This window comes from Engystomops pustulosus, chromosome 7, assembly GCF_040894005.1.
Source record: "Engystomops pustulosus chromosome 7, aEngPut4.maternal, whole genome shotgun sequence".
In the NCBI taxonomy this organism is placed as follows: Eukaryota; Metazoa; Chordata; class Amphibia; order Anura; family Leptodactylidae; genus Engystomops; species Engystomops pustulosus.
In genome coordinates this window covers 7,012,197-7,122,542 of record NC_092417.1, presented here as the reverse complement: position 1 = coordinate 7,122,542, position 110,346 = coordinate 7,012,197, and the positions used below count along the sequence as shown (strand labels likewise).

Genomic DNA, 110,346 nt, shown 5'->3' with positions numbered 1-110,346 from the left:
TTATCTGTGGTGTTACATAGGACTGCAGGACACATCTACTACATGATCTGTACTCAGAGATATCACTGTGTCATCTGTGGTGTTACATAGGACTGCAGGACACATCTACTACATGATCTGTACTCAGAGATATCACTGAGTTATCTGTGGTGTTACATGGGACTGCAGGACACATCTACTACATGATCTGTACTCAGAGATATCACTGTGTTATCTGTGGTGTTACATAGGACTGCAGGACACATCTACTACATGATCTGTACTCAGAGATATCACTGTGTTATCTGTGCTGTTATATAGGACTGCAGGACACATCTACTACATGATCTGTAATCAGAGATATCACTGTGTTATCTGTGGTGTTACATAGGACTGCAGGTCACATCTACTACATGATCTGTACTCAGAGATATCACTGTGTTATCTGTGGTGTTACATAGGACTGCAGGTCACATCTACTACATGATCTGTACTCAGAGATATCACTGTGCTATCTGTGGTGTTACATAGGACTGCAGGACACATCTACTACATGATCTGTACTCAGAGATATCACTGTATTATCTGTGGTGTTACATAGGACTGCAGGACACATCTACTACATGATCTGTACTCAGAGATATCACTGTATTATCTGTGGTGTTACATAGGACTGCAGGACACATCTACTACATGATCTGTACTCAGAGATATCACTGTGTTATCTGTGTGTTACATAGGACTGCAGGACACATCTACTACATGATCTGTACTCAGAGATATCACTATCTGTGCTGTTACATGGGACTGCAGGACACATCTACTACATGATCTGTACTCAGAGATATCACTGTGTTATCTGTGGTGTTACATAGGACTGCAGGATACATCTACTACATGATCTGTACTCAGAGATATCACTGTGTTATCTGTGGTGTTACATAGGACTGCAGGACACATCTACTACATGATCTGTACTCAGAGATATCACTGTGTTATCTGTGGTGTTACATAGGACTGCAGGACACATCTACTACATGATCTGTACTCAGAGATCTCACTGTGTTATCTGTGGTGTTACATAGGACTGCAGGACACATCTACTACATGATCTGTACTCAGAGATATCACTGTGTTATCTGTGGTGTTACATAGGACTGCAGGACACATCTACTACATGATCTGTACTCAGAGATATCACTGTGTTATCTGTGGTGTTACATAGGACTGCAGGACACATCTACTACATGATCTGTACTCAGAGATATCACTGTATTATCTGTGGTGTTACATAGGACTGCAGGACACATCTACTACATGATCTGTACTCAGAGATATCACTGTGTTATCTGTGTGTTACATAGGACTGCAGGACACATCTACTACATGATCTGTACTCAGAGATATCACTATCTGTGCTGTTACATGGGACTGCAGGACACATCTACTACATGATCTGTACTCAGAGATATCACTGTGTTATCTGTGGTGTTACATAGGACTGCAGGATACATCTACTACATGATCTGTACTCAGAGATATCACTGTGTTATCTGTGGTGTTACATAGGACTGCAGGACACATCTACTACATGATCTGTACTCAGAGATATCACTGTGTTATCTGTGGTGTTACATAGGACTGCAGGTCACATCTACTACATGATCTGTACTCAGAGAGATATCACTGTGTTATCTGTGGTGTTACATAGGACTGCAGGACACATCTACTACATGATCTGTACTCAGAGATATCACTGTGTTATCTGTGGTGTTACATAGGACTGCAGGACACATCTACTACATGATCTGTAATCAGAGATATCACTGTGTTATCTGTGGTGTTACATAGGACTGCAGGTCACATCTACTACATGATCTGTACTCAGAGATATCACTGTGTTATCTGTGGTGTTACATAGGACTGCAGGTCACATCTACTACATGATCTGTACTCAGAGATATCACTGTGCTATCTGTGGTGTCACATAGGACTGCAGGACACATCTACTACATGATCTGTACTCAGAGATATCACTGTGTTATCTGTGGTGTTACATAGGACTGCAGGTCACATCTACTACATGATCTGTACTCAGAGATATCACTGTGTTATCTGTGGTGTTACATAGGACTGCAGGACACATCTACTACATGATCTGTACTCAGAGATATCACTGTGTTATCTGTGCTGTTACATAGGACTGCAGGACACATCTACTACATGATCTGTACTCAGAGATATCATTGTGTTATCTGTGGTGTTACATAGGACTGCAGGACACATCTACTACATGATCTGTACTCAGAGATATCACTGTGTTATCTGTGGTGTTACATAGGACTGCAGGACACATCTACTACATGATCTGTACTCAGATATATCACTGTGCTATCTGTGGTGTTACATAGGACTGCAGGACACATCTACTACATGATCTGTACTCAGAGATATCACTGTGTTATCTGTGCTGTTACATAGGACTGCAGGACACATCTACTACATGATCTGTACTCAGAGATATCATTGTGTTATCTGTGGTGTTACATAGGACTGCAGGACACATCTACTACATGATCTGTACTCAGAGATATCACTGTGCTATCTGTGGTGTTACATAGGACTGCAGGACACATCTACTACATGATCTGTACTCAGAGATATCACTGTGTTATATGTGGTGTTACATAGGACTGCAGGACACATCTACTACATGATCTGTACTCAGAGATATCACTGTGTTATCTGTGGTGTTACATAGGACTGCAGGACACATCTACTACATGATCTGTACTCAGAGATATCACTGTGTTATCTGTGGTGTTACATAGGACTGCAGGACACATCTACTACATGATCTGTACTCAGAGATATCACTGTGTTATCTGTGGTGTTACATAGGACTGCAGGACACATCTACTACATGATCTGTACTCAGAGAGATATCATTGTGTTATCTGTGGTGTTACATAGGACTGCAGGACACATCTACTACATGATCTGTACTCAGAGAGATATCATTGTGTTATCTGTGGTGTTACATAGGACTGCAGGACACATCTACTACATGATCTGTACTCAGAGATATCACTGTGCTATCTGTGGTGTTACATAGGACTGCAGGACACATCTACTACATGATCTGTACTCAGAGATATCACTGTGTTATCTGTGCTGTTACATAGGACTGCAGGTCACATCTACTACATGATCTGTACTCAGAGATATCACTGTGTTATCTGTAGTGTTACATAGGACTGCAGGACACATCTACTACATGATCTGTACTCAGAGATATCACTGTGCTATCTGTGGTGTTACATAGGACTGCAGGACACATCTACTACATGATCTGTACTCAGAGAGATATCATTGTGTTATCTGTGGTGTTACATAGGACTGCAGGACACATCTACTACATGATCTGTACTCAGAGATATCACTGTGCTATCTCTGGTGTTACATAGGACTGCAGGACACATCTACTACATGATCTGTACTCAGATATATCACTGTGTTATCTGTGCTGTTACATAGGACTGCAGGTCACATCTACTACATGATCTGTACTCAGAGATATCACTGTGTTATCTGTGGTGTTACATAGGACTGCAGGACACATCTACTACATGATCTGTACTCAGAGATATCACTGTGTTATCTGTGGTGTTACATAGGACTGCAGGACACATCTACTACATGATCTGTACTCAGATATCACTGTGTTATCTGTGGTGTTACATAGGACTGCAGGACACATCTACTACATGATCTGTACTCAGAGATATCACTGTGTTATCTGTGGTGTTACATAGGACTGCAGGACACATCTACTACATGATCTGTACTCAGAGAGATATCATTGTGTTATCTGTGGTGTTACATAGGACTGCAGGTCACATCTACTACATGATCTGTACTCAGAGATATCACTGTGTTATCTGTGGTGTTACATAGGACTGCAGGACACATCTACTACATGATCTGTACTCAGAGAGATATCATTGTGTTATCTGTGTGTTACATAGGACTGCAGGACACATCTACTACATGATCTGTACTCAGAGATATCACTGTGTTATCTGTGGTGTTACATAGGACTGCAGGACACATCTACTACATGATCTGTACTCAGAGATATCACTGTGTTATCTGTGGTGTTACATAGGACTGCAGGACACATCTACTACATGATCTGTACTCAGAGATATCACTGTGTTATCTGTAGTGTTACATAGGACTGCAGGACACATCTACTACATGATCTGTACTCAGAGATATCACTGTGTTATCTGTGGTGTTACATGGGACTGCAGGACACATCTACTACATGATCTGTACTCAGAGATATCACTGTGTTATCTGTGGTGTTACATAGGACTGCAGGACACATCTACTACATGATCTGTACTCAGAGATATCACTGTGTTATCTGTGGTGTTGCATAGGACTGCAGGACACATCTACTACATGATCTGTACTCAGAGATATCACTGTATTATCTGTGGTGTTACATAGGACTGCAGGACACATCTACTACATGATCTGTACTCAGAGATATCACTGTGTTATCTGTGTGTTACATAGGACTGCAGGACACATCTACTACATGATCTGTACTCAGAGATATCACTGTGTTATCTGTGGTGTTACATAGGACTGCAGGACACATCTACTACATGATCTGTACTCAGAGATATCACTGTGTTATCTGTGGTGTTACATAGGACTGCAGGTCACATCTACTACATGATCTGTACTCAGAGATATCACTGTGTTATCTGTGGTGTTACATAGGACTGCAGGTCACATCTACTACATGATCTGTACTCAGAGATATCACTGTGTTATCTGTGCTGTTACATAGGACTGCAGGACACATCTACTACATGATCTGTACTCAGAGATATCATTGTGTTATCTGTGGTGTTACATAGGACTGCAGGACACATCTACTACATGATCTGTACTCAGAGATATCACTGTGTTATCTGTGGTGTTACATAGGACTGCAGGTCACATCTACTACATGATCTGTACTCAGAGATATCACTGTGTTATCTGTGGTGTTACATAGGACTGCAGGACACATCTACTACATGATCTGTACTCAGAGATATCACTGTGTTATCTGTGGTGTTACATAGGACTGCAGGACACATCTACTACATGATCTGTACTCAGAGATATCACTGTGTTATCTGTGGTGTTACATAGGACTGCAGGACACATCTACTACATGATCTGTACTCAGAGATATCACTGTGCTATCTGTGGTGTTACATAGGACTGCAGGACACATCTACTACATGATCTGTACTCAGAGGTATCACTGTGTTATCTGTGGTGTTACATAGGACTGCAGGTCACATCTACTACATGCTCTGTACTCAGAGATATCACTGTGTTATCTGTGCTGTTACATAGGACTGCAGGACACATCTACTACATGATCTGTACTCAGAGATATCACTGTGTTATCTGTGGTGTTACATAGGACTGCAGGACACATCTACTACATGATCTGTACTCAGAGATATCACTGTGTTATCTGTGGTGTTACATAGGACTGCAGGACACATCTACTACATGATCTGTACTCAGAGATATCACTGTGTTATCTGTGGTGTTACATAGGACTGCAGGACACATCTACTACATGATCTGTACTCAGAGATATCACTGTATTATCTGTGGTGTTACATAGGACTGCAGGACACATCTACTACATGATCTGTACTCAGAGATATCACTGTGTTATCTGTGTGTTACATAGGACTGCAGGACACATCTACTACATGATCTGTACTCAGAGATATCACTGTGTTATCTGTGGTGTTACATAGGACTGCAGGACACATCTACTACATGATCTGTACTCAGAGATATCACTGTGTTATCTGTGGTGTTACATAGGACTGCAGGACACATCTACTACATGATCTGTACTCAGAGAGATATCATTGTGTTATCTGTGGTGTTACATAGGACTGCAGGTCACATCTCCTACATGATCTGTACTCAGAGATATCACTGTGTTATCTGTGGTGTTACATAGGACTGCAGGACACATCTACTACATGATCTGTACTCATAGATATCACTGTGTTATCTGTAGTGTTACATAGGACTGCAGGACACATCTACTACATGATCTGTACTCAGAGATATCACTGTGTTATCTGTGCTGTTACATAGGACTGCAGGACACATCTACTACATGATCTGTACTCAGAGAGATATCACTGTGTTATCTGTGCTGTTACATAGGACTGCAGGTCACATCTACTACATGATCTGTACTCAGATATCACTGTGCTATCTGTGGTGTTACATAGGACTGCAGGACACATCTACTACATGATCTGTACTCAGAGAGATATCATTGTGTTATCTGTGGTGTTACATAGGACTGCAGGACACATCTACTACATGATCTGTACTCAGAGATATCACTGTGTTATCTGTGCTGTTACATAGGACTGCAGGTCACATCTACTACATGATCTGTGCTCAGAGATATCACTGTGTTATATGTGGTGTTACATAGGACTGCAGGACACATCTACTACATGATCTGAACTCAGAGATATCACTGTGTTATCTGTGGTGTTACATAGGACTGCAGGACACATCTACTACATGATCTGTACTCAGAGATATCACTGTGTTATCTGTGGTGTTACATAGGACTGCAGGACACATCTACTACATGATCTGTACTCAGAGATATCACTGTGTTATCTGTGGTGTTACATAGGACTGCAGGACACATCTACTACATGATCTGTACTCAGAGATATCACTGTGTTATCTGTGGTGTTACATAGGACTGCAGGACACATCTACTACATGATCTGTACTCAGAGAGATATCATTGTGTTATCTGTGGTGTTACATAGGACTGCAGGACACATCTACTACATGATCTGTACTCAGAGATATCACTGTGCTATCTGTGGTGTTACATAGGACTGCAGGACACATCTACTACATGATCTGTACTCAGAGATATCACTGTGTTATCTGTGCTGTTACATAGGACTGCAGGTCACATCTACTACATGATCTGTACTCAGAGATATCACTGTGTTATCTGTGGTGTTACATAGGACTGCAGGACACATCTACTACATGATCTGTACTCAGATATATCACTGTGCTATCTGTGGTGTTACATAGGACTGCAGGACACATCTACTACATGATCTGTACTCAGAGATATCACTGTGTTATCTGTGCTGTTACATAGGACTGCAGGACACATCTACTACATGATCTGTACTCAGAGATATCATTGTGTTATCTGTGGTGTTACATAGGACTGCAGGACACATCTACTACATGATCTGTACTCAGAGATATCACTGTGCTATCTGTGGTGTTACATAGGACTGCAGGACACATCTACTACATGATCTGTACTCAGAGATATCACTGTGTTATATGTGGTGTTACATAGGACTGCAGGACACATCTACTACATGATCTGTACTCAGAGATATCACTGTGTTATCTGTGGTGTTACATAGGACTGCAGGACACATCTACTACATGATCTGTACTCAGAGATATCACTGTGTTATCTGTGGTGTTACATAGGACTGCAGGACACATCTACTACATGATCTGTACTCAGAGATATCACTGTGTTATCTGTGGTGTTACATAGGACTGCAGGACACATCTACTACATGATCTGTACTCAGAGAGATATCATTGTGTTATCTGTGGTGTTACATAGGACTGCAGGACACATCTACTACATGATCTGTACTCAGAGAGATATCATTGTGTTATCTGTGGTGTTACATAGGACTGCAGGACACATCTACTACATGATCTGTACTCAGAGATATCACTGTGCTATCTGTGGTGTTACATAGGACTGCAGGACACATCTACTACATGATCTGTACTCAGAGATATCACTGTGTTATCTGTGCTGTTACATAGGACTGCAGGTCACATCTACTACATGATCTGTACTCAGAGATATCACTGTGTTATCTGTAGTGTTACATAGGACTGCAGGACACATCTACTACATGATCTGTACTCAGAGATATCACTGTGCTATCTGTGGTGTTACATAGGACTGCAGGACACATCTACTACATGATCTGTACTCAGAGAGATATCATTGTGTTATCTGTGGTGTTACATAGGACTGCAGGACACATCTACTACATGATCTGTACTCAGAGATATCACTGTGCTATCTCTGGTGTTACATAGGACTGCAGGACACATCTACTACATGATCTGTACTCAGATATATCACTGTGTTATCTGTGCTGTTACATAGGACTGCAGGTCACATCTACTACATGATCTGTACTCAGAGATATCACTGTGTTATCTGTGGTGTTACATAGGACTGCAGGACACATCTACTACATGATCTGTACTCAGAGATATCACTGTGTTATCTGTGGTGTTACATAGGACTGCAGGACACATCTACTACATGATCTGTACTCAGATATCACTGTGTTATCTGTGGTGTTACATAGGACTGCAGGACACATCTACTACATGATCTGTACTCAGAGATATCACTGTGTTATCTGTGGTGTTACATAGGACTGCAGGACACATCTACTACATGATCTGTACTCAGAGAGATATCATTGTGTTATCTGTGGTGTTACATAGGACTGCAGGTCACATCTACTACATGATCTGTACTCAGAGATATCACTGTGTTATCTGTGGTGTTACATAGGACTGCAGGACACATCTACTACATGATCTGTACTCAGAGATATCACTGTGTTATCTGTGGTGTTACATAGGACTGCAGGACACATCTACTACATGATCTGTACTCAGAGATATCACTGTGTTATCTGTGGTGTTACATAGGACTGCAGGACACATCTACTACATGATCTGTACTCAGAGATATCACTGTGTTATCTGTAGTGTTACATAGGACTGCAGGACACATCTACTACATGATCTGTACTCAGAGATATCACTGTGTTATCTGTGGTGTTACATAGGACTGCAGGACACATCTACTACATGATCTGTACTCAGAGATATCACTGTGTTATCTGTGGTGTTACATAGGACTGCAGGACACATCTACTACATGATCTGTACTCAGAGATATCACTGTGTTATCTGTGGTGTTACATAGGACTGCAGGGCACATCTACTACATGATCTGTACTCAGAGATATCACTGTGTTATCTGTAGTGTTACATAGGACTGCAGGACACATCTACTACATGATCTGTACTCAGAGATATCACTGTGTTATCTGTGGTGTTACATGGGACTGCAGGACACATCTACTACATGATCTGTACTCAGAGATATCACTGTGTTATCTGTGGTGTTACATAGGACTGCAGGACACATCTACTACATGATCTGTACTCAGAGATATCACTGTGTTATCTGTGGTGTTACATAGGACTGCAGGACACATCTACTACATGATCTGTACTCAGAGATATCACTGTGTTATCTGTGGTGTTACATAGGACTGCAGGACACATCTACTACATGATCTGTACTCAGAGATATCACTGTGTTATCTGTGGTGTTACATAGGACTGCAGGACACATCTACTACATGATCTGTACTCAGAGATATCACTGTGTTATCTGTGGTGTTACATAGGACTGCAGGACACATCTACTACATGATCTGTACTCAGAGATATCACTGTGTTATCTGTGGTGTTACATAGGACTGCAGGACACATCTACTACATGATCTGTACTCAGAGATATCACTGTGTTATCTGTGGTGTTACATAGGACTGCAGGACACATCTACTACAGGATCTGTACTCAGAGATATCACTGTGTTATCTGTGGTGTTACATAGGACTGCAGGTGATTGTGTTTGGGGCAGAGCTGAGGTGATTTGGCTGCTGATGAGGCAGCAGTTATTTTTAAAATAATTTCCCAGAAATGAGAGCAGTGATTGGATTGGTTGTCTAAGGCCACGCCTCTGATTCTGAGTGGTTCTTGCTGCAATCTTTGAGGAACTTCGATCATGTGACTTAACCCAGCCAATTAGACTTCTTTTTATAATTCCCCAGCATTTGTTGCCACATGACAGCTGGGCGGTGATTGGTCTTTGAAAATGTGATAGTGGTTATAAGATGGTGCCATAAGTGTACAGTAGATGGCGCTATGGAGGTGATGCAGCGGTGAGCGGGGATGTGACAGTGTGAGGTGATTTCATGTCATTTGTTAATATGGAGTAATGTGAGGTAATGTCCTAACCCAGGGAGCTGTGATGTCATTCTGTGAGGGGAGGTTATAGTTTGTTTGTGGGGGCGCTGTGTGATGTCACAGTGTGTGTGTGGGGGCGCTGTGTGATGTCACAGTGTGTGTGTGGGGGCGCTGTGTGATGTCACAGTGTGTGTGTGGGGGCGCTGTGTGATGTCACAGTGTGTGTGTGGGGGCGCTGTGTGATGTCACAGTGTGTGTGTGGGGGCGCTGTGTGATGTCACAGTGTGTGTGTGGGGGCGCTGTGTGATGTCACAGTGTGTGTGTGGGGGCGCTGTGTGATGTCACAGTGTGTGTGTGGGGGCGCTGTGTGATGTCACAGTGTGTGTGTGGGGGCGCTGTGTGATGTCACAGTGTGTGTGTGGGGGCGCTGTGTGATGTCACAGTGTGTGTGTGGGGGCGCCCTGTGATGTTACAGTGTGTGTGTGGGGGGGCGCCCTGTGATGTTACTGTGTGTGTGTGGGGTGGGGCTGTGTGATGTTACAGTGTGTGTGTGGGGTGGGGCTGTGTGATGTCACAGTGTGTGGGGTGGGGCTGTGTGATGTCACAGTGTGGGGGTGGGGCCGTGTGATGTCACAGTGTGTGTGTGGGGGTGGGGCCGTGTGATGTCACAGTGTGTGTGTGGGGGTGGGGCCGTGTGATGTCACAGTGTGTGTGTGGGGGTGGGGCCGTGTGATGTCACAGTGTGGGGGTGGGGCCGTGTGATGTCACAGTGTGGGGGTGGGGCCGTGTGATGTCACAGTGTGTGTGTGTGGGGGGGCCGTGTGATGTCACAGTGTGTGTGGGGGCGCCCTGTGATGTCACAGTGTGTGGGGGGGGCGCCCTGTGATGTCACAGTGTGTGGGGGGGGCGCCATGTGATGTCACAGTGTGGGGGGGCGCCCTGTGATGTCACAGTGTGTGTGTGTGGGGGGGGGGGCGCCCTGTGATGTCACAGTGTGTGGGGGGGGGCGCCATGTGATGTCACAGTGTGGGGGGGGGGCGCCCTGTGATGTCACAGTGTGTGGGGGGGGGCGCCATGTGATGTCACAGTGTGTGGGGGGGGGGGCGCCATGTGATGTCACAGTGTGTGTGTGGGGGTGGGGCTGTGTGATGTTACAGTGTGTGTGTGTGGGGGTGGGGCTGTGTGATGTCACAGTGTGTGTGTGTGGGGGGGGCGCCCTGTGATGTCACAGTGTGTGTGGGGGCGCCCTGTGATGTCACAGTGTGTGGGGGGGGGGCGCCGTGTGATGTCATAATGTCAGGCGGCGTGTGCACAGTGACATCACACGGTACCAACCGTAACCCCCGCCACATAGTGACATCACAATGCTTTTATCCCCTGCTTTACCCTTTCCTCCCCAGGCAGGAGCCCACATGACAGGAGACAGGGGAGCGCTCGGCCCTTTTATCCTCCCCCGGAGAGAGTGGAAGATGGCGGCGTGCCAGGCTCAGCATCTGCCCCTCCAGCTGTTATAATCCTCTCCCTCCTCATCCTCCTCTCCAGAGCCCAGGGATTAACTCCTGCTGCTCCGCCGCCTCTTCCACTCCTCCTGTGCTGGGGATTGTCAGCTCTTGGGGTTCTGTCAGTGTAATCCTCTTAGGACCAATGATAAAAGACTACATCATTAACCCTGACCTTGCTGCAGCACCCCCTGAGCCTCTGTGTGCGGGCTGGGAAGCAGTGAGGGGGTTAATGCTGGCTGCACCGGGCACCGTGCGCTCACCGTGCAGCCACTCAGCGCCCTTTTTTGGAAATGCAGCAAATGAGTGAGGAGATTCCCATTGGCTGCCAACAGCTGTCACTCAGGCACCGGAGGGATATATATATTTATATACATCGCAGTCTATATAGGAGAGCGCGGGAGAGAGACAGCGCATCCCAGAGGCTGCAGCACGGAGCAGACACAGCAGTACCATGAGTGAGGTGAGTGGCTTCACATTCCAGACACATCTCAATGCAGCGCACTGCCAGGGGTTAAATCACTGCCCAAAATCCGAGAGGTCCCCCGGCTAGAGAGGACGGGCACAACTTTTATAGGTCTGCAGGATAGTAATGGCAGCCAAGGACGAAACAATTCAGCCACGAATTAGTTAATTAGGACGAGAAAAACGGCAAAATATTTAACAAAGCGTAAAATAGCGCCCCAAAATGTGAGAGTCCATCCCGAAATCTAAACTGATTAGAATAATGTGATGATTTTTGAGCGTAAGTGTTTAAAGGGACCAGTGTGGTAGTGCGGCACCTCCATTGTACACTGTAACGACTCCTGCAGCAGTGTACAGTACAGCATGTGATTGTCCATAGTGAGTACAGATCATGTAGTAGATGTGACCTGCAGTCCTATGTAACACCACAGATAACACAGTGATATCTCTGAGTACAGATCATGTAGTAGATGTGTCCTGCAGTCCTATGTAACACCACAGATAACACAGTGATATCTCTGAGTACAGATCATGTAGTAGATGTGTCCTGCAGTCCTATGTAACACCACAGATAACACAGTGATATCTCTGAGTACAGATCATGTAGTAGATGTGTCCTGCAGTCCTATGTAACACCACAGATAACAGTGATATCTCTCTGAGTACAGATCATGTAGTAGATGTGTCCTGCAGTCCTATGTAACACCACAGATTACACAGTGATATCTCTGAGCACAGATCATGTAGTAGATGTGTCCTGCAGTCCTATGTAACACCACAGATAACACAGTGATATCTCTGAGTACAGATCATGTAGTAGATGTGTCCTGCAGTCCTATGTAACACCACAGATAACACAGTGATATCTCTGAGTACAGATCATGTAGTAGATGTATCCTGCAGTCCTATGTAACACCACAGATAACACAGTGGTATCTCTGAGTACAGATCATGTAGTAGATGTGTCCTGCAGTCCTATGTAACACCACAGATAACACAGTGATATCTCTGAGTACAGATCATGTAGTAGATGTGTTCTGCAGTCCTATGTAACACCACAGATAACACAGTGATATCTCTGAGTACAGATCATGTAGTAGATGTGTCCTGCAGTCCTATGTAACACCACAGATAACACAGTGATATCTCTGAGTACAGATCATGTAGTAGATGTATCCTGCAGTCCTATGTAACACCACAGATAACACAGTGGTATCTCTGAGTACAGATCATGTAGTAGATGTGTCCTGCAGTCCTATGTAACACCACAGATAACACAGTGATATCTCTGAGTACAGATCATGTAGTAGATGTGTCCTGCAGTCCTATGTAACACCACAGATAACACAGTGATATCTCTGAGTACAGATCATGTAGTAGATGTGTCCTGCAGTCCTATGTAACACCACAGATAACACAGTGATATCTCTGAGTACAGATCATGTAGTAGATGTGTCCTGCAGTCCTATGTAACACCACAGATAACACAGTGATATCTCTGAGTACAGATCATGTAGTAGATGTGTCCTGCAGTCCTATGTAACACCACAGATAACACAGTGATATCTCTGAGTACAGATCATGTAGTAGATGTGTCCTGCAGTCCTATGTAACACCACAGATAACACAGTGATATCTCTGAGTACAGATCATGTAGTAGATGTGTCCTGCAGTCCTATGTAACACCACAGATAACACAGTGATATCTCTGAGTACAGATCATGTAGTAGATGTGTCCTGCAGTCCTATGTAACACCACAGATAACACAGTGATATCTCTGAGTACAGATCATGTAGTAGATGTGTCCTGCAGTCCTATGTAACACCACAGATAACACAGTGATATCTCTGAGTACAGATCATGTAGTAGATGTGTCCTGCAGTCCTATGTAACACCACAGATAACACAGTGATATCTCTGAGTACAGATCATGTAGTAGATGTGTCCTGCAGTCCTATGTAACACCACAGATAACACAGTGATATCTCTGAGTACAGATCATGTAGTAGATGAGTCCTGCAGTCCTATGTAACACCACAGATAACACAGTGATATCTCTGAGTACAGATCATGTAGTAGATGTGTCCTGCAGTCCTATGTAAGATAACACAGTGATACAGATCTGGAGGAGGTTCTGTGCACTCTGTGTATACAGGTTATCATGTTGTACTGTAGTTGCAGTCACTGTGTAGAGTGTGAGCTCCTCAGGCGAGCCTCCTCTTACGTCATGTCACGCATTGCATTGTGTAATCCCGTTAGTTTTGGGGTTTTGAGATTTTCATCTGTTAGAGGTTACGATCTTTATAACTATTGAGTTCCTATGAGCTGGTGGTCGGGGTCTCTGTGCGCTCCTGATGTCCTGCAGTGTAAAGTATCAGCGCCGTTCCCTGTATTATTGTCATTAGCTGTAACTTGTGTGGGGGAGGGGAAGTGACAACTTTTATGGACTCCAGGTCTTTGGTAGCTTTCTTACGTGCAGTACTGCTGGTGACCAGTAGGTGTGTGTTTTATGACTTTTCATTGACTTGTCCATCATGTCTGCCTCTGGCAGGTGAATGGTTAATGCATGTTCTGCTGACTACAAGGTGGGGGGCGTCCATGCCGAAACAAATCACTTACTGCGAGGAGCCGGTGCCTGGAAAGAAGTGCAATTGTATGATATGCCTAGTGCACACATCCAGCCGGAGCTGCGCTCTTAAAGAGACCTACAGGTACTGTGTCCCTGGCCTCCAACAAGTGATCCATCCCCCCGGCCAGCGAGGGGGCGCAGTCACCGGGATCTATCCCCCCCGGCCAGCGAGGGGGCGCAGTCACAGGGATCCATCCCCCCTGCCAGCGAGGGGGCGCAGTCACCGGGATCTATCCCCCCGGCCAGCGAGGGGGCGCAGTCACCGGGATCTATCCCCCCGGCCAGCGAGGGGGCGCAGTCACCGGGATCCATCCCCCCTGCCAGCGAGGGGGCGCAGTCACCGGGATCCATCCCCCCGGCCAGCGAGGGGGCGCAGTCACCGGGATCCATCCCCCCGGCAAGTGAGGGGCGCAGTCACCGGGATCTATCCCCCCGGCCAGTGAGGGGGCGCAGTCACCGGGATCTATCCCCCCGGCCAGCGAGGGGGCGCAGTCACCGGGATCCATCCCCCCTGCCAGCGAGGGGGCGCAGTCACCGGGATCTATCCCCCCGGCCAGCGAGGGGGCGCAGTCACCGGGATCCATCCCCCCGGCCAGTGAGGGGCGCAGTCACCGGGATCTATCCCCCCGGCCAGTGAGGGGGCGCAGTCACAGGGATCCATCCCCCCTGCCAGCGAGGGGGCGCAGTCACCGGGATCTATCCCCCCGGCCAGCGAGGGGGCGCAGTCACCGGGATCCATCCCCCCGGCCAGTGAGGGGCGCAGTCACCGGGATCTATCCCCCCGGCCAGTGAGGGGGCGCAGTCACAGGGATCCATCCCCCCTGCCAGCGAGGGGGCGCAGTCACCGGGATCTATCCCCCCGGCCAGCGAGGAGGCGCAGTCACCGGGATCCATCCCCCCCGGCCAGCGAGGGGCGCAGTCACCGGGATCTATCCCCCTGGCCAGCGAGGGGGCGCAGTCACCGGGATCCATCCCCCCTGCCAGCGAGGGGGCGCAGTCACCGGGATCTATCCCCCCGGCCAGCGAGGGGCGCAGTCAGCGGGATCCATCCCCCCGGCCAGCGAGGGGCGCAGTCAGCGGGATCCATCCCCCCGGCCAGCGAGGGGCGCAGTCACCGGGATCCATCCCCCCTGCCAGCGAGGGGGCGCAGTCACCGGGATCCATCCCCCCTGCCAGCGAGGGGGCGCAGTCACCGGGATCCATCCCCCCCCGGCCAGCGAGGGGGCGCAGTCACCGGGATCCATCCCCCCCCGGCCAGCGAGGGGGCGCAGTCACCGGGATCCATCCCCCCGGCCAGCGAGGGGCGCAGTCACCGGGATCCATCCCCCCCCGGCCAGCGAGGGCAGCAGTCACCGGATCCCCCTGGCTGGCGTGGGGCGCAGTCACCGGGATCCATCCCCCCCCCGGCCAGCGAGGGGCGCAGTCACCGGATCCCCCTGGCTGGCGTGGGGCGCAGTCACCGGGATCCATCCCCCCCCCCGGCCAGCATGTTTATCTAAAAGACAGTTGATTAATAGAGTCCTTTCATCTACATCAGCAGAGACAGCAAATGTTTATCCTATGAGACCGCAGATTAATAGACTCCTCATGTCCATCCATAGAGACAGCGCACTACTAGTGAGACGGCTCATGTACATCTATAGAGACAGCGCACTACTAGTGAGACGGCTCATGTACATCTATAGAGACAGCGCACTACTAGTGAGACGGCTCATGTACATCTATAGAGACAGCGCACTACTAGTGAGACGGCTCATGTACATCTATAGAGACAGCGCACTACTAGTGAGACGGCTCATGTACATCTACAGAGACAGCGCACTACTAGTGAGACGGCTCATGTACATCTACAGAGACAGCGCACTACTAGTGAGACGGCTCATGTACATCTACAGAGACAGCGCACTACTAGTGAGACGGCTCATGTACATCTATAGAGACAGCGCACTACTAGTGAGACGGCTCATGTACATCTATAGAGACAGCGCACTACTAGTGAGACGGCTCATGTACATCTATAGAGACAGCGCACTACTAGTGAGACGGCTCATGTACATCTATAGAGACAGCGCACTACTAGTGAGACGGCTCATGTACATCTACAGAGAGCGCACTACTAGTGAGACGGCTCATGTACATCTACAGAGACAGCGCACTACTAGTGAGACGGCTCATGTACATCTACAGAGACAGCGCACTACTAGTGAGACGGCCCGTGTACGCCCGTATAGACAGCTGAGTACTAGAGGGACCACTACAACTTTAGAGACAGCTGAATAATGGAGAGACTGCTTGTGCGGCCCCGGCGGTCTCTTTTATCTTGGCCCAGGTCCGGGGTTGAGATGTTATTTGAGGATTTCTGGTGAGGAGCTTTGCCCTTTGTCCCTGCCTTGTCTGTGATGCGCCTCTAGGGGGCGCAGGTTGTGTGCGGAGGCTGCCCCCTGCCTGGGACTTGTGGTGCGGCTATGCAGGGGATGTTTTCTGGGAATCAGTCTTTGCCGTTTTCAGGAATTGGCTCGGGAGCTTCTCCTGCTGAACGCTCTGGATGTAATTATCCGTGACCGCTCTATTTCTGTTTAGTTATTTTCTGCTGGATGTGATTCAAGTTATTTCTGTTTCCACTGTGAACTTTCCATGTTCTGTACCCCGGCTATGTCCTACATGCTACAGCCAGCAGCACAGAGGATTTCAGCAGAGGAGCATGCTGTGTGGAGGTCACAGGCCGTGGTGAGGTGTGTGCTGGATGTGACGCTTCATACATAGCGCTGCGAGGATACGCGGGAATTATGGGATTCGCTTTTCTCGGTCCATATTAAATGAGCGCGGTAGAAGGCGACGTCTGACAGATCAGATGTTCCCACTCGTCACGTGCGCTGTGCCAGACAGATAAGTGACTCCACTGCATAAAAAGTGGGTGAAAAGATAGAATAAACGCTACAGATACATCTCACCGCCATCTTATCCCAACATACAGTGTTTACCCCTCTACAGGGGGACGGTAAGGAGCTGCAGCATCAATCACACATCACAGGAAGGGAGGGAAGAGATAAGAAACAGGGGAGGTGAAGATAAAGCGGGAGAAGAAGAGGGATGAGGAGACGGATACAGCAAAGGAACAAGAGAGGGAGGAAAGGAAGGAGAGAAAAGAAATGGAGGAAAGTAGAGAGGGAGAAAGAAATGGAGCAAGGGAGAGATGGAGAAAGATAGGGTGAGAGAAAGAGGAATAGAAGACGGGGCAAAGGAGGGAGTGAGGAAGATAGAAACAGATAGGAAAGGGGAGAGGGAGGAATGGAAGGAGAGAAAAGAAAGGGAGGAAAGGAGAGCGGGAGAGAGGAGAAAGAAATGGAGCAAGGGAGAGATGGAGAAAGATAGGGGAAAGGAGGGAGTGAGGAAGAAAGAAAGATGAGAGAGAGGGAGGAAAGGAAGCAAAGCGGGAGAGAAGAGAGACCTAGAGGAAGGAAAAGAGAGAGAAAAAAGAAAGAGAAGACGGAGGGAAAGAGAAACGTGGAGGAAGAGAGAAAGAAATGAAGGGAAGGAGAGAGGAAGAGAGAGAGAAAGGAAGTAGAGACGGGAAATAAAGGAAGAAGAGGATTAGAAAGACAAGAAGAAAAAGAAATGGGATGTAGTTAGAGTGTGTCGGAATAGAGAGGAAGGGAGCGATAGGAAGGAAAAGGAAGGAATGGTTACAAAATGAGAAGAAGGAGGAAGTCGATGAGAGACACCCAAAAAAGGGAGGAAGGAAGTAAAAGTGCGGAGGGATTGAGAGGCAAAGGTAGAGAAGAAGAGGAATGAAGGAAAGATGGAAATAGAACAAGGAAGAGCGTAAAAGGCAGGAAAGAAAAAGTAAAGAAAAGCTCGGAAGAAGAGAGAAGCAGGAAGGAGATGTATGAAGAGGGACAAAGGAAAATAAGAAACAATAGAGAATACATTGGTAATGGTGAAGGAAAGGACATGGAGGAGAGGAGAGATGTGAGGGGGGGATGCAGACATGCTGCGGTGGACATGGAGAAGGAGGGAAAGTTATAGTAAAATGTGGATGGGGAGATGAAGGTGAAGATGAAAGTCATGGAAAAGAACGGAAGGAAAGATGGAGATTTGTAAGGAAGTGATGTTGGAAAAGGAAAAAGAGAGACAAAGGAATGAAACGAGGAAGATGGAGTGTATGAGGGACATGAGATGGAGGATGGAAGGATAGGAAGTGGATGAGATCTGTAGACGGTGGAGTAGAGGCTGCGGGGGGGGGGTGTAAGTGGAGAGTGAAGGAGATGGATGGAGGGGCTGCAGCGCCTGGAGGGGGGAGTACACGCATTATTAAGCTATAAGAGAGCTCTAGGGATGAGTGAGAAGGTTGGGGGGAGATGCAGTAATTATGAGAGATTTCCAGGCTGAGGTGTAGGGGGCTCTGCGTGTTCCCAGCCTCATGATGTGCCGCTCTCAGCGGAGAGAATAATGCGGGATTAATGGCCGATCCTTCCCGCTCCCTCACGCTGAGCTCTATTCCCACAGCTTCACGGCAGCCATCATCTAAGAGAATATCTCAAGATCCGTCAACTCCGCTTTCCCTGCGCCTCTCATTATCCCGCAGCAGGATTCCTCCTCCCTATAGCGCTCGCCTGTGACCCAGTAATGCCAGGAGCGGTGAGGGGGGTCAGACTGTCTGTAATTAGATTAAATACCTCCATATACACAGGACACAGTCCTCATCCTAGGGGGCACTGATGGGGTCTGACACCATAAAGATGTCCTACTAACCATATAGGACTATTGGTACTTGTTTTATCCCAGACTCCTCGTATGTCATCCTCCAATTACATCTCAATCCTACAAGGATCGATAAACCTCCCGAGAGCCGAGTGCGCTGCAGCAGCCATTTCATTTCGCTTTGCCGTGTGATGGCTCCTTGTAATATTTTCCTTGCTGCAGAATAGCTTATTTCTCAGTGTAATTAATGTACAATCCGCTGGGACCCCACTCAATCACTTAGCGCAGGGGTCTGCTCCTCTCATTACCCGTGCACCCCCCCTCCCACCATCTACACGACCTATGGAGATGATTTAATAACGCCATTTGTCGTGCTGTAGAAATGATTGCTTATTGATCCGCTCCACACAGTCTCTCCAGAAGTAAATTACACTGTGACAGAAATATCAGGCCTGCTCTTGTGGCCGGAAAGAAGATAAACCTCTCCATATAGAGATATCAGGGGCGTAATTCATACCCATGGCGGTACTCATTGCTCCTAAGGGAGGAAAATCTACCCTGCCCATAGAGGGTGCTATATCCCTTATACTATTTATAACCAGCTCTGGATTGGTTACTCATCTGCCTTGGCTTCTCCTGGTCCTTCCATGGATTTCCTCAAATCTCTTTATCCTGGACTTTTCTTATTCCCTTTACGTCTTTTCAGTCCGGTTCTCTGCTCACAACAATAAGTTGGGACATCTTATATCATCTACTAAGATGGGATCGATATAACAACAATTGAGCTACGATATCAACAACCTAATAGATACGGATTTGGCAGAGACGTGTAAGAAGAATCGGGGTTATCGGCAACTAAGTAACGGCATTGGAATTGGATGTTGTCAGCCTGGTTCCTGTCCCTTGCATTAGAAAAGGTCGGCGAAAACTAAGGTTCTCCTTCCATTCGACCCATAATTCAATGCAGCCTCCAACACTATTATAGTGGTATAAATATGTACTTCTATAAAGAGTGATTGGCAGCTCCGCGTGAAGGGCGATGGGGAGGGGGTTGGGAGGTTTATTTGTTCCCAGAGGACCCTATTGCGGAGGTGACTGCTGCGGGACTCCAAGGTCTCCGTTCTGAACCAATATGGCATTAGCGCTTTATTGTTACCGCAGCAACTGGTGTTTCTACGGAAACCGCAGGAGAAACCGCTAAGAAGCGGAGATCAGGGATCAGCGATGTTATATATAGATATCGAGCTCCTCGTAGGACATATCGTCGCAGCGTGTTGATCACAGATCGGGGGCGCCGCTTCCTTTTCCAGGCTTCGTCAGTCACATTGTTAACGTTTTCCGCCTCATGTCGGTTTGCCTGCCTGTAATTAGCGTAGGATTAATTACTGTGTAGTCGCACCTTGTGTCTTTCCTCTGGCACCAGATCACGTTGTGCTGCGCATCGACTCCAGTAAAATAAGTCCGTGGGCAGAAGTGTGTTTAAATCGACAGCCGCCCCCACCTCGTCCGGAGCACGTTCCCATCCAAATAATCAAGTGCTTCTCAAAAGAAGAGATCGATTCCAAGACGCCCCCAGCCATAAGTGATGGTTTGGTAGACTATTTTCTGTATCTGTGTGGAGGCGGAAATAGTAACACTGCTGAGCCTGAGCTCTCCGATTCTTGAATAGAATGATAAAAATACAGTCTACATTGACACATACACACGCGGGACAGTAGAGAGGAAGAAGGAGGTTGGAAACGATGCATGGTTGCCATACTGGGGGTGCGTAAAGCTCGGTGTCAATACAATGGTTGCTGCTTGAAGTGAAGTTGACACTCCAGGTGACAGCATTTTTCTTTGTGAAGGCCCTGAAAACCCCCCTGGGGACAGGGTGCCAAAGAAAAAGAAAGCGTAGCCATCTGTCACTTCCTTTTACGTCACAAGTGATGTCCTTTGGTCTGTGGCAGAAGAAGGTCCTGCGGCACTTCAAACCAGAGGGAGGTGTCGAAAAGTGGCACGACAAAGGAATCGGTACAAGGTATGTGCACTTTGCTGTTTTTTGTCCCTCCTTCACAGGCCTCCACAGTGTGTTCTGGAATTCCCCATAATTCTAGAATTCAGAAGAAATTACATCCTGCATAGACCTTTCCCAACTCTCCGAGTTTGAAGGCCCTGAAAGAGTCTGAGATCACCCACATCCCTTGGTCAAAACCTCAAATCCTCCCAGCTTCCAATCAGACATTGGCCTCGTTGTCAGCCATGGAACAGTCAAGGTGAACCCTCGAGGATTGGGGGTAGCAGAGGGTAAGGAACCTGGCGACCACTAATACCGCCCTTGGACTTCCCAGAAGAAGCCTATGGAGAAGGGTGAGTGCCGGTCGGGAAGAATCTACTGTGAAACCTAAACAGATTATGGAAGTCCCATCTCTCATTAAGTAGACGTTCTGGTCCATGGGACGAAGAGAATACAAATAAGCTGGTACTAGCCCCTAAGGGCACATCGGTTTCAGGAAAAAGGTGAAAGAAAATTAATAAAATTTGGAGGGTATCATTTGTGTGTTTCACATGGCTCAGTGAGCGTTCCTCCATCGCTGGCCGGATGGCACTGTCGGAAGTAAAATTCTCCGTAATAAGTCCACGAGGGCGTCCATGCGTGATTGGAGGCGTCTGTCCCAATGATTCGAGGACGATTAATACCCAGTAATCAGCCGTGATAATCACTAGACGCCGGGCGGCTTTAACCGCAGACGCGGCCTGTACCATTATGAATCACCCCCCGGGCCGCCCAGCGCTGAACACACAGGACGCTGCTAAATTATTCACCAGGCAGTGTCCTATCTCATTAACAGTCCATTAACGAGCGGATGGAAACTCGCTTTACTGGAACGCAGAAAGATTCCTCTCACCGGACTGGAAACGGAGGAGAGAAAAAACCACCGGCCGAATATAAGTGCATCCATCTCATTGTTAACCTCTACGGCAAAACGGAGAGTCACTCGCTTAACCTGCAAACTCATCTTACTATTTATACCGAGCCTTCAGATCAATGAATAGAATGCCAAAGCTGCAGTATACACTGACACTTCAGCTCGTCTTCTGTTCCATAACTGGAAATGGGGTCCTTAGTCACTATAGCCCCCATACTAGATAAGGAGGACCCTTGCCGACATCTCAACCCATCTACTAAAGAAGAATGAGGATTTTGGCTGTCGTCAGCAGAACACCCCACCTCCTGGACTCCCTGGAAGGGAAATAAAACTCATAACGAAAAACAAGAGTCCTAAAGAACGTGACGGAAAGAACAAACCGAGGAATGGGGAACCTTGTAACACCAAGGATACAGTCATAGGGGCTCATTTACTAAGGGTCCGAATGCCGCACTTTCGTCGGGTTTCCCAAATGTTTCTGTTTTGCGCCGAATCGCCCTGAGATTTTGGCGCACGCGATCGGATCGGCGTCGGCTTGCATGCAACAGAAATTGCGGGGCGTGGACGTCGGAAAAACCGCAGAATTTAAACCGCAGAATGCACTGGGAAGAAGATGGTGAACTCCGTCCGACCTCGGTGCAGCAGCGACACAGGAAGGAACTCGGACGCACGATCTTAATGAATCGCGCCAGACCCGAATCCACGTCGGACAATGCACCTCTGGATCGTGACGGGACCGGTTAAGTAAATCTGCCCCATAGAGGTGTATGGATGGAGGACTGGGAGCCCCGTATTCCCAGTTATTAGTCATCTCCCTCATCTCTGCCCCAGTGTGCCACAAGGCTATTCTTGGAACCGAGAGGTGGAAGTAGATAGATCCGAGCTTCAGCACCAGGGACAGCAGCTTCATGGTGGAGGTGTCATTGCACCAGGGACCTGGGTGACATCAGCTGCACCCGGTGTCATGGAAAACCACCCAGACAATGGGGGTCATTTACTAAGGGCCCGAATCGCGTTTTCCCGACGTGTTACCCGAATATTTCCGATTTGCGCCGATTGTACCTGAATTGCCCCGGGATTGTGTCGCACGCGATCGGATTGTGGCGCATCGGCGCCGGCATGCGCGCGACGGAAATCGGGGGGCGTGGCCGAACGAAAACCCGACGTATTCGGAAAAACCGCCGCATTTAAAACCCGAAAAAGTGTCGCTTGGTGACCGCTTACCTTCACCTGGTCCGAGGTGGTGCATTCCGGCGCGTGGAGATGATTTTCAGCGCAGCAGCGCCACCTGGTGGACGGCGGAGGAACTGCCTTCATGAATCCCGGCCGGACCCGAATCCAGAGCAGAGAACGCGCCGCTGGATCGCGAATGGGCCGGGTAAGTAAATTTGCCCCAATGTGTTACATGGTGACCACAATAAAGACCTGCACACCTTATACTTCAATAACATCAGCCTGTATATCATTTGGTAGAGGTAATCACAGCCCTGCCCCCTGCCTGTATATCCTGTGTGAGAGGTAGTCACAGCCCCGCCCCCTGCCTGTATATCCTGTGTGAGAGGTAGTCACAGCCCCGCCCCCTGCCTGTATATCCTGTGTGAGAGGTAGTCACAGCCCCGCCCCCTGCCTCTACATCCTGTGTGAGAGGTAGTCAGCCCCGCCCCCTGCCTCTACATCCTGTGTGAGAGGTAGTCACAGCCCCGCCCCCTGCCTGTATATCCTGTGTGAGAGGTAGTCACAGCCCCGCCCCCTGCCTCTACATCCTGTGTGAGAGGTAGTCAGCCCCGCCCCCTGCCTCTACATCCTGTGTGAGAGGTAGTCACAGCCCCGCCTCCTGCCTGTATATCCTGTGTGAGAGGTAGTCACAGCCCCGCCCCCTACTGATGACATCACTGTGATGACTTTCCGTTGATATAACATTCCGTCCTTATTACATTCCGATACATATAATTCCTCGCGCCTCCTTCTCGCTCTCAAGGTCACCGGCTGATGGGGATTTTCTGTAATTGAGTTGTGAGATGCTGAATTAATTAGACTGTGGGAATCGTCAGCACGTAAATAGGTCATTAAGCCGCAACGAGAGAGAAGTGCACGAGTATAAGGACAACGAGCACCGAGCAAACGGCGAATATGTGCAGTAACCCATGACAACCGCTCTCATCACATACACAGATGATTGGTCGTATACGATTTACTTCCATCCCCATGACTGGCACTTTGAAGCTATTGGGTGGAAACAATGTCGCCCCCTAGTGCCTGGGTTATTATGGCATAGATGAGATGCTCTATGGTTTGTGGTCTGTGCGATGCGGCAGCACTCGCCCCTGGGGCGCCTTATCGCCCTCCAGTCACACTGTACATCTGGCACCGGGAGGCGGGAGATGAGATGTTGGTCCTCAGTGCGAGCGCCGAGGCAGAAACACAACACGGAATTATACTGAGCGAGCGCGTGGCACCGAGCCACAGGAAGAAACCCACAGCCAGAGCAAGCGCCGCAATCATCACCCCATCATTACCACACACCTCACCCCAAATTATCCACAGAGGCACACCCAGGATACACTGCTGTATACTTGTACATAGGGGGCAGTATTATAGTAGTTATATTCTTGTACATAGGGGGCAATATTATAGTAGTTATATTCTTGTACATAGGAGACGGTATTATAGCAGTTATATTCCTGTACATAGGGGGCAGTATTATAGTAGTTATATTCCTGTACATAGGGGGCAGTATTATAGTAGTTATATTCCTGTACATAGGGGGCAGTATTATAGTAGTTATATTCCTGTACATAGGGGGCAGTATTATAGTAGTTATAGTCTTGTACATAGGGGGCAGTATTATAGTAGTTATATTCCTGTACATAGGGGCAGTATTATAGTAGTTATAGTCTTGTACATAGGGGGCAGTATTATAGTAGTTATATTCTTGTACATAGGGGCAGTATTATAGTAGTTATATTCTTGTACATAGGGGGCAGTATTATAGTAGTTATATTCCTGTACATAGGGGGCAGTATTATAGTAGTTATATTCTTGTACATAGGGGGCAGTATTATAGTAGTTATATTCTTGTACATAGGGGGCAGTATTATAGTAGTTATATTCTTGTACATAGGGGGCAGTATTATAGTAGTTATATCCCTGTACATAGGGGGCAGTATTATAGTAGTTATATTCCTGTACATAGGGGCAGTATTATAGTAGTTATATTCCTGTACATAGGGGGCAGTATTATAGTAGTTATATTCTTGTACATAGGGGGCAGTATTATAGTAGTTATATTCCTGTATATAGGGGGCAGTATTATAGTAGTTATATTCCTGTACATAGGGGGCAGTATTATAGTAGTTATATTCTTGTACATAGGGGGCAGGATTATAGTAGTTATATTCTTGTACATAGGGGGCAGTATTATAGTAGTTATATTCTTGTACATAGGGGCAGTATTATAGTAGTTATATTCCTGTATATAGGGGGCAGTATTATAGTAGTTATATTCCTGTACATAGGGGCAGTATTATAGTAGTTATATTCCTGTACATAGGGGGCAGTATTATAGTAGTTATATTCTTGTACATAGGGGGCAGTATTATAGCAGTTATATTCCTGTACATAGGGGGCAGTATTATAGTAGTTATATTCTTGTACATAGGGGGCAGTATTATAGTAGTTATATTCCTGTACATAGGGAGCAGTATTATAGTAGTTATATTCCTGTACATAGGGGGCAGTATTATAGTAGTTATATTCTTGTACATAGGGACAGTATTATAGTAGTTATATTCCTGTACATAGGGGGCAGTATTATAGTAGTTATATTCCTGTACATAGGGGGCAGTATTATAGTAGTTATATTCCTGTACATAGGGGGCAGTATTATAGTAGTTATATTCCTGTACATAGGGGGCGGTATTATAGTAGTTATATTCCTGTACATAGGGGGCGGTATTATAGTAGTTATATTCTTGTACACAGGGGGCAGTATTATAGTAGTTATATTCCTGTACATAGGGGGCAGTATTATAGTAGTTATATTCCTGTACATAGGGGGCAGTATTATAGTAGTTATATTCCTGTACATAGGGGGCAGTATTATAGTAGTTATATTCCTGTACATAGGGGGCAGTATTATAGTAGTTATATTATTGTACATAGGGGGCAGTATTTTAGTAGTTATATTATTGTACATAGGGGGCAGTATTATAGTAGTTATATTCCTGTACATAGGGGGCAGTATTATAGTAGTTATATTCCTGTACATAGGGGGCAGTATTATAGTAGTTATATTCCTGTACATAGGGGGCAGTATTATAGTAGTTATATTATTGTACATAGGGGGCAGTATTTTAGTAGTTATATTATTGTACATAGGGGGCAGTATTATAGTAGTTGGGGGATAGTGAATTCCATGTGTACACGTTGTAGTTTGTTGCCCCCTTGTAGCTCGTGAAATTCTCGCATCACTTGTCCTGTATAATTTTACAAGCAGCCAATAAAACAGAAGAGATAAAATTGTGGGAACGATGGCGGGACAATAAACCGGTAATGGAGACATATGTTCCTGGGCTGATGAGATGCTGAGTTCCCCTTCATCTGCGGCTCCATCACCTCCCGGTAACCTCATCCTAGCAGGTGCTGGTGTCAGAAGGGCCGCATTGCGGATTACAATGAATCCAGATGAGTGGGGGCCCTGCAGCTGCACCTCATACATAGTATAGCAGGGGAGGCGCGGGAGCAGATCCACCAGACACGCACCACGTCTGAATGACAAGACGCACAAACATCTTGCGTTTTGTGTTTTTGTTTTTGTTTTTTTTTTTGTTTTTTTAGTACAATGTGATTGTAGCAGTTTTTATTTTTTAAGATCATTTGCTGAATTGCGACAAGCTGTAAAGCGAGACCACTTGCATAAGGCAATTGCTTACATTGCAATTCCCTAACATAATGGGGCACATTTACTTACCCGGTCCGTTCGCGATCCAGCGGCGCGTTCTCTGCACTGGATTCGGGTCCGGCCGGGATTCATCAAAGCAGTTCCTCTGACGTCCACCAGGTGGCGCTGCTGCGCTGAAGTCCGCTGGAATGCCTCGAAATACACCGGCCTATCCAAGATGAAGGTGAGTGAAATTTTCGCGACACAAATTTTTTTTTAAATGCGGCGTTTTTTCCGAATACGTCGGGTTTTCGTTCGGCCACGCCCCCCGATTTCCGTCGCGTGCATACCGGCGCCGATGCGCCAAATTCCGATCGCGTGCGCCAAAAACCCGGGGCAATTCAGGTACAATCGGCGCAAATCGGAAATATTCGGGTAACACGTCGGGAAAACGCGAATCGGGCCCTTAGTAAATGACCCCCAATATGTGTTGTGATTTTTAATATGTGATTTTTGGAGAACAAGGAGAACTTCAGTGCGGCGGTAACCCTAACCCTATCCATTTCTCACTCCTCGTAATTGCCTGCCCTCCTCACCTCTGCCCCGTCACCTTTTACTCTAATTAATCCTTCTAATAGGATTACATGCTTCCCCCTCTCCGTCCCCCTCCCGCATTAAGTGACTGGCAGTCCTCAGGACAGGAGAATCTTCCATTATTAGTTGAGGATTTTATTAAGCTTCTCAGCGTTGTCTCCGGGGGCTCCGGAGCGTTACTTACAATGATGAGTCCCTCTCGCTCCCGTTACTGGAGGCCTGGCGGCTGGAGACTTGTCCTGTAATGGCCCCATAGCTAAGTGATTCCCTATTATACACCGCGCTTTCAGGTAACTGCTATGGGACAGAGAGAGCTCTTATACTTGTCAGCTATTCTTTCATTTCCAACCTGCAGTTTTCTTTTCCAATAGTTTACATCCATTTGATTCTGGCCAAATATGCAAAAATAATTTATCTAAAATGTGAGTCTGTTCCAGAAACCTGGGATAGTTAGGAACTTTGTAGTACAGATAGTAACAAAGACACACACACACACAGACACACACACTACGAGTACCGTATACAAACACACACACTACGAGTACCGTATACAAACACACACACTACGAGTACCGTATACAAACACACACACACTACGTGTACCGTATACAAACACACACACACTACGTGTACCGTATACAAACACACACACACTACGTGTACCGTATACAAACACACACACTACGAGTACCGTATACAAACACACGCACACTACGAGTACCGTATACAAACACACGCACACTACGTGTACCGTATACAAACACACGCACACTACGTGTACCGTATACAAACACACGCACACTACGTGTACCGTATACAAACACACGCACACTACGTGTACCGTATACAAACACACGCACACTACGTGTACCGTATACAAACACACGCACACTACGTGTACCGTATACAAACACACGCACACTACGTGTACCGTATACAAACACACGCACACTACGTGTACCGTATACAAACACACGCACACTACGTGTACCGTATACAAACACACGCACACTACGTGTACCGTATACAAACACACGCACACTACGTGTACCGTATACAAACACACGCACACTACGTGTACCGTATACAAACACACGCACACTACGTGTACCGTATACAAACACACGCACACTACGTGTACCGTATACAAACACACGCACACTACGTGTACCGTATACAAACACACGCACACTACGTGTACCGTATACAAACACACGCACACTACGTGTACCGTATACAAACACACGCACACTACGTGTACCGTATACAAACACACGCACACTACGTGTACCGTATACAAACACACGCACACTACGTGTACCGTATACAAACACACGCACACTACGTGTACCGTATACAAACACACGCACACTACGTGTACCGTATACAAACACACGCACACTACGTGTACCGTATACAAACACACGCACACTACGTGTACCGTATACAAACACACGCACACTACGTGTACCGTATACAAACACACGCACACTACGTGTACCGTATACAAACACACGCACACTACGTGTACCGTATACAAACACACGCACACTACGTGTACCGTATACAAACACACGCACACTACGTGTACCGTATACAAACACACGCACACTACGTGTACCGTATACAAACACACGCACACTACGTGTACCGTATACAAACACACGCACACTACGTGTACCGTATACAAACACACGCACACTACGTGTACCGTATACAAACACACGCACACTACGTGTACCGTATACAAACACACGCACACTACGTGTACCGTATACAAACACACGCACACTACGTGTACCGTATACAAACACACGCACACTACGTGTACCGTATACAAACACACGCACACTACGTGTACCGTATACAAACACACGCACACTACGTGTACCGTATACAAACACACGCACACTACGTGTACCGTATACAAACACACGCACACTACGTGTACCGTATACAAACACACGCACACTACGTGTACCGTATACAAACACACGCACACTACGTGTACCGTATACAAACACACGCACACTACGTGTACCGTATACAAACACACGCACACTACGTGTACCGTATACAAACACACGCACACTACGTGTACCGTATACAAACACACGCACACTACGTGTACCGTATACAAACACACGCACACTACGTGTACCGTATACAAACACACGCACACTACGTGTACCGTATACAAACACACGCACACTACGTGTACCGTATACAAACACGCACACTACACGCACACTACGTGTACCGTATACAAACACACACCTTGGGGCACATTTACTAAGGGTCCGCAGCCGTGAATCCGTCAGGTTTTTCCCGAATATTTCTGCTTTGCGCTGTATTTCACTGGATTGTGGCGCACGCGATCGATTTTTGCTGCAATCGCGCTGACTTTCGCGCGACAGAAATGGGGGGCGTGGCCACCGGATAACCTGAAGGATTCGGAAAAAACGCAGAATTTAAAAAGCCATTTGTGTCGCAAGATCAAGCACTCACATACACCAGAAAAAAAGCAGGTGAACTTCGGCGGACCTCGGCGCAGCAGCGACACCTGGTGAATATCGGCGCACGGACCTTTGTGAATCCCGGCAGAACCCGAATCAGCGTCGGAGAACCCACCGCTGGATCGCGAATGGACCGGGTAAGTAAATGTGCCCCCTTATCTTGGATCCCAGTAGCAGCTGAGCACATCATAGAAGTAGATAGAAGGAAGCCGAGATGTGGGAATCCTAGTCCTGCAGTCCCCTCCAACTAGTCCCCATTTCCTATCTGATCCCCCGGCTCACATGTGTACTGTGTACTCCATTCTTCTGTTTGTCGGGTCAGGTAGCCGGTCCACTGACACCCTAAGCCCCTTAGCAACTGCTCTTCTTGTAGTTATGCCACTGTCAGTGGAGTATCTATGGTACGTACTTGCCAACATTAGTGAATTTTCTGCAGCACAGCAAATCTGATTTATTCCTGCCTGAAAAGCACCTGGACTTCTTAAAACCTATGGATGGGGCCGTAATGGCCATAGATGGGAGTCATTATTATTTTCTGCCAGTAGTCCCACTGGAGTGGATGCTGTAGGCCTGATCACCCTGCTGTTGTCTGTAACAAAGAAAAAAACAAGTTTTCCTAAGTAAACTATTGTCTGAGCTGGCCTCCTGTGTCTATTTTCTGCCGGAGCAGGTGCTGCTAATGTAAATAAATTACTTTAAATCTGTGTTTACTGTTTCACATCACCTGGTGGTAAGCAGGCTGTCCATTTGGCTGCCAACTCCAGAACATTCCAGAGCCAGACTCCACATGTTTATTACAGGGGATTCTGCCCTGGTTCTGGGTCTTTTGCTGAGATTGTCTTCTGTTCTCGGTCTCCTGACATTGGGGGTCATTTACTAAGGGCCCGATTCGCGTTTTCCCGACGTGTTACCCGAATATTTCCGATTTGCGCCGATTGTACCTGAATTGCCCCGGGTTTTTGGCGCACGCGATCGGAATTTGGCGCATCGGCGCCGGTATGCACGCGACGGAAATCGGGGGGCGTGGCCGAACGAAAACCCGACGTATTCGGAAAAACCGCCGCATTTAAAAAAAAATTTGTGTCGCGAAAATTTCACTCACCTTCATCTTGGATAGGCCGGTGTATTTCGAGGCATTCCAGCGGACTTCAGCGCAGCAGCGCCACCTGGTGGACGTCGGAGGAACTGCTTTGATGAATCCCGGCCGGACCCGAATCCAGTGCAGAGAACGCGCCGCTGGATCGCGAACGGACCGGGTAAGTAAATGTGCCCCATTGTGTCTCTCTGGATAGAGGAGTTGATTGATTGAGCTGGGACATAGCAGAGTCAAGAAGGCTACAGAAAACCTACCTAGACTGTCATTTCAGGGGTGAGGGAGAAAGTTCCAGCCCCAATATTAACAGGGATAGTTTGTAGTCAATAGCCAGCCTTGCTAAAAGCCTTGCATGCCACCGGGGACTGATTTTTAGATTGATGTTCTTTGGTGGACAATTAACAGACTGAGTTGGACCTTTCCGTGTCCTTGTGTGTCCCTGGCCAGTCATTTACAATCCTGGTCCCATACAACAACAGCCTGAGACCATTTTCAGGCGGGAGAATCCTGCACCGCACCCCTCCTTTCTGGTTGTGTCAGAGCCAGCCCTGTCGGGGGTCCCTACTCCAGGAGCCTTCGTTACAACCATCTAGGCCCAAACCATCCAGCCATTCAACCCCTGAACTACTATCCTTGCCCCTTAGACCCAGTTGGACTTGTAGCAGTCCCAGGTGGGTTTGGGTTGTATATGCAGAACATGTAGCTGTTGAGGGTCCACCAGTGTAGGAGGAGGGTTTCGCGTCATGGTCTGGAGTTGGGAAAGTTGCGGGATCATGGATTCCCATCGGGCGGCCCAAGTGCTCTCATGTCCTTTAAGTGTCCAAGTCAGAATATAAGGAGAGACTTTCCCACCAGTTGGGTCGGAGCATGGGTGGGCACAGTATATCTACCAGCATCGTACCACCACCTTCCTCCCAACATCTGTGGACATGTTCCTACCATAATACTGGACAGGGTCACATACTTTAGGCCAGGTTTTGTAAGTTAAGTATGTAAGGAGTCCCACTTTAAGTGATCCTGATGTACGTAGTCTGCCCTGGTGCACACAAGGTTAATGCTGAGTAATGATATATAGAGGACACGGCCCGGCACCAATGGTGACACTTATAGAGCAGGTTATTAACGATCCTGTATATCACTAATGGCTCAAATGTCTTCCCGAAAATATGTATCTGTATCTGGTAACACTGCAGCGGGAGGTGACGAGGCTACACAAGAACAGCTTCTTAAAGGGATATCCCCATACACAGCAGTATCATTCAGAGGATATCCCCATACACAGCGGTATCATACAGAGGATATCCTCATACACAGCACTACCATACAGAGGATATGCCCATACACAGCACTACCATACAGAGGATATGCCCATACACAGCACTATCATACAGAGGATATCCTCATACACAGCACTATCATACAGAGGATATCCTCATACACAGTACTACCATACAGAGGATATGCCCATACACAGCAGTATCATACAGAGGATATCCCCATACACAGCAGTATCATACAGAGGATATCCCCATACACAGGACTATCATACAGAGGATATCCCCATACACAGCACTATCATACAGAGGATATCCTCATACACAGCACTACCATACAGAGGATATGCCCATACACAGCAGTATCATACAGAGGATATGCCCATACACAGCAGTATCATACAGAGGATATCCCCATACACAGCAGTATCATACAGAGGATATCCTCATACACAGAACTATCATACAGAGGATATGCCCATACACAGCACTATCATACAGAGGATATCCTCATACCCAGCACTATCATACAGAGGATATCCTCATACCCAGCACTATCATACAGAGGATATGCCCATACACAGCAGTATCATACAGAGGATATCCCCATACACAGCAGTATCATACAGAGGATATCCCCATACACAGCAGTATCATACAGAGGATATCCTCATACACAGCACTACCATACAGAGGATATCCTCATACCCAGCACTATCATTCAGAGGATATCCTCATACCCAGCACTATCATTCAGAGGATATCCTCATACCCAGCACTATCATACAGAGGATATGCCCATACACAGCAGTATCATACAGAGGATATCCCCATACACAGCAGTATCATACAGAGGATATCCCCATACACAGCAGTATCATACAGAGGATATCCCCATACACAGCAGTATCATACAGAGGATATCCTCATACACAGCACTACCATACAGAGGATATGCCCATACACAGCAGTATCATTCAGAGGATATCCCCATGCACAGCGGTATCATACAGAGGATATCCTCATACACAGCACTACCATACGGAGGATATGCCCATACACAGCAGTATCATTCAGAGGATATCCCCATACACAGCGGTATCATACAGAGGATCTCCTCATACACAGCACTACCATACGGAGGATATGCCCATACACAGCAGTATCATTCAGAGGATATCCCCATACACAGCGGTATCATACAGAGGATATCCTCATACACAGCACTACCATACAGAGGATATGCCCATACACAGCAGTATCATACAGAGGATATCCCCATACACTGCGGTATCATACAGAGGATATCCTCATACACAGCACTACCATACGGAGGATATGCCCATACACAGCAGTATCATTCAGAGGATATCCCCATACACAGCGGTATCATACAGAGGATATGCCCATACACAGCACTACCATACAGAGGATATCCTCATACACAGCAGTATCATACAGAGGATATGCCCATACACAGCAGTATCATACAGAGGATATCCCCATACACAGCAGTATCATACAGAGGATATCCCCATGCACATCAGTATCATACAGAGGCTATCCTTATACACAGCACTATCATAGAGAGAATATCCCCATGCACAGCTGTATCATACAGATGATATCCTCATACCCAACACTATCATACAGAGGATATCCTCATGCACAGCACTATCATACAGAGGATATCCTTATACTCAGCAGTATCATACAGAGGATATCCCCATACACAGCACTATCATACAGAGGATATCCCCATACACAGCACTATCATACAGAGGATATCCCCATACACAGCACTATGATACAGAGGATACCCTCATACACAGCACTATCATACAGAGGATACCATCATACACAGCACTATCATACAGAGGATATCCTCATACACAGCACTATCATGCAGAGGATATCCTCATACACAGCACTATCATACAGAGGATATCCCCATACACAGGACTATCATACAGAGGATATCCTCATGTGCAGCACTATCATACAGAGGATATCCCCATACACAGCACTATCATACAGAGGATATCCCCATACACAGCACTATCATACAGAGTATATCCTCATGCACAGCACTATCATACAGAGGATATCCTCATGCACAGCACTATCATACAGAGGATATCCCCATACACAGCACTATCATACAGAGGATATCCCCATACACAGCACTATCATACAGAGGATATCCCCATACACAGCACTATCATACAGAGTATATCCTCATGCACAGCACTATCATACAGAGGATATCCTCATGCACAGCACTATCATACAGAGGATATCCCCATGCACAGCACTATCATACAGGGGATATCCTCATACACAGCACTATCATACAGAGGATATCCTCATACACAGCACTATCATGCAGAGGATATCCCCATACACAGCACTATCATACAGAGGATATCCCCATACACAGCACTATCATACAGAGGATATCCCCATACACAGCACTATCATACAGGGGATATCCCCATACACAGCACTATCATACAGGGGATATCCTCATACACAGCACTATCATACAGAGGATATCCTCATACACAGCACTATCATACAGAGGATATCCCCATACACAGCACTATCATACAGAGGATATCCCCATACACAGCACTATCATACAGAGGATATCCCCATACACAGCACCATCATACAGAGGATATCCCCATACACAGCACCATCATACAGAGGATATCCCCATACACAGCACTATCATACAGAGGATATCCCCATACACAGGACTATCATACAGAGGATATCCTCATGCACAGCACTATCATACAGAGGATATCCCCATACACAGCACTATCATACATAGGATATCCCCATACACAGCACTATCATACATAGGATATCCCCATACACAGGACTATCATACAGAGGATATCCTCATGCACAGCACTATCATACAGAGGATATCCCCATGCACAGCACTATCATACAGAGGATATCCCCATACACAGCACTATCATACAGAGGATATGCCCATACACAGCACTATCATACAGAGGATATCCCCATACACAGCACTATCATACAGAGGATATCCTCATGCACAGCACTATCATACAGAGTATATCCTCATGCACAGCACTATCATACAGAGGATATGCCCATACACAGGACTATCATACAGCGGATATCCCCATACACAGGACTATCATACAGAGGATATCCCCATACACAGCACTATCATACAGAGGATATCCCCATACACAGCACTATCATACAGGGGATATCCTCATACACAGCACTATCATACAGGGGATATCCTCATACACAGCACTATCATACAGGGGATATCCCCATACACAGCACTATCATACAGGGGATATCCCCATACACAGCACTATCATACAGGGGATATCCCCATACACAGCACTATCATACAGTGGATATCCCCATACACAGCACTATCATACAGGGGATATCCCCATACACAGCACTATCATACAGGGGATATCCCCATACACAGCACTATCATACAGGGGATATCCCCATACACAGCACTATCATACAGGGGATATCCCCATACACAGCACTATCATACAGGGGATATCCCCATACACAGCACTATCATACAGGGGATATCCCCATACACAGCACTATCATACAGGGGATATCCCCATACACAGCACTATCATACAGGGGATATCCCCATACACAGCACTATCATACAGAGGATATCCCCATACACAGCACTATCATACAGAGGATATCCCCATACACAGCACTATCATACAGAGGATATCCCCATACACAGCACTATCATACAGAGGATATCCCCATACACAGCACTATCATACAGAGGATATCCCCATACACCAGCAATGATGTATAATAATTTGGCGCCTTGGAGCAGTGAGCCCCAGGTCTTGTTCCATCATGTAGATAATATTTCGGCAGGAGACGAGCGCCGGGGACCCTCAGAGCCACAACACGTGTTCCTGGCACATCCCACCCGGGAGATGTCTCATCGGGCCCCGCGGACCCCCCGCTAATCCTCATGTATGAGCCCCTGTCATCTGTGATGATAATTATAATATAACCAGAAGCATCTGTCACATCGCGGCCTCTGATCTGTTACATCATGTCTACAGGAAAATGTCCTCCATCCCAGAAAGTACAGAAAGCGTCACCACAGCCTGAGCACGTATATAGCATACACCCCCGATACTGCATGTACTGGGGGGCTACAGGGGATGCACTATCACACCCCAATATAACTATCACATCTCTCCTCCAGCTAAGAGCCAACAGCGACCTCCCATCATCCAACCCAGCCGCCCACAATGAGGAGAAGGGTGAGTGTTATGGTGTGATTATATTCCTGTACATAGGGGGCAGTATTATAGTAGTTATATTCTTGTACATAGGAGGCAGTATTATAGTAGTTTTATTCTTGTACATAGGGGGCAGTATTATAGTAGTTATATTCTTGTACATAGGGAGCAGTATTATAGTAGTTATATTCTTGTACATAGGGGGCAGTATTATAGTAGTTATATTCTTGTACATAGGGGGCAGTATTATAGTAGTTATATTCCTGTACATAGGGGGCAGTATTATAGTAGTTATATTCTTGTACATAGGGGGCAGTATTATAGGAGTTATATTCCTGTACATAGGGGGCAGTATTATAGGAGTTATATTCTTGTACATAGGGGCAGTATTATAGTAGTTATATTCTTGTACATAGGGGGCAGTATTATAGTAGTTATATTCTTGTACATAGGGGCAGTATTATAGTAGTTATATTCTTGTACATAGGGGGCAGTATTATAGTAGTTATATTCTTGTACATAGGGGCAGTATTATAGTAGTTATATTCTTGTACATAGGAGGCAGTATTATAGTAGTTATATTCCTGTACATAGGGGGCAGTATTATAGTAGTTATATTCCTGTACATAGGGGGCAGTATTATAGTAGTTATATTCCTGTACATAGGGGGCAGTATTATAGTAGTTATATTCCTGTACATAGGGGCCAGTATTATAGTAGTTATATTCCTGTACATAGGGGGCGGTATTATAGTAGTTATATTCTTGTACATAGGGGGCGGTATTATAGTAGTTCTTGTACATAGGGGGCAGTATTATAGTAGTTATATTCTTGTACATAGGGGGCAGTATTATAGTAGTTATATTCCTGTACATAGGAGGCAGTATTATAGTAGTTATATTCCTGTACATAGGGGGCAGTATTATAGTAGTTATATTCCTGTACATAGGGGGCAGTATTATAGTAGTTATATTCCTGTACATAGGGGGCAGTATTATAGTAGTTATATTCCTGTACATAGGGGGCAGTATTATAGTAGTTATATTCCTGTACATAGGGGGCAGTATTATAGTAGTTATATTCTTGTACATAGGGGGCAGTATTATAGTAGTTATATTCTTGTACATAGGGGACAGTATTATAGTAGTTATATTCTTGTACATAGGGGGCAGTATTATAGTAGTTATATTCCTGTACATAGGGGGCAGTATTATAGTAGTTATATTCCTGTACATAGGGGACAGTATTATAGTAGTTATATTCCTGTACATAGGAGCAGTATTATAGTAGTTATATTCTTGTACATAGGGGGCAGTATTATAGTAGTTATATTCTTGTACATAGGGGGCAGTATTATAGTAGTTATATTCTTGTACATAGGGGACAGTATTATAGTAGTTATATTCTTGTACATAGGGGGCAGTATTATAGTAGTTATATTCCTGTACATGGGGGGCAGTATTATAGTAGTTATATTCTTGTACATAGGGGGCAGTATTATAGTAGTTATATTCTTGTACATAGGGGACAGTATTATAGTAGTTATATTCTTGTACATAGGGGGCAGTATTATAGTAGTTATATTCCTGTACATGGGGGGCAGTATTATAGTAGTTATATTCTTGTACATAGGGGGCAGTATTATAGTAGTTATAGTCTTGTACATAAGGGGCAGTATTATAGTAGTTATATTCTTGTACATAGGGGGCAGTATTATAGTAGTTATATTCTTGTACATAGGGGGCAGTATTATAGTAGTTATATTCTTGTACATACTGGGCAGTATTATAGTAGTTATATTCTTGTACATAGGGGGCAGTATTATAGTAGTTATATTCCTGTACATAGTGGGCAGTATTATAGTAGTTATATTCCTGTACATAGGGGGCAGTATTATAGTAGTTATATTCTTGTACATAGGGGGCAGTATTATAGTAGTTATATTCTTGTACATAGGGGACAGTATTATAGTAGTTATATTCTTGTACATAGGGGGCAGTATTATAGTAGTTATATTCCTGTACATAGGGGGCAGTATTATAGTAGTTATATTATTGTACATAGGGGGCAGTATTATAGTAGTTATATTCCTGTACATAGGGGGCAGTATTATAGTAGTTATATTCCTGTACATAGGGGGCAGTATTATAGTAGTTATATTCCTGTACATAGGGGGCAGTATTATAGCAGTTATATTCTTGTACATAGGGGGCAGTATTATAGCAGTTATATTCTTGTACATAGGAGGCAGTATTATAGTAGTTATATTCCTGTACATAGGGGGCAGTATTATAGTAGTTATATTCCTGTACATAGGAGGCAGTATTATAGTAGTTATATTCTTGTACATAGGAGGCAGTATTATAGTAGTTATATTCCTGTACATAGGGGGCAGTATTATAGTAGTTATATTCCTGTACATAGGGGGCAGTATTATAGTAGTTATATTCTTGTACATAGGAGCAGTATTATAGTAGTTATATTCTTGTACATAGGGGGCAGTATTATAGTAGTTATATTCTTGTACATAGGGGGCAGTATTATAGTAGTTATATTCTTGTACATAGGGGGCAGTATTATAGTAGTTATTTTCCTGTACATAGGGGGCAGTATTATAGTAGTTATAGTCTTGTACATAGGGGGCAGTATTATAGTAGTTATATTCTTGTACATAGGGGGCAGTATTATAGTAGTTATATTCCTGTACATAGGGGGCAGTATTATAGTAGTTATATTCTTGTACATAGGGGGCAGTATTATAGTAGTTATATTCCTGTACATAGGGGGCAGTATTATAGTAGTTATATTCTTGTACATAGGAGCAGTATTATAGTAGTTATATTCTTGTACATAGGGGGCAGTATTATAGTAGTTATATTCTTGTACATAGGGGGCAGTATTATAGCAGTTATATTCTTGTACATAGGGGGCAGTATTATAGTAGTTATATTCTTGTACATAGGGGGCAGTATTATAGTAGTTATATTCTTGTACATAGGGGGCAGTATTATAGTAGTTATATTCCTGTACATAGGGGGCAGTATTATAGTAGTTATATTCTTGTACATAGGGGGCAGTATTATAGTAGTTATATTCCTGTACATAGGGGGCAGTATTATAGCAGTTATATTCTTGTACATAGGGGGCGGTATTATAGTAGTTATATTCCTGTACATAGGGGGCAGTATTATAGTAGTTATTTTCCTGTACATAGGGGGCAGTATTATAGTAGTTATAGTCTTGTACATAGGGGGCAGTATTATAGTAGTTATATTCTTGTACATAGGGGGCAGTATTATAGTAGTTATATTCCTGTACATAGGGGGCAGTATTATAGTAGTTATATTCTTGTACATAGGGGGCAGTATTATAGTAGTTATATTCCTGTACATAGGGGGCAGTATTATAGTAGTTATATTCCTGTACATAGGGGGCAGTATTATAGTAGTTATATTCTTGTACATAGGGGGCAGTATTATAGTAGTTATATTCCTGTACATGGGGGGCAGTATTATAGTAGTTATATTCTTGTACATAGGGGGCAGTATTATAGTAGTTATATTCTTGTACATAGGAGGCAGTATTATAGTAGTTATATTCCTGTACATAGGGGGCAGTATTATAGTAGTTATATTCCTGTACATAGGGGGCAGTATTATAGTAGTTATATTCCTGTACATAGGGGGCAGTATTATAGTAGTTATATTCCTGTACATAGGGGGCAGTATTACAGTAGTTATATTCTTGTACATAGGGGGCAGTATTATAGTAGTTATATTCTTGTACATAGGGGGCAGTATTATAGTAGTTATATTCCTGTACATAGGGGGCAGTATTATAGTAGTTATATTCTTGTACATAGGGGCAGTATTATAGTAGTTATATTCTTGTACATAGGGGGCAGTATTATAGTAGTTATATTCTTGTACATAGGGAGCAGTATTATAGTAGTTATATTCTTGTACATAGGGGGCAGTATTATAGTAGTTATATTCTTGTACATAGGGGCTGTATTATAGTAGTTATATTCTTGTACATAGGGGGGCAGTATTATAGTAGTTATATTCCTGTACATAGGGGGCAGTATTATAGTAGTTATATTCTTGTACATAGGGGGCAGTATTATACTAGTTATATTCCTGTACATAGGGGGCAGTATTATAGTAGTTATATTCTTGTACATAGGGGGCAGTATTATAGTAGTTATATTCTTGTACATAGGGGGCACTATTATAGTAGTTATATTCTTGTACATAGGGGGCAGTATTATAGTAGTTATATTCTTGTACATAGGGGGCAGTATTATAGAAGTTATATTCCTGTACATAGGGGGCAGTATTATAGTAGTTATATTCCTGTACATAGGGAGCAGTATTATAGTAGTTATATTCTTGTACATAGGGGGCAGTATTATAGTAGTTATATTCCTGTACATAGGGGGCAGTATTATAGTAGTTATATTTTTGTACATAGGGGGCAGTATTATAGTAGTTATATTCCTGTACATAGGGGGCAGTATTATAGTAGTTATATTCTTGTACATAGGGGGCAGTATTATAGTAGTTATATTCCTGTACATAGGGGGCAGTATTATAGTAGTTATATTCTTGTACATAGGGGGCAGTATTATAGTAGGTATATTCTTGTACATAGGGGGCAGTATTATAGTAGTTATATTCCTGTACATAGGGGGCAGTATTATAGTAGTTATATTCCTGTACATAGGGAGCAGTATTATAGTAGTTATATTCTTGTACATAGGGGGCAGTATTATAGTAGTTATATTTCTGTACATAGGGGGCAGTATTATAGTAGTTATATTCTTGTACATAGGGGGCAGTATTATAGTAGTTATATTCCTGTACATAGGGGGCAGTATAATAGTAGTTATATTCTTGTACATAGGGGGCAGTATTATAGTAGTTATATTCTTGTACATAAGGGGCAGTATTATAGTAGTTATATTCTTGTACATAGGGGGCAGTATTATAGTAGTTATATTCTTGTACATAGGGGGCAGTAATATAGTAGTTATATTCCTGTACATAGGGGGCAGTATTATAGTAGTTATATTCTTGTACATAGGGGGCAGTATTATAGTAGTTATATTCTTGTACATAGGGGGCAGTATTATAGTAGTTATATTCTTGTACATAGGGGGCAGTATTATAGTAGTTATATTCCTATACATAGGGGGCAGTATTATAGTAGTTATATTCCTGTACATAGGGGGCAGTATTATAGTAGTTATATTCTTGTACATAGGGGGCAGTATTATAGTAGTTATATTCCTGTACATAGGGGGCAGTATTATAGTAGTTATATTCCTGTACATAGGGGGCAGTATTATAGTAGTTATATCCCTGTACATAGGGGGCAGTATTATAGTAGTTATATTCCTGTACATAGGGGGCAGTATTATAGTAGTTATATTCTTGTACATAGGGGGCAGTATTATAGTAGTTATATTCCTGTACATAGGGGGCAGTATTATAGTAGTTATATTCCTGTACATAGGGGGCAGTATTATAGTAGTTATATTCTTGTACATAGGGGGCAGTATTATAGTAGGTATATTCTTGTACATAGGGGGCAGTATTATAGTAGTTATATTCCTGTACATAGGGGGCAGTATTATTTTCATGGTCCTTTCTGATATCACCACAGATAAAGCTGGGAACTCGGAGAAGGTGGAGGAAGAAATTGACATTGACCTGAACGCTCCGGAGACAGAGAAGGCGGCTTTGGCCATTCAGAACAAGTTTCGCCGGTTTCAGAAGAGGAAGCAGGACCCCAGCCCATGATGATGTCCCCTCCGTCCTCTTCAGCTGATTCTGCACTTCCTTCTCTATAAGAGACGAGCCGGATGAAAAATGGGGCATTATATCTAGAGTCCCCCCAACACCCTCCTCCCCCTCCTCCTTAATTTATAATGAATGACCCTCGGGCGGAGACCCCCGGGCCGGTGTGTGCGTCCTCTCCTCGGTGTAGTCCATCTGATAGATGAGAGACTTTTGTACGTATGATATGAAGGTGACATTGGGCAGAGCTGTCATGGCGGCTGCGCTCCTGTCTCCAGGCCTGTGTGTAGACAGTTTTGGGGTCCCCATTTATATCAAGGCATGCTCCCCTTATCTTATTCTGCACATGTCACCATGGACCACCCAATAATCTGATCACCCATTGATCCATGTGGCAGCACTGTAGGTGCCCAGGTTGCCCCTTGCACTGTGTTTAGGACGCTGCAGCTTTGTGCTACAGTATTGCAGGAAGGTGCAGTGATCTCTTATCCCTATAGGGGGCACTGTGATAGTCGCTGGTAGAACTCTGCTGACATCTAGTGGCTGTTTATGCACCTGCAGAAATTTTTCAGAAGTTCTCATCCGTGTATATAGAAATACTTCATATATACTCCATTACCCGCTGACAAACTACAACTCCCATCATTCCCTGACAGCCCACCGCCATACACCGTCCTGCAGCCCCAGTTTTTCAACAATGACCAAGGGGCACCCCAAAGGTTACTTCTCATCCTTGGCCACCTCTCACATCGTCAGACCCTAATATGGGCTCTTATAGGAAACCACAGTTTTGGAATATTTTAGCATGTTTAATTAATAAAATTTATGGAAAATTAAAAAAGAAGCGGCATTTGTTTCTCAAAATCTTTTGCAGATCTCCAGAGGAGTAATAATCTGCAGGATATATCATTGTCTATCAGGAAGAAGAGGAGCGATGCTCTGCAGAATACATCACTATGTATCAGGAGGTAGAGGAGCAATGCTCTGCAGGATGTATCACTATGTATAAGGAGGTAGAGGAGTGATGCTCTGCAGGATATCTCACTATGTATCAGGAGGTAAAGGAGCAATGCTCTGCAGGATATATCACTGTGTATTAGGAAGTAGAGAAGCGATGCTCTGCAGGATATATCACTATGTATCAGGTGGTAGAGGAGCGATGCTCTGCAGGAGATATCACTATGTATCAGGAGGTAGGGGAGCGATGCTCTGCAGGATATATCACTATGTATCAGGAGGTAGAGAAGCGATGCTCTGCAGGATATATCACTATGTATCAGGAGGTAGGGGAGCAATGCTCTGCAGATCTGATAAGAGGTCAGTGGTGTAATAATTTGCAGGTGTCAGTATGTAGGAGGCGCGATGCTGTGCAGATCTCTGTAGAGGTCAGAGGTGTAATAATCTGCAGGAGTCGGTATGTAGGAGGCGCGATGCTCTGCAGAGCAGGCAGTAATGAGGCAGGAGTCCGCTGGTGATTTCCAGTGTCAGTTTATTAATGGTCCCGGTGTCTGTGGTTTTGTACAGGGGGTCACATATTTACACACATGTTCACACACGTATATATCGCTCAGACGTGGCCATCACTGCTGCACATTGGGGAGACGCCCGAGGTCCCAGGATGCTTTGCTGCCCCCCGGTGACCTCGCTGATTGTCAAGTCAGGTCTGTACGCTGAGAATAGGCTTCATGACACATCACGACAACTCCGAAAAATACCAAAAAATAATACAAAAAACACAGAGGCACAAGAGAAAAAGCTCCGGGGCGCAGGAGACTTCATTCTGGATCAGTTTCCTGCCACAGAAATGGAGGATGATGCAGCACCATGGAGGGCGATCGAAACGCAGAGAACTCACGACACACCCTAGGGGCGGGGTCAATGCTGGCCTCATAGTCTGAGGTATACGGTAACCATCAGGTGCCCTGGAGGGGGAGGAACCGTGATAGGCCTATAGTATGATATATACGGTAACAGGTATGACACCTGCCCTGAAGTGGGAGGGACAATGATCAGCTTATATTCTAAGATATATGGTAACAGGTATCCCCCTGTGAGGTGTCCTAGAAGGTAAGTGTCTGTGATGGGCTTATAGTCTGATATATACGGTAACAGGTATCACACTGTCAGGTGCCTTGGAGGGTAAGTGTCCATGATGGTCTTATAGTCTGGTATATACGGTAACAGCTATCACACTGTCAGGTGCCCTGGAGGGTAAGTGTCCGTGATGGGCTTATAGTCTGGTATATACGGTAACAGGTATCACACTGTCAGGTGCCCTGGAGGGTAAGTGTCCGTGATGGGCTTATAGTCTGGTATATATGGTAACAAGTGCTACAATGTTAAATGCTCTAGAATTCATTTACTAAAGTTAGTTCTAAATCTGATACTTACGGTAAGAAGCATCACACTGTCAGGTGCCCTGGAGGATGATGCTGGGCTTATATTCTAATATATATGACAATGGGTATCATCCAGTCTGATGTGCGACACCCCATGTTTTTGGTAAGGAGTGATGCTGCCTTTATATTTTGGTATTTACAGTATTAAAAACTAAGTCTATAATCTGGTATATACGGTAACACCAGTACTGGGCATATAATCTAGTATTTACGGTATGATCAACCTAGCAGATGCCCATTGGGCCCATATTCTGGGATTTACGGTACCGGGTGTTAATGCCTTCCATTGATCCCCACTGGACGTTGCACTTGGCCGATGCAGCAGCCGTGGGGTTAACGGAAGCCATTAACGCCTTAATCCCCCCTGTCCGCCTTAGACGGGAGAGAAGGGGTTAAAGCTGTAGAAACATCGCCCTGGAGAGAGGCGGGAGGGCGATACTTGTACACAGGCCTGAGAGGCGCAGGGGGGCGGCTCACTCTCAGGTCAGACCATGATGTTATCACCAAGTCTCACCTGATTGGCCGAGTTTCCCAGAGCCATCCCCCGAGGAACCGAAAAACTCAGTTGGTAGCCCAGTGGGCCGGTGGCTGGGGAGAGTTTGCATTGCACGGCATTGCGCCCCCTAGGGTGATGAGTTGGTGCCCCCAGTGGGCAGGGAGGAGTCCCGATTTATTCTTGGTTTCCCGCAGGAAAGGTACAACACATGATGGTTTACACATAGAGGTTATTATTAGCCGCAATGCGGGGGTCCAAGGGGCGGGGCATGACCCCTAGGGGCCCCCGCCGCTCTCGGATTACGAGTCACTTCTGATTAGATTCTTGAGGGCGTTCTTCAGGCTGCTCTTGCTGGGAGACCTGACGGTGGTCCGGTGGGGCTGGTCCCCGTCCTCATCCCCCCGTAGCTCCATCTCGATGGTATAGACCACCTTGGAGCTGCGGGGGGACTCCGCCCTCTCTGTACCTTCCCTGCCCGCTAATTGCTATTTCCGCTCCTTGCGGGAGTCGCCCAGGCCTTTGGGTTTCTTGTCACTGGATTTGAAGCTCCGGGATTGGTCAAGCATGGAGAGAAGTGGCGCCTGTGGGGAGGAGAGGGGAGGTGTTAACTCTAGTCACAGCCAAAGCTGCATCCAGACTGCAAGCTTACATCTCCCTGCTAACAGCTGACTGAAGAGTGAACATTAATGTGACTGGAGCATAAGAGAGTATTAGTAATGTAATAGCTCTGGATGTGACTGGAGTATAAGATGCTGTAGCTCTGGATGTGACTGGAGTATAAGATGCTGTAGCTCTGGATGTGACTGGAGTATAAGATGCTGTAGCTCTGGATGTGACTGGAGTATAAGATGCTGTGGCTCTGGATGTGACTGGAGTATAAGATGCTGTAGATCTGGACGTGACTGGAGTATGAGATGTTATAGCTCTGGATCTGACTGGAGTATAAGATGGTGTAGCTCTGGATGTGACTGGAGTATAAAAACCTGTGGCTCTGGATGTGACTGAGTATAAGATGCTGTGGCTTTCGATGTGACTGGAGTATAATATGCTGTAGATCTGGACGTGACTGGAGTATGAAATGTTATAGCTCTGGATGGTACTGGAGTATAAGATGCTGTAGCTCTGGATGTGACTGGAGTATAAGATGCTGTAGCTCTGGATGTGACTGGAGTATGAGATGCTGTAGCTCTGGATGTGACTGGAGTATAAGATGCTGTAACTCAGGATGGGACTGGAGTATAAGATGCTGTGGCTCTGGATGGGACTGGAGTATGAGATGTTATAGCTCTAAATGGGACTGGAGTATGAGATGTTGTAGCTCTGGATGGGACTGGAGTATAAGGTGCTGTAGCTCTGGATGTGACTGGACTATAAGATGCTGTAGCTCTGGATGGGACTGGAGTATAAGATGCTGTAGCTCTGGATGGGACTGGAGTATATGATGCAGTGGCTCTAGATGGGACTAGAGTATGAGATGTTATAGATCTGGATGGGACTGGAGTATAAGATGCTGTAGCTCTGGATGTGACTGGACTAGAAGATGCTGTAGCTCTGGATGGGACTGGACTATAAGATGCTGTGGCTCTGGATGGGACTGGCGTATGAGATGTTATAGCTCTGGATGTAACTGGAGTATGAGATGTTATAGATCTGGATGGGACTGGAGTATAAGATGCTGTAGCTCTGGATGGGACTGGAGTATAAGATGCTGTAGCTCTGGATGGGACTGGAGTATAAGATGCTGTAGCTCTGGATGGGACTGGAGTATAAGATGCTGTGGCTCTGGATGGGACTGGACTAGAAGATGCTGTAACTCTGGATGGGACTGGACTATAAGATGCTGTGGCTCTGGATGGGACTGGCGTATGAGATGTTATAGCTCTGGATGTAACTGGAATATGAGATGTTATAGCTCTGGATGGGACTGGAGTATAAGATGCTGTGGCTCTGGATGGGACTGGACTAGAAGATGCTGTAACTCTGGATGGGACTGGACTATAAGATGCTGTGGCTCTGGATGGGACTGGCGTATGAGATGTTATAGCTCTGGATGTAACTGGAATATGAGATGTTATAGCTCTGGATGGGACTGGAGTATAAGATGCTGTAGCTCTGGATGGGACTGGAGTATAAGATGTGGTATCTCTGGATGTGACTGGAGTATAAGTTGCTGTAGCTCTGGATGGGACTGGAGTATAAGATGCTGTAGCTCTGGATGTGACTGGAGTATAAGATGTTATAGCTCTGGATGGGACTGGAGTATGAGATGTTATAGCTCTAAATGGGACTGGAGTATGAGATGTTATAGCTCTAAATGGGACTGGAGTATGAGATGTTGCAGCTCTGGATGGGACTGGAGTAAAAGATGCTGTGGCTCTGGATGGGACTGGAGTATAAGATGCTGTAGCTCTGGATGGGACTGTAGTATGAGATGTGGTAGCTCTGGATGTGACTGGAGTATAAGATGCTGTAGCTCTGGATGGGACTGGAGTATAAGATGCTGTAGCTCTGGATGTGACTGGAGTATAAGATGCTGTAGCTCTGGATGGGACTGGAGTATAAGATGCTGTAGCTCTGGATGGGACTGGAGTATAAGATGCTGTGGCTCTGGATGGGACTGGAGTATGAGTTGTTATAGATCTGGATGGGACTGGAGTATGAGATGTTATAGCTCTGGATGTAACTGGAGTATGAGATGTTATAGCTCTGGAAGTAACTGGAGTATAAGATGCAGTAGCTCTGGATGGGACTGGAGTATATGATGCAGTGGCTCTAGATGGGACTAGAGTATGAGATGTTATAGATCTGGATGGGACTGGAGTATAAGATGCTGTAGCTCTGGATGTGACTGGACTAGAAGATGCTGTAGCTCTGGATGGGACTGGACTATAAGATGCTGTGGCTCTGGATGGGACTGGCGTATGAGATGTTATAGCTCTGGATGTAACTGGAGTATGAGATGTTATAGATCTGGATGGGACTGGAGTATAAGATGCTGTAGCTCTGGATGGGACTGGAGTATAAGATGCTGTAGCTCTGGATGGGACTGGAGTATAAGATGCTGTAGCTCTGGATGTGACTGGAGTATAAGATGCTGTAGCTCTGGATGGGACTGGAGTATAAGATGCTGTAGCTCTGGATGGGACTGGAGTATAAGATGCTGTGGCTCTGGATGGGACTGGAGTATGAGTTGTTATAGATCTGGATGGGACTGGAGTATGAGATGTTATAGCTCTGGATGTAACTGGAGTATGAGATGTTATAGCTCTGGAAGTAACTGGAGTATAAGATGCAGTAGCTCTGGATGGGACTGGAGTATATGATGCAGTGGCTCTAGATGGGACTAGAGTATGAGATGTTATAGATCTGGATGGGACTGGAGTATAAGATGCTGTAGCTCTGGATGTGACTGGACTAGAAGATGCTGTAGCTCTGGATGGGACTGGACTATAAGATGCTGTGGCTCTGGATGGGACTGGCGTATGAGATGTTATAGCTCTGGATGTAACTGGAGTATGAGATGTTATAGATCTGGATGGGACTGGAGTATAAGATGCTGTAGCTCTGGATGGGACTGGAGTATAAGATGCTGTAGCTCTGGATGGGACTGGAGTATAAGATGCTGTAGCTCTGGATGGGACTGGAGTATAAGATGCCTTAGCTCTGGATGGGACTGGAGTATAAGATGCTGTGGCTCTGGATGGGACTGGACTAGAAGATGCTGTAACTCTGGATGGGACTGGACTATAAGATGCTGTGGCTCTGGATGGGACTGGCGTATGAGATGTTATAGCTCTGGATGTAACTGGAGTATGAGATGTTATAGCTCTGGATGGGACTGGAGTATAAGATGCTGTGGCTCTGGATGGGACTGGACTAGAAGATGCTGTAACTCTGGATGGGACTGGACTATAAGATGCTGTGGCTCTGGATGGGACTGGCGTATGAGATGTTATAGCTCTGGATGTAACTGGAATATGAGATGTTATAGCTCTGGATGGGACTGGAGTATAAGATGCTGTAGCTCTGGATGGGACTGGAGTATAAGATGTGGTATGTCTGGATGTGACTGGAGTATAAGTTGCTGTAGCTCTGGATGGGACTGGAGTATAAGATGCTGTAGCTCTGGATGTGACTGGAGTATAAGATGTTATAGCTCTGGATGGGACTGGAGTATGAGATGTTATAGCTCTAAATGGGACTGGAGTATGAGATGTTATAGCTCTAAATGGGACTGGAGTATGAGATGTTGCAGCTCTGGATGGGACTGGAGTAAAAGATGCTGTGGCTCTGGATGGGACTGGAGTATAAGATGCTGTAGCTCTGGATGGGACTGGAGTATGAGATGTGGTAGCTCTGGATGTGACTGGAGTATAAGATGCTGTAGCTCTGGATGGGACTGGAGTATAAGATGCTGTAGCTCTGGATGTGACTGGAGTATAAGATGCTGTAGCTCTGGATGGGACTGGAGTATAAGATGCTGTAGCTCTGGATGGGACTGGAGTATAAGATGCTGTGGCTCTGGATGGGACTGGAGTATGAGTTGTTATAGATCTGGATGGGACTGGAGTATGAGATGTTATAGCTCTGGATGTAACTGGAGTATGAGATGTTATAGCTCTGGATGTAACTGGAGTATGAGATGTGGTATCTCTGGATGGGACTGGAGTATAAGATGTGGTATCTCTGGATGTGACTGGAGTATAAGTTGCTGTAGCTCTGGATGGGACTGGAGTATAAGATGCTGTAGCTCTGGATGTGACTGGAGTATAAGATGTTATAGCTCTGGATGGGACTGGAGTATGATATGTTATAGCTCTAAATGGGACTGGAGTATGAGATGTTATAGCTCTAAATGGGACTGGAGTATGAGATGTTGCAGCTCTGGATGGGACTGGAGTAAAAGATGCTGTGGCTCTGGATGGGACTGGAGTATAAGATGCTGTAGCTCTGGATGGGACTGGAGTATAAGATGCTGTAGCTCTGGATGTGACTGGAGTATAAGATGCTGTAGCTCTGGATGGGACTGGAGTATAAGATGCTGTAGCTCTGGATGGGACTGGAGTATAAGATGCTGTGGCTCTGGATGGGACTGGAGTATGAGTTGTTATAGATCTGGATGGGACTGGAGTATGAGATGTTATAGCTCTGGATGTAACTGGAGTATGAGATGTTATAGCTCTGGATGTAACTGGAGTATGAGATGTTATAGCTCTGGATGTAACTGGAGTATGAGATGTTATAGCTCTGGATGTGACTGGAGTATGAGATGTTATAGCTCTGGATGTGACTGGAGTATGAGATGTTATAGCTCTGGATGTGACTGGAGTATAAGATGCTGTAGCTCTGGATGTGACTGGAGTATAAGATGCTGTAGCTCTGGATGTGACTGGAGTATAAGATGTGGTAGCTCTGGATGTGACTGGAGTATAAGTTGCTGTAGCTCTGGATGTGACTGGAGTATAAGATGTAGCTCTGGATTTGCCTGGATATAAGACATGATGCAGTTGAGTGTGACTGGAGTATAAGATACTGTAGCTCTGGATGTGACTGGAGTATAAGATGTTGTAGCTTTGGATGTGACTGGAGTATAAGTTGCTGTAGCTCTGGATGTGACTGGAGTATAAGATGTAACTTTTGATGTTGCTGTAGTATGAGGCATGCTGTAGCTGTGGATGTGACTGGATTATAAGATGTAGCTTTGTATGTGACTGGAGTATAAGACATGATGCAGGGTTGGATGTGACTGGAGTATAAGATGTATCTTTGGATGTGACTTGCGTATAAGATTCAGCTATGGTTGTGACTGGAGTATAAGACACGATGCAGCTCTGGATGTGACACAAGTATAAGACATGATGCAGTGTTGGATGTGACTGGAGTATAAGATATTGCAGCTCTAGATGTGAATGGAGTAGAAGTACATACAGGTCACTTGGTACTCACCTGTCTGCCACTTTTTAACCCTTTGGATAGTTTGTGTAGTTTTCCTCTTTCGAGAGCACTGGAATGAGAGGACAGTGAGGTCAGTGATTGCAGGGGGAGCTCCTCAGGTAAGTGCTTGTGTTGGTCGTTACCTACCTGAGCTCCCTCTGTACCCGGATCTGTCTCCTCAGCCAGCAGTAACGTATGAGGTATGCCAGAATTGCCACAAGGATCACCAGCCCCAGCGCCGCGCCAATGATGATCCCCAGCACCAGACCAGCACGGACTGGCCCTGCAGGGGAGGAGCTTGTATTAGTGACAGGCGGGGCTAGCGGATAGAGACATCCCCTGAGGATCGGGCATTTGTGGAGGCTCACCTTTGTCATAGACCAGCAGGTGCACGTAGGACGACTTCCCCACCACATCCGGGGGGTTCTTCACATCACAGGTGAAGGTCCCGTTATCCGCATACTCCAGGTTATGGATGACGATGGAGCCGTCCTTACTGCGAGGATGCCCCACCCACTGTATCCGATCCTTAAAGATCCCCGTGTCATCGATCACCGCCTGACCCTTCGTGTAGTGGAAGATCTGCAGGGGGGATACAAGACCGGCTATTACTCTCTGTTATCAGCCAGGGCACAGGATACAATCTATTACTCTTTGTTATCAGCCAAGGCACAGAATACAATCTATTACTCTCTGTTATCAGCCATGACACCCCGGGGAGAGGAGACTGTACTGGGGGATACAATCTATTACTCTCTGTTATCAGCCATTACACCCCGGGGAGAGGAGACTGTACAGGGGGGATACAATCTATTACTCTCTGTTATCAGCCATTACATCCCGGGGAGAGGAGACTGTACAGGGGGGGATACAATCTATTACTCTCTGTTATCAGCCATTACACCCCGGGGAGAGGAGACTGTAAAGGGGGGGATACAATCTATTACTCTCTGCTATCAGCCATTACATCCCGGGGAGAGGAGACTGTACAGGGGGATACAATCTATTACTCTCTGTTATCAGCCATTACATCCCGGGGAGAGGAGACTGTACAGGGGGATACAATCTATTACTCTCTGTTATCAGCCATTACATCCCGGGGAGAGGAGACTGTACTGGGGGGGATACAATCTATTACTCTCTGTTATCAGCCATTACATCCCGGGGAGAGAAGACTGTACAGGAGGGATACAATCTATTACTCTCTGTTATCAGCCATTACATCCCGGGGAGAGGAGACGGTACAGGGGGATACAATCTATTACTCTCTGTTATCAGCCATTACATCCCGGGGAGAGGAGACTGTACAGGGGGGATACAATCTATTACTCTCTGTTATCAGCCATTACACCCCGGGGAGAGGAGACTGTACAGGGGGGATACAATCTATTACTCTCTGTTATCAGCCATTACATCCCGGGGAGAGGAGACTGTACAGGGGGGGGGATACAATCTATTACTCTCTGTTATCAGCCATTACATCCCGGGGAGAGGAGACTGTACAGGGGGGATACAATCTATTACTCTCTGTTATCAGCCATTACATCCCGGGGAGAGGAGACTGTACAGGGGGGGGGGGGTAGAATCTATTACTCTCTGTTATCAGCCATTACACCCCGGGGAGAGGAGACTGTACAGGGGGGATACAATCTATTACTCTCTGTTATCAGCCATTACATCCCGGGGAGAGGAGACTGTACAGGGGGGGATACAATCTATTACTCTCTGTTATCAGCCATTACATCCCGGGGAGAGGAGACTGTACAGGAGGGGGGTACAATCTATTACTCTCTGTTATCAGCCATTACATCCCGGGGAGAGGAGACTGTACAGGGGGGGATACAATCTATTACTCTCTGTTATCAGCCATTACATCCTGGGGAGAGGAGACTGTACAGGGGGATACAATCTATTACTCTCTGTTATCAGCCATTACACCCCGGGGAGAGGAGACTGTACAGGGGGATACAATCTATTACTCTCTGTTATCAGCCATTACATCCCGGGGAGAGGAGACTGTACAGGGGGGGGGGATACAATCTATTACTCTCTGTTATCAGCCATTACATCCCCGGGAGAGGAGACTGTACAGGGGGGGGGATACAATCTATTACTCTCTGTTATCAGCCATTACATCCCGGGGAGAGGAGACTGTACAGGGGGATACAATCTATTACTCTCTGTTATCAGCCATTACATCCCGGGGAGAGGAGACTGTACAGGGGGGATACAATCTATTACTCTCTGTTATCAGCCATTACATCCTGGGGAGAGGAGACTGTACAGGTGGGATACAATATATTACTCTCTGTTATCAGCCATTACACCCCGGGGAGAGGAGACTGTACAGGGGGGATACAATCTATTACTCTCTGTTATCAGCTATTACATCCCGGGGAGAGGAGACTGTACAGGGGGATACAGTCTATTACTCTCTGCTATCAGCCATTACATCCCGGGGAGAGGAGACTGTACAGGGGGGATACAATCTATTACTCTCTGTTATCAGCTATTACATCCTGGGGAGAGGAGACTGTACAGGGGGGGATACAATCTATTACTCTCTGTTATCAGCCATTACATCCCGGGGGAGGAGACTGTACAGGGGGATACAATCTATTACTCTCTGTTATCAGGCTGAGGTTCCTCTTACCGAGTAGGTGCTCCTGCTGTTGTCGGGCTGGTAGTGCCAGGTGACGGAGATGTCGTCTGAGATCCACTCGCTGGACCAGAAGGTGCAGGACAGATGGATCCGGGAGCCTATGGTGCCGTGTACCTCCCGGTCAGTGTAGACCTCTATGGCCAGGGAGGGGGAGAAGGCTGCGGGGACACACAGTTATGTCACAGGAGGATCCTCTTATATAATATTTCTGATTCATAAAACAAATTTTCCCACAAAAAAAATTTGTGATTTTGTAAAAAACTTAAAAACTCATCATATGCACAAAAACCACCAGCAGGACGACTTCTATGTGTCCTCACACTGCTGCGCCCTTAGTCTCTGCATTTCACTGCTGTGCGTCCCCTCTGCTCTGCTGTAACTGATAACAGGTTTCAGGCCGAATACTACAGCAGTGACTAAGGGCAGGGGAAAGGGGCGGAGAAACAGAAAGAACAGAGCACAGCAGTGTGAGGATACAATGTACAGTACTGGAATATAAATCTATACATCACAGTCCTGCTGCTACTAACAACATACACAAAGGTCTGATTACACATCTCTCCAGGGACAATACATAACACTGGCTGTAGGGAGCACAGAACGCAGCAGTGTGAGGATAGGTCCCAATGTACAGTCCAGGAATACAAATCCTTATATCACAGTCCTGCTGCTACCAACAAGGTAAAGGTCTGATTACACATCTGTACGGTGACAATACATAATACTGGCTGCACAGAGCACAGCAGTGTGAGCATACACCAGCTTCACCTGACAGGCACAGCTGGAGTCACATAACAAGAAATACATGGGAAAAACAAGCAGCAGCCACAGAGATGCCCCGACCTCCCGACCAATCACAGAGAGACTTACAGAGAGCTGAGAGCACTACAAGGCCCAGCAGGCAGCATGGTGTCCGGGGGAAGCGAAGCGATTCCATTGGCCGACCAGAACCCCAGAAACCCTCAGCTGTGGAGTCAGGAGGGAGACACAGAGGCACCGTATATACCCCTGAGGGTGGGAGGAGGCCGGCCAATCACAGGAGAGGGGAGCAGAGCCCGGGCAGAGGGGGCGCGGGGGCTACTGCATCTATTATAAGGGGAGGGACACACTGTATCTAATCCCATCATGTGTGATACTGCTGAGCTGTGTATCTAATCCTCTCCTGTGTGATACGGTCTGCTGAGCTGTGTATCTAATCCTATCCTGTGTGATACTGCTGAGCTGTGTATCTAATCCTATGATGTGTGATACTGTGAGCTGTGTATCTAATCCTCTCCTGTGTGATACTGCTGAGCTGTGTATCTAATCCTCTCCTGTGTGATACTGCTGAGCTGTGTATCTAATCCCATCATGTGTGATACTGCTGAGCTGTGTATCTAATCCTCTCCTGTGTGATACTGCTGAGCTGTGTATCTAATCCTCTCCTGTGTGATACTGCTGAGCTGTGTATCTAATCCTCTCCTGTGTGATACTGTCTGCTGAGCTGTGTATCTAATCCCATCCTGTGTGATACTGTCTGCTGAGCTGTGTATCTAATCCTATCCTGTGTGATACTGTCTGCTGAGCTGTGTATCTAATCCTATCCTGTGTGATACTGACTGCTGAGCTGTGTATCTAATCCCATCCTGTGTGATACAGTCTGCTGAGCTGTGTATCTAATCCTATCCTGTGTGATACTGCTGAGCTGTGTATCTAATCCTCTCCTGTGTGATACTGCTGAGCTGTGTATCTAATCCTCTCCTGTGTGATACTGTCTGCTGAGCTGTGTATCTAATCCCATCCTGTGTGATACTGTCTGCTGAGCTGTGTATCTAATCCTATCCTGTGTGATACTGTCTGCTGAGCTGTGTATCTAATCCTATCCTGTGTGATACTGACTGCTGAGCTGTGTATCTAATCCCATCCTGTGTGATACAGTCTGCTGAGCTGTGTATCTAATCCTATCCTGTGTGATACTGCTGAGCTGTGTATCTAGTCCTATCCTGAGTGATACTGACTGCTGAGCTGTGTATCTAATCCTATCCTGAGTGATACTGACTGCTGAGCTGTGTATCTAATCCTATCCTGTGTGATGCTGTCTGCTGAGCTGTATATCTAATCCTCTCCTGTGTGATACTGTCTGCTGAGCTGTGTATCTAATCCTATCCTGTGTGATACTGCTGAGCTGTGTATCTAATCCAGTCCTGTGTTATACTGTCTGCTGAGCTGTGTATCTAATCCCCTCCTGTGTGATACTGCTGAGCTGTGTATCTAATCCTATCCTGAGTGATACTGACTGCTGAGCTGTGTATCTAATCCTATCCTGTGTGATACTGTCTGCTGAGCTGTGTATCTAATCCTATCCTGTGTGATACTGTCTGCTGAGCTTTGTATCTAATCCCATCCTGTGTGATGCTGCTGAGCTGTGTATCTAATCCTTTCCTGTGTGATACTGCTGAGCTGTGTATCTAATCCTCTCCTGTGTGATACTGCTGAGCTGTGTATCTAATCCTCTCCTGTGTGATACTGCTGAGCTGTGTATCTAATCATATCCTGTGTGATGCTGCTGAGCTGTGTATCTAATCCTATCCTGTGTGATACTAACTGCTGAGCTGTGTATCTAATCCTATCCTGTGTGATACTTACTGCTGAGCTGTGTATCTAATCCTATCCTGTGTGATACTGACTGCTGAGCTGTGTATCTAATCCTATCCTGTGTGATACTGTCTGCTGAGCTGTGTATCTAATCCTCTCCTGTGTGATACTGCTGAGCTGTGTATCTAACCCTGTCCTGTGTGATACTGTCTGCTGAGCTGTGTATCTAATCCTATCCTGTGTGATACTGCTGAGCTGTGTATCTAATCCAATCCTGTGTGATACTGCTGAGCTGTGTATCTAATCCTCTCCTGTGTGATATAGCTGAGCTGTGTATCTAATCCTATCCTGTGTGATACTGACTGCTGAGCTGTGTATCTAATCCTATCCTGTGTGATACTGTCTGCTGAGAGGTGTATCTAATCCTCTCCTGTGTGATACTGCTGAGCTGTGTATCTAATCCTATCCTGTGTGATACTGTCTGCTGAGCTGTGTATCTGATCCTCTCCTGTGTGATACTGCTGAGCTGTGTATCTAACCCTGTCCTGTGAGATACTGTCTGCTGAGCTGTGTACCTAATCCTATCCGGTGTGATACTACTGAGCTGTGTATCTAAACCTCTCCTGTGCGATACTGCTGAGCTGTGTATCTAATCCTATCCTGTGTGATACTGTCTGCTGAGCTGTGTATCTAATCCTATCCTGTGTGATACAGTCTGCTGGGCTGTGTATCTAATCCTATCCTGTGTGATACTGCTGAGCTGTGTATCTAATCCTCTCCTGTGTGATACTGCCTGCTGAGCTGTGTATCTAATCATATCCTGTGTGATACTACTGAGCTGTGTATCTAATCCTCTCCTGTGTGATACTGCTGAGCTGTGTATCTAATCCTCTCCTGTGTGATACTACTGAGCTGTGTATCTAATCCTATCCTGTGTGATACTGCTGAGATATGTATCTAATCCTATCCTGTGTGATACAGTCTGCTGAGCTGTGTATCTAATCCTCTCCTGTGTGATACTGCTGAGCTGTGTATCTAATCCTATACTGTGTGATACTACTGAGCTGTGTATCTAATCCTCTCCTGTGTGATACTGCTGAGCTGTGTATCTAATCCTCTCCTGTGTGATACTGACTGCTGAGCTGTGTATCTAATCCTCTCCTGTCTGATACTGTCTGCTTAGCTGTGTATCTAATCCTCTCCTGTGTGATACTGCTGAGCTGTGTATCTAATCCCCTCCTGTGTGATACTGTCTGCTGAGCTGTGTATCTAATCCTCTCCTGTGTGATACTGCTGAGCTGTGTATCTAATCCTATCCTGTGTGATAAAGTCTGCTGAGCTGTGTATCTAATCCTATCCTGTGTGATACTGCTGAGCTGTGTATCTAATCCTATCCTGTGTGATACTGCTGAGCCGTGTATCTAATCCTATCCTGTGTGATACTGCTGAGCTGTGTATCTAATCCTCTCCTGTGTGTTACTGACTGCTGAGCTGTGTATCTAATCCTCTCCTGTGTGATACTGCTGAGCTGTGTATCTAATCTTATCCTGTGTGATACTGCTGAGCTGTGTATCTAATCCTCTCCTGTGTGATACTGTCTGCTGAGCTGTGTATCTAATCCTCTCCTGTGTGATACTGCTGAGCTGTGTATCTAATCCTATCCTGTGTGATACTGCTGAGCTGTGTATCTAATCTTATCCTGTGTGATACTGCTGAGCTGTGTATCTAATCCTCTCCTGTGTGATACTGTCTGCTGAGCTGTGTATCTAATCCTCTCCTGTGTGATACTGCTGAGCTGTGTATCTAATCCTCTCCTGTGTGATACTGACTGCTGAGCCGTGTATCTAATCCTATCCTGTGTGATCCTGTGAGCTGTGTATCTAATCCTATCCTGTGTGATACTGCTGAGCTGTGTATCTAATCCTATCCTGTGTGATACTGACTGCTGAGCCGTGTATCTAATCCTATCCTGTGTGATCCTGTGAGCTGTGTATCTAATCCTCTCCTGTGTGTTACTGACTGCTGAGCTGTGTATCTAATCCTCTCCTGTGTGATACTGACTGCTGAGCTGTGTATCTAATCCTAGCAGTTGTGGTACAGTCGGATTTTACCACGTGACATGCACTCCAGTATCTGAGCAGGCGGTTGCCATGGTTTCACACTTCCCACCAGTCCCTGCCTGATCACATGACTCCTAGTTCCGCGTTTTATCGTTAACCACTCCTCCTTCAGAGCTCGACCAATCAGCGCGCTGGAGGCGGGTGTAATTAGCGGCGCGCGGTGTCAGGAGTCTGTGACGTCACGTCAGTCAGGACAAGATGGCGGCGCTGTTATTGAGGTGACTTCCGAGGGAGATCGCGGGGTTCTGTGTTGATTTTTTCTTGTGGGGTTTGGGTCTCTCACTTCATGGGGGGTCAGTGCAGTGTATGACGGGAATGGGACAGTTATTGCGGGAAGGACAAGTGTTAGGGACTTGTGAGAGGTCATCTGGCAGTCACAGGTCAGCGCCGGGGTTAAAGGTCATGTGAAGGGTTAGAGATTTTAGGGGTGTAGTAAGTGCTATATGTGGGTGTAACCCCCTCCTCTGTGATGTGGTAGTTCTTTAGGGTGATGTGGTTGATGATGTATTTAAAGGGGCACTCCACCATCTCCCCTGTGTCTGAGGGGGGCGGAGCTTTTGTCACATGACCTCTCCTGTGTCCTCTGTGATTTGCAGGTAGGTGTGAGCGGTAATAGAGTTGCCCTTTAAGCCTCTGTTCTCTTTGCAGACACTCGGCCCGGCAATGCCTCCTGCTCCGGCCCTCGCTCTGCCTCCGGAGGTAAGTGACCTCTGACCTGTGTTGTCACACATGTTGAATGTCTGATCTTTATTGACACCTGACGTTCTGCCTGTTACCAGTGCGCTACCCATGGGGACGACGGCCAAGCAGGAGATGGAGCGATTCTGGGATAAGAACTCTCGGCTGAACCGCCCGCTGTCCCCCCACATCTCCATCTACGGGTAAGACCCCCTGTGTCACCCAGCTTTCCCAGACTCCTGCATGTGATGTGTGTCGGGACCCCTGTACAGGGTGAGATTAGATCAGTGAGTTCTGGCAGGCGCTGGGTGGGTCCGACGGCGCCCGGTGCCAGGAGTAAGTTGTTGGATCAGCGTTGTTTCGGGCTGGCGTCTGCATTGTTCCTCCGCCCCCGCACATACCAGCGCCCCCCGGCCATGAATAGCCCCGCTGTGTGCTGAGCCCCCACAACACATTCCTGGCACCGGACCCCCGCTATGTGCCAGCGCTGCACAGGACAAATGTGGATCCAGGACCCCAAAATAAATCCCTGCCCCCTCCACAGGACGAAGCACACAGCAGCCCCATGGATGTAGCACAGTGAGACGCAGCTCTGGCAGGGTGTAGTGCAATGTTACCCACAATGCATCAGGGTATTGGTGTGAGTAATGTATCTACCAATATTACAGCACACGGGTCACCATCACCCAACTCTGCAGCTCTATGTGTGACTGGAGTAGATAATGCATCTTCCAACCTGCAGCTCTGGGTGTGATAGGTACAGAATGAGGATGGTCAGCTGGTTCTGTATCTGCAGCTCTGGATGTGACTGGAGTGTAGGATGTGATCAGTACAGTAGATGCAGCTCTGGATGTGACTGGAGTGTAGGATGCGACACCTGTGTAGCATTCCGGGCCCCCATGGAGGGAGTGATGATGGTGGATGCGGGATTGGCTTGTCTCGTGTCACAGGACATAAGGGGGCACCCAGGGAGAGGGTGATGATGATGCTGAGCCCCCACTTTGCTTCTCTCCTGACAGATGGTCGTTGCCGATGATGATGTCCATCACACACAGAGGGACTGGCATTGCCCTGAGCGCTGGTGAGTGTGCCCCCTGTGGCGGCCATGTTTGTGTGTACGCAGGGGCCGCTGAATGACCTCTTGTGCTTCTCCTCAGGGGTCTCTCTGTTCGGCCTGTCCGCCCTGGTCCTCCCCGGTGACTACGCCTCATACCTGGAGCTGGTGAAGTCCCTCAGCCTGGGCCCCGCACTCATCTACTCCGCCAAATTCGCTATCGCCTTCCCCTTCATGTTCCACACATGGAACGGCATCCGCCACTTGGTGAGTGCAGACTCAACCTACTCCAACTACACCCCATTAAATATGAAACGTGGGGCACCAGAGGAGCCAGAGAGCGTGCAGCCAGTAACACAAAAGGAATGAGGATGCAGCTTTGGAAGTAACTGGAGTAATAGGTGACATGAGGCACTAGGAAGGCGTGAGGTTATACAGTCAGTGAGCAGCAGGAATGAGGATGCAGCTTTGGAAGTAACTGGAGTAAAAGGTGACATGGGGCGCTAGGAAGGCGTGAGGTTATACAGTCAGTGAGCAGCAGGAATGAGGATGCAGCTTTGGAAGTAACTGGAGTAATAGGTGACATGAGGCACTAGGAAGGCGTGAGGTTATACAGTCAGTGAGCAGCAGGAATGAGGATGCAGCTTTGGAAGTAACTGGAGTAAAAGGTGACATGGGGCGCTAGGAAGGCGTGAGGTTATACAGTCAGTGAGCAGCAGGAATGAGGATGCAGCTTTGGAAGTAACTGGAGTAATAGGTGACATGGGGCGCTAGGAAGGCGTGAGGTTATACAGTCAGTGAGCGGCAGAAATGAGGATGCAGCTTTGGAAGTAACTGGAGTAATAGGTGACATGGGGCGCTAGGAAGGCGTGAGGTTATACAGTCAGTGAGCGGCAGAAATGAGGATGCAGCTTTGGAAGTAACTGGAGTAATAGGTGACATGGGGCGCTAGGGAGGCGTGAGGTCATACAGTAAGTGAGCGGCAGGAATGAGGATGCAGCTTTGGAAGTAACTGGAGATTAGGACATGATGTAGCAGGGGGCACTGGGGAGACTTGGGCTAATGCAGAAGTGATGCTACAGCTTTGGATGTAACTGGAGTACAGGATGTGACTCTCTCCTCTCTTTTAGGCCTGGGACCTCGGGAAAGGCTTTAAGATCCCTGAAGTTTACCAGACGGGCTTCATAGTGCTGGGCCTCACCCTGCTGTCTGCTGCGGGCATCGCTGCCCTGTGATCATACCACCACCATCATCCCCTGACTGCCAAAGATCCCTGGCCAGTGCCTTTAGGCTACCAGGTGACCACTTACCTGGGCATCTCCCCCTCCCCCGCTCATTGCTTTACATTCAGACTATTAAAGGGAAAGTGTCGCTGCAGTGTAAGTCCTCTCCTATATCGTGCAGGACCTCAAGTCATCCCCGGTGCAGCCGCACAACATCCACACACATAATACATCCCATTGTCCCCGGGGATTGTGGGAAGGGAATGGAAATTCCACAATTTGTGTGGGAAATAAGGAAAGGGCAAAAGTAACTGAGGAGAGAGACAGAGGGGCTCCAAACTACAGCCCCATCACCTCCCCCCTCACACACCAGCATCTTACCCCCCTGTGCACTGGGCCATGTCTGAACACTGCTGTGCTCTGTGCTCCCTGCATTATCCTTGTAGGGATGTCTAATCAAACCGTTCTGTATGTTGTTAGTAGCAGCAGGACTGTGAAAAATGGCATTGTACCAAGAGTGTCTCCTCACACTGCTGTGCTCTTTGCTTTCTGAATTGCACTTCTTCCATGCAGGGGTTGTGGAGTAGTTAAATGCACCGATCCAAGGGCACAGCGGTGTGAGGACACGCCCATAGTTCAATCCTGGACTATAAATACATATATCACAGTCCTGCTGCTAGTAACACACCTAGGTCTGTTTACACATCTCTCCAGGGCTGCTCAGAGCACAGCAGTGTGAGGTCTGATTACACATTACTGCTGACGGTTCCCTTGGAAGGGGATGTCTGTCCTTTCTGGTCTCTATACTATAATTCTGGGGTCTTCCAGAGGCCCCCCCCCCCCATACATATAAAGAAGGGAACCTCCTGCCCCCCCCCCCCCCCCCCCCCTCCCCTTGCTCCTCACACACTTCTTTGGGGCGAGATGATGATTTCTCTTTCTTCTCCTGACTCTTGTGTTACCTGAACAGGCCCCGGATTGTACTGACCACTCAATAAAGAATATTGTATAGAAAGTTTGTGCCCCCCTCCTCCCCGGCCGCTGACACTTGTGCCTTTGTGTGGAGGAATGATTGTATCCCCCGGGAATGTGGCGGGGGGCGGGAGGACTCCCACAGCGCAGGCCACCAGGAGGCAGTGTGGTGCAGCGCCCCCTGGTGCAGTGAGGAGGGTTACAGCTTCATTCTCAGTGACTAACGTTTAATCAGTTGTAATGTGAAGCCCCCGTTCTCAGGCCTCCATCACTGGCTCCTTCTGATGAGACCCTCTAGCACTGCCGGGGTCCGCGTCTCTCTGCCTGTCATGGCGGCTGCTGCAGCTTCCTATACGAGAGCCTGGAGGACTGGCAGACTTCTGGGGGCTGCGCGAGGGGCGGACACTCCTCTGACTGGGGGTCCGGCTCTCCCGCTGGGGATCCTTGTCTTTGCTCTTCAGAGGAACCTGGAAAGACAATGTCTTATAAGAAGGTGGCACTACATGTCCCAGCATGCCCTGCGGTGTGTCACAGACCTTCCCAGTGATGTCCGGGCGCAGTCCATTGCAAGCGTTCAGGAGGGACTCGGATGTCTCGATCCATTCAGTAAGACGCCTGGAGGCGCCCGCTGAGCGCGATGTCAGGCTCACCCTACAGGGGGGGATCCTAGAGGGCATATCCCAGGTGCCAATGTATGTGCCCCAGGGGCTGACCTGGAGGGGAACAAGACAAGCAACAGGGGTCAGCATACACAGCGAGCTGCAATGTCCTGTGTGTCCTGACACCTTTCTATCATAGCCAGCAGTGGTCAGGGGTCAGCATGGGCGCTCTGACCCCTCTGTGACTACACCCCCTATACACAGCTAGCTGCCATATCCTGTGTGTCCTGACATCTTTCTATCATAGCCAGCAGTGGTCAGGGGTCAGCATGGGCGCTCTGGCCCCTCTGTGACTACACCCCCCATACACAGCGAGCTGCCATGTCCTGTGTGTCCTGACACCTTTCTATCATAGCCAGCAGTGGTCAGGGGTCAGCATGGGCGCTCTGACCCCTCTGTGACTACACCCCCCATACACAGCGAGCTGCCATGTCCTGTGTGTCCTGACACCTTTCTATCATAGCCAGCAGTGGTCAGGGGTCAGCATGGGCGCTCTGACCCCTCTGTGACTACACCCCCCATACACAGGGAGCTGCCATGTCCTGTGTGTCCTGACACCTTTATATCATAGCCAGCAGGGGTCAGCATGGGCGCTCTGACCCCTCTGTGACTACACCCCCATACACAGCGATCTGCCATGTCCTGTGTATCCTGACACCTTTCTATCATAGCCAGCAGGGGTCAGCATGGGCGCTCCGACCCCTCTGTGACTACACCCCCCATACACAGCGAGCTGCCATGTCCTGTGTGTACTGACACCTTTCTATCATAGCCAGCAGTGGTCAGGGGTCAGCATGGGTGCTCTGACCCCTCTGTGACTACACCCCCCATACACAGCGAGCTGCCATGTCCTGTGTCCTGACACCTTTCTATCATAGCCAGCAGTGGTCAGGGGTCAGCATGGATGCTCTGACCCCTCTGTGACTACACCCCCCATACACAGCGAGCTGCCATGTCCTGTGTGTCCTGACACCTTTCTATCATAGCCAGCAGTGGTCAGGGGTGAGCATGGGCGCTCTGACCCCTCTGTGACTACACCCCCCATACACAGCGAGCTGCCATGTCCTGTGTGTCCTGACACCTTTCTATCATAGCCAGCAGTGGTCAGGGGTCAGCATGGGCGCTCTGGCCCCTCTGTGACTACACCCCCCATACACAGCGAGCTGCCATGTCCTGTGTGTCCTGACACCTTTCTATCATAGCCAGCAGTGGACAGGGGTCAGCATGGGGACTCTGACCCCTCTGTGACTACACCCCCCATACACAGCGAGCTGCCATGTCCTGTGTCCTGACACCTTTCTATCATAGCCAGCAGTGGTCAGGGGTCAGCATGGATGCTCTGACCCCTCTGTGACTACACCCCCCATACACAGCGAGCTGCCATGTCCTGTGTGTCCTGACACCTTTCTATCATAGCCAGCAGTGGTCAGGGGTCAGCATGGGCGCTCTGGCCCCTCTGTGACTACACCCCCCATACACAGCGAGCTGCCATGTCCTGTGTGTCCTGACACCTTTCTATCATAGCCAGCAGTGGACAGGGGTCAGCATGGGGACTCTGACCCCTCTGTGACTACACCCCCCATACACAGCGAGCTGCCATGTCCTGTGTGTCCTGACACCTTTCTATCATAGCCAGCAGGGGTCAGCATGGGTGCTCTGACCCCTCTGTGACTACACCCCCCATACACAGCAAGCTGCCATGTCCTGTGTCCTGACACCTTTCTATCATAGCCAGCAGTGGTCAGGGGTCAGCATGGGAGCTCTGACCTCTCTGTGACTACACTCCCCATACACAGCGAGCTGCCATGTCCTGTGTCCTGACACCTTTCTATCATATCCAGCAGTGGTCAGGGGTCAGCATGGGTGCTCTCACCCCTCTGTGACTACATCCCCCATACACAGCGAGCTGCCATGTCCTGTGTGTCCTGACACCTTTCTATCATAGCCAGCAGTGGTCAGCATGGGCGCTCTGACCCCTCTGTGACTACACCCCCCATACACAGCGAGCTGCCATGTCCTGTGTGTCCTGACACCTTTCTATCATAGCCAGCAGGGGTCAGCATGGGTGCTCTGACCCCTCTGTGACTACACCCCCCATACACAGCGAGCTGCCATGTCCTGTGTGTCCTGACACCTTTCTATCATAGCCAGCAGTGGTCAGCATGGGCGCTCTGACCCCTCTGTGACTACACCCCCCATACACAGCGAGCTGCCATGTCCTGTGTGTCCTGACACCTTTCTATCATAGCCAGCAGGGGTCAGCATGGGTGCTCTGACCCCTCTGTGACTATACCCCCATACACAGCGAGCTGCCATGTCCTGTGTCCTGACACCTTTCTATCATATCCAGCAGTGGTCAGGGGTCAGCATGGGTGCTCTGACCCCTCTGTGACTACACCCCCATACACAGCGAGCTGCCATATCCTGTGTGTCCTGACACCTTTCTATCATAGCCAGCAGTGGTCAGGGGTCAGCATGGGCGCTCTGACCTCTCTGTTATATTAGGTATCATGTAAGTAATACGCTCCCTCATACTAGCAGATGGGGTGTGTGAACTTACCTTTGACCTTGGGACCCCAGGAAGCAGGTGACCTCTGTTGTCAGTAATGAACTGTGTGAAGCCATCATGAGTGGAAGGTCTCTGGAATATATAAAGTACAGCTTGTGACGATAGCGCCCCCTGCTGACGGCTCTTCTTGCAGACACAGGGCACATGTTACCTCCTTGTAGGGTCGGGGAATGTTCCAGTTCTGCAGTTTGCTGGAGGTGAAAGCTCCGTCATACTGGAGAGAGAAGACACCAGTGAAGGCCAAGTCCTCCAAGTCATATATAGCAAGATATAGCGCCCCCTTCTGCAAGGGTTCTGCAGTGTATCCTAATACTGTGAATGGCACCACGGGAGCTCTGCTACCTAAACCCTGACCCCCTGAAGCCCCCTGTACCTGAGCCGTGACCCCTGAAGCCCTCTACACCTGAGCCGTGACCCCTGCAACCCCCCGCTACCTGAACCGTGACCCCTGCAACCCCCCGCTACCTGAACCGTGACCCCTGGGCCCCCGCTACCTGAGTCGTGACCCCTGGGCCCCTTATACCTGACCCCTGAAGGCCTCGCTACTAGAGCCCTGACCCCTGAAAGCCCCCACTACCAGAGTCGTGACCCCTGAAGCCCTCTATACCTGAGCTGTGACCCTTGAAGGCCTCACTACTGGAGTGTGACCCCCTGAAGCCCCCGCTACCAGAGCCATGACCCCTGCAGCCCCCACTACCTGACCCCTGCAGCCCCCACTACCTGAGCCCTAACCCTTGCTACCAGAGCCGTGACCCCTGAAGCTCACTATACCTGAGCCGTGACCCCCTGAAGCCCCATATACCTGAGCCCTGACCCCCTGAAGCCCCCTATACCTGAGCCCTGACCCCCTGAAGCCCCCTATACCTGAGCCCTGACCCCCTGATGCCCCTGCTACCTGCGCTGTGACCCCTGAAGCCCTCTATACCTGAGCCATGACCCCTGAAGCCCCACTATATGAGCCGTGACCCCCTGAAGCCCCCTATATCTGAGCCCTGTGACCCCGATACCTGAGTCGTGACCTCTGGCCCTTCTCCTGGGATGTACCTGGCTTGCTGAGTAGTAAGTGGCCATTGCTCGTGTTATTGTTGCCCTTCTCTCTCTTTCTCTCCAGATTGTTTACTACTGTATCATAGCAACCGTTACCAGGGGACGGGACGTGACACCCAAAGCTTCTCAGTCCCGCGGCCCCTTAGATAAAGCTAATTGGCTGAGGAGGTCACGTGACTGTGGCATTATTTGTCCTGACTACAACTCCCAGCATGCTCGTGTGACCGGCTCCGGAGAATGCTGGGACCTGACTTCGCGTCACCCATAACCAGGTCACGTGCCGCGCGCCTGCACCAATCAGGGCGCGCGTTGTTCGGCGTCCAATCAGAGTTGGAGTTCCGTTGCGGCTTCTTGGCTCCGCCCCTCTCGCTCTTTCTCTACTATCAGCATGGCGGCTCCGGTGGTGACGGTGATGCCGGCGGCTCTGCACGGCCCCGTGGTGCGGGTACATCCCGTGGTCCTGGCGTCCATCGTGGACAGCTACGAGCGGAGGAACGAGGGCGCCGCCCGGGTGATCGGGACTCTGCTGGGTGAGGAGAGCGGGGGCGCAGGGGGCCCCGGGCCGGGCGCTGTACAGGGGCCCCGGGCACAGCTCTGGAGGGGTTACGTGTGGGAGCCTCAGGGGGCTGTATAGGGGGTCATTTACACTGTGCGGCTTTGTGTAGTTTGAACTTCGGCCGTATGTATGGGCGATGCGCCGTGTTACGGGATACCATTACGCATACCATACGTTCGTATGAAGTTGTAATTTAGTAGGAGGGGGTGGGGGCAGTGCTGCGTACATCGGGGGGTGGGGGGTTGGTTGCTGTGTACACCAGGAGTCGGCGGGGGGCAGTGCTGTGTACACTGGGGGTGGGGGGTTGGTTGCAAGCGGTGTACACCAGGAGGGGGTGGGGGTTGGTTGCTGTGTACACCAGGAGGGGGCGGGGTGCAGTGCTGTGTACACTGGGGGTGGGGGGTTGGTTACTGTGTACACCAGGAGTGGGCGGGGGGCAGTGCTGTGTACACTGGGGGTGGTTGGTTGCTGTGTACACCAGGAGTGGGCGGGGGGCAGTGCTGTGTACACTGGGGGTGGGGGGGGGGGGGTTGGTTGCTGTGTACACCAGGAGTGGGCGGGGGGCAGTGCTGTGTACACTGGGGGTGGGGGTGGGGGGTTGGTTGCTGTGTACACCAGGAGTGGGCGGGGGGCAGTGCTGTGTACACTGGGGGTGGGGGCGGGGGGGGGTTGGTTGCTGTGTACACCAGGAGTGGGCGGGGGGCAGTGCTGTGTACACTGGGGGTGGGGGCGGGGGGGGTTGGTTGCTGTGTACACCAGGAGTGGGCGGGGGGCAGTGCTGTGTACACTGGGGGTGGGGGGGGTGGGGGGTTGGTTGCTGTGTACACCAGGAGTGGGCGGGGGGCAGTGCTGTGTACACTGGGGGTGGGGGGGGGGGGGGGGGGTTTGGTTGCTGTGTACACCAGGAGTGGGCGGGGGGCAGTGCTGTGTACACTGGGGGTGGGGGGTTGGTTGCTGTATACACAAGGAGGGGGCGGGGGGCAGTGCTGTGTACACTGGGGGTGGGGGGGGGGGTTGGTTGCTGTGTACACCGGGAGTGGGTGGGGGCAGTGCTGTGTACACTGGGGGTGGGGGGTTGGTTGCTGTGTACACCAGGAGGGGGCGGGGGCGGGGGCAGTGCTGTGTACACCAGGAGGGGGCGGGGGGCAGTGCTGTGTACACTGGGGGCGGGGGCAGTGCTGTGTACACCAGGAGGGGGCGGGGGGCAGTGCTGTGTACACTGGGGGTGGGGGTGGGGGGGGTTGGTTGCTGTGTACACCAGGAGGGGGCGGGGGCAGTGCTGTGTACACCAGGAGGGGGCGGGGGCAGTGCTGTGTACACCAGGAGGGGGCGGGGGCAGTGCTGTGTACACCAGGAGGGGGCGGGGGCAGTGCTGTGTACACCAGGAGGGGGCGGGGGCAGTGCTGTGTACACCAGGAGGGGGCGGGGGGCAGTGCTGTGTACACAAGGAGGGGGCGGGGGGCAGTGCTGTGTACACAAGGAGGGGGCGGGGGGCAGTGCTGTGTACACAAGGAGGGGGCGGGGGGCAGTGCTGTGTACACAAGGAGGGGGCGGGGGGCAGTGCTGTGTACACAAGGAGGGGGCGGGGGGCAGTGCTGTGTACACCAGGAGGGGGCGGGGGGCAGTGCTGTGTACACTGGGGGCGGGGGCAGTGCTGTGTACACCAGGAGGGGGTGGGGGGCAGTGCTGTGTACACCAGGGGGGGGGGTTGGTTGCTGTGTACACCAGGAGGGGGCGGGGGGCAGTGCTGTGTACACCAGGAGTGGGCGGGGGCAGTGCTGTGTACACTGGGGGTGGGGGTGGGGGGTGGTTGCTGTGTACACCAGGAGTGGGCGGGGGGCAGTGCTGTGTACACTGGGGGTGGGGGTGGGGGGTTGGTTGCTGTGTACACCAGGAGGGGGCGGGGGGCAGTGCTGTGTACACCAAGAGGGGGCGGGGGGCAGTGCTGTGTACACCAGGAGGGGGCGGGGGGCAGTGCTGTGTACACCAGGAGGGGGCGGGGGGCAGTGCTGTGTACACCAGGAGGGGGCGGGGGGCAGTGCTGTGTACACCAGGAGGGGGCGGGGGCAGTGCTGTGTACACCAGGAGGGGGCGGGGGCAGTGCTGTGTACACCAGGAGGGGGCGGGGGCAGTGCTGTGTACATTGGGGGTGGGTTGCTGTGTACACCAGGAGGGGACGGGGGGCAGTGCTGTGTACACCAGGAGGGGGCGGGGGGCAGTGCTGTGTACACCAGGAGGGGGCGGGGGGCAGTGCTGTGTACACCGGGGGTGAGGGGTTGGTTGCTGTGTACACCAGGAGTGGGCGGGGGGCAGTGCTGTGTACACTGGGGTTGGTTGCATGCGGTGTACACCAGGAGTGGGCGGGGGGCAGTGCTGTGTACACTGGGGTTGGTTGCATGCGGTGTACACCAGGAGTGGGCGGGGGGCAGTGCTGTGTACACTGGGGTTGGTTGCATGCGGTGTACACCAGGAGTGGGCGGGGGGCAGTGCTGTGTACACTGGGGGTGGGGGGTTGGTTGGTTGCTGTGTACACCAGGAGGTGGCGCTGTCTCGCACTATCTCCCCCCTGTATGTTGTGTATATGTGACGTCTGGTCTCCCGCAGGTTCGGTGGACAAGCACTCCATAGAGGTCACCAACTGCTTCTCCGTGCCGCACAATGAGTCTGAGGACGAGGTACCCGCTGCTCTGGTATTGGGGGGTCGTCTCCCGCTCCGGCCTCTAACATTCCCTGTTTTCCAGGTGGCTGTGGACATGGAATTTGCCAAGAACATGTATGAGCTGCACAAGAAGGTGTCCTCCACCGAGCAGATCCTGGGCTGGTGAGTGTCACCCAGGGGGTTAATGGGGTGACATGTGACCCCCGGGGGTGGGGTCGGGCCTTGTGTGACCCCGGGTCATGGGGTCGGCCCGTGTGTGACCCTGTCTTGTCCTGCAGGTACGCCACCGGGAACGACATCACAGAACATTCGGTGCTGATCCACGAGTATTACAGCCGCGAGGCCACCAACCCCATCCACCTCACCGTGGACACCAGCCTGCAGGGGGCGCGCATGGGCATCAAGGCCTACATCAGGTACTGACTCCTGCAGAGCATCGCTCCTAGGACCTCTCTGCAGAACATGGCTCCACTGTCTGATGATATATCCTGCAGATGATTCCCCCTGAGCCCTCCCTACCTCTGATCCCCATCATGTCTCTCCTCCTGCAGCTCTCCGATGGGTGTTCCTGGTAAGACGATGGGTGTGATGTTCACTCCGCTGACGGTGCAGTTTGTGTATTATGACACGGAGAGGATTGGAGGTGAGTGGTGTCTCCTGCAGGGGGCGCTCTGTTGTATTACACCATCAGTGGCTCCTCTGTGTATTGTGGTATCACAGCGCCACCTGGTGGCTGGTATTACTCACTGATCTCATTCATTTCTTTCAGTCGACCTCGTATCTAAAACCTGCTTCAACCCCAACCGCTCCATCAGCCTGACCAGTGACCTGCAGCAGGTGGGCTCCGCCGCCACCCGCCTCCTGGACTCCCTGGGCACTGTGCTGCAGTATGCCGAGGACGTGCTGGTATGACCACCCCTGTGTCTCCTTCTCCTCTTTGACCCTTGCACCTGTCTTTTCCTCTGTGACTCCTGTGCTTGTCTCCTCGTCCCCCTCCTCTGTGACTCTTGTGCCTGTGGCTCCTCCTTCTCCTCTGTGACTCTTGGGTCTGTGTCTCCTCGTTCCCCTCCTCCTCTGTGACTCTTGGGTCTGTGTCTCCTCGTCCCCCTCCTCCTCTGTGACTCTTGGGCCTGCGGCTCCTCGTCCCCCTCCTCCTCTGTGACTCTTGGGTCTGTGTCTCCTCGTCCCCCTCCTCCTCTGTGACTCTTGGGTCTGTGTCTCCTCGTCCCCCTCCTCCTCTGTGACTCTTGGGTCTGTGTCTCCTCGTCCCCCTCCTCCTCTGTGAATCTTGGGCCCGGGGCTCCTCGTCCCCCTCCTCCTCTGTGACTCTTGGGCCTGCGGCTCCTCGTCCCCCTCCTCCTCTGTGACTCTTGGGCCTGCGGCTCCTCGTCCCCCTCCTCCTCTGTGACTCTTGGGCCTGCGGCTCCTCGTCCCCCTCCTCCTCTGTGACTCTTGGGCCTGCGGCTCCTCGTCCCCCTCCTCCTCTGTGACTCTTGGGCCTGCGGCTCCTCGTCCCCCTCCTCCTCTGTGACTCTTGGGCCTGCGGCTCCTCGTCCCCCTCCTCCTCTCTGACTCTTGGGCCTGGGGCTCCTCGTCCCCCTCCTCCTCCTCTGTGGCTCCTCGTCCCCCCTCCTCCTCCTCTGTGGCTCCTCGTCCCCCCTCCTCCTCCTCTGTGGCTCCTCGTCCCCCCTCCTCCTCCTCTGTGGCTCCTCGTCCCCCCTCCTCCTCCTCTGTGGCTCCTCGTCCCCCCTCCTCCTCCTCTGTGGCTCCTCGTCCCCCCTCCTCCTCCTCTGTGGCTCCTCGTCCCCACTCCTCCTCCTCTGTGGCTCCTCGTCCCCCCTCCTCCTCCTCTGTGGCTCCTCGTCCCCCCTCCTCCTCCTCTGTGGCTCCTCGTCCCCCCTCCTCCTCCTCTGTGGCTCCTCGTCCCCCCTCCTCCTCCTCCTCTGACTCTGTGGCTCCTCGTCCCCCCTCCTCCTCCTCCTCTGACTCTGTGGCTCCTCGTCCCCCCTCCTCCTCCTCCTCTGACTCTGTGGCTCCTCGTCCCCCCCTCCTCCTCCTCCTCTGACTCTGTGGCTCCTCGTCCCCCCTCCTCCTCCTCCTCTGACTCTGTGGCTCCTCGTCCCCCCTCCTCCTCCTCCTCTGACTCTGTGGCTCCTCGTCCCCCCTCCTCCTCCTCCTCTGACTCTGTGGCTCCTCGTCCCCCCTCCTCCTCCTCCTCTGACTCTGTGGCTCCTCGTCCCCCCTCCTCCTCCTCCTCTGACTCTGTGGCTCCTCGTCCCCCCTCCTCCTCCTCCTCTGACTCTGTGGCTCCTCGTCCCCCCTCCTCCTCCTCCTCTGACTCTGTGGCTCCTCGTCCCCCCTCCTCCTCCTCCTCTGACTCTGTGGCTCCTCGTCCCCCCTCCTCCTCCTCCTCTGACTCTGTGGCTCCTCGTCCCCCCTCCTCCTCCTCCTCTGACTCTGTGGCTCCTCGTCCCCCCTCCTCCTCCTCCTCTGACTCTGTGGCTCCTCGTCCCCCCTCCTCCTCCTCCTCTGACTCTGTGGCTCCTCGTCCCCCCTCCTCCTCCTCCTCTGACTCTGTGGCTCCTCGTCCCCCCTCCTCCTCCTCCTCTGACTCTGTGGCTCCTCGTCCCCCCTCCTCCTCCTCCTCTGACTCTGTGGCTCCTCGTCCCCCCTCCTCCTCCTCCTCTGACTCTGTGGCTCCTCGTCCCCCCTCCTCCTCCTCCTCTGACTCTGTGGCTCCTCGTCCCCCCTCCTCCTCCTCCTCTGACTCTGTGGCTCCTCGTCCCCCCTCCTCCTCCTCCTCTGACTCTGTGGCTCCTCGTCCCCCCTCCTCCTCCTCCTCTGACTCTGTGGCTCCTCGTCCCCCCTCCTCCTCCTCCTCCGACTCTGTGGCTCCTCGTCCCCCCTCCTCCTCCTCCTCTGACTCTGTGTCTCTTCTCTCAGTCAGGGAAGGTCTCTGCAGACAATAACGTGGGCCGCTTCCTCATGGATCTGGTTAACCAAGTTCCCAAAATCTCCCCTGAAGACTTTGAGGCCATGCTGAACAGTAACATCAATGTGAGTGCGGCCCCCGGCCCGGCAGGTAATGGCTGTGTGCTGCTGACTGTCACCTTGTGGCTGATGACATGTTCTCTCCCCAGGATCTGCTGATGGTCACTTACCTGGCTAACCTCACCCAGTCCCAGATTGCTCTCAATGAGAAGCTGCTGAACCTGTGATGCCCACACTGCCCCCTACAGGCCGGACGCCACCAGCGTGTACAGAGTGTTACAGTGTAATATGAGGATTATACACAATGTCTGGACTTTGTTCTTTTCCCCTATTTTTGTGAAATAAAAGAATTTCACATTATATGGAGTCATCCTGGACCAGCGCCGCGCATACCCCAGGGGGTTATAGTATCATATCCACGAGGAACGGACCCTAACTGATGTGTAACGTGTGATCAGTGTATGTGATGTCATCACCAAGGGGCGGGGCTGTGACCACCTCTCACACAGGATATACAGGCAGGGGGCGGGGCTGTGACTACCTCTCACACAGGATATACAGGCAGGGGGAGGGGCTGTGACTACCTCTCACACAGGATATACAGGCAGGGGGCGGGGCTGTGACTACCTCTCACACGGGATGTACAGGGGCGGGGCTGTGACTACCTCTACCTCTCACACGGGATGTACAGGCAGGGGGCGGGGCTGTGACTACCTCTACCTCTCACACGGGATGTACAGGCAGGGGGCCGGGCTGTGACTACCTCTCACACGGGATATACAGGCAGGGGGCGGGGCTGTGACTGCCTCTCACACAGGATATACAGGCAGGGGGCGGGGCTGTGACCACCTCTCACACAGGATGTACAGGCAGGGGGCGGGGCTGTGACTACCTCTCACACAGGATATACAGGCAGGGGGCGGGGCTGTGACCACCTCACACACAGGATATACAGGCAGGGGGCGGGGCTGTGACCACCTCACACACAGGATATACAGACAGGGGGAGGGGCTGTGACCACCTCTCACACAGGATATACAGGCAGGGGGCGGGGCTGTGACTACTTCTCACACAGGATATACAGGCAGGGGGCGGGGCTGTGACTACCTCTCACACAGGATATACAGGCAGGGGGCGGGGCTGTGACCACCTCACACACAGGATATACAGGCAGGGGGCGGGGCTGTGACCACCTCACACACAGGATATACAGACAGGGGGAGGGGCTGTGACCACCTCTCACACAGGATATACAGGCAGGGGGCGGGGCTGTGACCACCTCTCACACAGGATATACAGGCAGGGGGCGGGGCTGTGGCTACCTCTCACACAGGATATACAGGCAGGGGGCGGGGCTGGGACCACCTCACACACAGGATATACAGGCAGGGGGCGGGGCTGTGACCACCTCTCGCACGGGATGTACAGGCAGGGGGCGGGGCTGTGACCACCTCTCACACGGGATATACAGGCAGGGGGCGGGGCTGTGATTACCTCTCACACGGGATATACAGGCAGGGGGCGGGGCTGTGACTACCTCTCACACAGGATATACAGGCAGGGGGCGGGGCTGTGACTACCTCATACACAGGATATACAGGTAGGGGGCGGGGCTGTGACTACCTCTCACACAGGATATACAGGTAGGGGGCGGGGCTGTGACTACCTCTCACACAGGATATACAGGCAGGGGGCGGGGCTGTGACCACCTCTCACACAGGATATACAGGCAGGGGGCGGGGCTGTGACTACCTCTCACACAGGATGTACAGGCAGGGGGCGGGGCTGTGGCTACCTCTCACACAGGATATACAGGTAGGGGGCGGGGCTGTGGCTACCTCTCACACAGGATATACAGGCAGGGGGCGGGGCTGTGACCACCTCTCACAGGATATACAGGCAGGGGGCGGGGCTGTGACTACCTCTCACACAGGATGTACAGGCAGGGGGCGGGGCTGTGACTACCTCTCACACAGGATGTACAGGCAGGGGGAGGGGCTGTGACCACCTCTCACACAGGATGTACAGGCAGGGGGAGGGGCTGTGACTACCTCTCACACAGGATATACAGGCAGGGGGAGGGGCTGTGACCACCTCTCACACCGGATATACAGGCAGGGGGCGGGGCTGTGACCACCTCTCACACCGGATATACAGTGTTCCCATAGTAACTAGTGTTGGGTAAATCGTCAGCATAAATTATCAGCTTTACAAACACCGTGCAGGTCATGCGCAGCTCCAGCCCCAAGGCGTGTCATCTTCTTCGCACACAAAATATTTATATACATAAACTGCACACAAAACTAACTGCACAATCTGAGTTGTCACTGGTGCTGACTGTACTTCTGATAAGATACAAGAAGTGTCCTCTGACTTACAGGTGACGTCTTCTCCATTAGTTACAGAACTGCACAACTACCTAAAAACTATCCCTGTCACTTAGTAAATGACCTGGCTAACAGCAGAATAACACTATATACTCCTCACAACACAACTAACCACACTGCGCTTACAGTATAATGACCTGGAGAACAACACTGCGCTCCTAAATAATATATTTACCCCTCACAATACAACTAACCACACTGCGCTTACAGTATAATGACCTGGAGAACAACACTGCGCTCCTAAATAATATATTTACCCCTCACAATACAACTAACCACACTGCGCTTTCAGTATAATGACCTGAAGAACAACACTGCGCTCCTAAATAATATATATACCCCTCAAAACACAACTGACCGCACTGTGCAACTAAAGATACCACAGTCACTTGCAGTACAATGGAAATAAAAGCACCACAATAAAATATTACATATTAAAATTACAACAAAAAAAAGGGCATATGGGAGCTTCAGGGGGATTTAACCCCTTAACGACCAGTGACGTAATAGCACGCAATGGGTCGGCTGCGGGTGCATGGAGAGGGCTCACGGACTGAGCCCTCTCCATAGCCGGTAAGTCTTTGCTGCATATCACACCTGTGATCGGTGCTCGGTGTTAATCCGCACATTGCTGGCGCCCCCTATCGATATGTTTCCGATCATGAGAATTTGCATTCTTTGCTGTGATGTCACAGGTGGCGCGATGATGTCACCCCGCTGCCTGTGTCCTGGAGGTCGGTGTGAGCACTTCCTTTGTGATCACATTGAGTAATATGTACAATAGGAGAACGGAGGCCCTAGGCAAGTGCCCAGTGTGGCCTCCCCTGACCCGGAGATGATTCTGCTGATGTCATGTGTCTACTCTATGGGGTCCTGTACATTCCCAGTCCTGCTGCAGCTCCCAGGATACAAGACCTTATAAGTCAGCGCTGAGGACCTGTCGCGGCTGCACAGCCTGCTGGGAAATATCATTACATGGGGTCGTCTATTGTAGTGTCCTGTACTGGTTCCTTCTTCTGAAACCACAAATAATTTCATTAAAGGGGAACCATTCACCAAGGCGAGTTCCCTATAGACACAGCTGCAGGGGGACAACGCCCGAGGCCCACACCTCCGAGTATTACCCCACACGTACCTACCAATAACCTACCTGCCGAGACCTACACCCTGTACACAAGTCTTATACTGCACAGGTAGGATTAGATACACAGCTCAGCAGTATCACACAGGAGAGGATTAGATACACAGCTCAGCAGTCAGTATCACACAGGAGAGGATTAGATACACAGCTCAGCAGTATCACACAGGAGAGGATTAGATACACAGCTCAGCAGTCAGTATCACACAGGAGAGGATTAGATACACAGCTCACTAGTATCACACAGGAGAGGATTAGATACACAGCTCAGCAGTATCACACAGGAGAGGATTAGATACACAGCTCAGCAGTATCACACAGGAGAGGATTAGTTACACAGCTCAGCAGTATCACACAGGAGAGGATTAGATACACAGCTCAGCAGTATCACACAGGAGAGGATTAGTTACACAGCTCAGCAGTATCACACAGGAGAGGATTAGATACACAGCTCAGCAGGCAGTATCACACAGGATAGGATTAGATACACAGCTCAGCAGACTGTATCACACAGGATAGGATTAGATACACAGCTCAGCAGACAGTATCACACAGGATGGGATTAGATACACAGCTCAGCAGTCAGGATCACACAGGAGAGGATAAGACACACAGCTCAGCAGACAGTATCACACAGGAGAGGATTAGATACACAGCTCAGCAGACAGTATCACACAGGAGAGGATAAGACACACAGCTCAGCAGACAGTATCACACAGGAGAGGATTAGATACACAGCTCAGCAGACAGTATCACACAGGACGGGATTAGATACACAGCTCAGCAGTCAGTATCACACAGGACGGGATTAGATACACAGCTCAGCAGTATGACACAGGATAGGATTAGATACACAGCTCAGCAGTATCACACAGGATAGGATTAGATACACAGCTCAGCAGTATGACACAGGATAGGATGAGATACACAGCTCAGCAGACAGTATCACACAGGATGGGATTAGATACACACTCAGCAGACAGTATCACACAGGATAGGATTAGATACACAGCTGTTCCTTCATCTCTTTTTACCCCGGACAGCAGGCACAGAATCTCAGGACACGGTCTCGGGGGGATGAACTTTTTATTATAAGTGAAGGAGAGTTTTGAGAGAAGAAAAAAAAATGAATAAGATAGAAATAAAAATGGTCAGAGCCCGGAGATAAGAAATCAGTGCGGCGCTCAGTCCTTAATGAAACGCAAGGTTACAGGGAGTCTCCGTACAATCAGTGAGGTTCATGTTCGCACCTCCAAAATGTAATCAATCATCTAAGGTCCTAGTCCTGGAAGAAGTCATTTGTGTCCCATGGATTCGGATCTTCTCTTTTGTGTCCTTTCTCTCAGGCGTGAATAAAACCGTTCCTTTTATAGTCCCCACACATTCAGTTATGGGTAGAGCCTTGATACCTGATGTCCACCTCACTCGTAGACCGTCTGTGGGGAGTGTTCGCTGGTCTTGCTGCTGAAGCTGGACTGTCTGTACCTGGACCCCCACATGATCCATCTCCCCACCACCCGTGCCAGGTGTCTACGAAACTTGGTTCCGACAAAAGTGTAGAAGAAGGGGTTGATGCAGCAGTGGAAGTAGGCGATGTTACGGCAAACTAGGAAAGCGTAGTCAATGCTCTCATCGCAGTCGTCCTCTGAAGAACCCTTGGAGATCTGCCTGGCCCGGATAAAGATGATGATGTTGTACGGGGTCCAGCAGATGAAGAACGCCAGAATGATGAGGAAGATCAGCTTGATGGCCTTGTCCTTGTTGTGCATCTTGGCATAGTGCAGCTTGATGACGATCAGGGTGTAACAGTACAAGATGATGAGAAGCGGCAGTATGAAGAACATGACCACCTGCTGGTAGTAGCCCACCAGCTTCCAGCTATCGATCTTATCAGCAAGGTACCCCGTCTCCTCGCACAACATCCCAAAAATAACATTATTTCTTGTCCCAAACAAAACAAATTTGGGGAGAGCCGAGAAGAAGCTGATGATCCAAACAGTGCCACTCACCACATAGACATAGAGCATCTTCCGGGTCCGGTTGGCATAGATGGCATGGACAACCGCAATGTACCGGTCCACCGTCATCATGGTCAGGAATAAGATAGTGCTGTAGAACCCAAAGTAGAACATAGAGGCCAAGATCTTGCAAGGCATTTCTCCAAATATCCACTCATGACCATGGTAGTAACCCCAGAAAGGCAGCGGAAGGGTGAACAACAAGTCTGACACCACCAGGTTGAGGATGAAGAAGTTGGTCACCGTCTTGATGTTCTCAAACTTTAGAAGAAGGAATAAGATGAGGCTGTTGCCCAGAAGACTAAGAGTGAAGACAACGTAGAAGAAGAAAGGCACCACCACTGCTGCAAAATTGCTGCTGTTTGTTCTTTGGCAAATGGTTAAAATATCTTCATCATAGACCTCAGTAGGGAAAGTGGTCATCACCGCAGAAGAGTTGTCCATCTGCTCCTGGTCCGACATTGTAGTCATGCTCAAGCACCAGAGACAGGACCTGTATCACGAAGATCTCTCCCGGAGATGTATTTAGTGTCTTCTGCTTCGACACTTCAGCTTGTTTCAGGAAATACAGTCACCCAGTCCATAAGAGATGGTGTTGATGATGGGGATGTCGCAATGTTCAGTGGAAGGTGCAGGACGCCGATTATTCTGGAGCTGCAGGAAACACGTTGAACAGAATCACAAAAATTGTTCCAGCTAAACAGATATTTGCTAATCTTGACACCCATGCGGTGAGATGTTACCGATCAGCTGGTTAACGGATGAAGAAGCGAGAATCCACAGTGCAGGACTACAGGGGAGGAGATCTGTCTCAGTGGGCTCCAAACGTAGGCCATCCTGTGCCCGTATAATGTTTTTGGGCAGTGGTGGCGAACCTATGGCACGTGTGCCAGAGGTGGCACTCAGAGCCATTTCTGTGGGCACTCAGGCCATTGCTCCAGCACAGAGTTCACCAAATCTTCCTGCAGTACCAGGCAACTTAAGCGACACTTCATCAGCTGTTTGGAAAAGTGAGAAGGTGTTGACAAAACTGCATTATCTTTGGAGCACATCCACTGGAGCCACCATTCTTCCCCTACAGAGAGACCCTAGAAAGAAGCTACAACGAGAGTCTGAATTTGCCTTTCTTCTTTCAACTGTACTGGTGCCCTCAGGAGGCCTCATACGATTGAAAGATGTGGAAGAACAGGTAGCAATAAGTTACTGCCTAAAATGCCATGTTGGCACTTCACAGTAAAGAAGTGGATTTTGGTTGTAGTTTGGGCACTCGGTCTCCAAAAGGTTCCCCATCACTGTTTTAGGGTATATGGACCTTGTAGAAGTATCGCCCCTATTATCTTTTAGAACAGAGTTCTGTTTGGGAGCACTTAGCACACCCCTAGTGGTGATAGCAGAATACAGGAGGTCTCAGCGCTTGAGCCGAAGGGTCTCGAACTTTACATAATGAGATATGCAAGAAGAAGCCATGTCAGCTAACTTACCAACAAAAGTCCTAAATTCAGAATCCATAGCAAGTCCTTTGAACATACGTCCAAACCAAATGTGACCCTCTAGGGTGGAGGGAAGGCAAACTCCTACCATATCATGTCCCGGCCAAGGAGAACATGTGATCTTTTGCAGATGACTTTGAGAACGAGGCTTCATCTTTAAAGATTTGCTTTTTGAAAATAAAATAATTCGGGGCCAGGGGAGAAGAAACAAATCCCTTGCTGGTCACATCTCTACATATACTTTGGGTCTTGGGCTGCTGGAACTTCCTTTTCTTTCCCCAGCTCACCTCTGTGAAGAGAATTCCCGAGGATGGGGTGAGAGAGAAACAGTGGCTCTGTGTGACTCGGCTCTCCTGCATCATTAACGACTCCCCCAGGAAGATGGGAGTGAGAGAAGCTGGATATATACAGAGGAATCAGCCGCGCTCCTCACTCCTCCCCCAGGATTTCTCTTCAGGTAAGCAGGGTCAGCATCACTGACTGTATACTGCAGCTCTATCACCTACAGGAACAGGGGACAGAGTCCCATGGATAGAGGCATCAGTGGAACATGTATAAACACATTGTAAAAGTATTCCATCTGGTTTGTGGGGGTTGTCATGGCCTCTCTTTAATTATATATCCTTGTAGTTGCCCCGGCTCTCACATGATGCACTTTGTTAATTAGTATCCAAAAAGAAAACATTTGTTTCATTACCAGGCCCAAAACAGTAACAATGCAAATCCATGACCAGAATCTGCAGAACTAAGAATATGCTAAATAGTTTATACATGAGACAGTCAAGATGATTGTCTGTAAAACAGAAGGTCTCATGTTTAGAACTTGTCTGATGAGATATGGAGGCTGAAAGTAGATTTCTAAACATTCTTACCCTTTTGTTTGTCAGTTTATGTTTTTGATATAGTTATTGCTGCTATACATTTATGTGCGGTATAGTAATTGCTGATATTCAATTACGTGTGTGTGGTATAGTCACTGCTGCTGCTGCTTTGTATAGTATATTCATAGCTGGTATATATTTATGTGTATTATATATTCATAGATGGTATATATTTGTGTGTATTATATATTCATAGCTGGTATATATTTATGTGTATTATATATTCATAGCTGGCATATATTTGTGTGTATTATATATTCATAGCTGGCATATATTTGTGTGTATTATATATTCATAGCTGTCATATATTTGTGTGTATTATATATTCATAGCTGGTATATATTTATGTGTATTATATATTCATAGCTGGCATATATTTGTGTGTATTATATATTCATAGCTGGCATATATTTGTGTGTATTATATATTCATAGCTGGCATATATTTGTGTGTATATATTCATAGCTGGTATATATTTGTGTGTATATATTCATAGCTGGTATATATTTGTGTGTATTATATATTCATAGCTGGTATATATTTGTGTGTATTATATATTCATAGCTGGCATATATTTATGTGTATTATATATTCATATCTGGTATATACAGAGGTCGGTTTTATACTCCCCACATGGGAGTGAGAAGTCTGTTGTTTGCAGGGGCAAATGCCACAAATTTGTAAATGATCTTTTATATTAATATATTTGAATTACTGTATATACTTGATTACAAGCCGAGTTTTTGTGCTGAAAACCACCCACTCGGCTTATACTCAGGGATATATAAAAAACTTGGAATGGTGATTACTCCGTTTATTTTTTTTACAGGCTGGCCATACTGGGGGCTGGCAGGCTATATACTAAAGGGGGCTGGATGGCTATATACTACTGGAGGCTGGCTGTATACTACAGGGGGGTAGCTATAAACCACTGGGGGCTGGCAGGCTATATACTAAAGGGGGCTGGATGGCTATATACTACTGGAGGCTGGCTGTATACTACAGAGGGGTAGCTATAAACCACTGGGGGCTGGCTGGCTATATACTATTGGGGATTGGCTGGCTGTATACTGGGGAGGCTGTGACCAATGAATTTCCCACCCTCGGCTTATACTTGAGTCAATGGGGGTCATTTACTTAGAGCCCGATTCGCCTTTTTGCGATGGGTTAACCGAATTTTCCCTGAATTGCCCTGGGATTTTGGCGCACGCGATCGGATTGTGGCGCATCGGCGCTGGCATGCACGCGACGGAAATCGGGGGGCGTGGCCGAACAAAAACCCGACGGATTCGGAAAAAACGCCGCATTTAAAAAAAAAAGTGTCGCGGGACTCGCACTTACCTTCACTCAGTGCGGCTTGGTGAAGATCAGTGCATTCAGAGGAACTTCAGCGCAGCAGCGACACCTGATGGACATCGGAGGAACTGCCTTAGTGAATCGCCGGAAGATCCGAATCCACTGCAGAGAACGCTCCGCTGGATCGTGAATGGATCGGGTAAGTAAATCTGCCCCAATAGGTTATACTCCAGTATATACGGTAACTTTTAATGTAGTTTTTGTTCTTCAACGGTATAGCCCTTTCAGGACCCCTGTCTATATCATTGGTGTACCTAGGTCTGATGTAAGTGTCGCACATATGTTACTCTTGTCTAAGATTGGTTATTGAAATCTCATTTGGGATATTTGGGCATTAATACAGCACCAGAGCCAAGCCCAGGGCATTAATACAGCACCAGAGCCAAGCCCAGGGCATTAATACAGCACCAGAGCCAAGCCCAGGGCATTAATACAGCACCAGAGCCAAGCCCAGGGCATTAATACAGCACCAGAGCCAAGCCCAGGGCATTAATACAGCACCAGAGCCAAGCCCAGGGCATTAATACAGCACCAGAGCCAAGCCCAGGGCATTAATACAGCACCAGAGCCAAGCCCAGGGCATTAATACAGCACCAGAGCCAAGCCCAGGGCATTAATACAGCACCAGAGCCAAGCCCAGGGCATTACTACAGCACCAGAGCCAAGCCCAGGGCATTAATACAGCACCAGATCCAAGCCCAGGGCATTAATACAGCACCAGATCCAAGCCCAGGGCATTAATACAGCACCAGAGCCAAGCCCAGGGCATTAATACAGCACCAGAGCCAAGCCCAGGGCATTAATACAGCACTAGAGCCAAGCCCAGGGCATTAATACAGCAGCAGAGCCAAGCCCAGGGCATTAATACAGCACCAGAACCAAGCCCAGTGCATTAATACAGCAGCAGAGCCAAGCCCAGGGCATTAATACAGCACCAGAACCAAGCCCAGGGCATTAATACAGCAGCAGAGCCAAGCCCAGGGCATTAATACAGCACCAGATCCAAGCCCAGGGCATTAATACAGCACCAGATCCAAGCCCAGTGCATTAATACAGCACCAGATCCAAGCCCAGGGCATTAATACAGCACCAGATCCAAGCCCAGGGCATTAATACAGCACCAGAGCCAAGCCCAGGGCATTAATATAGCACCAGATCCAAGCCCAGGGCATTAATATAGCACCAGATCCAAGCCCAGTGCATTAATACAGCACCAGAGCCAAGCCCAGGTCATTAATACAGCACCAGAGCCAAGCCCAGGGCATTAATACAGCAGCAGAGCCAAGCCCATGGCATTAATACAGCATCAGAGCCAAGCCCAGGGCATTAATACAGCACCAGAGCCAAGCCCAGGGCATTAATACAGCACCAGAGCCAAGCCCAGGGCATTAATACAGCACCAGAGCCAAGCCCAGGGCATTAATACAGCACCAGAGCCAAGCCCAGGGCATTAATACAGCAGCAGAGCCAAGCCCAGGGCATTAATACAGCACCAGAGCCAAGCCCAGGGCATTAATACAGCACCAGAGCCAAGCCCAGGGCATTAATATAGCACCAGATCCAAGCCCAGGGCATTAATACAGCACCAGAGCCAAGCCCAGGGCATTAATACAGCACCAGAGCCAAGTTCTGCACATAAATACAGCACCAGATCCAAGCCCAGGGCATTAATACAGCACCAGAACTAAGAGCAATGAATTATAAAAAGCTTTTGTGTAGCTTCCCCTCATAAGAAAATGACAAAGTACACACAGCGCAGGGGAGATGTGAGTTCATGGGTAATAATAACACTTACTGTAAATCTGGTGAAACACGGATGACGTGTCTGATTGGAGAAGTTCTGTTACATCTTCTTCTATGACCTAGAACGCTGTGTCAGCTAATTCTAGCCACAACTCCTCTCCAACATAGTAACAGTGCCCCCATAATGGCCAATACAGTAACAGTGCCCCCACAGCAGCCAATACAGTAACAGTGCCCCCACAGTAGCCAATATAGTAACAGTGCCCCCACAGCAGTCAATATAGTAACAGTGCCCCCACAGCAGCCAATATAGTAACAGTGCCCCACAGCAGCCAATATAGTAACAGTGCCCCCACAGCAGCCAATACAGTAACAGTGCCCCCACAATGGCCAATACAGTAACAGTGCCCCACAGTAGCCAATATAGTAACAGTGGCCCACAGCAGCCAATACAGTAACAGTGCCCCCACAATGGCCAATATAGTAACAGTGGCCCACAGCAGCCAATACAGTAACAGTGCCCCCACAGCAGCCAATATAGTAACAGTGCCCCACAGCAGCCAATATAGTGACAGTGCCTCCACAGCAGCCAATATAGTGACAGTGCCCCCACAGCAGCCAATATAGTAACAGTGCCTCCACAGCAGCCAATATAGTAACAGTGACCCCACAGCAGCCAATATAGTGACAGTGCCCCCACAGCAGCCAATATAGTAACAGTGCCCCCACAGCAGCCAATATAGTGACAGTGCCCCCACAGCAGCCTATATAGTAACAGTGCCCCCACAGCAGCCTATATAGTAACAGTGCCCCCACAGCAGCCAATATAGTAACAGTGCCCCCACAGCAGCCTATATAGTAACAGTGCCCCCACAGCAGCCAATATAGTAACAGTGCCTCCACAGCAGCCAATATAGTGACAGTGCCCCCACAGCAGCCAATATAGTAACAGTGCCCCCACAGCAGCCAATATAGTAACAGTGCCCCCACAGCAGTCAATATAGTGACAGTGCCCCCACAGCAGCCTATATAGTGACAGTGCCCCCACAGCAGCCTATATAGTAACAGTGCCCCCACAGCATCCAATATAGTAACAGTGACCCCACAGCAGCCAATATAGTAACAGTGCCTCCACAGCATCCAATATAGTAACAGTGACCCCACAGCAGCCAATATAGTAACAGTGTCCCCACAATAGCCAATAGTCATAATGCCCTGCAGAAGCCAAGTCAAAGTATCCCAGTTACAGTGACCGTGTCTCCACAGTAGCCAATAAAGTAAAATTGCCTCCTCAGTAACCACGATAGTAACGGGGTTTCACAGTATAAAAACAAGACCCCACAGTAGCCAATATAGTAACCACAGGCTCCTGTGCTCTATGGTCCAGAAGGGAACTGGCTGAAGGCCTCGCTTCTCCCAAGCTACTGGAGGTATATAGTTATATGTGCACAGCGTGGGGTTGCTTGACCGTGCTTGATCTCCACCACCTCCTTGACCTCGGAAGAGGGGCCAAATAAAAGTACTCTTTACAGGCCTAAGACATTGAGAAACTGCATGACCAAGTACATTTAGTTTTTTTTGGGGGGGGTAGTGGAGGTGATGGGAGATTTCTGATGGATGGGGGGGGGGGGGGATACCATTTTATTTTTTGCCTCGGACAGCAGGAAGGTTATAGTGGGGAGATGAGTCCTAGCTCCAACACAGAAGTAGAGCGTTGGAGAAAAAAAAAAAGTTACAAAATTTTTTTTACTATAAATAATTTTTAATATAAAGAATTTTTAAATCAAAGATTGACAAAAAAAAAATGTGGATAAAATCTCTATTAAAAAAAAAATAAAAAAAATTGGTCTGTGTGTTTTAAGGGGAAAAATGCCATAATGAGATTTCTGCATAATCAGCCGAATCTCTCTAAGAAACCTGCTCCGTGTGTTCACACCTCTCACCCACCAGAGATCAGATAAGAAACCTGCAAACAACCTCAGAATAAACCAGTGGCTTCATAAATCTACAGCGGAAGAGACGTCTCCACATCAGCTCTACATCTTTAAATGTCCCCATTTTGATAGATGTAACACATCGCTGGGGTCCGGGGTTCAAGTCCCATCCCGGTCACCATCTGCAAGGAGTTTGTATGTTCTTGATTAGATTGTGAGCCCCATGGGGACAGGGACTGATTTGGCGAGTTCTGTGCAGCGCTGCGTAATCTGTGTAGAATACATATCATATATACTCAAGTATAAGCCCAGGCACCTAATTTTAACACAAAAAACTGGGAAAACCTATTGACTTGAGTATAAGCCTAGGGTGGGAAATGTCTCCCCAGTATAGAGCCAGCCACTGCCCCCTAGTATGAAACCAGTATCCCCCTGCCCCAGTAAATAGGTCCCTTAAATATATAGCCAGTGCCTGCACCCAGTATATAGCCAGTGCCTGCCCCCCAGTATATAGCCAGTGCCTGCCCCCCAGTATATAGCCAGTGCCTGCCCCCCAGTATATAGCCAGTGCCTGCCCCCCAGTATATAGCCAGTGCCTGCCCCCCAGTATATAGCCAGTGCCTGCACTCCTCTGTATCTATAACCAGTGCCTGCACTCCTCTGTATATATAACCAGTGCCTGCCCCCAGTATATAACCAGTGCCTGCCCCCCAGTATATAGCCAGTGCCTGCCCCCCAGTATATAACCAGTGCCTGCCCCCCAGTATATAGCCAGTGCCTGCCCCCCAGTATATAGCCAGTGCCTGCCCCCCAGTATATAGCCAGTGCCTGCCCCCCAGTATATAGCCAGTGCCTGCCCCCCAGTATATAGCCAGTGCCTGCCCCCCAGTATATAGCCAGTGCCTGCCCCCCAGTATATAGCCAGTGCCTGCACTCCTCTGTATATATAACCAGTGCATGCCCCCAGTATATAGCCAGTGCCTGCCCCCCAGTATATAGCCAGTGCCTGCCCCCCAGTATATAGCCAGTGCCTGCACTCCTCTGTATATATAACCAGTGCCTGCCCCCAGTATATAGCCAGTGCCTGCCCCCCAGTATATAGCCAGTGCCTGCACTCCTCTGTATATATAACCAGTGCCTGCCCCCAGTATATAGCCAGTGCCTGCCCCCCAGTATATAGCCAGTGCCTGCCCCCCAGTATATAGCCAGTGCCTGCACTCCTCTGTATATATAACCAGTGCCTGCCCCCAGTATATAACCAGTGCCTGCCCCCCAGTATATAGCCAGTGCCTGCCCCCCAGTATATAGCCAGTGCCTGCACTCCTCTGTATATATAACCAGTGCCTGCCCCAGTATATAACCAGTGCCTGCCCCCCAGTATATAACCAGTGCCTGTCCCCAGTATATAACCAGTGCCTGCCCCCCAGTATATAGCCAGTCTCTGCCCCCAGTATATAACCAGTGCCTGTCCCCCAGTATATAACCAGTGCCTGTCCCCAGTATATAACCAGTGCCTGCCCCCCAGTATATAACCAGTGCCTGTCCCCCAGTATATAACCAGTGCCTGTCCCCAGTATATAACCAGTGCCTGTTCCCAGTATATAACCAGTGCCTGCCCCCCAGTATATAACCAGTACCTGTCCCCAGTATATAACCAGTGCCTGTCCCCAGTATATAACCAGTGCCTGTCCCCAGTATATAACCAGTGCCTGCCCCCCAGTATATAACCAGTGCCTGCCCCCACTATATAACCAGTGCCTGCCCCCCCAGTATATAACCAGTACCTGTCCCCAGTATATAACCAGTGCCTGCCCCCCAGTATATAACCAGTGCCTGTCCCCAGTATATAACCAGTGCCTGTCCCCAGTATATAACCAGTGCCTGCCCCCCAGTATATAACCAGTGCCTGTCCCCAGTATATAGCCAGTGCCTGCCCCCCAGTATATAACCAGTGCCTGCCCCCAGTATATAGCCAGTGCCTGTCCCCAGTATATAACCAGTGCCTGTCCCCAGTATATAACCAGTACCTTTCCCCAGTATATAACCAGTGCCTGTCCCTAGTATATAACCAGTACCTTTCCCCAGTATATAACCAGTGCCTGTCCCTAGTATATAACCAGTGCCTGTCCCCAGTATATAACCAGTGCCTGCCCCCCCAGTATACAACCAGTACCTGTCCCCAGTATATAACCAGTGCCTGCCCCCCAGTATATAACCAGTGCCTGCCCCCCAGTATATAACCAGTGCCTGCCCCCAGTATATAACCAGTGCCTGCCCCCCAGTATATAGCCAGTGCCTGTCCCCCAGTATATAACCAGTGCCTGCCCCCAGTATATAACCAGTGCCTGCCCCCCAGTATATAGCCAGTGCCTGCCATGTAAATATTGGCCTAGAAATTTGTAACTTTAACCCCCCCAAGAGAAGTTTGCTAAGTTGTTATCCAGTGTTGCACCTCAAAAATCTTTAAAATCCAGGTAAAAAAGTCTCCATTAACAAGTAGATGTAGGCAATGGTATAAGGAGTTAAAGAAGATTGGGGCTTATGCACTAAGAGTCCCGCGGCCGCATTTCCATCGGGTTTCCCGACTTTTTCGGGGATCACGCCCCCAGGACAGGGATTTAAAAGGGCATTGTGTCGAACGTGATCGGATTTTGGCGCAACGGCTTTCATGTGACACAAAATCGGTGGTCAGGCCGTCGGACGCAGGATTAAACTTTAAATTTGTGTCGCGAGATCAAGCATTCACATACATCGGGAAGAAGGTGAACTCCGGGGACCTGAGCGGGGAAGCGACACATGCAGGATATCGGGCACACGAGCTATGTGAATCGTGGCAGTGTTCAATCTCGTCGGACAGTCCGGATCAGGGAACGCGCAGGACCGGGTAAGTAAATGTGCCCCATTGTGTGAGTCCTCACCCTCCCAGAAAAAACAAAAACTCCAATGCAAAATATATCACCCTCTAAGATAAATGTAACAAAGCCCAAAACAAAGAAAAAGAATAGACAGACACAAAGTCCTAGACTAAAGCTAAATGACCTGCCTGGTGCTACTCATGGTCACCAAATGTTTTTTTTTTTAAAAACACATTTGTTCGGGGAGTAGTTTCCTGCAATGTGTTTGCATCTTTCCCTTTTGGTCTGCATTTATGAAGTCAATTTTGTAGTATTTTTTTATTTTGTTACTCTAATTGTTACAGTATTTTAAAGGCTTGGACTGGTGGGAGCAGCAATGTATAATAAATGTGTAAAGTATGACTATGAAGAAGGAGTTAATCCGGTGAGCAGCGTAGAAGTAGCACTACAACATCTCCCCACAACTATACTCCCCAATGCTACAGATATACGTCTCCTGATGGGCTTAGATACACCATGAGGCAAGAAGCAGCACAGAGGCGTCTTAGTTTAGTGGATTTATTGGTTGGGGGTTGTGATGTTAGTGAAGAATCTTGAATATATAAAAATGTATAATCTCCATTAGTAAAACTGACATACGGTACATGTTCCCTCTATGGAGATGTTGTCATCGTAACCCGTATTCGTCCACATTCAGAGCTGCAGAGAAAGAGGAATCTAACAAAGACCTGGTAATTATAAGTGTAAAAATTGTCCCCTTGTCTTATGTCTTGTCCAACTCATTCAAGTCATCGTAGAGCCTTGATATCTGATGTCCACCTCACTCGTAGACCGTCTGTGGGGAGTGTTCGCTGGTCTTGCTGCTGAAGCTGGACTGTCTGTACCTGGACCCCCACATGATCCAATTGCCCATAACCCGCGCCAGGTGTCTACGAAACTTGGTTCCGACAAAAGTGTAGAAGAAGGGGTTGATGCAGCAGTGGAAGTAGGCGATGTTACGGCAAACTAGGAAAGCGTAGTCAATGCTCTCATCACAGTCGTCCTCTGAAGAACCCTTGGAGATCTGCCTGGCCCGGATAAAGATGATGATGTTGTACGGGGTCCAGCAGATGAAGAACGCCAGAATGATGAGGAAGATCAGCTTGATGGCCTTGTCCTTGTTGTGCATCTTGGCATAGTGCAGCTTGATGACGATCAGGGTGTAACAGTACAAGATGATGAGAAGCGGCAGTATGAAGAACATGACCACCTGCTGGTAGTAGCCCACCAGCTTCCAGCTATCGATCTTATCAGCAAGGTACCCCGTCTCCTCGCACAACATCCCAAAAATAACATTATTTCTTGTCCCAAACAAAACAAATTTGGGGAGAGCCGAGAAGAAGCTGATGATCCAAACAGTGCCACTCACCACATAGACATAGAGCATCTTCCGGGTCCGGTTGGCATAGATGGCATGGACAACCGCCATGTACCGGTCCACCGTCATCATAGTCAGGAATAAGATAGTGCTGTAGAACCCAAAGTAGAACATAGAGGCCAAGATCTTGCAAGATGAGTTCCCGAATATCCACTCATGGCCATGGTAGTAACCCCAGAAAGGCAGGGGAAGGGTGAACAACAAGTCTGACACCACCAGGTTGAGGATGAAGAAGTTGGTCACCGTCTTGATGTTCTCAAACTTTAGAAGAAGGAATAAGATGAGGCTGTTGCCCAGAAGACTAAGAGTGAAGACAAAGTAGAAGAAGAAAGGCACCACCACTGCTGCAAAATTGCTGCTGTTTGTTCTTTGGCAAATGATAATAAGTTCTTCATCATAGACCTCAGTTGGGAAGGTGGTCATCGACAGAGAAGTGTTTTCCATCTGCTCCGACATTGCGTCTACTCCCAACCTTCAAAAACAAGACCAGTAACACGATGATCCTTTCTCGAGGAGTAGTAATCATCTTCTGCCTCCGCACAAGGCTTAGTCAAGGAAATAGTCACCCAGTCCACGAGAAATGGTGTTGGCGATTTCACAATGTTCAATGTAAGGTAAAGATCACTGATTCCTCTGGATTTGCAGGAAACACATTGAACAGTGGCCATCGTTTGTGCAACGTACAAAAAGCCACAGAGAAGTCACAAAAATAGCTCCAGTTAAGCAGAGATTTTGCAATCATGGCAGAAAGTAAGAGTCAGTCTACTGTCAGACATGGAGTAGACAAGTACCTACTGTGGTACAAAGCAGTTACTAGTAGGACCTGAATGAAGATCCCACGGATTCCAGTAGTCTAGAGAACGGTCTTCCTATTTTGATGGATGTGAGGAGAAGCCATCCCGACATCAGAGCAGTCTGTGACCAATCATGGTTTTGATGTTTATAGATACCTAGTCTCTTATTTTATTTGTGCCACCCAGAAATCTATGCACACTACTGTGTCTCCTGCTTTAGCCATTGTCCCAACGCTTTCCTCCATGCTGGGTTTCCTCGTATCATCTTGCTCTTGGCCGATGGGTCCTTGGTCCTAAGGTGCATGTGTGCTTCAGTTCCGGACATTTGAAGGACCATAAATTGTGTCCACTCTGAATAAGTACAGACCACAGGTGATAAAAGGCACCTTCCTTTTCCAAGCCAATTACTCTTTTAGCCTCAATGGAGAAGGACCTTCTCGCCTGGAAGCACCTGCCGCTCTCATGGTTTGGAAGGATTAATGTGATCAAAATGGACATATTGCCAAAGATACTTTATTTCTTCTAAACAATCCCTATACGCCTGGCGTCCTCTTTCCTTGTCAGACTTAAACGCATGATCTTGGGCTTTGTTTGGGCCTCAACTAGACCCTGTATGTTGTACAACCTCCTTACCAGACCTAAGGAACTAGAAGGAAGGGGGGGGGGGTCTATCTGATTTTGGCTTGTATTACAAGGACTCATTCTTAGCGTGCCTGGTAGATGCAGTTCTGAGTTCGTCCTCTAGACTCTGGGTGATGCTGGTGGCATCACTAAACCCTGCACCTTTATTGGCATTTCTCTGGCTGCCCGCAACAACTCGCGACGCAACACCCCTTCATTCGCCCTTATACAAAACACTTCTCTCGGGCTGGGACAGAATTAGAAGATGGTACATCCTAACTTCTATACCTGGCCCGCTGTGACCAATAACGTTGGATCCTAAATGTCCTCTGAGGGATCTGAGCCCCGAGCTTTTTGGAATGCCTCAGTGATACAGGTACGCCATGCATTAGAGGGACGTGATCTACACCCCCTGGAAGGTTGGTTCCCCCAAGTAGCAGTTGGTTTACGGCCAACGCACTGAGAAGTTTCATACAATCATTAGGCCCCACACAGGAACTCACATACATAGAAGAGATATTCATAGGCTCCTGTGCTCCTAGGGACATCACCTCTGCTATCTATGGGTGGCTGCTAAGAAGGTGTTGGTCCCGTAACAACAGGCATGGGAAAGTGCATTGAATAGAACATTCTCCGCGGAACAGTGGGAATAATCCTGCTGTCCTGACCCATAACCTCTCCGTCTCAACACAAACTCGAGAGACGAATTTCAAAATAATGTCCAGTTGGTACCGAACCCCCAGCGAAACTACACAAGATGTTTGGATCGATATCGGACATCTGCTGGAGATGCAATCAGGAATATGGTTCCATGTTACATATCTGGAGGTCCTGCCCTGGGGTTAGAGACCTGTAGGGAGCGGTCTTTACACTTTATAATAGATTATGGTCAGACGGTAAGGTACCAGCCCCAGAGATTGGTCTGGTGTCTATGCTTTGTGGCTCGATTTCAGCTGAGGCACTGCCTCTCTGCTATCCGCCAGACTCTCTGTATGCCCCACTAGAGGTCAGTGGGTAGAAGATCTGAACCATATAATGAAGATGGAAGAGATATAGAGAGCTACAGAGGATTTGGCAGACTCTCAGATTTCCAGAATCACCAAGATTTGGGCCCCCCTGGATTGGCTCCCGTAACTCTACAGAGTTTTCCTCCTGGGTGATGGGTTGATGATCCCTCCCGTTCCCTGCCGACCTGGGCAGGACTTACCCCCTCTTTCCCTATATGTTCTGCCCTATGTGTTCCGACCCCTTCCCTCCAGCCCCGACCTTTCCTATTCGTGTTACCTTATGTCTCCCCTTTCTCCTCATGTCTAATGTGGTTAATTATATGTGACTCAAATGGCATAGACTCAGATATTTCTGTTTTAATTACTCATAGTGGGATGTAGCCTCACACCTGTGTTTGATCCTATGACTTACAAAATGTAGAGGTACCCCCCCCCCCCCCAATCTACAGTTTGGTTAACGACCGGCCGGTTTATTTCTACTTTTATTATTTGGGTGGTATATGTGTAATTGGAATTACCTCTACTTTTGAGAATTGTTGTAATTACTCACAACTATGTTTATTGAACAAAAAAGACACCTTCCCCCCCATTGGACTGTCTCTAACTAAGCCTCGCCTGCCCCCTTGAGCTTGGTCCAAGCTTCCTCAGACACACACGGTCCAGCTGTTTTCCTACACTGGGACTACTTCAAGAGGTAGCAGTCATGTGTCCTCGCCAAAGTGAAGTCCAGATTGCTGTACAGTAGTTCTAGAACCACAGCAGCCATTCTCTTGTTATGAGTCTTCCTTTAACCCCTTGAAGACTTAAAGGAAATCTAACACCAGGATGAAAGATTGTAAACCAAGTACACTGACGTACTGGTGTGCGCCCCCTCTGTCAGGATCTGCTCTTCTTTTTGCTTCTTATTCACTAAATTTTACCAAAAAAGTATTTTAAAATGATGCAAATAAGCCTGAGGAGCCCAAGGCTTCATAGGTTTTGATGAAGCCTGGAGCCCCATGGGCTCATTTGCATAATTTGTATGTGTATGAGGGGGTAGTATATAGTGTAGGGTAGTATGGGGGTAGTATATAATGTAGGGTAGTATGGGGGTAGTATATAATGTAGGGTAGTATGGGGGTAGTATATAGTGTGGGGTAGTCTGGGGTAGTATATAATGTAGGGTAGTATATAGTGTAGGGCAGTATGGGGGTAGTATATAATGTAGGGTAGTATGGGGGTAGTATATAGTGTAGGGCAGTATGGGGGTAGTATATAGTGTGGGATAGTCTGGGGTAGTATATAATGTAGGGTAGTATGGGGGTAGTATATATTGTAGGGCAGTATGGGGGTAGTATATAATGTAGGGTAGTATGGGGGTAGTATATAATGTAGGGTAGTATGGGGGTAGTATATAGTGTGGGGTAGTCTGGGGTAGTATATAATGTAGGGTAGTATGGGGGGTAGTATATAGTGTAGGGCAGTATGGGGGTAGTATATAATGTAGGGTAGTATGGGGGTAGTATATAGTGTAGGGCAGTATGGGGGTAGTATATAGTGTGGGATAGTCTGGGGTAGTATATAATGTAGGGTAGTATGGGGGTAGTATATATTGTAGGGCAGTATGGGGGTAGTATATAATGTAGGGTAGTATGGGGGTAGTATATAGTGTAGGGCAGTATGGGGGTAGTATATAATGTAGGGTAGTATGAGGGGGTAGTATATAGTGTAGGGCAGTATGGGGGTAGTATATAGTGTAGGGCAGTATGGGGGGTAGTATATAATGTAGGGTAGTATGGGGGTAGTATATAATGTAGGGTAGTATATAGTGTAGGGCAGTATGGGGGTAGTATATAATGTAGGGTAGTATGGGGGTAGTATATAGTGTAGGGCAGTATGGGGGTAGTATATAGTGTGGGATAGTCTGGGGTAGTATATAATGTAGGGTAGTATGGGGGTAGTATATAATGTAGGGTAGTATGGGGGAAGTATATATTGTAGGGCAGTATGGGGGTAGTATATATCGTAGGGCAGTATGGGGGTAGTATACAATGTAGGGTAGTATGAGGGGGTAGTATATAGTGTAGGGCAGTATGGGGGTAGTATATAATGTAGGGTAGTATATAGTGTAGGGCAGTATGGGGGTAGTATATAATGTAGGGTAGTATGGGGGTAGTATATAGTGTAGGGCAGTATGGGGGTAGTATATAGTGTGGGATAGTCTGGGGTAGTATATAATGTAGGGTAGTATGGGGGTAGTATATAATGTAGGGTAGTATGAGGGGGTAGTATATAGTGTAGGGCAGTATGGGGGTAGTATATAATGTAGGGCAGTATGGGGGTAGTATATAGTGTGGGATAGTCTGGGGTAGTATATAATGTAGGGTAGTATGGGGGTAGTATATATTGTAGGGCAGTATGGGGGGTAGTATATAATGTAGGGTAGTATGGGGGGTAGTATATAGTGTAAGGCAGTATGGGGGTAGTATATAGTGTGGGATAGTCTGGGGTAGTATATAATGTAGGGAAGTATGAGGGGGTAGTATATAATGTAGGGTAGTATGAGGGGGTAGTATATAGTGTAGGGCAGTATGGGGTAGTATATAGTGTAGGGCAGTATGGGGGTAGTATATAATGTAGGGTAGTATGGGGGGGTAGTATATAATGTAGGGTAGTATGAGGGGGTAGTATATTGTGTAGGGCAGTATGGGGGTAGTATATAGTGTAGGGTAGTATGGGGTAGTATATAGTGTAGGGTAGTATGAGGGGGTAGTATATTGTGTAGGGCAGTATGGGGGTAGTATATAGTGTAGGGTAGTATGGGGTAGTATATAGTGTAGGGTAGTATGAGGGGGTAGTATATTGTGTAGGGCAGTATGAGGGGGTAGTATATAGTGTAGGGCAGTATGGGGGTATTATATAGTGTGGAGCAGTATGGGGTAGTATATAGTGTAGGGCAGTATGGGGGTAGTATATAGTGTGGGATAGTCTGGGGTAGTATATAATGTAGGGTAGTATGGGGGGTAGTATATAGTGTAGGGTAGTATGAGGGGTAGTATATAGTGTAGGGCAGTATGGGGGTAGTATATAGTGTGGGATAGTCTGGGGTAGTATATAATGTAGGGAAGTATGAGGGAGTAGTATATAATGTAGGGTAGTATGGGGGTAGTATATAGTGTAGGGCAGTATGGGGTAGTATATAGTGTAGGGCAGTATGGGGGTAGTATATAATGTAGGGTAGTGTGGGGGGTAGTATATAGTGTAGGGCAGTATGGGGGGTAGTATTTAATGTAGGGTAGTATGGGGGGTAGTATATAGTGTAGGGCAGTATGGGGGTAGTATATAATGTAGGGTAGTATGGGGGGTAGTATATAGTGTAGGGCAGTATGAGGGGGTAGTATATAATGTAGGGTAGTATGAGGGGGTAGTATATAGTGTAGGGCAGTATGGGGTAGTATATAGTGTAGGGCAGTATGGGGGTAGTATATAGTGTAGGGTAGTATGGGGTGTAGTATATAGTGTAGGGCAGTATGGGGGTAGTATATAATGTAGGGTAGTATGGGGGGTAGTATATAGTGTAGGGCAGTATGAGGGGGTAGTATATAGTGTAGGGCAGTATGGGGGGTAGTATATAGTGTAGGGCAGTATGGGGGTAGTATATAATGTAGGGTAGTATGGGGGTTGTATATTGTGTAGGGCAGTATGAGGGGGTAGTATATAATGTAGGGTAGTATGAGGGAGTAGTATATTGTGTAGGGCAGTATGGGGGTAGTATATAGTGTAGGGTAGTATGGGGTAGTATATAGTGTAGGGTAGTATGAGGGGGTAGTATATTGTGTAGGGCAGTATGGGGGTAGTATATAGTGTAGGGTAGTATGGGGTAGTATATAGTGTAGGGTAGTATGAGGGGGTAGTATATTGTGTAGGGCAGTATGAGGGGGTAGTATATAGTGTAGGGCAGTATGAGGGGGTAGTATATAGTGTAGGGCAGTATGGGGGCATTATATAGTGTGGAGCAGTATGGGGTAGTATATAGTGTAGGGCAGCATGGGGGTAGTATATAGTGTGGGATAGTCTGGGGTAGTATATAATGTAGGGTAGTATGGGGGGTAGTATATAGTGTAGGGCAGTATGGGGGTAGTATATAATGTAGGGTAGTATGGGGGGTAGTATATAGTGTAGGGCAGTATGGGGGGTAGTATATAATGTAGGGTAGTATGGGGGGTAGTATATAGTGTAGGGCAGTATGGGGGTAGTATACAATGTAGGGTAGTATGAGGGGGTAGTATATAGTGTAGGGCAGTATGGGGGTAGTATATAATGTAGGGTAGTATATAGTGTAGGGCAGTATGGGGGTAGTATATAATGTAGGGTAGTATGGGGGTAGTATATAGTGTAGGGCAGTATGGGGGTAGTATATAGTGTGGGATAGTCTGGGGTAGTATATAATGTAGGGTAGTATGGGGGTAGTATATTGTGTAGGGCAGTATGAGGGGGTAGTATATAGTGTAGGGCAGTATGGGGGTATTATATAGTGTGGAGCAGTATGGGGTAGTATATAGTGTAGGGCAGTATGGGGGTAGTATATAGTGTGGGATAGTCTGGGGTAGTATATAATGTAGGGTAGTATGGGGGTAGTATATAGTGTAGGGTAGTATGAGGGGTAGTATATAGTGTAGGGCAGTATGGGGGTAGTATATAGTGTGGGATAGTCTGGGGTAGTATATAATGTAGGGAAGTATGAGGGAGTAGTATATAATGTAGGGTAGTATGGGGGTAGTATATAGTGTAGGGCAGTATGGGGGGTAGTATATAATGTAGGGTAGTATGGGGGGTAGTATATAGTGTAGGGCAGTATGGGGGTAGTATATAATGTAGGGTAGTATGAGGGGGTAGTATATTGTGTAGGGCAGTATGAGGGGGTAGTATATAGTGTATGGCAGTATGGGAGGGTAGTATATAGTGTAGGGCAGTATGGGGGGGTAGTATATAGTGTAGGGCAGTATGGGGGTAGTATATAGTGTAGGGCAGTATGGGGGTAGTATATAGTGTAGGGCAGTTTGGGGGGTAGTATATAGTGTGGAGCAGTATGGGGGTAGTATATAGTGTAGGGCAATATGGGGGTAGTATATAGTGTAGGGCAGTATGGGGGGTAGTATATAGTGTAGGGCAGTATGGGGGGTAGTATATAGTGTAGGGCAGTATGGGGGGTAGTATATAGTGTGGGACAGTATGGGGTTTAGTATATGGTGTAGGGAAGTATGGGGGGTAGTATATAGTGTAGGGCAGTATGGGGGTAGTATATAGTGTAGGGCAGTATGGGGGGTAGTATATAGTGTAGGGCAGTATGTTTGGTAGTATATAGTGTAGGGCAGTATGGGGGGTAGAATATAGTGTAGGGCAGTATGGGTGGTAGTATATAGTGTATGGCAGTATGGGGGTAGTATATAGTGTAGGGCAGTATGGGGGGTAGTATATAGTGTAGGGCAGTATGGGTGGTAGTATATAGTGTAGGGCAGTATGGGGGGTAGTATATAGTGTAGGGCAGTATGTTTGGTAGTATATAGTGTAGGGCAGTATGGGGGGGTAGTATATAGTGTAGGGCAGTATGGTGTGTAGTATATAGTGTAGGGCAGTATGGGGGTAGTAAATAGTGTAGGGCAGTATGGGGGTAGTATATAGTGTAGGGCAGTTTGGGGGGTAGTATATAGTGTGGAGCAGTATGGGGGTAGTATATAGTGTAGGGCAATATGGGGGTAGTATATAGTGTAGGGCAGTATGGGGGGTAGTATATAGTGTAGGGCAGTATGGGGGGTAGTATATTGTGTAGGGCAGTATGGGGTGTAGTATATAGTGTAGGGCAGTATGGGGGTAGTATATAGTGTAGGGCAGTATGGGGGTAGTATATAGTGTAGGGCAGTATGGGGGGTAGTATATGGTGTAGGGTAGTATGGGGGGTAGTATATAGTGTAGGGCAGTATGGGGGGGTAGTATATAGTGTAGGGCAGTATGGGGGTAGTATATAGTGTAGGGCAGTATGGGGGTATTATATAGTGTGGAGCAGTATGGGGGTAGTATATAGTGTAGGGCAGTATGGGGGTAGTATATAGTGTAGGGCAGTATGGGGGGTAGTATATAGTGTAGGGCAGTATGGGGGTAGTATATAGTGTAGGGCAATATGGGGGTAGTATATAGTGTAGGGCAGTATGGGGGGTAGTATATAGTGTAGGGCAGTATGGGGGGTAGTATAAAGTGTAGGGCAGTATGGGGGGTAGTATATGGTGTAGGGTAGTATGGGGGGTAGTATATAGTGTAGGGCAGTATGGGGGGGTAGTATATAGTGTAGGGCAGTATGGGGGTAGTATATAGTGTAGGGCAGTATGGGGGTATTATATAGTGTGGAGCAGTATGGGGGTAGTATATAGTGTAGGGCAGTATGGGGGTAGTATATAGTGTAGGGCAGTTTGGGGGGTAGTATATAGTGTGGAGCAGTATGGGGTAGTATATAGTGTAGGGCAATATGGGGGTAGTATATAGTGTAGGGCAGTATGGGGGGTAGTATATAGTGTAGGGCAGTATGGGGGGTAGTATATAGTGTAGGGCAGTATGGGGGGTAGTATATAGTGTGGGACAGTATGGGGTTTAGTATATGGTGTAGGGAAGTATGGGGGGTAGTATATAGTGTGGAGCAGTATGGGGGTAGTATATAGTGTAGGGCAATATGGGGGTAGTATATAGTGTAGGGCAGTATGGGGGGTAGTATATAGTGTAGGGCAGTATGGGGGGTAGTATATAGTGTAGGGCAGTATGGGGGGTAGTATATAGTGTGGGACAGTATGGGGTTTAGTATATGGTGTAGGGAAGTATGGGGGGTAGTATATAGTGTAGGGCAGTATGGGGGTAGTATATAGTGTAGGGCAGTATGGGGGGTAGTATATAGTGTAGGGCAGTATGTTTGGTAGTATATAGTGTAGGGCAGTATGGGGGGTAGTATATAGTGTAGGGCAGTATGGGTGGTAGTATATAGTGTAGGGCAGTATGGGGGTAGTATATAGTGTAGGGCAGTATGGGGTGTAGTATATAGTGTAGGGCAGTATGGGGGTAGTATATAGTGTAGGGCAGTATGGGGGTAGTATATAGTGTAGGGCAGTATGGGGGGGTAGTATATGGTGTAGGGTAGTATGGGGGGTAGTATATAATGTAGGGCAGTATGGGGGGTAGTATATTGTGTAGAGCAGTATGAGGGGGTAGTATATAGTGTAGGGCAGTATGGGGGGTAGTATATAGTGTAGGGCAGTATGAGGGGGTAGTATATAGTGTAGGGCAGTATAAGTGGTAGTATATAGTGTAGGGCAGTATGGGTAGTATATGGTGTAGGGTAGTATGGGGGGTAGTATATAGTGTTGGGTAGTATATAGTGTAGGGCAGTATGGGGGGTAGTATATAGTGTAGGGCAGTATGAGGGGTTAGTATATAGTGTAGGGCAGTATGGGTGGTAGTATATAGTGTAGGGCAGTATGGGTAGTATATGGTGTAGGGTAGTATGGGGGGTAGTATATAGTGTTGGGTAGTATATAGTGTGGGGTAGTATATAGTGTAGGGCAGTATGGGGGGTAGTATATAGTGTAGGGCAGTATGGGTGGTAGTATATAGTGTAGGGCAGTATGGGGGTAGTATATAGTGTAGGGCAGTATGGGGGTAGTATATAGTGTAGGGCAGTATGGGGGTAGTATATAGTGTAGGGCAGTATGGGGGTAGTATATAGTGTAGGGCAGTATGGGTAGTATATGGTGTAGGGTAGTATGGGGGGTAGTATATAGTGTTGGGTAGTATATAGTGTGGGGTAGTATATAGTGTAGGGCAGTATGGGGGGTAGTATATAGTGTAGGGCAGTATGGGTGGTAGTATATAGTGTAGGGCAGTATGGGGGTAGTATATAGTGTAGGGCAGTATGGGGGTAGTATATAGTGTAGGGCAGTATGGGGGTAGTATATAGTGTAGGGCAGTATGGGGGGGTAGTATATAATGTAGGGCAGTATGGGGGTAGTATATTGTGTAGGGCAGTATGAGGGGGTAGTATATAGTGTAGGGCAGTATGGGGGTAGTATATAGTGTTGGGTAGTATATAGTATGGGGGTAGTATATAGTGTTGGGTAGTATGGGGGTTAGTATATGGTGTAGGGTAGTATGGGGGGTAGTATATAGTGTAGGGCAGTATGGGGGGTAGTATATAGTGTAGGGCAGTATGGGGGTAGTATATAGTGTAGGGCAGTATGGGGGGTAGTATATAGTGTAGGGCAGTATGGGGGGTAGTATATAGTGTAGGGCAGTATGGGGGGTAGTATATAGTGTAGGGCAGTATGTTTGGTAGTATATAGTGTAGGGCAGTATGGGGGGTAGTATATAGTGTAGGGCAGTATGGGGTGTAGTATATAGTGTAGGGCAGTATGGGGGTAGTATATTGTGTAGGGCAGTATGGGGGTAGTATATAGTGTAGGGCAGTATGGGGGGTAGTATATGGTGTAGGGTAGTATGGGGGGTAGTATATAATGTAGGGCAGTATGGGGGGTAGTATATTGTGTAGAGCAGTATGAGGGGGTAGTATATAGTGTAGGGCAGTATGGGGGGTAGTATATAGTGTAGGGCAGTATGAGGGGGTAGTATATAGTGTAGGGCAGTATGGGTGGTAGTATATAGTGTAGGGCAGTATGGGTAGTATATGGTGTAGGGTAGTATGGGGGGTAGTATATAGTGTTGGGTAGTATATAGTGTGGGGTAGTATATAGTGTAGGGCAGTATGGGGGGTAGTATATAGTGTAGGGCAGTATGAGGGGGTAGTATATAGTGTAGGGCAGTATGGGTGGTAGTATATAGTGTAGGGCAGTATGGGTAGTATATGGTGTAGGGTAGTATGGGGGGTAGTATATAGTGTTGGGTAGTATATAGTGTGGGGTAGTATATAGTGTAGGGCAGTATGGGGGTAGTATATAGTGTAGGGCAGTATGGGTGGTAGTATATAGTGTAGGGCAGTATGGGGGTAGTATATAGTGTAGGGCAGTATGGGGGTAGTATATAGTGTAGGGCAGTATGGGGGTAGTATATAGTGTAGGGCAGTATGGGGGTAGTATATAGTGTAGGGCAGTATGGGTAGTATATGGTGTAGGGTAGTATGGGGGGTAGTATATAGTGTTGGGTAGTATATAGTGTGGGGTAGTATATAGTGTAGGGCAGTATGGGTGGTAGTATATAGTGTAGGGCAGTATGGGGGTAGTATATAGTGTAGGGCAGTATGGGGGTAGTATATAGTGTAGGGCAGTATGGGGGGTAGTATATTGTGTAGGGCAGTATGAGGGGGTAGTATATAGTGTAGGGCAGTATGGGGGTAGTATATAGTGTTGGGTAGTATATAGTATGGGGGTAGTATAAATGTTGGGTAGTATGGGGGTTAGTATATGGTGTAGGGTAGTATATAGTGTAGGGCAGTATGGGGGGTAGTATATAGTGTAGGGCAGTATGGGGGTAGTATATAGTGTAGGGCAGTATGGGGGTAGTATATAGTGTAGGGCAGTATGGGGGGTAGTATATAATGTAGGGCAGTATGGGGGTAGTATATAGTGTAGGGTAGTATGGGGTAGTATATAGTGTAGGGTAGTATGAGGGGGTAGTATATTGTGTAGGGCAGTATGAGGGGGTAGTATATAGTGTAGGGCAGTATGGGGGTATTATATAGTGTGGAGCAGTATGGGGTAGTATATAGTGTAGGGCAGTATGGGGGTAGTATATAGTGTGGGATAGTCTGGGGTAGTATATAATGTAGGGTAGTATGGGGGGTAGTATCTAGTGTAGGGTAGTATGAGGGGTAGTATATAGTGTAGGGCAGTATGGGGGTAGTATATAGTGTGGGATAGTCTGGGGTAGTATATAATGTAGGGAAGTATGAGGGAGTAGTATATAATGTAGGGTAGTATGGGGGTAGTATATAGTGTAGGGCAGTATGGGGTAGTATATAGTGTAGGGCAGTATGGGGGTAGTATATAATGTAGGGTAGTGTGGGGGGTAGTATATAGTGTAGGGCAGTATGGGGGGTAGTATTTAATGTAGGGTAGTATGGGGGGTAGTATATAGTGTAGGGCAGTATGGGGGTAGTATATAATGTAGGGTAGTATGGGGGGTAGTATATAGTGTAGGGCAGTATGAGGGGGTAGTATATAATGTAGGGTAGTATGAGGGGGTAGTATATAGTGTAGGGCAGTATGGGGTAGTATATAGTGTAGGGCAGTATGGGGGTAGTATATAGTGTAGGGTAGTATGGGGTGTAGTATATAGTGTAGGGCAGTATGGGGGTAGTATATAATGTAGGGTAGTATGGGGGTAGTATATAGTGTAGGGCAGTATGAGGGGGTAGTATAATAGTGTAGGGGCAGTATGGGGGGTAGTATATAGTGTAGGGAGTATGGGGGTAGTATATAATGTAGGGTAGTATGGGGGTTGTATATTGTGTAGGGCAGTATGAGGGGGTAGTATATAATGTAGGGTAGTATGAGGGAGTAGTATATTGTGTAGGGCAGTATGGGGGTAGTATATAGTGTAGGGTAGTATGGGGTAGTATATAGTGTAGGGTAGTATGAGGGGGTAGTATATTGTGTAGGGCAGTATGGGGGTAGTATATAGTGTAGGGTAGTATGGGGTAGTATATAGTGTAGGGTAGTATGAGGGGTAGTATATTGTGTAGGGCAGTATGAGGGGGTAGTATATAGTGTAGGGCAGTATGAGGGGGTAGTATATAGTGTAGGGCAGTATGGGGGATTATATAGTGTGGAGCAGTATGGGGTAGTATATAGTGTAGGGCAGCATGGGGGTAGTATAATAGTGTGGGATAGTCTGGGGTAGTATATAATGTAGGGTAGTATGGGGGGTAGTATATAGTGTAGGGCAGTATGGGGGTAGTATATAATGTAGGGTAGTATGGGGGGTAGTATATAGTGTAGGGCAGTATGGGGGGTAGTATATAATGTAGGGTAGTATGGGGGGTAGTATATAGTGTAGGGCAGTATGGGGGTAGTATACCAATGTAGGGTAGTATGAGGGGGTAGTATATAGTGTAGGGCAGTATGGGGGTAGTATATAATGTAGGGTAGTATATAGTGTAGGGCAGTATGGGGGTAGTATATAATGTAGGGTAGTATGGGGGTAGTATATAGTGTAGGGCAGTATGGGGGTAGTATATAGTGTGGGATAGTCTGGGGTAGTATATAATGTAGGGTAGTATGGGGGTAGTATATTGTGTAGGGCAGTATGAGGGGGTAGTATATAGTGTAGGGCAGTATGGGGGTATTATATAGTGTGGAGCAGTATGGGGTAGTATATAGTGTAGGGCAGTATGGGGGTAGTATATAGTGTGGGATAGTCTGGGGTAGTATATAATGTAGGGTAGTATGGGGGTAGTATATAGTGTAGGGTAGTATGAGGGGTAGTATATAGTGTAGGGCAGTATGGGGGTAGTATATAGTGTGGGATAGTCTGGGGTAGTATATAATGTAGGGAAGTATGAGGGAGTAGTATATAATGTAGGGTAGTATGGGGGTAGTATATAGTGTAGGGCAGTATGGGGGGTAGTATATAATGTAGGGTAGTATGGGGGGTAGTATATAGTGTAGGGCAGTATGGGGGTAGTATATAATGTAGGGTAGTATGAGGGGGTAGTATATTGTGTAGGGCAGTATGAGGGGGTAGTATATAGTGTATGGCAGTATGGGAGGGTAGTAATAGTGTAGGGCAGTATGGGGGGGTAGTATATAGTGTAGGGCAGTATGGGGGTAGTATATAGTGTAGGGCAGTATGGGGGTAGTATATAGTGTAGGGCAGTTTGGGGGGTAGTATATAGTGTGGAGCAGTATGGGGGTAGTATATAGAGTAGGGCCATATGGGGGTAGTATATAGTGTAGGGCAGTATGGGGGGTAGTATATAGTGTAGGGCAGTATGGGGGGTAGTATATAGTGTAGGGCAGTCTGGGGGGTAGTATATAGTGTGGGACAGTATGGGGTTTAGTCTATGGTGTAGGGAAGTATGGGGGGTAGTATATAGTGTAGGGCAGTATGGGGGTAGTATATAGTGTAGGGCAGTATGGGGGGTAGTATATAGTGTAGGGCAGTATGTTTGGTAGTATATAGTGTAGGGCAGTATGGGGGGTAGAATATAGTGTAGGGCAGTATGGGTGGTAGTATATAGTGTATGGCAGTATGGGGGTAGTATATAGTGTAGGGCAGTATGGGGGGTAGTATATAGTGTAGGGCAGTATGGGTGGTAGTATATAGTGTAGGGCAGTATGGGGGGTAGTATATAGTGTAGGGCAGTATGTTTGGTAGTATATAGTGTAGGGCAGTATGGGGGGGTAGTATATAGTGTAGGGCAGTATGGTGTGTAGTATATAGTGTAGGGCAGTATGGGGGTAGTAAATAGTGTAGGGCAGTATGGGGGTAGTATATAGTGTAGGGCAGTTTGGGGGGTAGTATATAGTGTGGAGCAGTATGGGGGTAGTATATAGTGTAGGGCAATATGGGGGTAGTATATAGTGTAGGGCAGTATGGGGGGTAGTATATAGTGTAGGGCAGTATGGGGGGTAGTATATTGTGTAGGGCAGTATGGGGTGTAGTATATAGTGTAGGGCAGTATGGGGGTAGTATATAGTGTAGGGCAGTATGGGGGTAGTATATAGTGTAGGGCAGTATGGGGGGTAGTATATGGTGTAGGGTAGTATGGGGGGTAGTATATAGTGTAGGGCAGTATGGGGGGGTAGTATATAGTGTAGGGCAGTATGGGGGTAGTATATAGTGTAGGGCAGTATGGGGGTATTATATAGTGTGGAGCAGTATGGGGGTAGTATATAGTGTAGGGCAGTATGGGGGTAGTATATAGTGTAGGGCAGTATGGGGGGTAGTATATAGTGTAGGGCAGTATGGGGGTAGTATATAGTGTAGGGCAATATGGGGGTAGTATATAGTGTAGGGCAGTATGGGGGGTAGTATATAGTGTAGGGCAGTATGGGGGGTAGTATAAAGTGTAGGGCAGTATGGGGGGTAGTATATGGTGTAGGGTAGTATGGGGGGTAGTATATAGTGTAGGGCAGTATGGGGGGGTAGTATATAGTGTAGGGCAGTATGGGGGTAGTATATAGTGTAGGGCAGTATGGGGGTATTATATAGTGTGGAGCAGTATGGGGGTAGTATATAGTGTAGGGCAGTATGGGGGTAGTATATAGTGTAGGGCAGTTTGGGGGGTAGTATATAGTGTGGAGCAGTATGGGGTAGTATATAGTGTAGGGCAATATGGGGGTAGTATATAGTGTAGGGCAGTATGGGGGGTAGTATATAGTGTAGGGCAGTATGGGGGGTAGTATATAGTGTAGGGCAGTATGGGGGGTAGTATATAGTGTGGGACAGTATGGGGTTTAGTATATGGTGTAGGGAAGTATGGGGGGTAGTATATAGTGTGGAGCAGTATGGGGGTAGTATATAGTGTAGGGCAATATGGGGGTAGTATATAGTGTAGGGCAGTATGGGGGGTAGTATATAGTGTAGGGCAGTATGGGGGGTAGTATATAGTGTAGGGCAGTATGGGGGGTAGTATATAGTGTGGGACAGTATGGGGTTTAGTATATGGTGTAGGGAAGTATGGGGGGTAGTATATAGTGTAGGGCAGTATGGGGGTAGTATATAGTGTAGGGCAGTATGGGGGGTAGTATATAGTGTAGGGCAGTATGTTTGGTAGTATATAGTGTAGGGCAGTATGGGGGGTAGTATATAGTGTAGGGCAGTATGGGTGGTAGTATATAGTGTAGGGCAGTATGGGGGTAGTATATAGTGTAGGGCAGTATGGGGTGTAGTATATAGTGTAGGGCAGTATGGGGGTAGTATATAGTGTAGGGCAGTATGGGGGTAGTATATAGTGTAGGGCAGTATGGGGGGGTAGTATATGGTGTAGGGTAGTATGGGGGGTAGTATATAATGTAGGGCAGTATGGGGGGTAGTATATTGTGTAGAGCAGTATGAGGGGGTAGTATATAGTGTAGGGCAGTATGGGGGGTAGTATATAGTGTAGGGCAGTATGAGGGGGTAGTATATAGTGTAGGGCAGTATAAGTGGTAGTATATAGTGTAGGGCAGTATGGGTAGTATATGGTGTAGGGTAGTATGGGGGGTAGTATATAGTGTTGGGTAGTATATAGTGTAGGGCAGTATGGGGGGTAGTATATAGTGTAGGGCAGTATGAGGGGTTAGTATATAGTGTAGGGCAGTATGGGTGGTAGTATATAGTGTAGGGCAGTATGGGTAGTATATGGTGTAGGGTAGTATGGGGGGTAGTATATAGTGTTGGGTAGTATATAGTGTGGGGTAGTATATAGTGTAGGGCAGTATGGGGGGTAGTATATAGTGTAGGGCAGTATGGGTGGTAGTATATAGTGTAGGGCAGTATGGGGGTAGTATATAGTGTAGGGCAGTATGGGGGTAGTATATAGTGTAGGGCAGTATGGGGGTAGTATATAGTGTAGGGCAGTATGGGGGTAGTATATAGTGTAGGGCAGTATGGGTAGTATATGGTGTAGGGTAGTATGGGGGGTAGTATATAGTGTTGGGTAGTATATAGTGTGGGGTAGTATATAGTGTAGGGCAGTATGGGGGGTAGTATATAGTGTAGGGCAGTATGGGTGGTAGTATATAGTGTAGGGCAGTATGGGGGTAGTATATAGTGTAGGGCAGTATGGGGGTAGTATATAGTGTAGGGCAGTATGGGGGTAGTATATAGTGTAGGGCAGTATGGGGGGGTAGTATATAATGTAGGGCAGTATGGGGGGTAGTATATTGTGTAGGGCAGTATGAGGGGGTAGTATATAGTGTAGGGCAGTATGGGGGTAGTATATAGTGTTGGGTAGTATATAGTATGGGGGTAGTATATAGTGTTGGGTAGTATGGGGGTTAGTATATGGTGTAGGGTAGTATGGGGGGTAGTATATAGTGTAGGGCAGTATGGGGGGTAGTATATAGTGTAGGGCAGTATGGGGGTAGTATATAGTGTAGGGCAGTATGGGGGGTAGTATATAGTGTAGGGCAGTATGGGGGGTAGTATATAGTGTAGGGCAGTATGGGGGGTAGTATATAGTGTAGGGCAGTATGTTTGGTAGTATATAGTGTAGGGCAGTATGGGGGGTAGTATATAGTGTAGGGCAGTATGGGGTGTAGTATATAGTGTAGGGCAGTATGGGGGTAGTATATTGTGTAGGGCAGTATGGGGGTAGTATATAGTGTAGGGCAGTATGGGGGGTAGTATATGGTGTAGGGTAGTATGGGGGGTAGTATATAATGTAGGGCAGTATGGGGGGTAGTATATTGTGTAGAGCAGTATGAGGGGGTAGTATATAGTGTAGGGCAGTATGGGGGGTAGTATATAGTGTAGGGCAGTATGAGGGGGTAGTATATAGTGTAGGGCAGTATGGGTGGTAGTATATAGTGTAGGGCAGTATGGGTAGTATATGGTGTAGGGTAGTATGGGGGGTAGTATATAGTGTTGGGTAGTATATAGTGTGGGGTAGTATATAGTGTAGGGCAGTATGGGGGGTAGTATATAGTGTAGGGCAGTATGAGGGGGTAGTATATAGTGTAGGGCAGTATGGGTGGTAGTATATAGTGTAGGGCAGTATGGGTAGTATATGGTGTAGGGTAGTATGGGGGGTAGTATATAGTGTTGGGTAGTATATAGTGTGGGGTAGTATATAGTGTAGGGCAGTATGGGGGTAGTATATAGTGTAGGGCAGTATGGGTGGTAGTATATAGTGTAGGGCAGTATGGGGGTAGTATATAGTGTAGGGCAGTATGGGGGTAGTATATAGTGTAGGGCAGTATGGGGGTAGTATATAGTGTAGGGCAGTATGGGGGTAGTATATAGTGTAGGGCAGTATGGGTAGTATATGGTGTAGGGTAGTATGGGGGGTAGTATATAGTGTTGGGTAGTATATAGTGTGGGGTAGTATATAGTGTAGGGCAGTATGGGTGGTAGTATATAGTGTAGGGCAGTATGGGGGTAGTATATAGTGTAGGGCAGTATGGGGGTAGTATATAGTGTAGGGCAGTATGGGGGGTAGTATATTGTGTAGGGCAGTATGAGGGGGTAGTATATAGTGTAGGGCAGTATGGGGGTAGTATATAGTGTTGGGTAGTATATAGTATGGGGGTAGTATATAATGTTGGGTAGTATGGGGGTTAGTATATGGTGTAGGGTAGTATATAGTGTAGGGCAGTATGGGGGGTAGTATATAGTGTAGGGCAGTATGGGGGTAGTATATAGTGTAGGGCAGTATGGGGGTAGTATATAGTGTAGGGCAGTATGGGGGTAGTATATAGTGTAGGGCAGTATGGGGGGTAGTATATAATGTAGGGCAGTATGGGGGGTAGTATATAATGTAGGGCAGTATGGGGGGTAGTATATAATGTAGGGCAGTATGGGGGTAGTATATAGTGTAGGGCAGTATGGGGGGTAGTATATAATGTAGGGCAGTATGGGGGGTAGTATATAATGTAGGGCAGTATGGGGGGTAGTATATTGTGTAGGGCAGTATGAGGGGGTAGTATATAGTGTAGGGCAGTATGGGGGTAGTATATAGTGTTGGGTAGTATATAGTATGGGGGTAGTATATAGTGTTGGGTAGTATGGGGGTTAGTATATGGTGTAGGGTAGTATATAGTGTAGGGCAGTATGGGGGGTAGTATATAGTGTAGGGCCGTATGGGTGGTAGTATATAGTGTAGGGCAGTATGGGGGTAGTATATAGTGTAGGGTAGTATATAGTGTAGGGCAGTATGGGGGGTAGTATATAGTGTAGGGCAGTATGGGTGGTAGTATATAGTGTAGGGCAGTATGGGGGTAGTATATAGTGTAGGGCAGTATGGGGGGGTAGTATATGGTGTAGGGTAGTATGGGGGGTAGTATATAATGTAGGGCAGTATGGGGGGTAGTATATTGTGTAGGGCAGTATGAGGGGGTAGTATATAGTGTAGGGCAGTATGGGGGGTAGTATATAGTGTAGGGCAGTATGGGTGGTAGTATATAGTGTAGGGCAGTATGGGGGTTAGTATATGGTGTAGGGTAGTATATAGTATGGGGGTAGTATATAGTGTGGGGTAGTATATAGTGTAGGGCAGTATGGGGGGTAGTATATAGTGTAGGGCAGTATGGGTGGTAGTATATAGTGTAGGGCAGTATGGGGGGTAGTATATAGTGTGGGGTAGTATGGGGGGG

At 47.9% G+C, this 110,346-nt stretch overlaps 7 protein-coding genes across 7 annotated transcripts; 3 read left to right on the top strand and 4 right to left on the bottom strand.

Annotated features, from left to right (window-relative positions):
- Positions 1-11,537: 11,537 nt before the first annotated feature.
- On the top strand, positions 11,538-43,689 carry PCP4L1 (Purkinje cell protein 4 like 1). The gene is made up of 3 exons (XM_072114585.1): positions 11,538-12,142; positions 37,008-37,065; positions 42,712-43,689. The coding sequence occupies exons 1-3, from the start codon at positions 12,134-12,136 to the stop codon at positions 42,846-42,848; spliced, it is 204 nt and encodes a 67-aa protein (XP_071970686.1). The 5' UTR covers positions 11,538-12,133; the 3' UTR covers positions 42,849-43,689.
- A 628-nt stretch (positions 43,690-44,317) lies between these two features.
- MPZ (myelin protein zero) lies at positions 44,318-55,775 on the bottom strand. The gene is given in 6 exon segments (XM_072114580.1): positions 44,318-46,321; positions 51,687-51,744; positions 51,822-51,957; positions 52,043-52,256; positions 54,328-54,494; positions 55,207-55,775. Coding segments are annotated over 6 exon segments (924 nt in total). The 5' UTR covers positions 55,274-55,775; the 3' UTR covers positions 44,318-46,039.
- A 3,334-nt stretch (positions 55,776-59,109) lies between these two features.
- SDHC (succinate dehydrogenase complex subunit C) lies at positions 59,110-63,000 on the top strand. Its single transcript, XM_072114584.1, has 6 exons — positions 59,110-59,248; positions 59,679-59,729; positions 59,810-59,911; positions 60,728-60,789; positions 60,866-61,029; positions 61,893-63,000. The coding sequence occupies exons 1-6, from the start codon at positions 59,229-59,231 to the stop codon at positions 61,995-61,997; spliced, it is 504 nt and encodes a 167-aa protein (XP_071970685.1). The 5' UTR covers positions 59,110-59,228; the 3' UTR covers positions 61,998-63,000.
- Positions 63,001-63,167: 167 nt separating this feature from the next.
- CFAP126 (cilia and flagella associated protein 126) lies at positions 63,168-67,529 on the bottom strand. Its single transcript, XM_072114583.1, has 5 exons — positions 67,230-67,529; positions 66,337-66,399; positions 66,177-66,257; positions 63,494-63,670; positions 63,168-63,424 (listed from the first exon to the last, which is right to left on the bottom strand). Exons 1-5 carry the CDS (start codon positions 67,254-67,256, stop codon positions 63,215-63,217), a joined length of 558 nt encoding a protein of 185 aa, XP_071970684.1. The 5' UTR covers positions 67,257-67,529; the 3' UTR covers positions 63,168-63,214.
- A 26-nt stretch (positions 67,530-67,555) lies between these two features.
- On the top strand, positions 67,556-73,798 carry EIF3F (eukaryotic translation initiation factor 3 subunit F). The gene is made up of 8 exons (XM_072114582.1): positions 67,556-67,762; positions 70,393-70,463; positions 70,530-70,609; positions 70,726-70,863; positions 70,999-71,090; positions 71,217-71,353; positions 73,391-73,504; positions 73,588-73,798. The coding sequence occupies exons 1-8, from the start codon at positions 67,621-67,623 to the stop codon at positions 73,663-73,665; spliced, it is 852 nt and encodes a 283-aa protein (XP_071970683.1). The 5' UTR covers positions 67,556-67,620; the 3' UTR covers positions 73,666-73,798.
- A 4,242-nt stretch (positions 73,799-78,040) lies between these two features.
- On the bottom strand, positions 78,041-79,563 carry LOC140068649 (C-C chemokine receptor type 3-like). Its single transcript, XM_072114034.1, has one exon. It carries the CDS (start codon positions 79,450-79,452, stop codon positions 78,385-78,387), a length of 1,068 nt encoding a protein of 355 aa, XP_071970135.1. The 5' UTR covers positions 79,453-79,563; the 3' UTR covers positions 78,041-78,384.
- Positions 79,564-89,798: 10,235 nt separating this feature from the next.
- On the bottom strand, positions 89,799-91,196 carry LOC140068648 (C-C chemokine receptor type 3-like). Its single transcript, XM_072114033.1, has one exon. The coding sequence runs from the start codon at positions 91,111-91,113 to the stop codon at positions 90,061-90,063; it is 1,053 nt and encodes a 350-aa protein (XP_071970134.1). The 5' UTR covers positions 91,114-91,196; the 3' UTR covers positions 89,799-90,060.
- Positions 91,197-110,346: the final 19,150 nt, after the last annotated feature.

Bases quoted from the DNA above. Each gene is read 5' to 3' on its own strand.
- SDHC (XM_072114584.1), top strand. From the start codon at position 59,229: ATGGCGGCGCTGTTATTGAG. The intron at 59,912-60,727 runs GTAAGACCCCCT...CTCTCCTGACAG, and splicing joins CCCCACATCTCCATCTACGG to ATGGTCGTTGCCGATGATGA. The intron at 61,030-61,892 runs GTGAGTGCAGAC...CCTCTCTTTTAG, and splicing joins GGAACGGCATCCGCCACTTG to GCCTGGGACCTCGGGAAAGG.
- LOC140068648 (XM_072114033.1), bottom strand. From the start codon at position 91,113: ATGTCGGAGCAGATGGAAAACACTTCTCTGTCGATGACCACCTTCCCA.
- CFAP126 (XM_072114583.1), bottom strand. From the start codon at position 67,256: ATGGCCACTTACTACTCAGCAAGCCAG. The intron at 66,400-67,229 runs GTACATCCCAGG...TTCTCTCTCCAG, and splicing joins CTTACTACTCAGCAAGCCAG to TATGACGGAGCTTTCACCTC. The intron at 63,425-63,493 runs GTCTGTGACACA...TTGTCTTTCCAG, and splicing joins GCCCGGACATCACTGGGAAG to GTTCCTCTGAAGAGCAAAGA.
- PCP4L1 (XM_072114585.1), top strand. The intron at 37,066-42,711 runs GTGAGTGTTATG...ATATCACCACAG, and splicing joins CGCCCACAATGAGGAGAAGG to ATAAAGCTGGGAACTCGGAG.
- LOC140068649 (XM_072114034.1), bottom strand. From the start codon at position 79,452: ATGACTACAATGTCGGACCAGGAGCAGATGGACAACTCTTCTGCGGTG.
- EIF3F (XM_072114582.1), top strand. From the start codon at position 67,621: ATGGCGGCTCCGGTGGTGACGGTGATGCCGGCGGCTCTGCACGGCCCC. The intron at 71,354-73,390 runs GTATGACCACCC...CTCTTCTCTCAG, and splicing joins AGTATGCCGAGGACGTGCTG to TCAGGGAAGGTCTCTGCAGA. The intron at 73,505-73,587 runs GTGAGTGCGGCC...TTCTCTCCCCAG, and splicing joins TGCTGAACAGTAACATCAAT to GATCTGCTGATGGTCACTTA.